The sequence below is a fragment of the Strix uralensis genome, chromosome 22 (genome assembly GCF_047716275.1).
Source record: "Strix uralensis isolate ZFMK-TIS-50842 chromosome 22, bStrUra1, whole genome shotgun sequence".
Lineage (NCBI taxonomy): Eukaryota > Metazoa > Chordata > Aves > Strigiformes > Strigidae > Strix > Strix uralensis.
In genome coordinates, this window is record NC_133993.1 from 9,283,051 (window position 1) to 9,420,453 (window position 137,403).

Genomic DNA, 137,403 nt, shown 5'->3' on the forward strand with positions numbered 1-137,403 from the left:
TATTCAAGACCGTGACCTGCGACCTTCAAGGTCAGACATCTCTAATCCCAAGAACAACATCTCTCTAGTCAACAGGGGGATCTCTCTCTCTCTCTCTCTCCAAATTCCTCCGATCTGGCTACACAAATCCCTCCTCCTCCTAGAAAGAAAAAAAAAAAAAATCCCACCACATTAGTAAAAATAATATATGAGGGGTAGTGGCTCTGGGGGTGGGGTAGGGAGAAGAGACCTTAAAAGGCCCCCATCTCCCATGGATGCGAGCTAAATAGTTTCAGGATGGTGCCACAACTTGCCTTTGCTCTGTTGGAGGGGAGAGACGCCGAGCTCTGCTGCTGGGATCCACCATCTCCTTTTGTTCTTGTGACTCACCTCTTAATTTGGGGGCCTTTTCATTTTATTTTATTTCTTTATATCTAAAGAATAACTGGCAGCCTAGTGGGCAGGCCCACAGCACCTCCCAAGCACAGGAACAATCAGAGCTGGAGAAGTCTCTTTTTTTGGCTCTATTTGGGATCCAAACCTTCAGAGGGACTGGAGAAGGGGAGGCTGTGTCATCAAGGGCGTGAAACGCTGACACTACCCAGAGGAGAACCATAAACCCAAGAGGCGAAGGTCCCCGGACAAGGGCCAGGAGGGCGAGGGGGAGAGGAAGTCACATCCATCCACTTTCAAGGGGAATTAAGCCATGGATTTGCTCTTGTGTTTTTTCCCTGATGGGATTTCCAGTGCCGTTTTCTCCTTTTTTTCACCTTCTCTCCCCACCAAGCTCCTTCCTTGAACTCCAAAATGCACGAGTAATTAGAAGGAAAACCAGGCAAACCAGCAAAGCAGCACATCTGAGGAGCTTCTGCTTCAGGCTGGGATTGGGTTGGGATTTTTCTGCCTGGACGGCTGGGCCTACACGGGAGCAGAGTGGCCCTTGGGATGTCCCGGGGCCAGGAAACCCTCGGGACAAACCAGCCTCAGCACCTTCCTGCAGAGACCGGAGCTGCTGCTGGCGAAGGGGCTCTCCCCACCATCATGGGAATCCCAAGGACTTTTAAAAAACCGAAAATCCCCCCAGCTGGAATCAAAGTTCAACTCCAGACGGTCTGAAAATCCTGCGGTTTAAGGCCAGGTCGTGAATCAGCTCTCTTTGCAAGGTTTGAGTGTTTAAATTCATGCTAAACCCGGAGGGATCTCTTGCTGGGAAATTCAGCCAGGAGAGAAAGGGATGGAGAGTTAAGGAATGAAATGAAACTGTGTCCTGGGAGTCGGGTCGTAAAAAGTTGTTACCTGGTAGTTCTCAGGCTCAGGAGATGTAAAGTGACTTTTACAAGGAAGGTTTCTTTATGAACCGGGGGCACACGGGCTGTCCCGGGGGTGCCCCGTGCTCCACCGGGATCGGGATGCTCGGCCCGGGGCCGGTCGCCTCCAGCACCGGCGGCAAAACACGTTAATATCTACCGGCAGTAAACTTGGGGAGGCAACGGTTTGGGGTTGTTTCTCATGTGATTTGCATCATGTGGCAAAATTCACTGCGTGTCCCCCTCCCCAGGCACCCGCCGCCCCGAGGCGCCGCACGATCGTAGCCGCGGGGCTTCAGCATGAAAACCCAAAAGCGAAGTAAATTTAGTAAAGCCTGTCACGGTGGGGAGGGGACGGAGCCCCCGGCTGAAAGCAAGTCGAGGAGCGATTGTCAGGATTTGGGCCGGAGTAAAAGGGATCAAAGCCCCCACCCCACCCGCCTTAACGGCGTGTGTTTAGTTCGGGCCCTTCAGCCGCTTTCTCCGGGCGGTGATAACGCCCCGAGCCCTCTCCAGCCCTCCCTGCATCATCCTTCGAGTATGTCCAGAAGAAAACCTCTGGAGAGGGCCGAGGGTCCTTTCCAAGGGATGATCACATCCCCTGCCCTCTTCCCGCAGCCCGCGGGATCCAGCTGCCTTTTCCTTCGCGCTTTTCCGACAGATTTCTGCTTGAAAAGAAGAAAAGGGGGAGAAAAAAAAAAAAAAGGCAAAAAAGCCCATTTTCACTCCTCTTAGCCGAGACAACCCGAAACTCAACCCTGGACTTTTTCTTTTAAAGTCCTGCTCCCGTTTATCCTTCCCGTTCCTCTTCCCCAATTCCCCGACGGCTCCCGGTGATGGGGAGACGGTAACGACAAGGGAGCAAGTGCACGGAGAGGGGCCGGGGCTGCAGCGGGGCCGGCGGGGGGGCGACACACCGTCACGGCCGGTCCCCCTCGGGCACACGCTGGTTTTGTCCCCCCGCTCGCTGGGAGCACCCACGGGTGACCCTTTGGACCGCAAGATCAATGTGCAAAGTGGGTCTGGACTTTGGTCCCTGGGGGAAGAGGAGGGGGCGAGGCTGAAGAGCAAATTCTCCCCCACCCCCGAGAGAGCGCAGTGCAGAATCAGACCCTGAAAGTGAAAAAATTTTTTTTAATTAAGGACTTTGTGCAAATGACCGTTGCGAGAGCAAGTAGGGAACAGGTTGGAAAAGGAGATGGGAGGCAGAAAGCAGATGAAATAGGGAAAACCACCCCAATTTCACAGCTCACGGCTGCGGCTCGGAGAAGTGCGGGGAGCGGGTCCTGCCCCAGGTCAGTCCCGGCCAGGGGGGAGCGTCGGGGCTGGAGAGGGGACAAAAACCCGCCGGGGCTCAGAGTCTCGGAAATGTGCCCCCTCTCTTCCCCCCTCAGTTGTTTTATAGCAGAGGTTTGGTTGGGGTTGGTTTGGGGTCTTTTTTTTCTATATCAAGTTTTGGGCTACATTTACGGTTTCCAGAATCTGTCAAATCCCACTAATTTTTTTTATTTTTTTGTGGGTTTTTTTTGGTTTTGTTTTTGTTTCTTTGTTTTTTCCCCCATTATTTCCCATTATTAACTATTTAAATCGGCATATTTTTATATTTTTGAGAATGTGTCGCGAAGATAGAACCAGATGCAACTGAAAAATTATCTCCTACTGGCGTAAGCTTTAATAGGCTTCCACCACCACCCCGTCCCCGCAGGCTCATTTCCAGAAGGGAAGGAGTATTACAAATAAAGAAATTGGGTAAATAGATTCTACCGAAGAACCAAATTTCCCCTTTTTTCCATCCTTTCAGTCCGAGCCGTTTTGGAAACGGTGCCTTCAGCCATCGGAAACCCTCCGGTGGCGCTGGGGTTCGATTTCTTCTTTGCAATGACAGCCCTGCGAAGGATTGTGCCACAAACCATCATTTTTCTTAAAGACAGAGTCAGAATTAATTCGCGCTGATTGTTAAATTCTCCTGTGCGGGGCCGGGCATTTAATCCTGCGTATAAATCCTTTCTGAAGAGAGAGCAAGCGGGCTGGGCGCCGTCCTCCTGCGAAACCCGGCTTTCCTTTGAGCTGGCCATGTCCCCAGGCAACCCCCAAATTGAGGGACAGCCCCCCCCCCCCCCAGCCCCGGCTTTGCCAACCCAGCAGGAGGGTCCCCATCCAGTCACCGGCCAAGAACTTGAGTTCCTGCGGGAGGGGATAGGAAAAAGAGGTTGGCCGAATCGGAGCATAGGGGGTACATTCGGGTGTGGGGGGGTGCTCTGTCTGCTGTCCCCCCCACTCCTCCTGCAGCCCGACCAGGCCCACGCGTGTGCAGCGCCGCAGCCCGCGGGGCGCGGGTTTTCCGCGGGAGCGGCCCGATCCCAGCTCCGATTTGGCTCCGAGAAGGGCGAGGAGGAGCCGGGCGGGGGGCGGGGGGGGTCACCTCCCGGCTCATCCCTCCGTGGATCCCGGCGCTACAGCAACAAACCCAGCCGGGAGGTCTTCCCTTCCCTAAAAATGCCACGGCCTTTTTGTTTTTAATATAGAATATTCAGTACGTAGTATAAAATATATTATTTTATATATTATATTTAATATACTATTTAATATTTGCGCCCCTCTGCACGTAGTTGTGTGCAGCCTGCAGGCAAGCCAAGCCTTCGAGCCCGCCTTGCAAACTCCGGGCTCAGTGGGGGGGGCTGGACGTCAGCTCTCCGCAGGACTCCTTCTCCTCTCTTTTTTTATTTTTGGGGATGGGTTTTCATACTTTGGCACAGCCACAGGCTCCCGCTTCACCTCCGCAAAGGGCTTTCCCAAAATAACCCCCACTCCAAAAATGGGGAGGCTGGAAATAGAGCAAACTGCTTGGGAGCCGAGCGCGGGGGTGGGGGGGGGTGCGAAGGGAAAGCCGAGGGTAACTGCAGGTCTTTATATTAAAAAATACATCCCCCCCTCTGCAAAGCAGTGAAGTTTCCCATTAAAGCTGACACCAGGGGATGGTCTCAGCAGCCTCGGCCGCCCCGGATTGGTGAGCTCGCCTGCAGACGCGTTTTCTAACAGATAAGTCAATGGTCAGAGATCTCCCCCCACCCCCCCCTTACCCCAAAATATCTTTTTTTGCCCGCTCCTTCCCCTGGCAGCGACCCGCTCCTTCAGCCGCGCTGACTACCGCCTCTCCTCCCTCCCTGCCTTCCATCCTATTGCAAAGTGGGGGGGAAGTGGGGTTCCCCCCCACCCCGGGCACCTCCTTTGGGGATGGAAATGAGCGGCCAGGGCTGCGGGTCCTGCCGCCTCCCCTCCACTCCGTCTGGGGTGTGTCTCCCCCCTCGGGCAGCCCAGAAGAGCCCTGCCCACCCCCGTGTGTCCCCCCCCGTGGCACAGACTCCTGCCTGGGAAGCGAGGCTGGAAATCCCCTGTCACCCCCCCGACTCGGGGGGGGGGGGTGATGCCAGCGAGCGGCACCCCGTTTTACCCACCGCCTCCACAGGTTCCCGGGTGCCTCTCGAGTCCCCCCCCGGCCTCCCCCTGGGGAGGGGGCTCTGCACCGGCCGGGACAGACGCTGCTGAGGGGAATTTTGAGGTGCCAGTTGTGCTGGAGGCTGCTCACGGACCGGGGGGAAGTAAAAGAGAAGATAAAGTCTTTTTTTTTTTTTTTTTTTTTTTTTTTGGCGGCAGGAAACTCCATCTTTAGACAGGTCTAAAGATGCTATAACAGCACGAGAAGTCCAAGGTGGGTAAAACAAATCAATAAAAATTAAACTCCCCTCCCCTGCTTTATAGAAGGCAGCAAACAAGCAGGAATTAGGGAGGAGCGGGAAAGCCTGCAGTTTGCCGTCAAAACAGCGTGATTTTGTCTAGACAGGGGGAGGGAAGGTGTTGGGTTCTTTTCCCCTTTGCTAACACAATGACCCTTTGGTTAAAAATTAATTTACAGCACCCTCGCTCTCAAACCGGACTAACGTTCAACCAGGAGTCCCTAGGATTTAAAAAAAACTTTAAAAAGTCAAACCAACATCAGCGGGAGCTGGGGAAGGTTTGCTCGGCTGTAACAAGTGGTGGAAGGATGCCTCTGTGAAGGAGAGGGGCTGCCGTTATTTATTTATTTCCCTGGTATTTTTAAAGGGGGAGGGGAAGCATTTGCTTAAAAAAAAAAAAAAAAAAAAAAAAAGAGAGGAAAGGCACGGACAGGTAAGTGGGTGCTGGATTCGGCCTCGCCGGGAGCCTGGAGAGGGAGGCGTTTTTCGTAACGCGTTGGTCTTTTATAATTTCCCACATGTAGCTTCCCGAGAATACTTTACCCTCCTCCTCAGCTGCAGACGTCTGGGTAGAAAACCGCTAGCCGGCTCTCTGGACGGGCGAGCAGACTTGCTTATCTTCCCTTTTCTTTATTTTTTCATGATAATTTCAGGTTCCGTCTTCTCAAAAACCCTCAAGCCTTCTTTTAAAAGAGATCGGAGGCAAAGCCGCCTTGCTCGTATCCCCCTTCTCCACCCGCCTGTTTCTCTGCTGGGACTTTTGCCTATTTATTTTTTAATCATTGATCCGACTCTTCATCATTAGCATCACTTAATTAGTTATCTGTCTGACTAAAGCCACTAACCTGCGTCGTGGACTCGGGGATTGGAGGCGGCCGCGTCGCAGCTCCAGCTCACCGCAGAGAAATCCTGCTTGGCTCAGAGGCTGGGAAAGCCTTCGGGAATAAATTCCCCCCCACACCCCAATTTCAGCCTCTCTCAGCTGATACCTAGTTTTAAAAAAATAATCATAACAATCCAACCCACGCTTTCTACTTACGTGGCTCTACCATTCGCACGATTTTCCTTTCTCCCTCTTTTTTTTTTTTTTTTCCCCCTCTCTGCTGACTCTCAGAGCGCACCGGTGGGATGGGAAGGAAGGCTGCTTGCTAGACTTGAAACTAAAAGGTCATTTCGACAGGATTGCCAAGTCCACTTGCTGAGGGGGACTCAGCCTTTTCATGTCGCCATGTGTTTCTCTCCGTCTGCATAAACTTGCGTCCGTCCGCAGCGATGCAGAGCTAGGAAAGCAGTTGTGCCGTAATGAGGTACCTTTAAATTTAATTTCCTGTCCCTCCCCTGCTTTATGGATTTCTAATAACAATGTTGAAAACCAGAGAAGAAACCTATTAAAGTCTCCGGGACAGAGGGCTTATGTAAATAATTGAAGGTAGCCAGACTTAATTGAATTTCCCAACAAATGGATGGAATAGGAACAAATGGAGTATTTTGTTTAAGGGACCGCCTGGTGTTGGATATATTTCTGTTGCTCATTTCCAGAGAATTTTTATCAATATTGTTCCTTTTTTTTTTTTTTTTTTCTTATTTTTTTTCCCAACGGAAAACTCCTGCAGAGATTTAAGTGCAATTCAAAATACTCCGAAATACAGCAACTGAAAGAATCCCTAAAAAGAAAGAAAAACTCTCCTGAAAATTATTAAAATGAAGATTTTAGAAATATTTTTCCGGCATGCGAGTGTTACGGGGCAAAATAAATTCTCGCACGAGTTGTTGGACCTGTAGCGGTCTTGGCAAAGCGAGATGTTTAATCCAGGAAAGTTAAATACTCTTGACCGATCGATTTCTTGTCTGATCATCGGCTTGTTCAAAATATTTTGCTGATTTATTTTATTTAATGACAGCCAACGTAACGTTTCTGACTCTTTTTGTACCTGTAAGAATTACTTTTTACGGCTTAGCCCCAACCCCTCCGCCCAAAGCCTCTATTGCTAATTAAAGGAAGCCTCATTTGACTAACTCAGAAACTTTGCCGCATGTCTGGAGATTAATTTTTTTTTTTTCTTTTTTCCAAGCGAAACAGCTCTCCCCGGTCCCCCAGTTTTGGCGGGTCCCGGACCTCGCGGCCGGGCCGGGCTGGGGCTGAGCTCAGCCGGGAGCCCGCAGAGGCACCTTCGGCAACCCCGGACACCCCAAATTCATTTCGGCTGCTGGGGGAAGGTGCTTACTTGTTCGCTGCCGAGATGGTTTTTGGGTTTGGTCCCCCGCACCTTTGGGTTTCCAGTTCTCCTTGCAAAGAAATAAGGGTTTTCCACGAAGCGGGGGTGCGGGAGCTCCCACCGCCTTTTCCTGGCTATCAATTGGAGTTTTCCAGTTAAATGGAGCAGCGAAGGGAACGTTTTGGGTTTTTTTTTCTGGATTCTGCTTTTAAACCCAGGCCTTTGAAGAGTTTGCTTTCCCTTAATTCCTCGGGAAGTGGGTGCAGAGGGGAAGGAGCGCTGAGGGGACACGCGTGGCTCATTCCTTGGGTTTTCCCTGCCCGGGACTAATGACTCCGTCTAATTGCGGGTTTAGTCTATAAAATCAGGGGCCCCGGCTCCCCCTGAACGCAGGAGAAGAGTGGGCACCGTGTTTTCGGGGCGGGAGGGGGGGAACCCGAAGATGGAAAAGCAAATCCCAGCCCCGACGGGAAGGGCAGGAGGCCAGGCCGAGGGGCTCAGGCGGGCTCCCGTTTCACCCCACCCGTGCGTCTCCCTTGCCTCGGAGGAAAACTTTTTTTTTTTCCGCAGCAACAAGTAGCCGAGGCGATGCCGCTCTCGGGGTTTTGCTTCTCCCCGCCGAGCCCGCAGACCCCGGCGAGGGGAACCGCAGCCGGAGCTGCCCCTGGCAGGGTTTGGCCGTGGTTTAGGCGACCCACGGTGGGGTCTGGCCCCTCATGTCAGGGCAGGAGATCCTTGCTCGGGGCTCCTCTTGCCCCTCCACACCCCGGAGCCGCGGAGGGGCGAGCACCGCTCCCCACCTCTGTGCCTGCCCATGGCCGACGGGACCCCCCGGTCACCTCTACTCGGGGCCGTGGCACCCCGTGTGCCTCGTACCCCTCCGCCCACCCGGAATTCCTGGCGTAGCAAAACTCCTTGCGTGGGTCATAAGAGCCCCACGGGACTTCAGAGAAATGTATTTTGGGTGGGTTTGGTTTGGTTTTTTTTTTTTTGTATTTTAATGCGGCTCTCCTTAAGGCAGAAAGTTTAATTTAATTTTTATTCCAAAGTTCTTTGCTCCCTTTGCTTTCCCTCCTTTCGCTTAAAAAAAAAAAAAAAAAAAAGAGAGAGAGAGAGAAAAAAATAGTGACAATGTTTGTCTTCTCCTTGGCAGAGAAACAAAAGCTGCACCTCGGGAGCTGGCAGCCGGCTCTGCGGAGCGCGGCCGGGCCCAGGGCGCTGCGGGTCCCGGCCGGCGAGCGCCGCCCCGAGGCCACTGGCCCCGCCGCCGCCCGGAGCGGGGAGACGCGCCCCGGGGCCAGCCCGCTCCTCCCGGAGCCGAGCGGTTTAAATACAGCCCCGGCCAGCTGAGGGGCGGTATTTTATTATTTATTCCTCTTTTTAAAACGATTATTATTACCGCAGCTGTAATGATTCAAACATTCACGTCAAAAAAAATATATTTTTTTTTGCAGTGGGTGGTTAAGAAATATCACAGAGCAGTTTTGTGTCTTTTGGCCTGATGGATAGCTGGAAGAAAGAGAAAGAGCCCACGCCGGGCTAGTTCCCACTCACATCCAGGCACAGCCATGTGGAGGGGGAGGGATGGAGGAGGGTTTAAGGCCAACTTTTAAATTTTTTTCTTATAAATGCGACAAGCACCTCCCGTTTGTAACGTATTCCGCTTGGGAATATCCGCATGACTCCTAAGGAGCGGACACCAAATACTCCCAAAGGCTAATGCTGATGAATGGGAACTGTGAAAACCAGCTGCTATAACCATATTTTAATAAAAATACCGCTTTGTGAAGATCTAAGTAAGTCACAGAGAAACCCATAATGAGATCTTGAGATTCAGTGCCATTTCCCTTGGATGATCTGTAATAGATTCTTCTATTATGTAAGTGTGTGTGTGTAATGGATATGTACACATATATACATTTACTGATATATGCTCACGCAAACACTTCAAATCCCTCCCATCCCAGCCTATTAATTATTTTAGCACTTATTCCCCTGACAAGTAGAAGTTATCTTATAGCTAAGACATCCATTTACTGTCTAAGAGCTCTAACTTGTCTTTGACGTCTGAATTTAAAATGTCTTTTAAAACTTTAGCAACAGCCAGAAGGGGGAAAAAAAAAAATGCCATTACCTTAAAATGTTATTCCAGCCCAAGAATTAAACCTAATACATCACCTACTTAAATTTGGGGCTCTTTTTCCTTTTTTCTCTCTCTCTTTTTTTTTTTTTTTTTTTCCCTCGCTGTTATTTATTTTAAACCTAATCGTGAAATTAAATGGCACATGCGGTTTTGTTTTTCACGCTTATCTAGAGTGCTTTTCTTTATTTACGTTTTCAATCTGCAATTTAGGAGGGAGGGGGGGAATGCTTCATTTCCAAGTTGCAGCAGTGAAAGCTCTGTTAAAATATATTCCTCCTGCCTGTTTTGTCTGAAAGAAAGAGCTTTTAGTAGAACGAGTTCAAGTGTGACCACGACTTTTGTTTTACAAATTGCATTGGCATAAAGAGTAAAGCCAGTGGGTCTAGAGGGTTGGGTTTTTTTTAATCGTCTTTGTAGGAAATAGAAAATATTCGACGAATTTTTAAATTGTGATAGGTGTGGTACATGTTAGTACAGCAGATTGTATGTCTGTCTGCAAACCCATATCGCATATACGTACTAGAGGTATGTAATACTATAGGTCCCTCATGTGTAAACGTAAGTGAAGTTTTATAGGAAACTTTAAGTTCTTTCCCTCCGCAGGTTTGATTTAAACTTGAACCTGCCTATATTTGTGTATCAAAAACGAAAAAAAAGAGAGAAATGATGAATTGTGAAATAATAGCAAAACCTGTATTCATTTCACATCACATTTGCGTATACCAAAGATGCGGAATCAGACCATGTTTTTCCTCCCTCCCTGCATTTAGAGAGCTCTAACCTCGCACAAAGTAAAACCACAAACAAACCCCCAGGCTGCCAATATTCCCCCCAAAAATGCTCCCCCCTTCCCCCCTTCTATTCTCTTTCAAATGCCTGTTTGATTTTTTCGGGGGGTGCCTGTTCTTTGTGGGTTTGTTTGTTTGTTTTTGGATTCAGCCCCGTCTCCCCGCCCGACCTGGTGTAAACTGTTTGAAGTTCAACAACATGGCTAAGTTTTATTGTATTTCCGGTACAATAGATTTATATACCGTCCCATCCAGGCTTTTAAAGGCTTTTTCAAATGAAATGAAGCTAAGTTATAGTCAAGTTTCTGGCTCCTCTGTGCGTCTCTTGAACTCAGAGGATTTGTTTCTTGAATGAACTTTTAAACTCCCCTAAACTTGCCCTTTCGGGACGGGGCTATCTCTGCCTATTGTCTTTCCAGCCTTTATTATTTCTTTTGCTCACCCTGTTTAGTTATTTAATCCACTTGAGGACAAACCCCCAGCTTACAAGGTAAGACATCGACTTTATTATTACATATATAAAAATATATACATATAAACGTGTTTTGTGACTTCACCCGATGGGCTGGGGATACATGGTCCCTCTTTTTTTTTTTTGTTTTGTTTTGGTTTTTGTTTTGTTTTGGTTTGGTTTTTTCCCCCTAGATGGCAATTTGGGCTTTTTTTTTTTTTTTCTGTTTTACTTCCCCCGCGGAAGTTGCTCGGAGCTCAGCAAAGCCCCCGGGGCCTGGCCGTCTCCCGGCCCCTCTCCTCGGCTTTAATTCTCCCTTTTATCACCACCCAGTCATTATTTTATAACACGCTTTTCCAGAGCGGGGAGCGCGTCGGAGGGAGGAAAGGACACAATAAGTTTCTCTGTGTTGCTGTTTACACCTATAAAATAGTCACAATGACGCTTTTTTCTCTTGCTTTAATTGATTTATACGTTCTTGACTTTTTTTTTTTTTTCCTTTAAATGAATCACGTTATACTTGCTTTCAGGGGAGGAGAATATGAATTAATTGCCTTTTTTCCGGAACTCACTGATTTAACTCTATTCTCTGCGGAAAGTTATCCAAACGCTGGCAGGTTTAGATACAAAAAAAATCTGGTAATAGAGTTTTAATACGAAGTCTTGATAAATCAGCTTCATATCGGAAACGGTCCTTTAAATTAGCTTTCCAGAGGAGGTGGGGGAAGAACTTTAGGAATTTTTGCTCTTTTTTATAGCTGCGATAATCGCTTGTTTCTCAAAGTCAATAGCATTTTACTGTTTCCTCTGGTCTATTTGTAAACTATTTGTAAAGTCCTGCAGGAGGGATCCGCTCCAGACACTGTACATAGGAAATCATTTGAATAGTTATTTCGTGCAATCGGAGGGGTTTTATTTCGTCTCTGAAAAGATCCTTTTGTTGCTTTTGTTTCCTAGCAACTGTTTTCTATTATAAAAGTTCAGATTGCAGATGATGTCAAACAAAATGGCCGCCCAGGCGCCTTTCTTGGGAATTTTAGCCTTTGACCCAAGGCTGAACTAGAACTGCTCTGTGAATTAGGTAGTTTCATGTTGTTGGGCTTTTAATTTTAAACACAAGAACATCAAACTACCTGATTTACTCCAGTTATCCTCCTCGGTCTTGTTTGCTGAGGGCAGTTGCCCCGGGAGGGATGGGGAAGGGGTGGCATCCCTGTATCCCTCCCTCCCTCCATCCCTCCAGCCCCTGGACCGCACCGGCACCGGGCGCGGAGCCGCTGGGACCGGCTGTCCCCCCCTCCCCCGAGGCCGGGTCGTCCCCCCCGCCCCGGGGCCTGGTGGCCGCCGCCGGGCCCCCGCACCGGGCACCGTCGGGGCAGGGGTGATGATTTCTTTGTTTAAATCCCCGTTTCAGGGACCTTTTGCGAGACAACGCAGTCACGCCCCGAATCATCAAGAGCTTATTAAAGGTCTAATTAGGCTGCGGCGCCTCTCAGAGGCTAAAATCCCCCTCCCCAGCGACAGGCAGCCCCGCGTTAACAAACCCCTCTGTATGCGCAATAAAGTTTGTGTCTCGCCTAAAAATATATCCCTATAAATACACACACAGCTATAAGAAATCTAAGGGTGTCTTATTTTAGTAGCTGTGATCTGCTCCTCCGTGTAAAGGATAACATGTGGCTTTAGAGAACACAAAAGAACTGGGTCCAGCTCATGAGTTTAATTGTCCCCATCGCTAAAATAAGTTTATTAAAGGCAATAAGAGTATTAAAGGCGCAGCGCTCCACGTTTGTCGTTTCGCTGGCAATGTTTATAGGGACCGGGATGGCGAGCAGGTCCCTCTGCCTTTCCCTATGGAGGTAAAAATGCCCGACTTAGCCCTGTGGGCTGAATAGTGAATATTTAGTCACCGAGGAGCTCCTGCAGCTCGTAGGAAACCTGCCCACGTCTTTAAATGCCAAGCCGCGCACTGTACGCACGTAACCGCGCAAAGATGCGCGGGTGATGCTCATTGCTGGGCATTGATCTGTAAGTTCATCAAATATAACATCTTCAGACGAAGCTGGGCGAGGAGCACGGCCGCGAAGTTCGCGAAATAAAAGGGTTTAGGTGGTGTCAGAAATGCCCACAATAGTTTCACCACATCCTTCCTCCGTATCTCAACGTGTTGCACGTGGGAATATGCTGAGTTACAAAAAAAATAATGCCAAAACCTATAAAAATCCGGGTGAGAAAGAGGGAGTGCAGAGAGCTCTGCGTGTCAGAGTGTGTGCTTGGCTGAAGTCCACCCATTCCACTTTCTGCGAACTGGAAACCCGTAGAGTTGTGTGAGAGAGCAATCAGCTCATGGAAGCGATTTTCTCTGCATTGGTGTTTCAAATACGCATAAAAACAAGTTTCACATGATCCAGACCACGGCTAAATAAGCCTGGGACTGGATCTCCCTTCGAGGCTTGAAGAATTAAACTTTGATACCATATCCAGAGCCTAAACCACCATCTGCTGCTACTTTTTGTGGCCGAGGGGATTACTTGGGTTTCAGGTTTTTTTCTCCACTCGGAGTGTAAAAAGAAAACGAAAACAAACAAACAAAAAACTTGTATGGGTTTTAAACTGGTGCGTGCTTTATTCCCGAAACTGGTGATTCTTGTAGGCATAGCGCCTATCTCGCCTATAAAACAAACAGCCGCTCGAGGGGAGGAGAGGGAAAGTCAAACAGCGTAAAATAACTCAGAGTTTTCTACCTAACTCAGGAGCCCTGTGACTCCTTCCTTAGAAACAACGTGCTGCTTGTGCCCTAACTCAAAGCCCTTAAACGGAAAAGGACAATCTGGGAAAGTTAATCATAAACTATTCGGTAATAATGTCCCCATAGGCAACCACTAACCTGCCTTGTAAATGTCTGGGCTTCTGATTTTGATCTCCCTCCTACCCACGTAAATACAGGAAACAAGGGCCAGGGAGGAGAATGGGGGGGGACAGAGCTGGGAAAGATCAGAATCAGGCCCGGGGGGTCTGTATTGCTGCCTGAAAACGGGAATTGGGACTCATTTCCCAAGGGCTTTGGGAAGGAAGGAGCGGGCAGAGGAGGGTGCGGTGGGCAGGGGGTCCCGCCTGTCCCACAGGCACGGCTGCCTCTGGAGCGGTTTGTTTCTCTTCTTTTCCGAATTAGAAAGATAAGAGCGACCTTACCTGGAGAAGAAGCTGTGTGGGGATGGCTACAAAAAAATTCTCCTCCGCGTAGTAATTGCCTGGTTTGCGACATGCTGCACATTTCTGCGCTTCCAGGCAACGAGCAACTGCGGTTAATGCCACAAATTTCCCCCCAGTTGCTCCCCTGCCAAGGTCCAGCCTGTCTGATATTACCCCGACCCGGGATGAGTTTTAATTACGAGCAAAAGTGTTGTGGAAAGAGCCTATCCGAAAGAAACTCCCCTTTTTATTTTACCGGGGCTCATGCTACGGGTTTTATGGAAACAATTCCATCGCAACTTAATTCTTGTACCTGTGCTTTTATTTTCCCACCCTCTTCCCCTGCCTTGAGTGGGAGCGACAGATTTCTCACCATCACGGGCTGTTACTTCCCTTCCTCCCAGACTAATGCGATTTGGAAGATGTTTTTTTTTTTTTTTTGGGGGGGGGGGTGTCTCCAGTTCTATCGTGGTGACCCCAAGACAGAGCCAGGGGAATCCGCAGCAGCTCCCGGGGTGTAAAATCTGCGGCAGCGAGGCAGCGCCCAGCTATTCCTTGGGAGTTGAATATTATTTCAAGGAGGGAGGCGGGAGGGGGGGGTGGAAATTAGTCTAGTAGCCAGAATGTGGGTTCCCGAACAACAATCAAACTTTATTTAAACTTTCTGTCCTTCCAGCTTCCCTTTTCAAATGCACATACGCTTTTACTTTACAGGGGATCTAAATGCTTTATTAACTGCTGAGATTACAAACCTCATTTGGAATTGGGGTTTTTAGCCAGAGTATACTTTCGGTCCTTGGAAAATTGCCCACATGTGTAACTTGTTTTTGCTTCTCTTCAGACAAGGAATTCCCCCCCCCTCCCTCCCTCCTCACCACTTACGGATTTTTAACAGACGGCAGCATTCAAACTGAGAGCTAGCACAGGAAATGGCAAAGGTAGATCCTTCGGCTTTTGGGCTACAGAAACTTATTTCACTTTTTTTTTTTTTTTCTTTTTAAAGGTTTTACTCTTCAGGAGGGAATTTTTTGTTGCGCTTTCGTGCGTTTGGAGGGGTCCGTGACTGAAGTTTCTTTCACAACCTCTTAGACTTGCCTAAATGTATCATTCATAAATTATGTTTGCTTTATGCTGAGATTTTATTTCTGTTTCCTGACTCTACAAAAAAAAAAAAAAAAGTTATTCGCTTGTTGTTGTTGTGATTATCACTATTATTGTTATTATTAGTATAATTTCTGAATGTTTTATATCGCCTAAAATAAATGCTCAGCCCTTTGAAGGCTGGGTTATCTCAGAATCTGGTCTCCAGACTCTCCATAGCCGTGAAGTTCACTCTCAGCTTTTATCCTCTTTTAGCTTATCTTTATCGGCTTCCAAACCTAAACTGCAGAAGTAAATATGCCTAAAGTAACGCAGGTTACACCCCGCCGCCGTGTAAAGATCCTGGTGACCCTCCCCCGTCCTGCCCTGCCCGTGCATCAGGACGGGGGGAAAGCTCCGCACCCCCAGGTCTCCTCTGCCTTCTCCAGATCAGTGAGAAAGAGGCAAAATCAGCTGGAAGAAGGTGCCAGTTCTAATAAATGATAACAACCGTCTTTAAAAAGTGGTTAAATATGTTTCCGCTAAGAAATGGCTCATCCGCTCTCTTTCTTTCGTATGCCAAAACTTATAAATCAGTAAAAGGTGGCAATTGCACAGACTTAAAATCTGCAGATTTAGGAAAAAAAATATATTTGGTTGTTTTCAGCTCAGAATGCCAACGCAAAGAGTTGTTTGTTAAGGATGGATTTTGCCAGTTGTGCATTTCAAAGCACTATTTGGAAATTATTCCTTCTCTCCACAAACAATAAAGATTATTTATAAACAGTATCTGAGTTCAGAAGCCTCTGGCTTTCCATTGCAAGCTGACAATACTCTGATTTTTTTTCCTCAAAGCCAAATACACTTGGCGCTGATTCTGAAAGCAGGAAAAAGTTTCCACTTCGGACTTTTTTTTTTTTTTTTTAAATAACTATTTCCAGTTCCACTTCCTTTTACCAAGTCACAACAACCACATATCTAAAATTAATCTAGTTTGCGAGCCGAGCAAAGCTCGCACATCCTGCCTCCTCTCTCCCAAAGATTCATCCTTTTAGACTTTCAGACTCCGCTCCGAGTCTCTTTCTCCTTGACTTTTCCTTCTGCAAGATTTTTTTGCGGGCAGAAGAGCTTTTAATGTAATTTCTGATGGGTTCTATTTGAGGCTTGAAAATTTAAACGCCTATATAGTGCCACCCGAAGCAGGCAGCACCGCACGACGTGGTCTCTCCAAGCGGGCAGACCTGGGATGAAGCTGTAGTTTGCCTTAAGCCCCTCTCAGAAAAGGCTACAAAGAGATGAGCTATGGGGATATGTATAAAAAATAAACTACTGAACAAACGGAAACCTCCAGAGGAGGAAAAGCAAATGGATTTTGCAGATCTTCTTGTGAGGTTTCCATTCACTAGGGATCTGAAAACCCTTGGTTTCTGCCTCACAGCCACACTCCTAAGAGTCTTCTTGGTTTAAATTTATATACTACAGAAAATTATATACTCACATGCTGACATAGTTCATCATTATTTATAGGAGGCGCACCAGGATTTTTTCCAAGAATATATTTATTACAGGTAAGACATGGCCAATCTATCTAGCAAGCAGAGAACAGGTGTTTTGCTTCAATTAACGTTCAATAATTTCATCTATACTTATTCAACACCCTGTTACCAACACGGCTGTTTATCCATCAGTTGTATAAACACATTTCCATGTGCCAAGCAAGTTTAATCTACACAACACACTTAAATCAGCCCTTTCCTTTCCCAAGCTCTCATAACATTTGCAGAGTCCCTCCGAATCTCTTGTGAAATAGTCTGATTTTTAAAAATCATTTCTGAAAGGCAATAAAGCGGAGAAATATGACAATGTGAGCAACTAGCTCGTATTTCATGTCTGATGACACAGGGTCTCTTCATTTCAAAACCTTCCCAACTCTTAAGGAAGTTAGAAGAAGGGAAGGGGGGGGGGAAGATAGAAATGTGAAAAGTTGGAAAAAGCAGGAATTTCCCCCCTCATTTCACACAACCCCCTGTTCGTGTGAGATGCACTGAGAGAGCAGCGATCCTGCCCCACGCTGCTCACTGCTAGGGGATTTCTCTGCCTTCACCGGTTTAAACGCGAAAGGGGTGAAGTGGAGTTACTTTGGATTAACCCCCCTGAAAAGGAGAGGAGAGTTTGTAGGGCAGTGGGGGGTACTCACCTGGTGGCATTCACCCACGGCTGGCTTGGCAAGATCTTAGCCCAGAGGCTGGAGAGGGGTCCCCAGCCACTCCTCAAACCTCACCTTGGCTGGAGCCTGCGGACTGAATCTGCTCCTCCAGCACTGGGGGGATTTTGAGCTGGCTGGGGGGCTCTTGCTACCCTGCTGGATGCAAAAATTAAAAATAAATCTGACCTCCAGCATTAAGCTCCGGCTCTCCTTGCCCATCATCCCGACCCTCTCGATTTTTTAAAATGAAAATGGACAGCTTCCTAATAGCGCCTCATTTAGGGGAGCTCTGGTCCTGGACATGGGGAAACGTCCCTCCATCAGGCTGCAGGGCAGATGCTCCTGGAAAAGCACCGCTTATAGGAATAAGGGAAAGTCTAAGGCTTTGGGTGTAGGTTTTTAAGCGCCTTCATGATCTTCCAGTATCAGTAAAACACCTCTGATAGCAATTTCCCACATCCGTTTTGTGTAAGCACGGACATATGGACACACACGCACGCACGCTCTCATACAGACAGAGAGAAATGCGAAATATATTTTTCCTTCATTTCAGGAGGCTATTAGCACCCCTCAATGTTATTATTAGCTTGTTAATATAGACTTCCATCTCTGTACACTTCAGGAAGGATTCGCGATGATTTATCATTCCTAGAAATCTCTTTGCCCTTCACTTTAAACATCCTTCAGTGTTGGGGTGAGAGGGAGAAGGGCGGAGGGGTAATAGATTAAAGGAGGCAAATTGATCCAGACTGTTACAGCTGAAGTCCAGAGAAACACTTTTGCCGTAATCATAGAGAGCACCTTTTCCTTAACCAACATTTACGACGCCATCGGACCATCTTGCAATAAATGGATTTATCATCATAACTTGGTAAAACTGACCCCGTTACCCCGCGTCATTTGGGCTGAGACCCGCACCGAGCTCCAACACCGTGTCAATCATTCGCTTCGGTGGAAAGAAAAAAACCCGAAATCGTCGGGTTTTCGAAAACACACGGAAAATGCAAGCGTGCGTGTGTGTGTGTGTGTGTGTGTGTGTTTGACACGCACGCACACCGTGGGCACATACATGTGAGGTGTGAGGGGGGTCACGGTGACTGAAAACGCGAGGGATTCCTTTTTTGCCCCCTTTCTTTTCCACAGGCAATAAATTCAAGGCTATAAAAATCAAAGAAAGCTAATGTAAGTTTTATTAAACTATTTAACCATCACAAGTTTAAGGCATTCTGTAACAAAGCCGGATCAGTGGCGCACTGTATTTTACTAGCCTTGTAAAGTTAAATGAAGGCTTCTGATTTCAGCAATGTGGGAAACTATTTTAGCCCAAGCAAAGCAAGCCTGAGATTATGCTGCGAAACATGGGAACATATGTTCATAAACAGGGACATTTTAAAGATATTTCTATATAGATATATAAGCATTAAGTCTAAGGCAGGCTCTGGATGAATACAGGGGTTGCGGCTCGGCAGCTGGCTGGTCGAAGTTGCAACGCCACGTTCATGCCAGTGACATCTTAAATTTCATATTTACCCCCATTATTTTACCATGTTAACAATCCATTTTCCCTTCTCAGCTGGTTAATTATTTATAACACCCTCCTCACCACTCTTACTCCCTAGATCCATCTTTTTCTTTACAAAAACACATATATGTGTGCGTTTATGTATATATGCCTGTAATGCACGCACATAATGCATGTATATGAAATCAGGCGGGGGGGCCGGGTTGTTTGTACTTATTCTCTGGTTTTTTTGCTATCGTACTCTGGAGCCCGCGTGGCAAAGAATAGCTTTTATCTCTATTCCCCCATGATGGTTATTAAAGGCAAAGCGAGCACATCAGCATCTTTCTTTAAAAAAAAAAAAAAAAAAAAAATTAAAAATCCGCTCCCCCCCCCCCCCCCCCCCCTTCCGGACCCCCCCCCCCAATATTTCAGGAGCAAATCTAGGAAGGGATATTAGCCCCAGCTCTGCCCGTTTGGTGGCTTTTCGAAACTCCTGACGTTTTGCAACATTGCATAAACATAAAACAATCCATCCTTGATATGGAATGCAAGGGCGGATGACAGCGCAGCGCAGCCCCCTCGGCTTCGATTGATTTACGCCGAGACTGACGCTTTATCAGGCACACGAAAAAAGTTTGACCAATCATTTTGCTGGGAGCTCACAACACAGCAGCCCAACTGTACTTTGTTGGCTGGGAAGTTGGAGAAGGGGGTAGAGTACAAATCTAGATCTGTCCTATATATTTTTTTCCCTTCATTGAACCGTGCTTTGTATGATGTCTGAGAATGTCCATTTCTGGGACTCTTAGCAATTATTATGTCGACTCTATTATAAGTCATGAAAGTGAAGACTCGCCTTCAGCTAAATTTTCATCTGGGCAATATACAAGTTCCAGGCAAGCTGGGCACAATGAGCATCTAGAATTCCCCTCCTGTAGTTTTCAGCCAAAACCTCCAGTTTTCAGCGCCTCCTGGACTCCTTTGAATCCACATTCTTCTGGTACCCTTCCTGCCGTCTACCATCCATATATTCAACATCAAAGCGTCCCATCTGATAGCAGGTATCTACGGAGCTGGCTGGATCCAGTACCCAGAGCAGAAAACCTCCCCGGGCAGGGATCTGTTAAGGCAGAGCCGCTGCTGGGCCGTCCCGGGGATGTCCATAAACAGGGAACACAGGAGTACAATTTAGAAACTTCTGCTGCAAGGGAAGGGATCGTTTCCAATCAAAGGCCCAGCTTCGAGGACAATAAAGTTTGTGAAGGAAGCGAAGACAAAGACAGGACAGATCAAAGTAAGTTATAAAAGTGAGGAAGTAAACAGTATAAAAGCTGGAGGAGGTGCAATAAAAGGGGACAATGCTGCGTAAAGTTTAAAATCAGGGCTTAAAGAAAAGTCTCAGCTTGCTGATGCCAACCTAAGGGGAGAGGTGGGGAGGGGAGAGGGGTGGCATTGTCTCTGCCGGTAAATAAAAATAAAAATAAAAATGAGCGTCGTCTCTGAGCTTAAACAGAGTCCAGAGCGGACAAAAGCTGGAGCGAGTCACCCTCTTTCCTACAGAGCGCTGGCTCCGGCAGCAGAGACCACTTTAGTAAGCGGGAGTAAATCTGCGCGGGTGCGGGCGGTGGGGACGGGAAGGGACGGGGGGAGCCAGTAAATGTCGGGGCGAAAGGCAGGGAAAGGGGAGCGGAGGACGGCGGTCGGGGGACAAGGAGAAGAAGGGGGGAAAGAGGAAAAATCGGGGAGGAAAAGTTCACGTGGGGGGATGTAAACAGCAGCGGGGGCTTCTCCGCGCCCGCCGCTCCCGCGTACCCCGGCAGATGCGGGGACCGGCTTGCTCCCCTCGGGCTTTTGGTGGCGGTGTCTTTGTTTTATTCCTCGTGTTTGTTTGTTTGTTTGTGTTTTTTAATTGTTTGTTTATTAAATACAACGGCTCAGGGTATGAATATTTCAAAGCCACGCTCCTTCCTAGTTAAAAAAAAAAAAAAAAAAAAAAGGAGGGAGGGGGTTGCTTGCAACTTAATTAGCTTTTATTTGTAATGTAGCCAGATTGGGGAAACAGTTAAACTTCAGCATGTGCTTTTTCCGCGAGCTGGCTTGTCTTTTTTCCCCTGAAATATAGAAAAAAAAAATCATTCGCCTAGAAAATATCTAATACTACTATCAATAATGCTATTAATAATACTATTATTAATAATAATTATAATAATTATTATAATAGTGATAATAATAATAATCATGCAATGGCGTTTGAGTAAGAAAGAATCAGTATCTGCACCTCGTGCCGATCCGGTTGGTACCTGGTTTCCATCTGAAAGGTAAACCGGAGCCAAAGCCCGAGCAGGAGGCAAAGAAAGAAACTTGGCTTCACCCCCACGGTAAATATTTTGCAGTGAAAGCCGAAGTTTTCCAAACTGGCAGAGGAGCAGCCCCCGCCGAGGGTATAACTCCTCGGAGTCTGTGCAGGACGCACTGACACAGTCATTTTTTTTCCCCTTGAATTAACTTCTATTTTTCCCCCCCCCCTCAACGTGGAACAGCAACAGAGATTGCCATTGCAAGCAGACGATTAAAAATACAGTATATTCTCGCCCTTCATGATTTCCTCCCCTCCTTGTGCAGGATGTTATGGTGACATTTTTTTTTTTTTCCTATCATTTAACTTGCACACAGACACACAGGCACACACACACACTCACACACACACAAAAAGAAAGTCCTATTCTATTGTACTGGGCACAGATCCAGAACAAACTGCAACCGTGAGGTGAATGATTTGAGAGAATTAAATATCCAGGTTCTGTGCTCAATGTCCCTGAAATTGAATATATAAAAATCTTGTCCAAGAAAATGTTATTAAGTTATAAGTAAGTGCAGGGACCCGCGCTAAGAGGATGCTGTGTGGTTTCTATGGCATGTGGTTACGATGCATATTTTGTTTTAAATAATAGTTTAATTTGGGCTGATGTTGAGAGCCTGCCAGGGCTGGAAGACGGAGCTGTTTTGCAGAAAGTACTCCCACCAATTTCCCTGACTCTTTCAATTTTTGAAAATATTTCTTAATAATGAATCTCCCTGTGTATGGCACAGGGATCTGTTAATTTATTTGCTGGATTTCAAAGAAAAGATGTGCCAGAGCCTCTTCCCATTCACTTCCCTGGTTAGGGATTTGTGTATAGTGAATCAATAAAGCAACACTGGCGTTTAAAATATCTTGTATTTTAACGATCCAAAATATGACCAAAAAATAAAACCAAAGCGAATAAAAATCTGTTATGAAGCAGAGCCCTCCATTGCCATTAAAGGATGGGTAGCAGGATTAACAGTATCAATTATTAACAGCTTTCTTCCTCTTTAATATTTAATTCTGCATATTAGATCAAGTCAATTACATTAAGGAAATAGCCGTGCAAATTTGTAAGAGGCAGTACTTACAGGGGAAGATTAACCGGATTATTTTTTTAAAATATTCAATATATTTCATTTTACGTAGAGGAAACGTTCTGTTGGCGCACGCGTGTGTGTATGTATATATTTATAATGGTCCATTTAATTGGTGTAAAGGTTTATGGCTTCAGTCATAATTTCAGAGGAGGCAAAGGAAATAAAATAGAAATACGTGGTCTGTCTATAACCCTTCGTTTTACTCTTTCCCGCCTCTCAGTTACCCAACGGTCAGCTAATATTTGCATGTGATTAGTAAATGTTCTATTATTTACCCTAAACCCACTTCACCTTTGGGTGCGACCTGCCTGTCTGTGGGGGTGTTTTCTGCTCCCAAAATGTTGCTTTCTCCCCCCATCCCACCCCTGGAATAGGCTCATTCCTGAAATGCCCCTTTTCCAAAAGATTCCCACGTAACTTCTCCCACACGCGAGGGTGACGGGCAGCCTGTTATTTATTTCTGGCTGCATTTGCAGCCCTGCAAATGTCCATGTCTCTGGGTAACACTGTCCAGATCTCCGGCAGCAGAGTCCATCCAGCCCTCAGAGGATGTTTATTGTATCGAGACCGTTTCTTGCCACATAGCAAAAAATAGGCAGGATTTATGAAAGGTTTCTCCAGACCTCCTCTCTCTGCTCTTTTCCTGCGCGATGTGTCTGTAGGAGTAAATCTGTAGACACGTGGGAAAACACGTCTGAAAAAAAAAATATATGTATTTTTTGCATTGGTTTCTTTGTATATAGCGTGCGCAACGTGCAGATGGGCGTTATGCAAATCTATAAGTGCATGTGGGTGTTCACCTGGCATAGAGGGACCTGGGGGAAAGTGGGGGGAGCTCTGCCAGTGGCACGTGTGCACCCAAACATACGTGTGCGCACCGACACGGAAACATGTGTGCGCCCAGCCACGCGTGTGCGGTCATGTGTGCGCACAGCCTGGGGAGGGGGGGGCGCAAAAACACAAGCCTGTGCGTACAGGCAGCGCAGGTCCGCGGTCCGCGGGTCCCAGCCCACCCCCCCCACCCCCCCACCCCCCCACTCGGGAGGGATGGGGTGCGTGTGAGGCGGTATTTCGGGATTGGGTCCCCCACCCCCACCCCTCCGCATCCGCGCAGCCTGTGCTCGCCCTGACGATCCCGTGTCATTTTTCCTACGGCCTCCGCTGCTCGCTCCGGTGCCAGGGAGCATTTTTCACCCGGGCGTGCATATGCGGATGTATAATCTTAATATTTGATGGCATGATTAAAACCTTCTGAGAAACACTCAAGCTGCATCGTATTGATCTTGCTGCTTTTCTTTCAGCCAACCCAGCTGCCAGCTGGCTGCACGCCCGTTCCTCCAGGAAAAAACGATGCCCTTACACCAAATACCAGACCCTGGAACTAGAGAAGGAGTTTTTATTCAATATGTACCTGACGAGGGACCGTAGACACGAAGTGGCCAGACTCCTCAACCTGAGTGAGAGACAAGTCAAAATCTGGTTTCAGAACCGAAGGATGAAAATGAAGAAAATGAACAAGGAACAGGGCAAAGAATGAAAAAACAGAAAAGCAGCATCCCCCCCCCTCCCCCCCTCCCCTCCCAGCTCCCCGCCTCCGCGGCCGCGCACCCCCCCTGTAGTGCTGCCAAATCCCCCAAACACGAGGGAAAAACGTCCCCGTTTCCCATCTCCACCTTTGCATGCGAGATGTTGCTTATTATTCTTTTTTATCTTCTTAGTATTGCCACATAGGAGGCAACTTAGCCAAAACTGCAGCTCCTTTTTGGGGACACATGCTGGGTTTTGTTTCTGTTCTCTTGTTTTCTTTCCCTATTTTTTTTCCTTTCTCTTTTCTTCTCCCTGCAGTGTAACATAGACACAGGCTCCTGTCTGAGCAGCAGCTTTCTCTGCTTGTGTTTTCTCCATGGAAAGCAAGACGGCAAACACAACTGGCCACAAACAACCCCGGCCCAAGCCCCCACCAAACCTCGCTGTCTTTCTTTATCCACGTAAGGACAATGATTGTCTATAACACTCAAAAAAAACCCCGGCGCGCACACACACACACACACACACACACACACACTCTCACACTCACACGTTGAGGTGGCCAAGGAACCAGACGATTTAATTAAACTACTGCAAGACAGACACATTCGTAAGACTTGCGTTTAATTGCACCCAACAAATCATTTTCAATTCGCCAACTTTATGCCGGGGTAGTCGGTTAATGACAGCCCAACTCCCAACTGCGCTGGGTTTCTCCCCCCCCCCCCCCCCCTTTTTTTTTTTTTTTAGTTTATTATGAGGGATTTTTATTTGAATCGTGCCATGGCAGATATGTGACTTTGACCTGAAAGTTTAGTAGGATCCTTACAGGCAAACCTCCTCATCTGGTAGTTTTATACTGGGTCACTTGGAAGAGGAGAAAAGACGGGGAGGGAGGCGAGAGAGTGTGTGGGGGGCACTCTCAGAGCCGCATTGTAAATTATTTAGGAGAAAAAGGGGCGGAAGAACCCCTGCCAACTTATTCCTAACTTTTAGAGGAGAGGAAGAATGGGATTTTCTAGTTAAAAAACTACCTTAGTAGAACTATAAGGGAGGGGAAGGTTGTGTTCTTAGTGCTAGCATATTTATAATTTATTGTGAATTGACTTTTCCTAAAGCAGTAGGCTGTTGCAGAGATAAAGTGCCAACCCTAGCCTGTGTGTATTTCTTCCCCCTCCTGTTTGCTGAGATGCTTTTAATACTTGAATGTCGGTGGGGTTTTGTTGGGGTGGGGTTGGTTTTTTGTTTGTGGGTTTGTTTTTTTTTTTTTTTTCGCCTGAAGCGAGCTCCCGGCATGTTTTCCCATTGCCACCCGCTTTCCTCCGGGGCCCGGTGCCACGCCGGGGCCGGGACCCGCCGCCTCCCCGGGGAAGGAGCCTCGTCCCGCGGGTGGCACCGGGGGATGCGGTGGCTCCGCGCTACGCCCCCCCCCCCCGCCATCCCCATCCTCATCCTCATCCCGACGAAGCGTTTAGAGTAACAAATATAGACCTTGCTGGTCTCATGCCATGCCGGCCGGAGCTGATTTCTCATCTGACAGATCCGCTGGAGGTTTCTCCAACCCGCCCGTGCGGGACTGGTTTCCCTTTATCTCTGTAAGACTTAACTTTGTTTTGGGAAGGGGGGGGTGGGGGGGTGGGAGGGGGGGGGCCGGGGGGGTTTAGTACCAGTTGATTATATGGTGGGTATTGTAAAATGTGTTTGTGGTTGTGTTTCTGTGAATGTTGAAGCTCGTTTTCTGTTTCTACTGTGGCTTTCTAAGTATGCGAAGAGTTCTGCAGTTGATAGTGGATGGAAAATATCGAAATAAACCTCTCTCGTTTTCTTCGTGTGCAAATTTGTATATTTAGCTGCCAGGAGGCTTTCTAGGAACAAGGCGAGTGTAAGGTGGCTTGTTTTAATAGGGTGGGGAAAAAATTAGAGAAAAGAAATTTATTTCTGCTGTATATGTGAACGAACCATTGGAAACCTGATTTCAGAAGCGACAAACTTGTGTATCCTTTAGCGTCAGGTTTTGTGAGACCACTTTTATCTGCTGAACAGAGATTGCTCTGGGAAGAAGCGATAGGCAGATTTGCGTTTTTGGAAAGTGTTCCTGCTCCCCCCCCCCCCCCCCCGCCCCCCGCCGTCCCCGTCCCCGTCCCATGATCCAGAGATAAGAATCAAGTAGCTGCGCCTCGGTGCACTGAAATTTCCACCACTTCATTTCCTCTTGAAAGGGGCAAAAAAAAAAAAAAATTAAAATCTTCCACTCGACAAGAAACCAGACCTTAAGTGTTTAAGACCATTCCTCAGAAAGTGGTTGGGGTTTTTTGGTTGGTTTTTTTTGTGTTTTGTTTTTTTTTTTTTTTTTTTAATGCCTAGACTTTCTCATGTAAAACTTTCCATCATGAAGTAGCTCCTTGGGGGCTTCAAAATTTAACTGTTCTGTTGCCGGAGGGAGTTAAATGTAACCAAACTTCACCCTGTGTCAAAGCCCCTAATCTCCTTCCTCGAAACTCAATTAAGAAAAACAGTTTCGGAGACATCTTGAGCTGGGGAAAAAAATCTTGGTGGCAGCAGGATCATTTCTCTAAATCCGGATTTATTTAAAGGGGGGGGGGGGGGGGGGAAGATAGTGGGTTGAAAAACAGGATTTAGCTGTGTTTAAGCTGGGCAGTCAAATTTTTCAGTTTTGTTTGATTGTTCTCAAGGATGGATGAAATTTAAAACTGCTCCATGCTGAATTGGTGTATTTCTCATATCTCGAACTGAGTATGGACTTGCCTAAATCCTCATTACTATATTTTTCAGACGCGTATCTGTGACTTAATTGATGTTTGTAACCCATCGGCCACTCGGATTTAGAAACGTTTTTCACTTTCCTTAGAATTGTGGTAAAGAGCGGATATTTTTAAGACGACAATATAAGGTTCTTTTTAAATAGAATTTAAAATGTTAGTTCATTTTATTAGGAAATATGCTTACTTTAAAAATGTTGGAAAAACTGTCTTCTGTAGCATCAGCCCGGATGTATTTTCCAGAGATGTTTAATGCTCCAGAATAAAAATCGATTTTAGAACAACAGCACCTATATGTCATTGTGTTATACTGCTTCATCTAAAATTTCAGAAATATTTTCATTGTGTTTTCCTGCGTTCTTTAGTGGCTCGTTAAGTGTATTATAAGAATCAATTTTTGCTTAGGTTAAAAAAAAAAAAAAAGTCCAGAGACAAATGGAAATAATTCCTCTCCGGTGTAGCAAGTGCTTACTTGGTCCCATGCAAACTTGCTGCGTTTCTAAATATTTTTTATTTTTAAATTGGATATCGTTAATCTCTGGTTACATTTACCGGTGTCTGCTTGTTTGTTTGTTTGTTTTTGAGGGTTTAATCTTTGCATTCCCGCATCAGCCTTAGGGGACCAGAAGGAAAGGCGCAGAGAGGACTGGCTTTATTTGACTTTCTTTGGTTTATTCCCCTACTGCCCAAGGAAAACTTTGCTCAAGAAAAATCAGAAACCCAAAACAAACAGTGGAAAACCCCACCCCACTTTCCCTGCTTGGCATCACCTCGGATTTGACACGCGGTTCCTTTTTCCAAGAGCTCAATGAGCGGTTCCTATAATTCCGTCTCTAAATTCGTTTGACATTTTATTGCTCATGAAGAAATACAAGCGCTTGGAAAGTGTTTCTATCTCTATATTTAAAAAACAAACAAACCCCAAGACCTGCTCAGCCCTGCAGGAAGCAGGTAGGGAGAAATATAACCAAGAATCTCTTTCCACTAATTTTTAACATAATGGGAGCTCTAAAGGGCAATATTTCACTTCTTAAAAAAATCCTTTCTTTGGGGCAGCTCTGAAAAGAAAACAAAAGAAGAAGAAAGATATTTGGAGCTTACTGAGGGAAGAGAGAGAAAGGGAAGTAACTTGTCATAAAAAAAAAAAAAAAAAAAAAAAAAAAGGAAAATTCAGTGCAGTGTGCTGCAATAAAAGAATATGACCGCTATAAAACTTTATAGGGTATAAATTTCTGAAGGTTAAGGAACTAAACGGCTGTAAAGCAAACAGTGCAAGAAAACTTTCAGGAACTCCTAAATTACTACAACGACTTGGGAATGTGGGGAAACCCAACGTGTAAATGCTCTTGTTTCTGCTTCAGTCACATACAAAGTTCCCCTCTTTTTTTTTTTTTTTCCTCCCTTAAGGGAGGGGGTAGTTAAAAAATAAGGCGGGGGGGGGGGGGGAGAAGAGAGGGAGAGAAAAGGTGGGGAGGGACTTTTGCTAATTTATTCTTCTCTTGCAGATGCCGTGAAAATCCAGCGCTCTGGATGATTCCCTTTGTTCTTTTTTTCCCCCCTTTCTTTTTTTTTTTTTTTTTTTTTTCCTTTTTCCTTTAAAGCAATTCCAGGCTGCCAGAATGCTGAGCCATGCACACAACAACAACAACACACACACACAGAGGCCCCCCCACACTCCCACACTCCAAGTTCTGGCGAGACGTCTGGGCTTGGGAAGCTCTTTATCGGTTTACAGCTCTGGCCTTCCCCCTCCAGAGCAGAATGACCAATTGTTTAGTCTCGGAATTTGAAACAATAGCGGTTTTCAAAAGCAAACCCATTTTGCCTCTTTTATTGCCGGGTAGAGCGACTGGATGCTGGAGCTTCCCGCGCGTAAAACTTCAGCGCTGCGGGGCGAGGAGGAACAACTCGATTTTCCTTTTTCTCCCTCTTTTTCTCCCTCACCTCCCCTCACTTTTGGCTGGTTTTATTTCCCCAGGTCCGAGCGGGACCCCCCTTTTTCTTGCTCCCCACCTCCCCCCCCCCGGAAATCTCTCCGCGCCCCCCTGCGCAGGTTGCGGCTCCGCGCAGCGCCGCGAGGTGGCGCCCTTGCTCCACGCTAGACGCGCGTCTCCCGCGCTCGGCCGCGGGGCTCCGCGTAACACCTTGATTTCATTAGCGGCAGCCACCGGGCTGTTTGCTGGCGAGCATGAATAATCCCGAGGCATAAAATATAGGGTTAATTATAGCTATTTTGCCGATTTTATAGGTTACATCTATTTTTCCCTGCGAGGGTAAATTATGTGAGGCTTAAAAAAAAAAAAAAAAAAGAGAGAGAGAGTTAATCTGGAGGCGCTGTGCCGGGATGCGGTGAGAGGTGGGACACGCATCTATTTTAAATGTTCATTTAAAAGGGAGAAAAAAACCATGGGGTTTTGTCTTCTGCTAGTTCGGGTGGAGGTGAGAGGACAGCTTCATTATCTCCAAACCGAAGATTTACGTTTGCAGGACTGGAAAAGAGAGGGCTCCAAGATTTCGGGGAGAAAGGCACACGCAGAATCAAGACATTTTGCCCTGGCTTTTTACCTTAGCCGTTAGGATGATCTGCGTTTTCTCGGCTCTTTATTTTCTATGTTTTAGGTTCACAACCATCGCCGAAAAAAAAAAAAAACCAACAGTATATGCTTTTTAGAAGTTGAACCGGTCATTTTTGGTACAGTTGCTCCGTCTTTTGGTGATGCTACTGCTCTTTGCCCAAGGTCTTCACTTAATATGTTTGGAAATATTTTTAAATTCTACAAAACAGTAAATTAATCCAAAATGCTATTAAGTTCACACGTTTTGTGATACATACAAATACTCCGCTCATGCAGCAGCAACCAAAATATAAACTTTTAACTCCACTAGTTCACTTTTATTTTGGCCTTTGTTTCTTCAAAATTACAAGACAAAAATTATTCAGACGTTCCAGTCCTTCAGCTACAAATAGCATAGAAAGGCATGGTGGCAATAATTTCAATATAGGTTTTCTTTCAAATTGTTATAAACCGGTATTTTCTGAATAAATATTTCCCCGAAGTCACGCCAGAAAATACGCCCGTTCCCCGATAAGCTGCATTCGAGGGGGGAATGTAACAAATTAAACCGATACACGCGACAGAACAGGATGCGATATGGTGTTATAAGAGGCAAAGTTTAAGCATCTCAAGACTGTTTAAATGCTATAAAATGAAATACAAATGTAAACAGAAATAGATGAGGAAAACAAAGGAAAATCCTGTCCTTGTGCATTCAGTAAAACGCAGAGTGAAAAGTTAAGGTTTACCTAGGAAAGGGTTTGGGGTTCTTTTTTTTTTCCTTGTGAATTCCTAATAAATCTTTCCTCCACTGGGTATTTATAAATTATCTTCTCTCTCACAGACACACACACACGCACGCACACACACACATCCCCACTTGCTTTTTCTTATAATAGAAACATTTTCCTTTCATCAGGAATCTGAGTACAGTATAGGAATGATTTAAGATCAGCCATTGATTTCTGGTGCATTGGTGAGTTACCATCACATCATGACCATAAAATTCTACTGCACTTGATAAAAATGTTAACTTCCAAGAAGAACTTCACTCCCGCCTTCTTGGGGTCTTGAACGGGAATTCCTGCTATTTTTTACTTTACAAACTTCGATAGATGGGAGTACGCCTGTAAATACACATAGAAGAAGATAGCTTCTTTTCTAAAAATACTTTGGTCGATTCTTCCTTTTTTTTTTTTTTTTTTTTTTTCTTTTTTTCTTTCTTGAAAATTCTAGCATCGAGCATCCCCACGCCAGGCTGCAAAGCTCTATTTACTTGTGTGCACCATTTCTGGGGTTTTATGTTCAAAGATGAAACCAAAATCTGCTCAATCGACAATAAAAGTGTTGAGAAAAATAAAATGTTAACTTCTCTTTTAGGGGGGAAAAAGCCTTAATTATACCACTGCAAGTACTCCAACAACAATAATTACTTGAAAAAGCTCTTAGACTCGACTGAAATTATCCCTACACAAAATAAAGGAAACGTATTTACTTAAATTATTTCTCTAAGGATGGTTTTAAAGTTTTATTCCGTTACTATCTTTGTTTTCTTTCTTTCTTGCTCTCTCTCTTTCTTTCTGTCTGTCTTAATTCCCTGCCTATTCCCACTGCCAATTTTAATGCAAGTATTTTTTTTTTTTTACCAAAGCCCTGGCAAGACGGACTAACCGAATCATTTCAACTTTTTCCTCTTTTCCATGTTGTGGAGGTTGAAAATTATCCCTCAGTCCCAGGCAGGCACGAATGAAACCGTCTTTAATTCACCTTTCTCGTGTCAAACCCGCGCAGACAGATGCAATGGGAAGCAGCAGAAATCTACCCAGGGCAAAAGGGAAAAAAAAAAAAAAAAAAAAAAAGGTTTAAAAGAGTGTCTTTAGCTCCTATTGAAGGCTGAAGGATTGGAAAATATAGCTGGCATTGCGAGGGGCTTGGAGGGGCGTCGTGGGTGTTAGGCAGGCTGGGGCAGCGTTGGGTTGGGAGGGTTTGGTGTCGTTATTAGCTGAAATACGTCTCGGTAATATTTGCTGACTGCGATAAATGAATTTCAAAATCTACCCCCTGTGTGTTTAGATGGTGGAAAATTGCAGCGTTGGCATCTTAGGGGTAAGTTTGCTCCGTTGTTACCAAATGCCAATAAAATAGAAAGCCTCTCCTCTCCCATCCCCCTCTTCTCCCCAGTTTTCATTAGAAGTATCATGCAAAAAAAAAAAAAAAAAAAAAGAACTTATTGAGGAGGGGGTGAGGTAGGGAAGAGCCATCAGTTACTGACCATAAAGGTTCTGTTCTGGATGTGATAAGCGACACAATACTTTTAGTTCACAATCATCCCCAACCACATCTTGAACAAGTCCTCGGCGGGGGAGGAGGCAGGGAGGGGGCTGCGGGAGAGACACAAAAAGTCAATGTTATATATGAAAAACTATAATCATTTTAATTCAATATTGACACCTCAACATCTCGCTATAATGCGGACGGGTCCAATCGAAACCTCTGGTTTATAGCAGTAGAGGAACGAACTCGTAAAATCCTAACGGCTTTTATGTAGTGCGGTATAAACAACAACAACATCCCCGGCTTTATGGCGTTTTATAGTTTGTTAAACAGTTTACAGCCTTTTTTGGGGCTATTACAAATGCAATTCCCTTCATGTGATAGTTAAACCTTTATCAATAATAAGGAAATTGATCATTAAAATGTTAAATATGACTACCTCGTTTGTTTTAAAATATGTTTAGGGTAAGAAGCTGTATGATTTGATAACTTGTATTAAAATACCAATTACATTTATAGGACCTTTTAAAACTGGTAGCAATTAAATCGTGTTCTTTTACAGTTTTCCAAAGCGACCCTGACATTTAAAAAGGCTAAAACTGCCTCGTTAAAATTTTGAAATTAACGACTGCGAGCGCTTCTCTTTAATTTTCCAACACTCCCCAAAAATCAATCTTTTGGGTGGTCTAGGTATGTGATTTGTTGTGAGGCGAGCGATATCTCATTAATGTAGGTAGTTAAACATATTTAATCCGTATATTCACCCCACCTCCTTCTCCCTTCCCCTCTCGCTCCCTCTCTCTCTCTCTCTCTCGCTCCCTCTCCCTCTCTCGCTCCCCCTCGCTTGCTTTTCCTTCTTTATTCTCTCACACTCTTCCTTTCACAATCATGCAGTGCAGAGTCCGTGTGGAGTAAGGAGAAGCCAATAGGATGAGGTTTTGGTAATAGATGCAAATGATCATGAAAAGACACTGCAAAATATGAAACAACTCATTTGCGCTGAAGTAAATCACTGAAAACTGTTTATGAACTGGCATCTCTTCTTGGAAATGTAAAGCGAGAACTCTTTAAGTGGCGATTTTTTTTTTTTTTTAGGGGTGGGGGGGGAGGAAAGAATTCAATATCATGCAGGCTTAGAGTTTTGATTATATCCTCCTTTTATATTCCTGGAAATCACAAACTGTCGTTGCTTAGCATCTTAGCGCTTTCTTTTTTTGCTAATAGATTCCCGTGGTCTGGTTTGGTTGGCTTCTTTTTTTTTTTTTTTTTTTTTTTTAATTTTCTTCCTCCTCCAAACAAATATTCTTATTTAAATTAAAATGAGCTCTTATTTTGTCAACTCACTCTTCTCCAAATACAAAACCGGGGACTCCTTGCGTCCCAATTACTATGACTGTGGGTTCGCTCAGGATCTTGGGGGCAGACCCACGGTGGTGTACGGACCCAGCACGGGGGGCACCTTCCAGCATCCGACCCAAATCCAGGAGTTTTACCACGGAGCATCCTCACTCTCCAGCTCCCCTTACCAACAGAATCCCTGCGCCGTGGCGTGCCATGGGGACCCCAGCAACTTCTATGGCTACGACCCCTTGCAAAGGCAGAGCCTCTTCAGCGCCCAGGAGTCGGACTTGGTGCAGTACACGGACTGCAAGCTTGCTGCCAGCGGCCTTGGAGAGGAGGCGGAGAGCTCGGAGCAAAGCCCTTCTCCGACCCAGCTTTTCCCCTGGATGCGACCGCAAGGTGAGGCGAGATGGAAAGGACAGCGAGGAGGCATTTCCTGAGCCCATAAAGTAGCCCCCTTGCTTTCTTTCTGCCCCTCTTGCTTGCTTGCTTTCTTTCGCTCCCTTTTTCTTCCCCAGTGACTGTATTTTACTGCTTTACGGGGGTAAACTTTTGCACTTGTAAATTGCTTTATAGTTTAATTACCCTGAAGGAGACCTTTTCTTCTGGGGGCTGAGCGAGCCGGGCTTTCTGTGGAAGGAAGCGTCCTTAAAGTTTATGGCACTTTTATAGCCTCAAAAAGCCCCTTCATTTTTGTTTTGCGTTTGATTTGGGATTTCGGTGGTGCTGCTTGCTCTCCCTGAGCTGCAGCTCTCTTTTTTTTTTTTTTTTTTTTTTTTTTTTGCCCCGGGATCCCAAAGAGCCGGAGTCTGTTGTTGTTGTTGTTGTTGTTGTTGTTGTTGTTGTTGTTCGGGTAATAATAAGTGTGCAAGTGCAGGCTTTAGCTGGGCTGCTGGAGTGGGCTGGTGGGTGACCCCCCCCCCCCCCCCGCCCCGCCACCATCACCCCTTTCCTTTATAACCATCTTCCCTTTTATAATATTCTACAGGAGCCTTTCCCTCTCCCTGCTCGCTTCCTGCCTCTGCTCCTGCGAGTCCTTTCTTCCTCCCCCTCCCGTGCCTGGGTGTGTGTGTGAGTGTGTGAGCGGGTGTGAGCCTGTGTGTGCCTATTCCCGAGCCTGGTTTATGTATCTTTCAACCTCCTTCTCTTCTTCCCCTCTTCCACCCAACCTTTGCAATTCCCCAGCAGCCGCTGGACGGAGGAGGGGGAGGCAAACCTACAGCCGCTACCAGACGCTGGAACTGGAGAAGGAATTTCTATTTAATCCCTACCTGACCCGCAAACGGAGGATCGAGGTCTCGCATGCCCTGGGATTGACAGAAAGGCAGGTCAAAATCTGGTTCCAGAACAGGAGGATGAAATGGAAAAAGGAAAACAACAAAGACAAGTTTCCCAGCAGCAAATGCGAGCAGGAAGAACTGGAAAAACAGAAAATGGAAAGAGCCCAGGAGGTGGACGAGGAAGGGGAAGCACAGAAGGCGGACAAGAAATAAAAGGATTTTTAAGGACTGAAAGGCAAGCGCTGCTGGGGTGGAAGAGCCCCTGAGCCCCACGTTAATGGCAGTTAATGTAAGGGAGGGGTGGGAAAAAAACCAACAATGCATAGAAAAGAGAAAGGAAAAAAAAAAAAAACCTTTTATTGCTGTAAAACAATATAGCTGTAAGCACCACTTTCCTGATTATCCTTTGATACAATGAACAGTATGCAAAAGTGATCGGGAGGTCTCTCCTGCCTTTTGCCAGTTATTAACTAGTGGTAGTGTAACGCAATAGCTTATGTAAAACATGACTGTGAAATTCTCTCTCTCTCTCTGTCTTTCTCTCTGTCTCTCTCTTCTTTCCTGGGGGGTGGGTTGGTTAACATAGCTTTCAATGCTATAGGAGTTACGTGAAATTACATTTGTGCACTTTTTTTTTTTTATTATTTTCCACCTTTTTTGTTGTGGTTTATCTGTATGTACTGGAGGTAGCTATTGAAACAAACATCCCAACAACATGAAACTGCCTATTTATGCTATAGTTATCTCTCTCTTTCTCTCTCTTTCTCTCTTTACTTTCCTTACTTCTATTCTTTTATTTGGTTCGGGATTTTCTTTTTTTTTTTTTTTTTTTTCTGTTTACAATTTTTAAATGTCTCTTCCAAAAAATAAGGGAAAAAAAAAGGAAAAAAAAAAGACAAGAAAAAAAACGTTTTTCTCTCCTTTAGTTAGCATGCGCACAGTGAAGCAAGTTGTAAAGTGATCTTTAGGTTAACTGTGAAAAAGAATGTATACTGTATACGTGAATTACTTTATTGGGGGAACTAATGATATATTTTGTTGTTCTTTCATCACTTTGTTCTATTGTCTAAACCTGGAAGCGGCGGAAGAAAGTTACAATAAAGTTTACAAGCGAGAATTCCGTGACATCATTCTTTTACCCTGCTCCATTTCCTCCAGGACCACTTTGATAGAAAGGAAATAAAAGTCAATTGTGTCGGAGCTGCAGCCCTGGCCATCAAAGACTTCTTTGCCTGGAGAGATGCTGGAGCGCTGCTGGGACGGGCTGGGGCCGGGGAGCTGCTGCCTGGGAGCCGTGGGGAAGGGGAGGGGGCCGGGGCAACTGCGATGGCTTCTGCTCTTGTTGTTGTTTCTAACAGTTCCTGGGTGGTGACAGGTTGGGAGGCTGTGTGGAAATCCTTCCTGAAGGTAACGTGTGTTTGTTGTATTTTTTCCCCTTTCTCTTTCCTCCTTTCCCCCCTCTCTCCTCGCCCACCCCAGTCCCCGCAAGATGAAGCCCAGCTTTAGGTCCCCCTTCCTTTCCTCCCACACTGCAAAAAAAAAAAAAAAAAAAAAAAAAAGAAAATTATTGTCAGTCGCGCAGCTGAGCTGCTTTCTGCTCCCTCGCCTGTCGAGCTGCCCTGCCATGGCAATAGAGGAGTGCGGGGATGCAAATCCATCCCCTTGCAACATAACCTTGGGAAAGGAGAAACAGCACAAACCCTAGATGCACATCCACCATTGTCTGGGCTGCTTTTCCTCCGTGTGAGACTTTCTTTCTTTCTAAAACCTCCCCCCTCCCCTTAAAAAAATTGAGGCAGATCACATTTTGGAAGGTCTCTCTGCTTCTCCAGCAGAAAGCAAATCAGCCAGCTGGTAAGGTTTTACTTCTAACTGTAATTGAGTCCTGCAGAACCGCTGACACGCTGAACAAGGGATCTGTACACTCTTTATTTTTCGCAACAAGAAAAGCAAATGCCAGCTCAATACGAAGCTCAAAGCCTGTGGCACTGGAATAAATTAGATATAGAGCTGAATGACATTTGGGAAAAAAGAACCCTGAAACTATTAGGTATCAATGAGACATTTGTCTTATGGGGGGGGGGGGGGGGGGGGGTCGGGGAGGGGGAGAGGGTCAAGGGGGGAGGGGAGGAAATTATGTACAGTCTTGTGAAAAAGTACCTCGGAGCCGGGGAAATGGTGCGAAGGAGGGAATTTTAGACGGGATCAATAAAGGGATAAATAGAGCTCCCTTCCTTTTCCTCCAGCAGAGAGAGACCGAGAGGGAGACGCTGGTTTATCAGCAACGTGCTTTTACCCCCCCCCCCCCCCCTTTTCTCTTTCTCCCTCGGTCTGAGCTGAAAACTGATTACAGGTTGCTTATCGACTCCAGCACAATTTCACCCCTTCCAGCATAGATCTTGGAGGGTTTTATATCGCATCAATTATTTATCATATTTTATAAATCCAGCAGCACTACAATTTTTTGCCCCCGAGGAGGGAGCGGGCGGCGATTGGCGCCGCCGGAGCCACGTGCCCGCGCGTCACATGGGCCGGGAGGAAAAAGGGCTCCTTTTTGGTGTAAATCTGGACTCTAATTCCGTAATATATCACGGTACCTCGTAAAACCGACACTAAAACGTCCCGACCTACAAATCACCCGGCCAAATTATGAGTTCATTGTATTATGCGAATGCTTTATTTTCTAAATATCAAGCCGCAAGTTCGGTTTTCCCATCCGGAGTCTTTCCCGAGCAAACTTCTTGCGCTTTCGCCTCCAACACCCAGCGAGCGGGGTATGGGGCCGGATCCACGCCTCCCTTCGCCGCCTCCATGCCCGGGCTCTACTCCAGTGGCAGCGCCGTGCACCCCCAGCCCCCCAGCATGTATTCCTCCGGTTACGGCCTGGAGCCCGGCTCCTTCAACATGCACTGTTCCCCTTTTGAGCAAAACCTCTCCATGATGTGCCCGGGAGATGCCTCCAAGCAGAATTGCAGCAAAACGGACCAGAGGGACTCAGATTTGCAAAGCGACAGTAACTTCCGTATCTACCCCTGGATGAGGAGCACAGGTAAGCCCGAGCCTCCCTAAAGAAAGGAGCCCGGGGTGGGGGGGGTGGGGTGGGGGGAGTGTAAATTATTTGATGGCGTGCGCGGGGGATGGCGGAGGGGGAGGGGAGGGGGGAATTGTCCCCAACTCCTTTCATGACGTTTCACCGAAAACGCATCTTCAAAAGAGAGAGGGAGAGAGCGAACACCCCCCCACACCCCCCGCCATAAAGCCATCCTTTTAGCTTTAAATATTTATTGGTGTTGCTGGGGCTGTGTATGTGCCATGCAAAAGGCAGTTTGTCTTTGAGGGGACAGACAGAGCTGCAGAAATAATGGCCAGCCCCTTCTTCTCCTCTATTTACAGGATGGAGATTGTGCTACCCCCATGTAGATATAGATATAGATTCTGAAAGAAACTATTTATGGGAGGTGCTTGCAAGCTTGGCTTGTTTTCTGTTACATTACAAACCCTTCATTTCCCAGCCCCTCACCACAATGTCCCAGACACTGCAATTAAAGGTAGCGTGTTGCCATCAGAACCAGCAACACATCAGTCCCGGTGCAATTAAAAGCCCCGCTCTCGAAACGGTGACACTCGGGCCGGAATCCGGATGGATGGGTGGATGGATATAGCGGGGGGAGCACCTTGATCTGTGTCACCTCCCGAAAAAACATCACCGCGGAGGGGTGCGGTGAGCTCCGCACCTTGGGGAAGGTTCTTTGGGGACCACGGGGTGCTCAGCGTGGCCCTGCTGCGGGGCTAAGGGTCCCCGGGACGCTGCCGCGGCGCAGGGCAGCGCAGCTCCGCGGAAGGCCGCGCAGTGCTCCGCGGGAGCGGAGCGAAGCGGGGGACGCCCCACGCCGGGACACGCTGTCCCCGCACATGTGTCTCAACCCCAAAAGGCGCTGAACGCCGGGCGGTCGCGCTGCCTTCGGCCACCACAGCGCTCCGTCTCAGGGTATTAATGTCAATTAACATTTAATAAATATCCATTTCCCTCGCGGGGGAGCGGTCCCGGGGCGTCCCGGCTCCCCCCGGGGCCGGGCTGGGCGCTGCGGGCCAGGCTCCCCCCCCGCTCGGAGCAGCCCGGCCGGTGTCCGTGTACACGCGTGGTGATGTTTACACTCGTGTAATCCTGAGAAGGGGGGAGAAAGGCGCTGCTGTCCCGACTGGGAGCGGGGAGGGGGGGGAAGGCGGGAGCTCATTTTCCAGCCGCCCCGGCTTCGCCTCTGCCGTGCCAGATTGCAACTTGAGAGCATCCCTGCGAGGGAGGCTCCCCCCGCCGCCGAGGATGGGGAAAGGGGCTCGTTAGTAAAACCTGGGGGGCGAGCGGGGTGGGGGCCAGCCTCCCTGCGAGGCAGAGGAAAAAGAAAACAGCGAAGCAGCCAGTGTACAGCGGCTTATAAAGGCAGGAGTTACCCGCACACTTATTTGGTGGTCAGTTCTTTCCATTACCTGCTCCATAATTCATTCACTTTTACAGTTGATTTATCAAAGACCAAATATTTCTGGTCGTAAACACTTCATCTCTGCTTTTATCTGAGTTTAGATTTAGGAAGCCCCCCCACTCACCCCCTTTTTAGCCTGTGACGCTGAGAGGATCAACATTAGAGAGGGTTTGGAAACAGGGGTCCTGCGCTCCAAAACCCCTGGATGCTCTGGGATCTGCTGAGCCTAAAACCAGAGAAACTCGGCCTCGGTCGTAAAAGCGGGGTCCCCCCCTCGTGTGTGTGTGTGTGTGTGTGTGTGTGTCCCATGCCCACTGTGCGATCGCGCTTGTGGAATTTCATCAGCGAGCAGAGATAGAGTTGTCATCCCTATTCAGCAGCAGTTTATGGCTCTCCCCTCAGCGGATTTTACAACCCACATTCCAGGACCTGCACATTTTTACTTTACAGCTAGCCTGGCTATTTTGCCTTTTTTTCTCCTTCTAATGACTGGACCTTTTCTTCTTTTAAAAAGAAAAAGGAGCGGGGGAAAAAAACAGGGGAGAAGAAGAGGAGTCTGGTGGAATGTGTGGAGGAGAGGCCGAGGGCTGCTGTTCGCCATCCCCACTGCTCTGGGAAAGAATACGTTATCCTATAGATATACATAGCATTTACATAGCAAATAGAGGCCGGATCACAAACACCATATTGTAGAATGATTTCCAATCAGACTGCAGGAAATGTCGGGTCGAGAGGAGAATTAGGAGCTGGGCCCTTTCCAAACCCCGCTCGCAGGCAGCTGGAGGGTGCTGGGGAGCCTGGGGTGAGTGTTGGGGTGCTTCTCATCTGTGCATACCCCCACAAGAACAGTCCGGGGGTAGCAGCCCCCCTGTCAGCCCCAGAAGTCACTGCTGTGCCCAAATCATCCCCTGAAACAATGTAGACCATCACACACCTTCCAAGCAGGCGCCCTGATGACAGCTTTAAGAGAGGACAAATAGTTGGATTTGTGAAGGTAGCAGATGCCTCTCTCGCTCTGCTCGACTGTATTTCCGTATTTATTCCCCAACCATCCGAAATTTCTGGTGTCTAAGTGAAAATTAAAAAGCAGAGCTCAGAGTCTGAGCGGTGCTAGGAGGGCAGGAAACTTTCTGAAGTTTGTTGATCACTCGGAGACACGCACAGGCACACAAAAAAAAAAAAAAAAAAAAAAAGCACTTGCATGCTTTTCCGAGATGAAGAGAAATTAAAACTGAGCTGGTTTGGGGGCTGAGAACAGGGAGGGTGCGGTGGGGAAAGCCCCGAGCAGAAGGAGTTGATCTTGCAAATAAAAAGAAGGGCTGTCCCAGGTTGTAGAGCTCCTCCGAGGATTTTGTTCCCCCGTGGGACTGCAGTGGATGGGCGCTTGCTAGGCTGCCCCCAAAGACAAAAGCAAGAAGCAAACCAAACCAGCAGCCCCCCAAAACCTCTCTTCCAAGCCCCCAGCTGATTTAAATCTTCATTTATTTCCCAGGCACCGACAGAAAACGCGGGCGCCAGACCTACACCAGGTACCAGACCCTGGAGCTGGAGAAGGAGTTCCACTACAACCGGTACCTGACGAGAAGGAGACGCATCGAGATCGCCCACGCCCTGTGTCTCACGGAGAGACAGATCAAAATCTGGTTCCAGAACAGGCGCATGAAGTGGAAAAAAGAAAATAAAACTGCCTGCTCCGGCTCCAACAGCCAGGAAAAACCAGACGCGGAGGACGACGAGGAGGAATGAAAGGGGCGAGAGGTGGTTGCAGGAAACGTGGAAACCCACGCGAGAAGAAAAGGGGGGAAAAAACACACAGAAAAAGACTATATATTAAAATAGATAAATGATAAGTGCATAAATAATTAAAAACCCTAGGAATGATACATTGTGTTTCCTGACACTGAAAAAAATACTACCTATATTAAAGTCTTTTTTTTTTTTTTTTTTTTTGTACAATAGAATGACTATCTACCTATTAAATGTGGCTTTAGAGTCAGAATAGACACATTTTTCTATGTGAGTCTTCCTATAGTACAAGTAATTTGTAAATCTCCGTTTGTACTTCGCTGTGTACTTTTTGGTATGAAGTAACGTGGTCGTGTTTAGCACCTTTAATTTAGAAAATGTGACCTGAAAGTCTGAATGAAAATTATACTTAGCGTATATAGTCCTGTACATAATATGAATTATTATTACGCCTTCTCCCTGTAACCTCTGTGGTTCTTTTCTCCTTGCTATGCTCTTTTGCCTCTGTATATTTTTACCTGGATTTCTTCCTTGTTCAAGTCTCTACGAAAAAAAGAAGAGGAATTAATATTGTGCTACGTAAAATGTTGTATATCAAAGTAGCAAATTATTTAATGGCGACGCGTTGCCTTTTTTTTTTTCCCCTTGTCTGTGATTATTATTCTTCGAAATAAAAAGGAAATCTTCATTAATCTACTATCGCGTTGGGTTCCTTCCCCTTTTCTTATTAAAAATAACGCACGGGGTTTTGGAATTGCTTTTTCCCATGTAAAATAAATATACTAAAAGACCCTTTTAGATTAATACATGCCCCGATCTATCATCCTAAACTTCTCTCTTTTTTTAGGCCAACCATTCCCTTCAAAATTTTAGTACCTTTTCAACACATTTGAATATACGAAGGTATAATTGATATTCGGGGCTCTGGAAATGCGGACTGCTCTCCTTTCTCTCCCTCTGTGGTTGCGCTTGGGCTATTACTGAGGAAGGTAAGAGCATGAAGGAAGAATGTAAAGAAGCCAGAATCAGCCCAAATAGTCTTTCCGCCCCTTGTTTTAATTCTCTTCTTATAACTAATTTGCAGAAAACCGATCTATTTTGCCGTGCCTTTAGTATTTTTTTTTTTTTTTTTTGTAGGTTCTCCCTCCGCCCTTCAACTACTTTACTGCGCACTGGAACTCTTTCATTAGCACCAAATAACGTTTAGCATCAAAGCACGCATAAAATAAATTAAAGCAATTAAACGCAGGAAAAATCAACAATGCAAAACAAAAGGCGAGGAAATTTAAGCACTTGCGCGGGGGAGCATCCTCCGCCGCCCTCTCCCCCTCCCGCCCCTGCCTGTTTATTTACATTGCCAAGCTGCGCTGTAAAGACGCGGATTCCTCCCGCGGAGGCTCCACGTAATTTACTCCACAAATGCGCTGCGCAAGATGCACAGGGAAAAAAAAAAAAAAAAAAAAAATGCAGCCAGCTTTGGAAGGACTTGGCGATGGCAGCTTTCCACCTTCTCCCCTTCCTTCCCTCTCTGCCTCTCTGCTTTTTCACCACCCACCACCACTGATGACTTCATGTCCTAAGTGAAGGCGCGCAGGACATCCTTTAGCAGGTTTTAGAGAAAATAAGATGCCACGTCAAGCATCTGCGCGCCCACGTCTATAATACAGATTTGCAGTAAATGCTGCATATACTAATTATGGGAAGCCCATTATTAAAGGCAGCAGCTATTATGGCTTTTACACACTGAAATTCCCGCTTAGGGAAGGGAAAAGAGAGGGAAATCTCCCTTTTTCCTTGGTGAAATCCCTTGGTGCAATCTCTTTTCAGGAGCGCTCTGTGAATAGTGGGGATGGGGGGGGGAAATAAAAAAAAAGAAGCCGTTCCAGAAATTTCCCCCCCCACACACCGCCTCCTGGACCGCAGTGGCCCGGCTGCCTGCCCCCCAGGCACGGTCCTCTGCGGTCAGAGGGGCAAGCAAGAATTGAGGAGAATTCCATGGAAAAAAGGCAAAACAAGTCACACCGACGCTTGAATACGTTAAAACCAGGGCAGCGTTTACCGGCGGGGTGACCCACCTTGCCGGAGCATCCCCCCCCCCCCCCCCTCCCCCCCCTCCGCGCTATAGCGGGGGCCGCGGGGGGACCCAGGCGGGGTCCCGGCGGCTCCTTGGGGGTGTTCGGCCGCGGGGAGCCGGGCAGGCACGAACCCCGCCGGCTGGACTCTGCCCAGGACATGGGCACCCCGACCACGCTTTTATTGCCTTTATTTCCCTCTTTTTTTTTTCTTTCTTTCCTGAAATCTGCTAATTGCCCCTTTCAGCAGGAAGAATCCCAGTTGCGTAAAAGAAAGACATCAAAAATCCCACCCGAACCCCACTGTTTTACTGTGCCTTTCCCCATTTAAAAGCCAACCCCAACCCCAAGCTCTTTATTCTGGGGGGGCTATTATTGTTCATAGCCTAACGTGTGAGGCGTTATTCGATTATTTCTCTCCAACACCCCCCCACATACAACCAAGGAGGGGGGGGGGGGAGAAAAATCCCTGAACCCCCTTTCATATTCTTTTATTTTTGTTTAAAAAAAAAGATGGCGGCTAAGAAAAAGACTGCTGTTAAACCGGTCATGAAGAAATGCAATAAATTCCTTGTTGTTTTATGAAAATTTACAACTTTGTGATAGAACTTTATGAGTGGCTGGGTTCTGGGATTGGCCAGAGCCGGTCATGTGGACTGCTAACCGTGAACATGAACTTTTTATTATTTCCCATGTGGTTATATTGCACCATTCTTCTGTCCGCTGCACCTTGGGTCGGATCAGTGTCCTCTATAGGGCTCTCGCCTCTTTACATTTTTTTACTTTTGTGTATAAGCTCGATAGGGCTAAAACAGGGGCGAGGGGAGGGGGGGACGCCTATACACACATCCACACGCACACAGAGACACCCACCTCCGCACACACACATAGGAAGAGAGTTATATGATTTTTTTTATTTTTTTTTTTTTTTAATTCCTCTGTTAATTTGCCTGCTGATTTGGAATCTCAGTAGTAATGGAGGGGCAGAGGAGATTCTGGACCGAGTGGAGGCTATCATTTTTCAAAGAGGGAAGTTACTCCATTTTCTATGCAAATGACAGAAATGCAAGAAGCTCTCACAAGTCAGAGAGGCAATCGACGGCTATCAGGTTGGGACAATATTTGTCAGCTAACAGATAAGCAAACGCTGTCTCTCTCTCCCTATATATTTTACTTATACCACAGAAATGGACGTCAAAAGGTAAGGGAATAATATCTGTTTTTTTTCATTTAATTTTTTCTTTGAGAAAATGCATTTGTCAAGCTGCCTTTTCTATTCCATTCCCCATGTCCCTCTTCCCTCTAGCCGGGGGGGGGGGGGGGGGGGGGGGGGGAATAGAAAGAGAAGGGTGGGGTGATGAAGAAGGGAGACACTGGAAGAAATCAGGGGTGGTGGAAATCTGTTTAAGTGACAATTTCCCCGAAAAAGTGTAGCGTAAAGGTAGAGAAAAAGAGAGAAAGAAGAATGGAAAAAAGGTAAAGAAAGAAATTGAGAGAAGGAAAGAAAGAAATAGAGAAAGAAAATAGGGAAAATATAAGAAAGAAAGAAAGAGAGAAATAAAGAGAGTGAGAAAGAAAGAGAGGAAGAAAATAGGAATTGAAATAAGAAAGAGGAAGAAAAATAAAATAACGGAATAAGAAGGAAAAATAGAGCCTGTAAGGTCACCTGGAGATAGTAGACTTGGAATGAAGGATTTTGCAGTAGCTCGGTGACGGAGGCTTTTAGATACTGCCTTTAAAAAAATGCCAAACCCTTTGTGGGTAGTTGTCGTGTTTTATTTTTTTCCCCCCTCGCAGAATCTCTTGCCAGTTTGCCTGTCTTCAGGCGAGCCGAGTAATTTGGCGAAGTTTGTCTGGAAGCCAGTTGGGTTTTGCGTTGCTCTCCAGGGTCGTTATTATGTGGGTGGTTTCTTCGGAGAGGGCAGTTCGCGGCAGTCCTCGGAAATAAGGTTCTGGAAATTAGTTTATAAAAAAAAAAAAAAAAAAAAAAAAAAGGGGGGGGGGGAACAAAAAAAGAAAAGAGAAAAAAAAAAAGATAATAAGAATGAAGCCAACCCAGAGCGCAGCGCTCTCATTGTATTTTTTTTTTTCCCTCCTCGTGAAACTCCCAAATGAAGCTGACGTTGCGATGCAATAAACCTCCTTGTATTTAATTGCGTTGTGCCGTGTTACCGGGGCTTTACGGCTTTCCCGACCGGAATACCGGCGTGGGCTCAGCCCCACGGCGTGTCGGGGCTTTTCCACACCAGGTTCTGTGCAATCCTCCCTCTCCTCGCCCTGTCTGATACCCTAACGCTTGCCTTCGCGTTTAGGAAAATATTTATCCGGAGATGCCCGTCATTTTAAATGTGTTTTTTTCAAGATTTCAAGGGGGGTGTGCGTGTGTGTGTTTTGAAATATAGTACTAATTGCTACTGTTACAGGGTGATTTTTAAATAAGATAATGTAAGAGCCTGTGTATGTGAAGCGAGATTGACTAAGAGGAGATTCATTACTTAAGCATAAACCATTTTATGACGTGACGATTTATCTCACCTAAACTGACTGTGCCCGAATATTGTGTGGACAAGAGTAAATGATCGCAAGCCGCGGAAATAATAAACAGAAAGTCATTTAAAAAATCTATTTCTTCCCGAACCTGTTACATTTTTCATAAATCACGGGGAAAAAAATTAATGCCGGTTCAAACGCCTGTTCTCCCTTCTCCCTAAATCTCTACGCGCTCGTGGTTTTTTTTTTTTTTTTTTCTCTTAATAAGAAAAAAAATATAAAAAATTAATTTAATTTAGGAACCTTGCACCAAAACGCTTTTATGCCGATTCTTCCCCATCCTACGTGGGCAACCACTTGTGGAAACCACGCACCTCGGTGCGGGCAGGTCTTTTTAACCATTTCAGCCCGGTGCGGCGTGGGATGACCGCGAAACCTCCGTGCACGCCCGGTGTGTGTGTGTGGAGGGGGGTGTGTGTGTGTGTGTGTGTGTTGGGGAGGGGGGGGGTGTCCGCGCTGCTCCCGGCTGGTCTCCCCTCCTGCCATCCTCCCTTGCTTGTTTATTTAAAAAAATAAAATAAAAGGGCCTAAAGCGCGGGCGGCCCCCCCGCCGCGCCGTCCCCCCGGTGCCGCCGCGCTGCGGGACTCGCCCATTCCCCGCCGTTTGCTGCCATCTACCGTCGGCGGCGGCGGGCGGCGGCTCCCCGGGGGCTCCCCGCAGCCGGTGCCCCGGCGGGGGGGGGGGGGCCCTGCCCCGGCTGCCCTCCCCTCTCCGTGCCCGGGTGCGGTGCCAGGGCGCGCAGCACCCACCACCCCCCCCTCCGCGCCCCGCTGCGGGATGCGCTTGGCCCCTGGGCCCCGGTGCGCTGTTGCCGGGTGTAGATGTGCTTTGAGCTATACGTACGGCCTTAAAGCTCCTGGAGAGGCGTATCTAGGGCGCACTCGCGCATCTATCCGCACTCACAGGGGAGCTGTGGCCATCCCACACGCGCGCGTGGAGCTCTCCATCCCCCCAGCCTATGCCGACACGCGTGGACCGCAGTTGGTGACATGTGTGCGCGCATCTCTCCGCGCGTGTAAGAGCCTCACGTCTGGCTCTATGCACACCCCAGGGAAGATGAAAGGGAGCTGGCTGGCTCCGCGCACGCGGAGATGTTGTAAAATGCAATAATGACGTCCAAGACGGAGGGGGTTTCAGCTAATCATAAAAGGCAGAGGAGCTGTTATTTATTTATTGCTCGGAGTGGTCATTTCGGTGGGGTCTGGAGAAGATATGTCAAGCCGCGTACACAGAACTGCGGTGGTTGCTGGGGAGGGAGCAGGGAGTAAAGGCAGACGACGAATCACTTTTAAGTTACTGTAGGCTTTGAAGGGACAATGCGTGTCTGTTATTTTAAAAGGTTTCTCTCTCTCCCTCCCTCCCTCTCGCTTTCTCCCTCTCGTTTTCTCCTTCTACCACACAGTTTCCTGGCAACTGTTTACGTCTAGACTAGGGACATTTTCCCGAAGAAATTGAGATGCCCAGGGACCATGGTAAAAAAAAAAAAAAAAAAAAAAAAAAGTTTCTCTCTTTTGACCAGCAACAGCCATGATTAACTTGTTCTATGCTGTAATTCCCAACACCCTCCAGCATTCGCTTTCCGCATTACATGATCCGTCTCGCCTTTTCCTCTCCTTCTCCCTGCTTTCCCAATATTCTTTGACCAGCAGCCCCCCCCCCCGCCCTTTCCCCTTCCAGGGCTTGCTTTCGCGGAAATACTTCGGTCTGGATGCGTTTTGACTCCCCCAATGTCCCTCTCCCCCTCTGCCCTCCCCTCCTCCCCTCCCCCCCCCCCCCCCTTTTTTTTTTGTTAATAATTAGCTGCACTCTTTAATGGAACAATGGTAGATTATTATTGCTTCTTTTCAAAGATCCCATTAACAAGGTTATTATGCACTGCACTGGAAGTCAGGTAAATTAAACTTAAATTGCTGGAAATTAAGTTTCAGGCGGTTATGCGCGGGGAGAGCGGGTATTTTTTTTACACCTTCAGGGGTCATTGTTTTAAATACTCCAACCCTGGAGCTCTACACGGCTCTGTCGGGGTTTTTTTCCGATGTGATTTTGGGTGTGCATGAGCATTACAGGGGAGGCTCCTCTGCTGCCAATGGCTTTCTATGTCTGACTCCAGGAACAAGGGCTTTTTTCAAGTGTTTTCGTGGTGTTGGCTTGACTTTATGGCTGCAATAAGTCCCTCGGTAGGGAAACCCCCGCTGTGTTCTCACTTCAGAAGGATCGGGAATTCCAGCTCCACATGAAAAAAAGAGAGTTTCATTTTTTATTGGAACCAACTGCACTGAACTTTCTACCAAGTTCTTAGCGGGTTTAGCTTTCACACAAGCAACGCTCTGTTCTGTTTGCATTTCGAAATATTTGGGTGTTGTTTTAATCCCCTCATCTATCTGCCTGGCTCTGCCTGGTGGGGTTGGCGTTTGCTGGCCAGAAAAGCAAAGCGACAAAAAGTGGGACCTTCCTGGGCAGAGAGCTGGGATTGTACATACTGTAAATACTTCTCTTTATCTGTATTTATACCCCGCCAGCTGAGTGATGTCTGTCAGGAGGGGAAAGCCGGCTTCCCACCGCACTGAAACGCCTTATACCACCTTCTGGTGTCTCTCGCAACTTCCCTGCTTTATTGCCTCCTTCTTAGCAAACCCTGCGCCTGGTTTTTGAGGAGATGAGGCCAAAGACTGAATAAAGATGTGCCCGTCGGTGCCCTCAAAGACGGGTCTAACTTAAGGGCTACTGTATAAGCTCGCTTCTGCAGCCGTTATTGCTCTGTGTCTGTGTCCCTCCCGGCTGGGCTGGCGCTAGAGGCGGCCAAAGAAAATATATTCGCAAAATCCGTCTCAGATTTACCTTCGGACTTTAGCGGGGAAGGCAGGAGAGCGTCTGTTAAACAGCTACACTAATAACCCAACATTTTAAATTTTTAAAAATTGAATTTTATGTATTTTTTAAAGCTTTTGAAATGGGAATAGAAACCATCTCTGTGCTAAACATTCAATTCTCTAAGATTTAGTGCGGTTTAAGACCTCTGCTCGTATTTACATGTATGATAGGTGGCAAATCAATTAGACCGCGGGCCTGACCCTCCGGAAGATGAAAACTATGACAGGCGCTGGGTTTTTTCACGTGGGGAACCAAATTTTCTTCCTTTCTTTTCCTCCCCCAAATAGCCATCTGTAGCGTCAGCCTCCTTCTAAGAGGCAAGAGGTATTATTTTTTATCTATAGAGTGTCCAAGATGCAATAAGCGATTAGCAAGCGGCCAGCTTCAATTAGTGCATTTTTATTTTCTTTTAAAATGACGACTGTCAAACTACGTGAAAAGCCTGTTGTAGCCACACAGGTACTAGGATGAGCTGTATTTTACCACAGTAAAACTTGGGGGAGGGGGATGATTTTCCAAACTATTTCGGGGGATTTATTTGCAGAGCGATCACGAGAGGTGAGAGAAAATATTAGAGGAAACATTTTCAGCAGATGTACTCACGCACTGAATTATCAGGACATCCCATGTCTCAGCCCAAAATTTGCATGCGGAGCTGACCATGCCAGATAGTCGCTGGTTTTGCAGAGCCACAAATATTGCGTAACTCTGCTCAAACGTATGAGCTGTTCGGCTCCTGCAGTTAACTTCAGGCTCCCATCCGAGCCTTTTTTTTTTTTTTTTTTTCTTCTCTAGTCATCGTTCCCTTTCAATCTCTCATTTTTTTTCTTGCATACCAATAAAGCAGATCTACGTAAGTTTGGGTCCATTCCATACACAAAGGGAAACTCTGCAAGAACAAATATAAGAGATATCAGTCAGAGAGGGGGTGGAGGATGAAAACTACTTCCTTTGCATGTTATTTCCTTGAATTATAAGGATTACGTTTCAGTCGAAATGTTCATCGCAGCCGTGGCATGAAACAATCTTGGCTTTGCTGCTGTAAACATGATGTTTAAAATAAATTAGCTCGTAATAAGATACCAGTTTCGTAGATACTTAAAGCTCCGTCAGAGAGCGCCGCATTGGCAGCTCTACAGACACCATGTAATATATGTAATTCTAGATTTGTGGCACACACATTCACAGATTCAAGTACAGGGGAGTGTGTATTATAAGGCGTGTCGTTTCATTGCATGTAAGACCCGACAGACAGATGGCTACAAATTCGGACAGGAAACAAATCCTTGATAAAACGCGACCGATCGGGGGACAGTCCTGGGGTTAATTTAGGTTGCTTTTTTTTTTTTTTTTTTTTCCTTTCCCTGTGAGATGGCTCTGATTTTCCCATTTGAAAAAAGGGAAGACGGCGGTCAGAGATCCAACTCTACCTTGAGCAAACAGGGATCTGAAGGGGGGGGGATGCACCAGGTAGAGCAGAGCACATCTCTGGCAAAACCGAGAGGGGCAAACCCCCAGAGCAAAGTGCAGCTTTTAGGGTGACCGGTGGTTGCTTGAGACTTTCGGAACGATCCCTTCCAGCCTTTTAACTTTGCAAAACCAGGTATTTTGCAGTGGGGACGGGCTCAAAGCAGGGATGCAAACCCGCGGGGTCTCTGCGCACCTCCAAGGCAGCAGCCCCATCACACCGCCAGCTTTCCCCTCGTTAAAAAAAAAAAAAAAAAAAAAAAAAATCTTGATCGGTAATCAATAAACTCAGCTTTTGACCGTAACCCAAGGCTTCCTTTTAGCCATAAAAGGTCGGGTACAGATTTGGTATTAACAAAAAAACACAAGAGGGCACAATGCGGTACCGGACTCCGGAGGAGATCGGGATTTTCCAAGCGATAAAGGAAATACTTCGATTTTCCATTTATCTCCCGAATATGGAGCTTTTGCAGAAAAATAAAGGAAAAAGATGCAAATTATGAAAAGCGAAGGTTTGGTTCAAGCGACCGCAGCTTTCCTGAACGGGGAGTGCTAATCTATGGTAATTAGACAAACATGAACCGAAATAAGTTGTCAAAACCGATTTCTTCTCCTATAGCAAATCTAAGTGAATCAACCCGGTGGGATCTCCTACTTGTAAAGTTCACACACACACACACACAACTTTTTTTTCCTTTTTTTTGGTGTTTTCTTCAACTGTAGCAAAGTACCCAGACATTTCAGGACGATTTGCAAACACTAGGGGGTTAAAGTTTTCCGAATGCGAATAATTAACTTTTTTTCCCCCTACTTACAGCGGGCATTTGTGTACGTTATATGTGTGTAAATATATATATATAGGCGCGCACACCGCCATCCGTGCAGACGGGCTCTCGCCACCCCCGCGCTGAGCTCCGGGGGAGGGGGGGGGGGACGACACGTTTATTTATTTATGAAGCTCCGAGCGCGCCGGGAATGTTTCTTTCGGCAGATATTATATATTTGGTTAAGGGGGTGCATTTCTGTTGTTTAAAAGGGAGGGAAAAGGGGGTGGATGGTTTGTTCTTGGGGTCCCTGGTGCAATCTCAGCTCCTCATGGGTGCTATTTTGCAACCTCAGGCGCCTGCTATTGGTCAGCCCATGATCAGATGGTTGTATTTCCTTGTGTCCCTCGCTGGCACCACGCCATCTCCCTTCAGCTAAAACCCAATCTCCGATATACTACTAATAGCTAAACCACTTGGACTATAAAACACAACAAATCATAAAGCCGGGAAAGGACGGCGGGCTCCTTCCAATGAGTTCCTATTTTGTCAACTCGACCTTCCCGGTGAGTCTGGCGGCGGGGCAGGAGCCCTTCCTGGGACAGATCCCGCTATATCCCTCGGGCTATGCGGATCCTTTGAGGCACTACCCCAGCACCTATGGAGCCACGGGCGTCCAGGAGAAGGGCTACACCTCCTCTCCTTACTACCAGCAAAGCAACGGAGCCTACAGCCGCAGCTCCGCCTGTGACTATGGGGCCGGCGGGTTTTTCAGGGAGAAGGACCCTGCGTGCGCCCCCCCCAACCTGGACGAGGTGCCCTTCGCCCCCGAGCCGCGCAAGTCGGACTGCGCGCAGAGCAAAACTGTGTTTGGAGAGAGCGAGGAGCAAAAATGTTCCGCCCCGGTTTACCCCTGGATGCAGCGGATGAACTCTTGCAATAGTGAGTTTACTCTTTTACAGAAATAAATACATCAATCTCCTCCCCCCCTTTCTTATTTGTTACTGCCAGAGAGAGAGAGAGCGAGCGAGCGAGGGAAGCAGGAATAAGGCTCACTTTGGAGCCCAAACTTCCAGCGGGGCAGTTAGGCGACACGAGAGGCTCCAACTTGCTCCTGACACGCACCAAAACTTCACGCCGCTGAAGTATTTTCTCCCAGCACCCCCCCAGTTAAAAAGTTGGCCCCGTATTTAAACCCCAAGACAGTATTTCTCGGTCCTCCCCCCCATCCTCGCTTTTTTTTTTTTTTTTTTTTTTTTTTTTTGCACATTCCAGTTTGCGTGTCACTCAGCTACACCGATTTGTCTCTGTCTTTGCCCCCACACGCGCAGGGAGATATCTTCTCTAAATCAGATCTGGATGACTTTACACACGCACGGACCCACACCCCCACGCAGCTCCCTCTCTCGCTGGCTACCCGATCTGGAGTTAAATAATATTAAAGTGTTTAAATATTTGAAAGGAGAGGGCTACATTTTTAATGAAACTCGCACATAATGAAAAGTCTGCCTGGGGAGAATCTTTTTCCCCCTGGTGATATATGACTTCTTTAAGTGCTGTTTCCTCAATCAGAAAAAAAAAAGGGGGGGGGGGAGGGAAGAGAGAAAAATAATAGAGGCTCACCACCCTCCTTCTCATGTTTAGATGCATTTGTTGCCTTTTAAGTTCCAAATTGATGTCCATTAGCGCAGGGACATAAAGTGTTGTGTCCTCTTTAATGCAGAGTTTGGGCAGATCGATTCACTTCATTATTGCTTAAATGCTCAGATCTATTACAGTTGCCGGTAGGGTGGAAAATAGCGAGGGCGGGCGGGGGGGGGGGGGGGGGGGGGGAGAACACCTTGCGATTTTTCATCCCGGAATAAGATAGATCTTGCCCTGTCTCCCCAGCCCTGCCTGCAGTCTGGCAAGTTCAGCATTAACCCTTCTGCCCGGCTGCCTGCAGCGCGGCTGCGGATCCTCCGCGGGTGCGGCCCGGCCAGGGAGCCTCCCTGCGCGCACGGAGGCGCTCACCGCGGTGGGGTTTATTTTGGGGTTGGCCAAAGGCTTTGGAGGGCAGGGGAGAGGGCACACACCCCTCTGCATACAGCCGCGTTGCGGGGCGTAGCATCCCCGCGGATTATCCGGCATCTCCGCGACACCACTAAACCTCGGGGTTTTCCCCTCTTTTTCCTTTCCTCTCTTTTTTTCCCCACCTATTTTTTTCCATTTTTTCTCCCCCCTATTTTTTCCCATTTGTTTCCTATTTGTTTCCTTTTTTTTTTTTTTTTTTTTTTTTTTTTTTGCGGGTGTCACAGGTTCCTCCTTCGGGCCCAGCGGCCGCCGAGGCCGCCAAACCTACACCCGCTACCAGACGCTGGAGCTGGAGAAGGAATTTCACTTCAACCGCTACCTGACCCGGCGCCGGCGGATCGAGATCGCCCACTCCCTCTGCCTGACGGAGCGGCAGATCAAAATCTGGTTCCAGAACCGCAGGATGAAGTGGAAAAAAGAGAATAAATTGCTCAACTCCTCGCAACTCAGCGCGGAGGAGGAGGAGGAGAAAACGGCGGAGTGAAAGTATTATTTAAAACACACACAAGAAAAAAAAAAGAAAAAAAAAAAGAGAGAGGGAGTGAGTGAGTGTGTGTGAGAGCCGAGAGGATGAGGGGGGTGTGGGCTGCCTGCGAGAACAGGGAAAACCTGCACATTGGTGGGACAAGCCCTCTGCAGCAGCGGCAACAGCTAGAAAGTTTGGGCCACCAATGCCATGGACTCGTGTTCCCAGTGATCTGTCGTGTCCAGAAAAAAAAAAAAAAATCAGGCTTCTAGTTGCGTTTTTTATTTTTTTTTTCCTTCCTAGATCTCCCACCCCTCCCACTCTCCCTCCCCTACGAGATATAATAATAATAATAAAAAAGTAAAGACAGAGAGAGAGAAGGGGGAAAAGAAAGGGAAAGAGAAAAGACAAAAAAAAAAAAAAGGACTCCTACCCGTGTTTCTACCCTTGGTGTCACTGTTAGTAATCTGCTAACTCTTGTATTTAATGGAAGTGCTGCAATATATGTCATTTGGGGTGTTTATTGTCTTAATTTTGTAAAAATGTTTCATGCACGGTTGACATAGGGGTTTTTTTCCCGTTTTTCTTTTTTTATTTTTTTCTCCTTTGGTAAATTAATCAAGCCCTGGGGTCTTTGTAATTAGTTTTTTGGTTGGGTTTTTTTTTTTTTTTTTAAAGGGAAAATCTACTGAAAGAACGAGTACTACCTAAAAGGATGCAAAAGCAACAACAGCAACAAAAAAAAAAAGTTATATTTTATTAATTTTTGTACGTGTTGTGTTTGAAGTTTGTCTTAGGTATGAACATGGAATTCTCTAATAAAAACAAAGTCTTCGATCTCACGCACACCACCCTGTCATTTTTATTATTATTATCTTTCCCTTTTCCAGGGGAACTTGCCATTCTTAAGGAGCAGAGAGTTGTAAGAAAGCCTTGCTTCTCTCTGTGTGACAATGTCTTCTAATCTGCAAGGACAAGCAACTCCAAGCACACGGAAGTTACAGTGGAGAGATAAATCTGGTTTTCCCTCTTTTTGTCTAATCTTAAATGGAAGACCTTTCACCAATAGTATTTCCTCGCTGACATTCTGCTTTAGTATCGCTCTTTTTTATTGTTACAGTACAAAGAGTTATGACGAAACGCTCTCCATATACATAATAAATCAAGGAAACAGGCAAAAATATGCTCTCATTTATCTACCAAAGATACCTAACATTTGCCTAGCATCTTTCAAACATCTGGTCCCTTACTTCATATCCCCAAATCAAAGTGAAGTGTATTGCAAAAAAGTCCAGATTTCAAGGGAATTTGCCCTGCGAAACGAGTAGCTTCTCAGCTCCAGGAATACAGCCTCCATCTAAGGGGGGAAAAAAAGGTGGAAAAAAATCTAAACTAAGTCTAACGAGCTCTTTTAAGAGAGTAGATTTTTATTTTCACTTGAAAGCGTTTTCAATGGCTCCTTTTGAGAGGCTGGCTTTGCTCGGGATGGGATGGGGAACGTTTCTGCTCCGTACCAAAGAGGAATCTCGTGCATGCAAATAGCAAACTTTTCCTGGGTTTTGGGAATTAAACGAAAGGAAGTGCTTTTTCTGCTGGGGATTTAGGACTGGAAGCAAGCGACCAGCCCAGCCTCTTTCGGATACCGTTTTCTTCAGCTTCACGGGGGGAAAACGCGATGAAACAGTATCTCCTGCCTCCCATCCCCTTTCCCCACTGCCCACAAGAAATACCTATGTATGAATGCATTCCCCCGTGCCACAAGCTGGTTTAATGTCAGTCACTTTTAAAATCAATTCATGCAGAAGCTTCACAGCTGTAGGACATTTACTATTATTGCCACGCTTTTCATTGCCCGTAATTATTATAATTATATGTCACTTTCAATATGGCGCATAATTTCCAATGAGTTGCAGACAAGCATATGAAATTCCTAAACTGCCTTGGAAAAAAAAAAAAAAAAAAAAAAAAAAAAAAAAAGAGCGAGAAAAGAGAAGAAGGAAAAAAAAAAAGAAAGTAATGCTTAACAAAGCACATCTCTTTCACAACGTTTTTACCAATTTCAGAGTGCTTTTGCTCCCCAATATTCCTTGCAGGTTAGCAAATGGAAAGGAAAAACCACGCAGCACAATGCTGTGGTCAAAGAGGACGTGAAACGCTGAGGAACAAGAATATCCTAAAAGCAACGTTGTCAACCAGTTCCACCGGGTGGACTTTCCCTCCTTTTCCTTTATTTCCCCCCCCCCCCACCTCCCCCCCCTCCTTTTTTTTTCCCCCTCCAGAATTAAGGTGCGACCGCATCGCTGGCTCCACGCTCAGCGTGGAAGAAACCTCGACTTTTCTGACAAAAACCACGCGAAATAAACCCAAGCAGCCACGCTCCCCCCACCCCGCAGCAGCTTCGCCTTGTGTCTGTGTGTCCCCCCCTTCCAGATATTAAAAGAGAAGACTGCCCGGCCTCACAGCGACCCGACACCTCATCCCTCGCTGCCTCTCAAACTTCCCCGGCGGTGTTACAAAGGAAGAAATTAAGAGTTTAATCAAGAGCTGGGCGAGGAGACCCACGCGGGGAGCGCGGACACGCGAGCCGCGGCGGGATTCCCCCCACCCCTCTTTCATCTCCGCGTTCATTTTTAGGGAGGAAAAGGAAAAGAAAAAGGAGGGTGGGGGTGGGGGGGGGGGGTGAGGAGCAGAGGCCGGCGGGGGCGGTTTTTTGGGGGTGCGGGGGCCCCCCCGCGCGCTGCGCCGCCCCCGCGCGGCCGGCAGGTGGCGCGCTCCGCCAAGGTGGGGGGCGAGCGCGGCGCCGGCGCGCCCGGGGATTTGGGGCGCCGCGCACCGACTTGGGCCTAAACGACTCCGCGATCGTCATTATTTGTAACCATAGAGCATGAATTACCTCTTGAGGTCATCAGTGAGAATTTACGACTGGTCAACAAAAGCACGTGATTCCCAAACGCACCCCCACCCTCCCCCCATATTTGGCCGCATACATAGCAAAAACGAAGTACAGTGCATTGCTATAATTCATTAATACATCATAAATCGTCAAGCACAGGGTTATAACGACCACGAGCCACAAATCAAGCCCTCCAAAATAACCCAAATGAGCTCTTACTTTGTAAACTCGTTCTCAGGGCGCTACCCAAATGGCCCCGACTATCAGTTACTAAATTATGGGACCAGCAGTTCCATGAACGGTTCTTACAGAGATTCAAGCACCATGCATTCCAGCTCTTATGGCTACAACTACAATGGGATGGACCTTAGCATCAACCGCTCAGCCTCCTCTAGTCACTTTGGGGCTGTGGGGGAGAGCTCCCGCGGTTTCCCTTCTCCAGCTCAGGAGAGCAGGTTTAGACAGGCGTCTAGCTGCTCCTTATCTTCTCCCGACTCCCTGCCCTGCTCCAACAGCGAGAGCCATGGAGGCAAACCCGCCCCGTCCCCCTCCGACCAAGCTACTTCTGCCAGCACCACCAACACAAATTTCACAGAACTAGACGAGACCAGCGCGTCCTCGGGAGCCGACGAGGGCACTCCAATAAGCAGCAGCATCCCCCGAGCGCAGGCAGAGCCCATCGCAACCTCCACCGCAGCAACAGAAGGGCAGGCACCTCAGATATTCCCTTGGATGAGGAAACTTCACATTAGCCATGGTACAGCTACTTCTTTTTCCGTCGTTGTCGTTGTTGTTGTTTATTTTCGCGCCCCCCTCTCTTTTTCTCTTGTGGGTTTTTTCCCCCCTTTTCCCTCCCCACCCCCCCCACCCCACTCCCTTTTTTCTCTCCTTCCTTTTATTCGGTGGAGGCGCTTTGATCAGAAACGCAGCTATTTATTGCTTTTGTATTTCTTGCTCTGATCGCTGCTTTAAAGCTGCCTCTGGCGCCTGGGGGTGGGGGGGCGATTTTTATTTTAGTTTCGCTATTCTTGCCGCGAAATGTGCGCTTATTTCGAGCTCTTAGCTCTATGTGGATGGTGGGAGAAGGTAATTTAAAAATTGAGGGAAGGGGGTGTTCCTGGGGGGGGGGGGGGGTGGGGGGGAAGGAAAGAATTGACCATTAAAATGGCATTATATGCACAGATGGGTCTCTCAGTCCTTTCCTACTCTTATTTTGCTGGGTGTATTCTTGACAATCTGCTCTTGAGAAAACCAAAATTACGAGGAGATACACGGGGAATAGCGAGCTCCCCCAACACCACCTCCCCCCCCCCCCCCCCCCGCCCCGCTTTTTCTCCTGGAGAAAAGAAAGCAGCATTAAACCTGATGCCCTTGCAAACAGCCCCAGAAATACCCAGGCAGAGGCGGAAAAGGGAGATTTCAAGATCTCGCTTCTCCAGTTAAATTACGAATATTGAGTTGCTAATGTCGGTTCTGGAGGGGCCAAGGCTGGGGGGTTTTACACGTGCCCAAGGGTGTGCGAGAAAGAGGAGGGGGAGGCTGTTATTTGGGGCATAAACAGCTTTCCTGACTGCACGAAGAAGGCGAGGTATTTTTTTTTTTTTAATTAAAAAAAAAAAGCCTTAAGGATAACAAAAATCCTAGCAGAAAGCCAAAACCCAAACCCCCGCTGTTGTCCGTGTTATTCAGACATGACTGGACCAGACGGGAAGAGGGCGAGGACAGCTTACACTCGCTACCAGACCCTGGAGTTGGAGAAGGAATTCCACTTCAATAGATATCTCACCCGCAGGAGGAGAATAGAGATCGCTCACGCTCTCTGCCTCTCCGAGCGCCAGATCAAAATCTGGTTCCAGAACAGGAGGATGAAATGGAAGAAGGATAATAAACTGAAAAGCATGAGCTTAGCTTCGGCGGGCAGCGCCTTTCAGCCATAAATTCTAGAGGAGGAATATCGAGGAAAGAAGAGGAGACGAGGAAGAAATACGTAAATAAATAAATAAAGCGCCGCAGATCTTAGTTTCGGAGTACTGTACAGTGAGGCACCTTCTTTTCGGCATGTTGTTGATATTCTAAAACAACGCGTATGGTACCGTTATCCCAGGACTGAGTTCATGTCGTGTTCTGTTTGGTTTTGGTTTTTAAAAATTTTTTTTAATTAAATTTTATTTCCAGATGCTCCTCATGCTCTTGTTGTTCTTATAAATGTATGTGTCCGTGCTCTCTTGATGCTTTCTGGAAAGCTAGCATGTTTTATGTGAGCCCTTTAAATGTTATAACTTATTTATAAATTGAGAACAGATACGATTGTTTGTTTATTTGTTGGGTTTTTTTTCCCCTTTCCTGAGTTTACTGCTTTTGGGTGAGTTCTCTGCCTAAGCTAAAATCGGGGGTTCCTGCACTACAGTCGCAGAAAAAAAAAAATCTAAAAAACCAAACAAAAATGTAAAAAAAGAAAAAAAAAAAGAAAAAAAAAAAGAAAAAGCTCTTGTATCTTTCTGTCTTAAAATTGTCCAGTCTGTGTTTTAGTTCAAACTTCAGGCCAGGATTTCTAGTCCCAGGCTAATTCCGAGACGTACTCTTAGACGTGGGTAAACTTCACTATTAAAAAAAAAAAATGTATAAAATCGGACCAACAATAGAGTGCTCTAATGTTTGTAAATACTAGAAATATTTCTGATGTGACTAATAGACGGTTTGTAGTGGGCAGAGTGAATGCAATGTTATGTGTAAAAATGGCATCTGTCATGTCTAGCTGCCTGTTAGTACTTTGCCAATAAGCTTTTTGTATTTGTTTGTAGCTTTACTTGAAGTCAAATAAACGTTTCTCCTATTCACAAAGGCTCCCAGTTGCACTTTGTACACAACCTCTGAGACCTGCAGCACAGGCTAAAGCCGGAGAGGTGCCTGGCGTGGGGCTGAGCCTGTGCTGGGAGCTCCCAGCAGAGCTGCAGCCTCTCCTGGGCAGCTCCCGGCTTGCTCCGAAAACACCCGATTTTCCCATCAAACACCCCTCCGGCACCGCACGAGAATAAACCGCAGCCCACCACACTGCCCCAACCGCTGGCTCCCCCAAACCAGCACAGAGCCCGCACCCCACCGCAGCAGACAAACTGGTTTCAAGTCCTTCAAGTTGCAATAACACGGTATAAACGCTCCCCCGGCAGATTCACGTGCATTTCAGGAATTGTCAGCTACATACACACGCACATTTTAAAAGCGAGAGTATTTATATTCACATATATGTCCACGTAAAACTGTGTTCTATAGAATTACAGATCTGTGTGTTTGTATAGATATATTTATTATATATATATATAACACATGTATATATATAACACATTTCTGCGCTAAGCTGTCCTCTCTCCGCTACCTCTCGCCCTCGGTTTATTGTGCTTTCTGCTTTTACCTCCTACTCTCTGGCTCAACATGTAAATAACAGCTCTGTAACTACTGACACTTACTACAACGAGTCATTCTGGCTGCAGATAATTTAACATCATCAAAGATGGCAAATGTTGCCATTTCGCTACCTAGGGAATCTAACAAGGCACGAGATACTCCGGTTTAAAGTCGCTCGATTTGGCAAAACGCCACTGACATCTCTACAATACAGCTTAGGCTTTTTGTTCGTAGCAAGTAAAGTTGGAGCTTAAAACTTACCAAACTTAATCTCCCACTGTTTAGGTACTTCTTAAGTGATTTTGAGAGGGATGTGAAGTGGACTGTCAGATCCCAAACCATTTGCTCGCCTTCCCTTGATTTTTTTTTCCTTTTTTTTTTTTTTTTTTTTTTTTTTTACCAATAGCAAACTATACCAAAAGTGGGTATGACATTTAGATGTCAAATGGATAGGGTTTTATCTAGAAGTTAGATCGTAAAAATCGCCCAGACCTCAGACAGATACCCCTCACTGGCTCTCAAAAGTCACGTGAGGTCCATAAAGTTAGTTTTATGGTTTTGGGGAGTTGACAATGTACAATATATTTCACATTCTCTAGAATGTTAAGTGACACTTTAACTGCTTGGTTTGGCTTGTAAGGGGCAGCAATGGGTGAGCACTTTTCCAGATGAGATAAACGTTGCAATTGCAGGGAACATGTTTTGCGGGTCCAGTTTTCAGTCCAGAGAGCCAATAGACTGGAGTCCTGAAAGTAAGTTCTTCTGAAATATTATCTGCTTAAACTATTTTAAAGGGTTGATATGGCTAAAGGCTGAGCGGGGAGGAAAGAGGGTCTGTCTCTCTTTCAGAGCTTTATTTCTCACTTTTAGAAGGTCCTAATTCTTACCCTCCCGAGAGCTGGAATTGCATTACATTTCCATCACAGCTTCGAGGCCCGCAAGTAAACTTTGTGGAAGCGGGAGAAATAGAAAATCTGTAAAGATTCATTATCATGGCAAGGCAAACTCCATCCTGTCTTTGCCGGGGGACATGTGTACTTCAGATAAAGTTTGGGTTTGCCCTTCGCCATGTAAAAAGGCTCTTGCTCGTTTATTGGAGGTGATTCCGTGTGGTTTGTACTGTTCGCAAAGAGCCACGAACCTGGCCCATGTTTTTGCATTGCAAGTAGCTATATTCTGTCTGTGCTCTTCAGGTTGTTAACACCTTTTGATTTAAATTATTTTCTCATGCTTGCCAAAGAAATGTGTGCACTTTTTTTTTCCCCTTTCGGCCCGTGTAGAGACTCTTTTTTTTTTTTTTTTGCCCCAGGGCTTTTTTTTTCTTTTTTTTCTTTTTTTTTTTTTTTTTCCCCTTGGGTTTCTGTTTTCTGCAATACGAACGAGTGCCCTCATATTTCCGTAGTTCGTTTCCACCATATGGAGACACCGAATGACCGCTGTTATGTCTCCAGCCTGTCTTGAAGTGCTACAGAAAAATAATCCGCGAGGCTGCAGTTTGCACAGGGACCCTCCAAATCTGATTGAACCCACCGGTACCTCACAGATTTCCCTCTAAGGGTGACATCGTTCTGGAAAAGGCAGGCAGCAGCCTTTTTCTTTGGGAAAATAAACAAGTTAGCGGGGCAGGGCAGGGGAGCAGAGCCTGCCATGGCTCGGGGCTGCGGCGGGGGCTGCGACCCCCGCGCCGGGGTGGGGCGGGCAGGTGGCCCCGGCCGGAGGCTCCGCGGCCGCGCAGATAGAGCAAAATAGAGCAGAAACAACAAAACAGAGCAACAACGACAACAGAACCCTGGAGAGGTTGGTTTTTTGTTGGGTTTGGTTTTTTTTTTTTTTTAGAAAGCCAAGTCGCCACATCTGCAGCGAGGTGGGGGGACACTTCGTCCACACCTGAACCAACTCACATCTATTCCCCTCTTCCTTCTCGCTCCTTAATATTTTTTTTTTTTTAAAGTTCAAAGCGGAGGTACGGGAGAGGGGGTGGGCTGGGGGTTTTCTAGAATTTGGAGCAGTCACAAGATGCTTTTTTTTTTTTTTTCCTCCTTTTTACGGTAAGACAACATTTGGTGGACACATGTCCGTCTCTTTTACACAAAGCAGAATGTCCCCCTTTAGCACACTTTGGAGATTGCTTTTCCTTCCTTGGGCTGTTTTTCCTGTCCTGCTCCATGTGTCTCCTAATATCTTTACTATCATCATTTGAACTTCTGGCTTCTCCCTGAGCAGTCAGGGGGTGGCCAGTGCAATCCTGAAAAACCTGTAAACACAAATGCAAAAGCTGGAAATTCAGGGAAGGGAAGCAGGGTGCGGGGAGCCTTTCCTATGCAGCAGACTGGTTTTGTGCTGAACAGCCTCTCCCTAATCCTGTGCAAACTGGACGCCTGCTTTTCAGTTGATAATAAAGATATTTTACGGGCTCCTAAAGGGCTTCAATGGCATGGTCCTTAAAGGTGAATTTACCCGCACAAACACGACAGGCTGCAGACGGGGGGTTAGAAACGCTTGGAGGAGGGGGGGTGGGGAGAGGTGTGTGTGATCGTGTTGAGGTTAGACCAAGTGATGGCCTGCTAATTCGTTACCCTTCTGATCCGTACTGGCGACTAGAAATAATTTCTGCTGATTCCAGTGATAACGAGCTATTTAGGCAAGAAAAGTGTCATCCCTCCCCCTTAATGTATGTTTGAAAATGTAACCATACGCTCAATGCACGCATGTACCCACAACCACCCTGTTTCCAAAATATATTCATCCATCCATGTATCCATAGATCCACCCATCCATCCACCTCTTCCTTATCCATCATCTGCATCACTGCCCGATCCCCACATCCCCACTCAAAGGAATTTGTCTTTCCTATAGTCCCAGACAAACTTTCCTTCCAAATCCACCCCGGTCACAGGAGGCACAAGGGTTTTTTTTTCTGAAGCACCACCATTTCTAATCTCTTGGTTATGCAATATGTTATTTCAAGGGGGAAAAAGCAGACCAAGCTAGCCAGAGCAAGGGGAATTTACAATGCAGCTTGGCTGCAGGACACTGCCGCGGGGAGCGGGTGCCTGTGTGGGTGCCAACAGGTAACAACCCTGGGCCGCCCCCTTGAGCTGAGCATCCTCGGCACAGGGATGGCACCGGGCCTGTGTTACGGCAAAAGAGCAGGGACGGGATTATTGCTGGAATAATAATATCATCCTTCCCTCTCCTTTCCATCACTTACAAACCCCCTGTCCTCTCTGCCTACGAGATCTGCTTTCTACCTGCAGCGTAACATGATTTTTAAGGGTTTTTAGAATTTTTTTTTTTTTTTTTTAACAAGCTGGATTTTGGGGGGCTTATTTCTGTGTTGGGTTTTTGCCTTTTTTTTTTTTTTTCCCCCACATGGTGTTAACCTCCAACTTCCTGTGAGGCATAAGGAGGTATAACTCGCTACCATCTTACACCCTGGAAGGAGTCACAGGCTTAGCACAGGCTTCCCCCCCCCCCCCTCCTTTAAAGGGGAAAAAAAAAAAAATCTCCCTGTTGCTGGTGAAAAGGAAGTATAAGGAGAGTAAACAGGAAAACGGAGCTCTGACCGTGCAGGTAGGCGGGGATTTTCCTTTGCATTTTTCATCGTTTCTCTCGCTTTAATGGCATACATCACACACGGGACAATTAGTTCTTCTGTAGCTGTAGAAGACAAAATAAATACGAAGTGCTTTAATATCGGGTCTAAGAATATGGAGAATCTCTAGGACGTGATTACAGCTTAGGAAGGAAAGTCTCTTTTTTTGAACCTGTAGTTGTGCAGACCTTTATGTCAGGAAAATTATGGGGAAAACCTCTGGTTTAAGGACTCTCCAAACCTGAGTCCGGTGGTGTTCTGGGTAGATGGGGGCTGTTTGCACCAAATATGCAAAGTCTACCACAGCCTAGAGGAGCCTCCCCGTGAGCTCACCTGGCTCACAGCATCACTAAAAGTGGGTGCATCCATATCCACTTCTGCCTTTTTTTGCCTCCTGTCCTGTCTCTTTAGCCTCTCCCCATCCCTGAAGGTTTCCTATTTCGTTTAGGAAACAGTATATAAACATCGTTGGTACTTTGAAGGGAAAAACCCCAAACCCGAAAGCAGTTATTTCTCACCCAAGAGCCTGCCCAGGCTCCACAGACTGGACGAGCCAAGCTGAGCAGCTGTATTAATTACAGCTCCCCTTCCAACTGCCTTTTGGGGCACCCCCCCGGGGCCCTGTGCCAGGGCGGGCGCAGGACCCCCATGCCCAGGCTACCGCTGAAGGGCAAAAAAGATGACATTTCACCCGTAAAATACCCATTTGGTTCCCAGGTTCGTTCAGCAATAATGGGGGGGGGGTGGGGGGGGTGGATGGGGGGGGTGGTGGAAATGCGTTTGTGAACGGCACAGAGAGGTTTGGGGAGCGCTTCAGTGCAAAAGGCAGCTCGGTGTTGCAATGCCGTTGTCAGGCCATCTTGAATGTCATGGCTTTATTTATTTTTAGTTATTTTTAAAGAATTTTTTTTAAAGCATTTGTGCATTTTAGACCTTCTCTGCTCACTGGGCAGGTCGTCACACAAAATAAAATTTCCTTCCACCCAGGTTTTAAAAACTCAACCAAGAAAGCAAGCAGACCAAACTAGAAACAAAACCAAAACAAAGAAACCCCTCCAAAAACAAACTTCGCCAAGGTAACCTAGTTACAGATGTGTATGATGTCTTATTTTATTCAACAAAAAGTGATTAAAATCTGTTAAAGGATTTAATTAAGAGAATTAAATGAAAAGGAAGGGGCACAAATGAGTTGGAAAAAAGCGAAGCTATTCTAAACGATTAAATCGCCATTTTAACAGTATAATGGGGTTTGCATACTGAAAAGAGAAATCAGAGCTCATATCTCATCAATAATTCATAGGCAAGAGGGATCATTCCGAGGTCAGCAGACTTGTACAGCCCCGGCTCCTCTCTCGGAGGAGAGGGTGAGCATCGTATCACAACACAACACGGACCCCGGGGGCTGCCGGGTCACCTTTTTAAGGAAAACATAAGCTCCAGGGTTTTGTGGTTTTTTTTTCCTTTCTTTCCTTACGTTGTGGGTTTGTTGTTCTTTTTTTTTTTTTTTTTTTTTTTTTTTTTTAAATTTACCAAGTCCCACTGCCCGGGTGTGTTGGTGACTGGCAGTAAGAGAGGGGGAGGGCTGGAGAAGGACTGGTTGTGGTTCATATTGCTCCAATACAGACACACACCAACAATGTGGTAATTATGCTTTTGAGAAGCCAAAGGGATCTCTTTTTTCTTTTTTCTTTTTTCTTTTTTTTTTTTCCCCTTGGCCACAAAAATGAAGGTTGAGAGGCTGTGGGTCCTTATCTGCCTTGGCGGGGATGGGCTGGCGGCAGGGACTAGAAATTGCACTGCTCAGGCTGTAATTCTTGTATTTCATTCTATTTAGAGGAAGACTCCGATTATTCACCTATTTATTTGCAATAGTCCTGTAAATTACTCCAGCCTACACACACCCCGTGACCTCCCCAAGAAGGGAAAGCTGTCGAAGGAAACCAGCCCCTTCCCTCCAGCTCTGCTCCCCCAGCCCCTTTCCCTCCCCCACAGCTGAATTTCAGGCTGAGAAATTGCTCTTTCTTTCCCCCAGCCCCAACCTCTTCCTTTTTTTTATTACACGTCCGACCTGAGGGGAAGGAGCTGACGGGATTATTTAAAATCCTCTTGATAAAGGTCTCTCCTCAATTAGGGAACCCAAAAAGGACTTTTATGGGGTTTAGCTCCTCCTCTGGGGGTCTCTTTCCAGTCCTAGAATGGATTTAGGAATGACATTTTCTTTCAGTGCGTGGCTATTTCAGTGTCTGAGCTGATTTTTCTCATTCTTTCCTCTCCTAATGTTAAATAAATGATATTTGGAAGGAGGTTGATAACTTAACTCGAGAGGTGTCCACCCGACGTAGTTTTTCCGTGTTCTGTTACCCTAAATAGCTTTAAAAAGAAACTATTTTGACAGCGAGCGTTGAAAGAATAAGACTAGTACGAAGGTTTTTTCCCCCTTTGATTTATCTCTTTTTAACATGCGTATGCCTATATACACATATATATATACACACACACACCCTTCAAGTCAAAACAAATTACAGCGCTGGGATTTTGTGTAAAGGACGTTGGTTTGGTGGCAAATCAGGGCTCTGTTTATGTAGGGAGACTTTGCAAAACCGGGGCGGGGGGTTTGGGATGGAGCGGGGGGAAGAGGCGACCCCGGGCAGGGGGTTTCGGTGCAGCCGCCTCGCCTGTAACGTCCCCAAGCAGCCAGCAGAGCTCGCTTCAGACCAAGTTCACTGCCAGCAGGGACGGGACGGGCCGAGCCGGGCCGGGCTGGAGCGGGACCGGCCACCCCGCAGCCCCGCGTGTCTCCCCCCGGGGCTCCGGCTCCCCCCGGGCGGCCGCGGCGCTGCCGGTCGCCGAGCTCCGGTGCTCCAAAAATAATCCTAAGAACCCCTCCCTCTCTATCCCCCCCCAAAAAGGAGGGGGGGGAAAAAAAATCAGAGCAGGCTAATTACCGCAGTCAACAACTCACCTATGTGGTTGTGAGCCAAATAAAAGAGAAATAAAATGCCAAATAAAAGAGAAATAAAGCAATGCAGTTGTGGTTTAAGCGATTTCCCCCTCCTTTTCTTTTAAATCTAAAAGAAGGGGGGAGCAAAAGGAAAAAAAAAAAATCAGCCGTCTAACACAGCAATGGGTGAGCTGGAGATAAACATCTAATATTTGCAAAGCTCTGATTGTTTTGGCTTTGGTTTTTTTTTTTTTTTTGTTCTCGCCTGGGAAAAAAATCACGAAGGATTGTCCAGGTTTTTTTTTTTTTTTAAGTAAAATAAATAAAATAGGGAAATCAGCGCCGCGTTTCTAGAGACGTAGACGGTAACTCTGGTCTTGGGGGGCTTGTTAGTACAGCATTATAGCTCGAGGGGTCAAAAAGTTGAGGGTCAAAAGTTTACGCTGTGCGTGACTCAGTCTTGTGTATAACCCTGATAGACTGATGTCAGGGTGAAAAAAAAAAAAAAAAAAAGAGAGAGAGAAAGAAAGCGGGGAGGGGGGCGAGGTGGGAGGAAGAGTCTCTGCTTATGGGCAGAGATGGGAGACGATAGCGAGGTGGGAGCGACCTTCAGCCGCAAGTCGGAGAGGCACGGGGGAAAAACAAAAAAAAAAAGAGGGTTTCGGGATTTGGGGTGGGATGTCGGTAGAAAATAAGGTAGATTGATTTGGGTCTCCCGTGAGGAAACGCCGAGCGACTTCTTAGTATTTTTCCAAGATAACCCCTGAAACGCTATTTGGAGTCGAATTAACAGAATATAGGGGGAAATGCATTTATTAAATCCAATTACGCGGAGGTCCCTCTAGGATATTAACGCGAGCAGTTAAAAAATAATTTTCATTCCAGCGTCAATTTTGTTTGGATAGGGTTTAAATTATACCAAAAAAAAAAAAAAAAAAAAAGTCTGACGCGGTTGGTGAAAATGTCTTCTAACATCTCTACTTGGAAACCCTTCCAAAACCCTTGGAGAGGTGCCTGTCCCCCGCCTCCCCCGGGCGCCAGAGCCCCAGCGCCGAACATTTTAAAATACGTACTCGGTATGAGTGCAAATACTCATCCCAAAAAATAAAAGAATTACAGGAAATAATGTCCATGATTCACTGTTTGCATTTCTACCTTAATCGGAGGAAATCGAGAATAATGATATATAGGCAAAATCGATGGACTGATGGCTTTAAAAAATTCAATGTATGTATTTAAAGGTGCTTTTAAGTGCCCGTTTCGTCACTCGGTCCCGTTAAAGTAGCTAATTTTGTTTTGCAGCACGCTTTCCGTCGGAATTTGAATGAAATGTTTTATGTTTCTTGCTTGAAATGTGACTCCACTCTGGTCATTGCAACAGTTTAATGAACTGATATAATAAATATTTCCCTTGGCATTTCAAAGTTATTTCTACACTGCCAGACTTTGAACACTCCAAACTCTAAATATTATTTGCACTGGGACTGGGGAAGATCTTTTCAATAGCTTCTTAAGCAAACAGTCGTAGCAAGGCAAACTCTTCTGGAGGAAAAAAAAAAAAAAAAAAAAGCCCTGCAAATTTGCTTTTTTTTCCCCCTCGGCTTTTAAATATTTTCAGTGACTAAATACTTATAACAAGGGTCATTTTTCTTGGAAGAGAAAGAGAGAATATTAGAGCCCTGGGAAAGGCATTCTGGAAAATCCATTTGCTTTCCCGATGCGGATATATTCATGGAGTAGGTGAAATTCAAGAGAACGTAAAGCGTTTTGTTTCGCGTGATAAGGCTCGGGTTTAATTAATTGCCATGAATTTGCTTGGTATTTATAAAATATCACTATATAAGGGCTACCGTTTAGTTGTAACTTGGGTGATCCATCTCTTCGCCCTTGTAATTACTGTACTTATCTCTCTAGAACAGTCATTTCTACTCCAGGTTTATAGAACAGGTAATGGATAATAAAGGCCATTTGTTTTCGGGATATTAAAACAAGCAGGTATAATTTCACGGCAATAAAAAAAAAATCCACCTCCCAACTTTCCTTATAATATTCACTCCTACATCATAACGTTTAACTTTCAATTTAGGGACGCGAGGCTGCGTGTTCATTTGAAGTGGGTTCATTTGGAGAGATGTAAGGAGGGAGAGCGAGCGAGGGAGGGAAGGAGGGGAGGGAAGAGGAGGAAATTAAAGGTATCATTTTCAAGGATATTTCTAATTTATCTCCCTTGCTCGGGACGGACTCGGCTTGGCCCGGGGCTGAGGGTTTCTGAGCTCTACAAACACAATTCAGGGTGGGTTTTCCTTCTATTTATTTTTTTTTTCCCCCACCAGACAATCAATTGAACGCGCTTTTTAATCCCGATTTACTTTCCAAATGACCTCTTTATCGCGGGGAGAAACGCGGGGTTGGAGCTGGTGGTGTAAACGCGGAGATAAATGGTGAATCCTCGCAGGGATGCTCCGCTCCCCCCCCGCCCCCGCCCCCGCCAGCGTTCCTCGCTCGCTGCTTCGAGGGTTTTAGGTGAAAATACGATTTTTTTTTTTTTTTCATTAGAAATGAAAAGGATACACAAGGCTGGCTGGGAAAGGTTTAAATCTTCATTTTCCTGTTGCAAAACAGGTGTGGGCTGATTTCCACCTAACCCTGCAGCCACCCTCCGCACGTTTACACAGCTCAGATGCAGTCGAGGCGTCGGTTGCTCCTTATTAAAAGTTCTGCCCTAAAGAAGCACCTCAGACCTCCAGCGCTCCCCCTTTCCGGGGGGGGGTGTGGGGGGGTGGGGATCGCAGTTCAATATACACAAACCCGAAAAGTTTGCGCTTCCGAAAGGGGGAAGAAAAAAAAAAAAGGAAAATCCTCGTTGCTGCTAGACTCGACAGCGAGATGTCCTGGGGAGGGGGGAATATACCCGGGGAAAGAAAAAAAAAAAAAAAAAGCAGAAAAAAAAAAAAAAGCCCTAAAAATGACAGCGCGGAGCAGCGCGGAGGGAGCGCGGCGCGGGGTGAACCGCGGGTCAGCGCGGCTCTCGGCGGCCGCCGCGCTGCGGACACGCCTCGCTGTTTAACAAAGACTGACAAACTATGAGATTAATACCAAAACTTGCGGGTTTCCCACCCCAAAATGCTCAGAGGGCCTCCTGGCGCTGCCAGGAGCAGTTCCGCTCGCCTTTAAGGACAATAGTGGGTTATACTGGGGGAGCGGGGGAGGGGGCACCAACAAACCCCACCAAAAAAAAAAAAAAAAGAAGGGAAGAAGAAGAAGAGGAAGGAGAGAGAGAAATTAGTGTTCTTATCGAGAAATAATCTCATTGAAAAAGCAACACGGGGGAGAGAGAGCAGAATAGCCCAGGCTGGATTGGGGAGGGGGTTGGGGGGGGCGATTTATGGGGTTTCTATAGGATTCCGCCTGCAAAACCTTCCCAAGTTTTGAGGGAGCGTCCTAACCCCCTCGGGGATTGCTCCGAGGAAAGGACCCACGTTTTGCCGAGGTAGGTACCGCTGTCGGCGTTACACCTGGGCGCTGCGGCCGGGCTGGGAGCGTGGGGGGGCACCCCCTGCTCAATGCCCCCTCTTTTGGGGTGACCGAAAAGGCGCTCAGCATCAGGAGCGGTTTAATACCCCCCCCCCCCTGCGCTGGCAGGTGCCTTCGGGAGGGTTTTGGGGACGGTTGGGGGCTCCCCCGGCCACCCTTTGGGGGGGGGGGCAACAGGCCGGGGAGCCCGGGAGACACCCCCCCCCCGCCCCTTCCCGACTGAGGTTACTTTGAAATGGAAAAGAGCCCGGGTGAAATTTGCTGTGAGAAACTTCCGCGACGTGGGGCGGTTTCCCAGCGAAAGGGAGAAAGGTGTGCGGGGGGGGGGGGGGGGGGGGGGCAGTGAGGGGCTGCCTTTAATTTGGGATCACAGGCGACGAGGGGGAGATTTCTTGGAGGTGTGGTGGGGGGACGAGTTCTGGTAAACGCTAGGGGTGCTGGTTTGCTGGCACCAACCCCTGGTGTCATTGGGAAAATTAAAACCGATTTATTTTTTTTTTTAAAGGATGTGGGAGGGGGTTAAAAATACGGAATAGGCCTAGTTAATTCTATTCGGGCTCCTCTCCTCGGTTTGGAGATCGCTACGGCACCGGCTGCGAGGAAATACAATAAAATAAATCAGAGAAGGGATTGGAAAGGAGGAATAAAATTTAAGAGGAAAAAAAAAAGAGCTCTAATGGGATTGGTTCTGTAGAATTATTTTATGGCAGCCATCTACACGTTGTACAAGCAGATTTGATTTGGCTTCTTACTTTTATGGCAGGTTTTAGAGGGGAAGGTAAATTTTAGAGTTGCTGTCTGCTCCCCAACAAAGTGGAGGTGCTGGGTGTGGAGGTGGGAAACTCTCTGCTCTGTGCAAAAGGCGCCTTCGCTTTGCTCTGCTGCTTTTGCTGGAAACCTGGGGGTTGGTTAGGCGTGTAAAATGGTTTGGGGGTTGTCCTGCGGGCATTTGGGTTTATTTCTTAAAATATGGGTTCGTTTATCTGTTTATCTGGGGATGTTACGTTTTATCAGAAAAATCGACCATTCACCTTAAAGTACCTGAAAAATCTCGGGGTATTCTGTGTCCAGGAAAACTATGGGACATTCATTCTTGGCCGTAATTTTTTTTTTTTTTTTTTTGGTTAGGAAAAATTCAGGAGTTTGTGAAATATATTTAAGATATTTTTCAGGAACTTTAATGTAGGGAAAACGCAGCTTTTCTCCGATAACCTCTCTGCTGTGGCATTTAAATGCAATTAATTCGGGAGATACTTGACCAAAATATGTTCTGCCTTTTGAAATATAAAAAGAAAAAAAAAAGGGGGGGGGGGGGGGGAGAAGATGCTATACTTTTAATCTCTTGGGCAACTGTAATTTTAAACGAAATCTCAACATGATGCTACCCTCATTAGTTCCGAATGAAGGTTCATTACCTAGACAGTATGAATATTTTATTGCTTTATATCCCTTTTTCGGAAATGAAACGCCTTTGATCTTTTTCTCGGGTTGTAAAAAGAATTGCCTGTCATTAAAAAAAAAACCTGTCGTCCCATCTGCCTTTACATTCTGTATTTCTTTTCATCTGTTTCTTTCTTTTTTTTATAATTTATCCGCACACGCACGTATAAACCCAAACCTTGGTTGACCTCCAAGAACGAAAAATGGATGAAATCTTGGCGCTGCGTATCGGAGAATAATTACGAGGGTTTCAGGATGGAGGGGGACGGAGCTATGGCATTTTGCTTTTAAACGACGATTATTTGGATTCGAGTCTCGTTGTGCGTCTATACTTATATATTCAGTCCGGGAGTTGATTTTTTTTTAACACAGCCATAAACCAATGTGTAAGGTACGGAGGAGAAGGTAGAAAAGTTCTAGTTTTTCTGATCTAGTGTCAGCTATTCGGACACTCGGTGCTTTAATTAATCGTCTTTCCTCTGAAGAGTGAAGCTTTTTAACCATCTTTACCTATAGATTAATTCTTGATCTCTCGAGTCACAAAACTTTACCCCCCTGCCCCAGAAGATAATTATGGCGGTAGGCGAAGATCTCTGACCAAGGAGGATGCATCTGTCTTCTATATGTACCCTGTAGATCCGAATTTGTGTAAAGGAAGTTGGGTCACAAATTCGTATCTAGGGGAATATGTAGTTGACACAAACACTACAGGTCACAATCCCAGGAGGCATTAAAAACAAAACCAAAAAAAGCCACCCACCCCCACCCCCCCCCGAACCCTAAATAAAAGGGTGAAAACGAGATCTTAACCAGAAATCCGTTTTATAGCTGAAAAGAAATACTTTGGATTTGACCTTAGCTCAACTCCAGCGCTCCTGCGATAAACTTTATCATCACTTCGAGATAAAATCTGAGCTGCGAAGGCGGGGGGGGGGGAGGGGGGGGTCAGGGGCGTTATTACTGCGATTTGAGAGCCAGGATCCCACTAGTGCTTTAGTTTGTGTAATCTCAGCACTGACACCGAAAAAAAATATATATAAATTATTGCTTTCTTCCCTGCCGCTCGTGAGGAGCTTATTGCGCGTTTTCAGGTTTAAAACACGAATTTGAGGAATTAGGGGCGGCTTTTGAAAGGCTGCTGGTTCGCTCTGGCTTTTCAAGGGTCTTTATTAGAAGAAGGGCGAGGCGAAGATGCATTAGGACTTGGGCTAATTCGCTTTTGTAATTGTTCATCAAGTCCTTGATTTCTTGCTTGGAGGACGGGCTCCTTTTTCCAGCGGTGCGTGGGAAAACAGTCAATCTCAGAGCACAGCTAAATGTGATTTAGGAGAGCGGGTACCCCGAATTAGCTGATGAATTTCTTATCGATCCCAAACAAGCCCTATTCATCTCTGCCAGGCTCGGGGCGCAATGTCCCTTCCCGTATCACCTTAGCAGGGAATGAGATGCGACCACCACCCGTGGGGACCGCCATGGATCATGTGCCGGGGCAGCGGCCCTGAGCCGCAGCCGCCAACCCCCGGAAAAAAAAAAAAAAAAAAAAAAAAAAGAATTCATTTTTTTACCCTCTATTTTAATTTTTTTTTTTTTCTTTTCGGGGGGATTTTTATTTTTCCCACCCCCCCTTTCCCTCCGTTCCCCTCCGCCCCGAGCCAGGACACACCCCCGAGGGGTGTGGGCCGGGCGGGGGGGGGTTGTGCGGCGAGGAGGGGGGGTCCGGTTCTCGCCCACGGGGCGCTGCGGAGCCCGGGGCCGGCGGGGCCCGGTGGCGGCCGGGGGGGAGCGGGCGCCCCCGGCCGCCTCCCCGGGGATGCTGGGGGCCCCGGGAGAGCCCGGGCTGGGCAGATTTCCTTATCCGGGGATCGCAGGGCACCTCGCCATTGGCCCGCGCTGTCACATGGACTCCAACTTTGTTCACTTGACAGTAAGTAGGAGGGTTTCACGAAACAGGAAAACGAGTAAAGGGGGGGACAGGAATAAATTTTAGGAGAGATATATATTTTTTTTTTTCGTGTGTGCAATTCTAAGAAATTAATGGCCATGAGCTCGTTTTTGATCAACTCCAACTATGTGGACCCCAAGTTCCCACCCTGTGAAGAGTATTCCCACAGCGATTACCTTCCCAATCACTCGCCGGAATATTACAGCAGCCAGAGGCGAGAGAGCACTTTCCAACATGAAGCGATGTACCAGCCGCGGTCAGCCTGCAAGGAGCAGCTCTACTCGTCCTGTCAGAGCTCCGGCCACCAAGCAGCGGTGTTATCCCCCCGGGGTCATGTCCATCCTCCGGCCGGACTGCAGAGCCACCTCTCTGAGCCAAACCATCCCTGCGAGCCGGTCACCCCCAGCCCACCACCCTCCTGCAGCCAAAACTCTCTGAACCAAAGCCCTTCCAATTCCTCTTGCAAAGAGCCGGTAGTTTACCCCTGGATGAAAAAAGTCCATGTAAGCACGGGTAAGTGAACTAAAGTGGCTTTGCTTTATACTAAGTAGCACCTCAAAGTCTTGTAGAAATCTTATTGCACCAGTTGTAAAATAACCATTCGTGGAGATTTACGATCGCCTGTTTGCAGAGCGGTATAATTACATCCTCCATAAATTTTTATTGCTCTGCTTGGCCATGTGCCTTTGAAGTCTCTGTTACCATCCTCCTCCAATTTCTTGCAGGCTACTTTTTTTATGGCTGTTGAATCTTCATAAGTTAAGTTTTATGTTTTCGTAATTTGTATTTAAGTGGCGGGTTGAGTAAACTTTTACTATTTTCCCTTCCCTCCCCCCCCCCCTTTTTTTTTTTAAAAGCGTGATATTTAATAAAAAGGAGTGTCTGTGTTTGCCTGTTTGCATGTGTGTAGGGGGAACTTTAAAGATTTGGGGATACTAGAGTGATGCTCAAGCAGAGGTGTGTATTTATCTGGGTATATACACATGTAGAGGGCATGGAAAATGTGTCTGGGGGACCTTATAAAAACGTTTAGACAGGAATACACGTCAAGCAACGAGGATGGAGGTGGAGATTTGGAGATAGGTTCTGGGTATATTTTTAGAAGGTCTGCGGTGTATTTTTTTGAGTATATCCCCCACCAAAAGAATGTGTGATGCTTTTTTGGGGGAAAGGACCCATTAAAGGAACAGCTCAGTAATTCTTCTTCTGCTCTTTTTTTTTCCCCTCTTTTTTTTTTTTTTTTTTTTTTTCCCCCCCTTTTTCTTTTTCCTCCTTTGTGTTTGTTCAGTAAACCCCAATTACTCAGGAGGGGAACCGAAACGCTCCCGCACAGCCTACACCAGGCAGCAAGTCCTGGAGCTGGAGAAGGAATTTCACTATAACCGCTATCTCACCCGGAGGCGCAGGGTCGAGATCGCCCACTCCCTCTGCCTCTCCGAGCGCCAGATCAAAATCTGGTTCCAGAACAGGAGGATGAAATGGAAAAAAGATCACAAGTTACCAAATACCAAGATCAGGTCTAATTCTTCCAGCTCCTCTGCCAGCCTGCAGATCCCCCAAGGAGGATCTCAAAACCGATCCCATGGACCAGCCACCAGCCTATAACTATTCCGTGGATGGATGGAGTGTGCGTGTTTGTGGGTGTGAGTTTGTGTGTGTGTAGGGAACACATGATTTTTTTTTTTTTTTCAAATGCTCCAAGAAACGAGGGAAGGAGGGGTGCTCTTTATTTATAGGGGGAACAGAGGGAGACTCAGCTGCAACAAAGCAGAGCTGTGCTGTTGTGCCTCTCTTCCATTAAAAGAAGGCTGTAGATCGTAGTTTTCAGATTTGGCTAAGATGGATCCTTGTTTCATCTTTAATCACGCCAAGCTCTGCCCCATTTGTCATGTTTACTCTCCCGTACAAAGGATGGACCTTATGTCTGCTATTACCTCGACAACCAGCGCTCACTTTAATAAATGAGGCTCAGTTTCTTCAAGACGAACTGGATTTTCTCCCCCCCCCCCCCCCCTTTTTTTTTTTTCCCCTCCTCTTTTTCTTTTCTCGCCTACCAGCCACAAACGGAAAGTTTCTGTCCCGCCACCCCAAAGCTGCGGCGGTTCTAGCACAACCCTGCGATGGAGAAAAAACCCCAACAAATACAACCAAAATCCCCGCCGGACACGGACCGTGGGGAGCGGGGGGGGTCTCGGACACAGCCGCTGGTCGTGCGTGGGAGTGGGGGGAACACGCTGGAAAAAAAAAAAAAAAAAAAAGGAAAATTAGGTCAAGTGGGTGGTGGACAAAGAAAGCAAGAGGATGGAGAGTGATGTAGGATCCCCCCCCCCCCCCCCGCCATTTTTTTGCGTCCAGCAGGTTAATTGTGAGTCGGGGGGGGGGGGGGGGGGGGCGGGGAGGGGAAAACAAGGGGTTTAGGTTAGGAACTGGGTGATAACGAGTGGCACCTGGGTGCACCCCCGCAGCCCAGGGTGAGGGGTGGGGAGAGGGGGGGAAGCTCCTCTCCCGCTGTCTGGCCCAGTTTTGTACTGAAAATGTGAATTTCGGGCGGAGGGGTGAGGACTCGCCCTTCTTGGGGTGAGCACGGGGGGGGGGGGGGGGGGGCAGGGGTTTGGCGAGGCTCCCCCCGACACCCCGCCCGGCCCGGCCGCCCCCACCCCCTCCCTTTGTCCTTCGGGATGTCCAGGATTACCTGTAAATAGCAGAGAAAAGGAACAACAACGACAAAAAACCGCAATTGGAAATAAATTTTTTCATTGTGAATCTGACCCTGTGTGGTTTTTCGGGGGGGGGTGGGGTGTGGGTGTGGGGGTGTTGTCTTTTTGTTCTGCTGAGAAAAAAATATCTATTTTAAAGAAATTAATTAAACAGCACGTTTCTTTTTTACAGGGATTTCTGTTGTCAGTGGCACAGGCTCGACTCCCTAATGAAAACAAAAGATGTTTGACTAGGGTATATCAGCCTTAAGTACTGCTAAGACTTACATATTATGATTTATTTGTTCTAAGCATATATTAATATGCTCTTCCCAAACTGCTCTCAGACAAAACAGAGGTAGTCATTAGCGCTTTGCTTTGCTGTAAGGAATGGATGTAGCGTTGTATTTCTCTAGAGAGACTTCTCGATTAAAAAAAAAAAAAAAATCTCCTTCTCCAAGGTAGTTAATGCATTAATGAGTCTAATTTTTGCACAGATGTTTCTCGGTGTTTGCAGGTTTTCTGTGTATTTTTATATTACAAAGGAGCTGGCTCCTGCGATAGCTCATAGCCTGACAAGCAAATAGATAATCAAGAAGACAAATGGCTTCTTTTGTGAGCCGCAGCTCTTGTATTAATTTTCATTTTCTTTCTCATAGAAAGTATCGAAAATACTGTTCAGGACGAAATAACATTCCAGTTCTAAGTTACAAATATATAAAAAAAATACTATTGTGAGCAGGGGGGTTCGCAGGGGGAGGAAGCCTCCGCACCAGCTGAAGAAAATAATAATTTTCTTATACTCGCTTCTAAAAAAAAAAAAAAAAATTGCTTTTGCTTATTCGTTCAATGTTCACGAAATTCTCCGAGACCCCCCATCAGGACCGAAATATTCCCTCGCATTATTCAGAAACAAAGGCAGGGCTTCAAATATTTAAAGCTAGAGTGTTTATGTGTTATTCCTTTACTTGTAGTAAGTCACGGCACGACCACCTTGCAAATAAAGTGTCCCCAAAAGTCTCCCTGCCCCCAGCTCAAACAAAGGGCCGTTAGATTTTTCTTTCTATTGACATTTTAATACTTTAAAATAATATTAATGTAGTCACATGGTACAGATCTGTTACACTCTCTGATGTAGAAGAAATGGATTTATGGATGTATTTTTGGTTAACTATCCCATTTTTAGAGGTAGCAACTGCAAACCTTTAAAGTTTCTTTTTTTTTTTTTTTTTTTTCCCCAGGAAGGGTGGCAAGGGCTGTATTTTATTGTAATGCCTGAGGTTGGGGTGTTTTGTTGTTGTTGCATTTTATTTTACTGTTTCTCTCTTTGATCTGCTGGGGTTGTAAAGAGGGTGTTATTTTCAAGATAGGGCTTCTAAGAATGGCAAAAAATCGTCCTTTTTTTTTTTTTTTTTTTTTTTTTTAAAAAAAAGCATATGCTTCCAGGAATGCGGGGTCTATAGAAGCAAATCAAAGCTGGAAAGTATGAATAGAATAGAAGGGGGAGAAAAGAAGATTTCTATAGGACCTAAAAGTTCACAGCCATTATAAGCAGACAGAAGCCAAGAAAAATGCGAGAATTATACAGAAAATCATTAATCACTTCTTTTCTTTAAATACTTATCCTTTTCCCATTGTTATTCAACAGCAAATCTCCGCAGACCGTCTGTTGGGAAAAAAGCACCCGGAGTCCTACAAGAATCTTCAGGGGAAATAATAATATTAATAATAAAATCTGGATCGTAAAGGTGAAAGCTTTATTTTTGGGGGAGAAAAACAAAACCAACCCCCCCCCCAAGCCACCCCCTCCCCCAGACCTCTCACTTTGGAAGAAACCACCCAAACCATGAGGGCCGTCTCTGGGGCGTTGGAAAAAGGATGTGGGAGCGAACCAGGTAACAGAGCTGCTCTCTTGGCATGCATTTCTGATCGGTTTATTGCCTCCTTTCACGAGAAAGCTGGGGGAAAGCAAAAGAAAAAAAAAGATAAACTTAAAAAAAAAAAAGGGCAGAAAGAAAAACAACGTGAATTCTTGTGCGGGGTTTTCCTTCTGTTTTCTCGTTTTATTTTGACGGAGGGGAACGAGGGGAGCGGGCAGAGAAAGTTTTCAGGAGGGTTACTTGTGGCGAGAGGTGGTTTGGTTGAGGTTTTTTTTTTCCCCTCCTCGATTTGGGGGTGTGCGTGTTTGGGGCTCGGCCCTGCGGAGCTTTGCTGCGGGATCCCGGGCAGGGCGGCGGGGAGGCGGCGGGGCCCCTCGGGTTGGGGTTTGAGGGGGTTATCCCGCTTGGTTCTTTTTTTATTATTCTTATTTTTTCTATTTTTTTTTTCCTTTTAAAAATCTGTTTTCCGAGCAAGATCTCTCTTTGCCCTTGTCATGGGCCGGTTTGGAGATGGATTGTCCCAAAGGGAACTGAGCGCTGGGGGTGCGGGTGTCCTGGGGGGTGCGGGTGTCGAGGGGTGCGCGTGTCCCGGGGGTGTCTATGCCCCACGAGTGGCCGTGTCCCGGGGGTGCTGGCGATCCAGGGGGTTGCTGCCCCGTCTCGGGAGCGGTGCGGCAATACGGTGACGAAGGAAAAGGGTGAAAATTGGGGAGACAAACTCCAGCGCTGAGAAGCCCCGCTCGGGGGATAGAGTTCACGCAGAGGACACGTTTTCTAGGCGATTAGCTGGGTATTCCAGCCGGGGACTGACCTCGCAAACCCCTTGACCTCTCCGAGGCTGGACATTGTGCTGGGCAACAGCTCAGCCCGCAGTTCAGCAAAACTTTGCGTGTGCGGGGTCCCGCCGGCCCTCACCGCGGTTTTGGGCCGTGGGAGTGAGGAACCAGCACCGGGAGGAAAAGGTGGGGGAAGAAAGCGGAGAAGGGACTTCGGAGTGGGTTTATTTCTGCTTTCTGGCGGTTTAATCGTTCTGTTTCCGAGCCCGGGCCCGTCAGACGCTTTCCCCTCTGATTTCACTTCAAACCCCTCGGTGTTTGTTGGCTTCTTTGTAAGAAAGAAAGAGGAGAGAGAGGGAGAGGCCGGGGGACCTGCAGCGCTTTGCCTTTGCAGAGCAGACTGCTTGCTTTACAAAAATAATTTGGGGAAAAAAGGAGCGAAGCCCCCAGGCCGCCCCGCTCTTCCCCCGTCCCGCGTCTCATCTCGCTTCTTATTTTCAGAAATTCCTTTGTTTCCGAGAGTCCCTCTTCATCCTCCCCCCCCCCCCCCCCCTTCCCCCGCACCTCCTCCCACTTCGCCCCTGTCCACGGCGCTCTCAAAAGCCTCTCTGTGCCCAGCTGCCTGCTGCCGGCGCAGAGCTGCGCGGAGAGACGCGGAGAGGCGCGGAGAGGCGCGGGGGATGCCACCGGGCCGAGAGACGCTCGGGCGGTCTCTCCCTGAGACCCCTGAACCGGGACCCCCATCCCAGACCCTCCAAGTACCCGTCCCGGCCGGGATGCTGAATCCTTTTGTTACCTCTTGGTCCCAAAATTGGACAAAAAAAAAGGATTCTTGTGTGAGAAAAACCCCACGGAGGTGTAGTTACTGGAGAGAAGGGGTATAGAGGAAGTAAAAATAAATATATACGTATATATCTATATATGAACGGATATGAGGCGGGGGTGGGGGGGTGTTTCTGCCCGGTATAGGGCCCGGGGAGGGGGGGGGGGGGTCGTGCCGCCCCAGTATAGCGCTGGGTCTCTTTAAAGGCGGCCGGGCTTGGCGAGCGGGTTGGGAGTTTCTCAGCCCCGGTGACAGATTTATGATCCGCAATAAGAACGGCGTGTTTAAATCCGTAAATCAATCTCGCTTTCTCACTATATAAACGTTCATTTTATCTTTAGAAAGAAACCGGCTTTGATCACGGCACCTCGGAGGGCGAAGCCGCTCTTTATGGCCGCGTTTCCGACCCTTTGAACTGGGGGCACTAAAAACACCCGAAATGGGGGCTTCTTTTGCATGAAACAAACCCAAAAATGCCAGCGGAGGTGCAGAGGGAGGTATCTGCCCCGTTTGCTGCCTGGGATGGCTCTGTTCGGGTTTTTTTCCCCTCTTTTTTTTTTTTTTTAAATTTATTTACCCGGCTCCATTCACAGGGGCACTTCGTTTTATGACTAAGGAAAAAAAAAAAAAAAAAGAAAGAAGTGGTCGTGTGAAGCGAAAGTTGCGGCTTCTGAATTGACCTGAAGTTCCCATAACCCCCCCACGAAGTTTCCTCCCTCATGCCCCCCCCCCCCCCCCCCGCCCCCCGCAAGCGACGGGAGCTCCTTTTAATCGGATTTTTCCCCCGCTTCCTCCCACACCTTGACCAAACGTCTCTCTTCCGACAACCACTTTCACTCGATAAAATCGATTCAGAAATAATCGAGGGCTTTTGAAAATGAAGCGCTTCCCTGCTCGCTCCTTCCTGGCCGGGGGGAGCTCAGACTCCCCCCCAGCCCCCCAGCCTCGGCTGTAAAGGGGGGAAAACTCCGCTTTTAGGCTTTTAAAATTATTTTTTTACGTATAACAGAAGCTCCCTCCAGGCTTTACCCATGGAGGGGGGGAGGAATTTTGGTTCCCGGCGCAGCCTCCCCGGGTGGGGGTGTAGGGATGCTGGGGGGCGGGGATGCTCTGCCCTGGGCTCCCCCCCCGCGGCACTGGGAGACCCGGGGGCACTGCAACACGGTCCTGAGGCTTTCAGGCTCTACTTGCTGCCTTTTCTCGAGTGACAGTTTCTCCCCCCCCCCCCCCCCCCGCCCCCGCCGTGGACGTGGGGAGCCGGCGGGGCTGCCCCTTGGCTGCCCGCACGGTGCAGGCAGCGCTGTGCCAGGGCAGCGCGCGCCCGGCTGCCTGCTCGGCGGCTGCTCCGCGGCCTTTCCCAGCGGCTCCCTTTGTTGCTCTTTTTTTTTTTTTTTTTTTTTCTTTCCAGAATCCTTGTACTTGGCAGCTCTCTTCAGAGTCAAAATTTGATTTTTTTTTTTTTTTAAATGCAATAAAGGCTGGCCAAACAATAACAGCAGCGGGGAGAAAAGGCCTGGAAGTGAGGCGAAGGGAGGGCTGAACTCTTTAAAAGCAGGAGTATAAATATTCTCAGCTGGTTTAGCCTCTAAAACAGTTTGTGTTATTCAGTACAAGATTGTAATAAAAATCTCAGTGTGGAGAGAGAAAAAAAAAAAAAAGGCAAAATGCACGGTGTGGCTTAGCTGAACCAAGGTCCAGCAAAGCCAACCTCCAGGAAAGATTTAGAGAAGGGCTGAAATGCTCTCAACTCCAGGCAGGAGGGGAAATAAACCTAAAATCGTGCCCTTTAATAGAGAAGTGGCTCGGAGGTGGGTGCCCTCTGCACATCCTCACCCCCCGCTGGCACGGCCGTGCCAGGCAGCCGGCCCTGGGGAGGGGGCAGCGCTGTCCATCTAGAAAAGCTTCGTTCAGTTCGAAACTTCTTTAAAAAAATACTGTTCCGGTGGAAGGTCACAGTGGTCCTTTGAGTATGAAACTGAGAGACCCCCTTCCCCCTTCCCCATCACGTGATTCATTAAATAATTAATGCAGAGGTTGCAGAATAGATATGTATTCGTCAGGAAAATCGCAGACATGGTCTCCTTGTGTCTGACGTGAAATTCAACTGTCCTTTAAAAAACAAGCCTATAGCTGAGGAAAAAAAAGAGAGAAAGAGCGAGAGGGAGAGAGAGAAAGAGGGGGAGAGGAGGAGAGAGGGAGAGGGAGAGGAGTCTGCAATAAAACAATTCTCAGGAACCACGAAGCCACGCCGAGGGCTGGATTATTGTAAGTAGCAGGGGCTTCCCAATTCCTAGCGTGTCTATATGTCCATGTAAATTTATTGTTTGTTATTAATGTTATTGTCGTAAAATGTGACAAATAGCCGTCTTCATTTCCTCCCATTTCTCTTCACATGGTGGTATGTGTGTTTATACCCATCGAGGCATTTCATTGATATTTTTAGGAATATTCCTCTCTCTCCCTCTCCCTCTCTCTCCTCGCAACCTTTTTTTTTTTTTTTTCTTCCCCCTTTCTTGATTTATTACAATAAACATGTCAGCAGCAGTGCGGCTGCCATTGTGTGTGTGTTTGTGAGAGAGTTGTGTTGTTTATAGTGGTGTCCAAGATAAATCATTTCTCGAGTGAAAATGATGTGCAAGCGATGATATTTTAGAGCGAGGATCTCTCTCTACCCCACTCCCTGGAGTTGATTATTTCAGACGATTTACAGTAATAGATCAGCAGCTAATATGAAAGCTCTGTAGCTGGGGGTCTTAAATTACAGCATCTGTGATTACCAATTAAGGAGAGATTTGTATAAATTTGGTAAACCGGGAACGCCTCATTGGCATATAAACCTAGTAAAAGAGCACGACCTTAATATAAAAATTACAGCTCGGAGTCCTGCGTTGCAACATCCCTTTATCAACGATAACTCATTTTCTCCCCAGTTCCCTCTCCCCAGCCCCCGGCAGGACTCCTCGCTGGAGAACAGGCACAGGTTGCTTTAGCACAGCGAGGCAATTTCTGGAGATGCCCTATTTTAAACCAGACACAGAAATCGGACTTAAAATTCAACCAAAACCAATAAAAATAGAGATTGCAGCAGGAGGGCTGCAAGGTAGCTGCCTCTGAGAGAGGCACGAATCGCGTCCCAGGCAGGAAGGGGAGTTTGCCCATCAAAACCAGAACAATGGGGATCTGCGGGAACTGGGGCGCTGCCGAGGGACCCCACCAGAGGCGGGTTGTCCCTCCGACCAAGAGAAAGGGGAATAAACTCCTTGCGGGTAATTCGTTGTGCTCTTCTAGCAGGAGGATAACTTTGCGCGGCTTTGTGGCGCCCGGATCTCACTGAGGCTGCGATGGCGATGGATGGAGAGAGGGAGGAAAATGTTCTTAGGGTCAAAGTTGGAGAAGGTGCACTAAGAAATGTCTTTCTATTCAGGAGCCCAGGCCTGTTATTTACCTCGGGAAAAACAGAGCTCCGAGGAGAAATAGCACTGAAAATAGGCTTAAATACTACCAGAACCTGGCCGGCAGCTGTAACCTTTTCAGTGATTTCTATGTAAAATACAGCTGAGCTGTAACAGGGAAATCTCTTTCAAGCCGCTGAGGTCGGGTCGCGAAGCTGAAGCTTTGGGGACGAGATGCGTGTCCCAATCGGGGGGCACCGCTACCTGCTTTACTGTCAGCGCGGGGAGCGCATCCTCCGCGGAAAATGGGAGGTCAGGAGTCAGGCACTGCCCTCCCCTCCCTTCTCCAAACTGGACCAAATTGGTCCTAAGCGGGAGTGTTGAAAGGGAAGGAGGAAGTGGGAGATCGCGTTTTTAAATATTTTACAAGCTCCAACATGCGAGGAGTCAATAAAACTGACAACAGGAGCAAAGATTAAATGTTCACACCGGATTCTCGGATGAGAATTCAGCCTTTTCCCCCCTTCCCTTCCCTTTCCTCCCCTCTGCTCGCCAGCCACGTCTCACACCGCCCGGGCGGGGATATTTAACTCTGTCTGCTAGTGTAAACCTTTATGTAGCAAAATTAGAGCAACTCAGCGACTTTCATTAAATATTAAGGGAGATCCAGGGACGGTGACTGAGCCAGAAATACAGCATCATTCTCTGTCAAGCCCCGTATTAATTTAAGTTGTCGGCTTCAAATGATGCAGACCCCCTCCCCTCTTCCTCCCCCACCCCCCTTTATTTTATTCGGTGGTATTTTGTTTTATTTTGTTGCATTCTTATTTTTTTTTTCTGTCGGCTTGGGGTGTTGAGCGTGAGAAATTGGCCCTTGGCGGGGGGCGGCTGCGGGCTCGGTGCGGGGGAGCCACCCCGCAGCCCCCGCCCTGGGCGGTAGCCCCCATTAAATCAATACCGGGGCTTTATTTATCCCCGGTCCAGACGCCTTTGTGCGAGTGTCGACCCTTAATAATCAGATGTCAGGAGGAGATGGGGTGGCCGGGGGCTGCCGGGTCGCTCTGGTCGAGCCTTCGTGCTGGGGACACTGCCCCTACCCCGGGGCACTGCCTTCCTGGACCCGGGGTGGGGCTCCGGACCCCAAATATGACCCTGGCTAAGAGCCCCAGACCCCGATGAAGAGACTCAGAGCCAGAAGAGCTCCTCACCTCCGTTAGGAGACCCAGATCCAGGAGGGCACCCCATAACACGGGCAGGACCCCAAAACTTGGGAGAAGAGCCCCAAACCTTGGAGGGGATCACAGATCCGGCATAGGACCCAGAGCCGGGAAGGGACCCCAGACCCAGGATAGGACCCAGAGCCAGGAGGGGACCCCAGGGGCGCTCCCTGCCCAGCTCCGTCCCTGGCAGGGGGCTGTGGGAGGGGGCCGGGGAAGAGAAGGCGCTTGGGTGATGCAAAATTCCCCTCCGTGCCGGGTGCGGGATGGGAGGGCACCGTCCTGTCCCCGTCCCGTCCCCGTCCCCCCCGGAGCACCGCCTCGGTCCTTGCTCCTGCCACAGATCCTCAGGGCTCTGCTCCCCCCACGCGTGTCAGCTCCATCCTCCCCCAAAACCAAGTTTCTCCCCTCTGCGATTAGCGGTGGCCCGAGGAAAAGGGTTTGGTTTCGGCCAGAGCTGGGAAAGGAAGTCCGGAGCAGAAGCCTTTGCCCCGCGCATCTTCCGCGCATCTTCCGCGCAGCCCTGCCGCCGCCGCTCACCACCGCCTCTCCCAGCTCAGCCGCCCAACAGCTTCGCTGCTCTCCCAGATCCGCTAAAAATAACGAGCAAATAGTTCCTTACCATTTTAAAGCTCTATTTCTTTATTAACTCGCTGAAACGGAGTTTTTCGTGAAACCAGCTATTGCGCCTTATAGATACAAATGGCAGAAAGAACGTTCAAGAGCCGGGAGGAGATAATAAGCTATTTCAAGTAGGTCGAGCAAGTGCTATTTCATTAATTTCTGTGCAAGAAGCCTTTCTCCTTGCCTGTCATCTCGTCAGAAATTCCTGGTCTATCAGCGCTGCGAATCCGTGTTTATCACATCTCATCCCCAAAGAAATCTCCCTCCCTTTCCCTCTCGGCCAGACATACCCTATCTTCTCTCAAAGAGGAAGCTATTAACGTTGTAAATATGAGTCAACAGCACCTTAATTCATAATTTATTGCAGGCGGTAGGAGAGAGTTATTTAAGATCAAAGCATCGCGGAGGGCGAGAGCTGCAAGGCGTGGAGACCAGGGAGCGGAGCAATAAAGGAGGATAACGCGGAAACCTGTGGCTTAGGCGCGGAGAGGCGCGGAGCGGACGCGGCGACAGGGCGGGCAGGAAGAGGCAGCAGCTTCCCCCCCCCCCCCCCCTCTTTTTTTTTTTCCCCTGGTAGGGGGTTTCGGGGAGTGTTTGCTCTGCCCGGCCCCCAGCATCACCCCCGGGCAGCTCCCGCCGCTCAAGAAACGCGGTTCAGGCCAGAGCAAACCCGGCATCACCCCAAATCCGCCCGCTGCAGGCCCAGGAGCCGCGGGAGGGGAGGGGGGCCCGGAGCTGATGCCAATGATGCCTCTTCATTTTCATATTTAAAAAGGGAGGCGAACGCGAGTCGCAGGCAGACAAGACAAAAGGGAAGAGCTCGGCCGCTTTTCAGTTAAATAGGCAAAAGTTTGGAAACGGTGAAGGTTTTCTTTGAAGTTTTCTTTCTTTCTTTTTTTTTTTTTTTTTTTTTTTTTTGTGGGGGTGAGGGGGGAGACGAAAGAAATAAAAGGCAACAACCACATTTCAACACTTCCCTGCGCGTAACCATCCCGGTTGAAAAGGAAGGCTATAAATCAGAGACGATGGTGGAGATTTGACTCATTATTTTTTTTTTTTTTAGCGTAGATATGAGGGGAGGGGTTACGGCGAAATCCCCACTCGTTGCTAGTTCGTCTCCTTTTGATGTCGGACTCAATGCGAAATATATCAGCGCTTTATTGGCAGCGGTATCTAGAGGTCAGGAGAGAAGCCTGAAAAACTTCGGGTCAAATTCTCTCCGAGCATGTCCCGGTGAAATCAATAGGGAATGGCAGTCCGCGGCCTCCGAGCTGGGGGGGACACGGGGAAGGGACCGGCCGTCCCCCCCCGAGCCCCTTTCCCACCGCTCCAGTACCGCCGCTGCGCCCCGGAGCCTGCGAGCCCATCACCTGCCTCCGGGTCCAGCGCTCCGGCCGCTCGCCCAACTCGGGGTGGGTGTGGGTTGTTTTTTTTTTTTTGGTGGGGAGGGTTTGTCCCCCCCCCCGCCCCCCTTCCCTGCCGGTTTTTGGGAGCCGACGCCGCGCCATGGCACGCTTCGCCCTTTCACCAGCATCCAGATCCATATTTCCTCTCCCCGCGCTGAGGTCAGCTCCAGCAAAGCCGAGTCTAAAAATAACCTCCAGGATCTGGTTTGTTGCTACTGGTACTTCTCCCGCTCTGTGTTTCTACCGCGAGAGTCCAAACTATTCCCTGAAAAAGGGCAAGATTTAATGACAGGGTATCTACCCGGGTCTACTGGGAAGGGTGGGGGGTGAAAGAAAGTAAGAACCCCGGTGGGCTTTGCATAACTTTTATTCCCCCCCCTTTCTTTCTCTCTCTTTCCTTCTTTCTTTCTTTCCTCCTTTTTTTTCCCCTTTCCCCGGACGAGACATATGGAATCAATTTTGAATCCTGACATTGAAGGCTGGCCAATTCCTACTGGCTCTAAAAACCAGAATCCATTTGGTTCCCTTCTCTCCAGCACCCCTTGTCACTCAGTATTATAACCGTCTTGCAACATTTTAAGTCTTTATAAAGAGAAACAGCTTTCCAGACAGATACCAAGGATTCGGGAGTGGGGGAGGTTTTCAGGGGCTTTTTTTTTTTTTAAAAAAAAAAAAAAAGGGGGAACGGTCACATAACCCCCCCCTCCTGACACCCCCATCTCATCCCCCTCCGCTCGGCATCTCTCTGCAAAGGGGGCCGCATCCTTGCAGTACTTTAAGCTGTTTTGGAAGAGTTTCTATTTTTCAACACGTCAAGTCAGTTTGAATCGAGCGAGTCCAAAAAAAAATATCAAAGCATCTTTGGGGGAAAAAAAAAAAATCCAAACCGTCCGAGAAAGCTGTCAGCAAGATCCACCGGGGTGCAATAAAGTAGTTTCTTCTCCTTAATTTGCCTGCTCCAGTTGCCAACTCGCACCGCCCCGATCCGGCTTCGCTCCTTCTTCTCGAAGTCCTGGGTCGGACAGTATCACAGGTAAGAAGTTAAAAAAAATAAATAAAAGAATGATGCGGCTCTGCCTTTCCTACCTTCTCAGCTCCGCCGCTGTGAGATATAATTAATTGCTCCGAAAGCTTTGACAGGCTTCTCCACCGCTCACCGTGAGCTATAGCTGACTTTCTCCTGGTAACAAATTAAGACTGATGCCTCGGGAGCAGGATCGGGGAAGCTGAAGATGAGCAAAAATTATCTCGCAGGGTCCATAACCGAGACCGGCCGCAAACCGCTTCTTTCCAAGTGCGTGTTTCCCCGCGAAGTTTGTCTGGGACACATTTGTTAAAGGTTTAGCACCTCTCTCTTGTTTGAAAAAGAAACTACAAAAGCCCATTGGAAAAGCGGGGTGTTAAACTGAAGAATGTATGTGATGGTGATTTATGGCCCTACAAAGTTTTTTGTTTACTTGAAGCAGACCTTAATTACAAGGGCTTCTTAAAAAAAAAAAAAAAAAAAAAAAAAAAAAGAAGATTTCCCAAGCTCTGTGTATGTCCATAGCGGGTTTTCCCTCCCCAGGTCTGTGTGTAGTGGCCAGATGTGACTAACAAACATCTGGTTAGTTGAGCTGCTTTTCCTTTTAGCCGGCCGGTGCGTTTGACCGAAATGGGTAAGATTGAGACTCTTGAACATTTGGCAGAAAAGCGGTGGCTGTTGGGGAGAGTCCGAGCCTGAAAATATGAGGGTTTTTTAAAGGTTCAAGGTTTGTTTGGGTTTGGGGAGGGGATGTCCTCCAAAAATGGGTCATTTCGCTCAAATGCAGTTTCTGGGATTGAGAGGGAAACGGCCGGGAGGGCGAGATTTCGCGTGGGAATATCGGATGCGTTATTTTCTACGGACTTGTGCTATTCATTTCTGCCGCGAAAAAAATCCCCCCTCCACCCTCCCCCGTGAACGCCCGATGTGTATTTTAAGAGCGAGACAGGAAAATCGTTCGTATGGAGGAAAAAAGCCTTCAAGAAATCGAATTAAACCTGGAAAGTTTTTCTAAATATATATATATTTGTGCTCTCTGTTCTCTTTTGGTTTCTTCCCCTTTAGAGCGAGATAATAACTCAGTCTCCGGCACAAGTTGCCAGTTCTAAAAATGTCCTCATGCATTGTGAATCTGGAAAAGTTTTGACTCTGTCTAATATTTCCCGAGGCGAACTGGTATATTGGCAGGAGCTCGAATACACAAGCTTCTGTTTCTTTTTTTTTTTTTTTTTTTTTTGTGTGTGTGTGTTTTTTTTTTTTCTTCTTCCCCTGAAAATTGCTTTGCATTAAATTTCCTCAGCTTCAGAATTATCTTTACTCGCCTCCAGCTAAAGTTGAAATTTTTTACCAAGCGCTTGATCTGTTGGCGAATGAAATCTGAGAAGAAACCGCAGGCCCTAAGTGGCCGTAATTTAATTGATTTTATCATAAATCATCAACTTCATGAAGAACCAAAGTTTTCATTGAAGTAAATTGATATTAATGGAGACTTTCTGAAATGTAACCGTATAGATCTATATGATGGTGGTGCTTCCACTTCTGCTCTTTTTGGACAGGAGATTTTAGGGGGGGGGGCAGGTATTTTTCCACCCTTCCAGTTTTCGTTTCTCCTACCCTCCCTAAAAAAACGACTTCTTTCCCCACACACCCCTCCCCAGCGTGGGGAATCTGATCCCGGGCGTGGAGGGGGGATTGAGAGCTCGGCTCCTTTTTGGGGCACCGCAACAGTGGGGAAATCCAGGAGCACCGAGATGAGGATTTTTTTTTGGGGGGGAGCATCGAACAGTTGGGTTTCCTCGGGTTATTCCCCTAGGCAGGTTCTTCCCTCTGCCCAGGAGTTTGGTGGCCGTAGGGGTGGGATATTTCTGCCAAAAACACGCGTGTTGCCGCGAGGTGCGTCCCGGCTCGTCCAGCGCCAGCACCGCTTTGCTCGCATCCGTGTTAAAAATAGAAATCAGATTTAAACCCCCCGCTTCCACCTACGCGGCCTCTCCCGCGTTAAACATTGCCGTTCCCGAAGCTTTCCCGCCTAATTAAAAATTAACTAAGAGGCCGGGAGGGATGGGAGCCCTTTGATATGGTGATGAGGATGACAGACCGAATGCCCTTACAGTAATAGAGGATTTTAGCGAAGGGCAGTGGCGCGGGTGTGTGCCGGTGTTTGTGGGGTGTGTGCAGGGATGCACAGGGCAGGGAGGATGCAGGGCTCAGTGGTATCCGCACGGTTTCCTACAGACGATAAATATTCAGTGTAAACATCCCAAAACAGAGAAATAGAATTCTTTGACACCACTTCTTTCTCCCTCTCCTGAGACTCCTTCCTCAGAAATTGTTAGTCTTTATGAATTATCACAAGGAAGCAGGTAAAATGGAACTCATTTCTTCTCCCAGGTCCCTTCTCCCCCATGCCCAGCTCGTTCTCCAGCGCCAGTCGGGTCCCGGATTCAGGCGAGTATCACTGCAAAAAATAACCGAATTCCTTCCTTTTCTCACAGAAACGGCCACTGCGGTAGCGTGGGTGCCTGGTCCTCCCGGGAGGCGAAAGAAGGGCAGTGGGAGAAAAGCTTTGAATCCTCATTTTCTCCCTCTCTCTCTTTTTTTTTTTTTTGTTTGGGTTTGGTTTTTTTGTTTTTTTTTTTTTTTTTTTTTAGGAGGAGAAGGAGGGTGGGGGTTAAAATGGAAAGAAATAGGGAGCCTGGACGTGAGTGCAGGAGCCGCGTCCTCGGGGCCGGGGCCAGCGGCGGCAGCCCGGGCGCGGCTCCGGGGGGCGAGGAGCCCATCCCCAGGGCCTCCGGGCGCTGCCCCTCCTCCGGGGAGACAGAGAAGCCCCTCTCCGTTTTTTCTGTCCCCCAAACCCGTTATTTTTTCCCTCCGTTTCCGTCGCCTTTGCCGTTTGGCTGGACGCTGAGGCTTTGGGAGCGGTAGCTGCTGCGGTCGCTTTCCTCGTCAGTGTTTGTTGGCTTCCTTCACCTTCAGGTTAAAAGATAAAAAGGAAAACTAAAAAAAAAAACCAACCAACCAAAAAAGAAAAATAAAAAGCAGCCCAGAACGCCTCAAAGGCCAGGGCAGCCCCAGCTGCGGCAGGAGGGAACGAGGGGCATCGCCTGCCCGGCTGCCTGGGAAGTTTGGGGAATTTGCTGATGGGGGAATTAGTGGGACTGGAGGGGGGAGCCGGTCATTTACCAATTCTGTATAAAACGGGCAAAAGGTTGACGTGTCCCAGTCACGTGAGCGCATAATTCAAGCTATTATTTTGGCATTTGGAAGCGGGGAGGGGGGGGAAGAGAAGAAAAGTGGGGATGGTGATTCCCAGCCCGTCTCTGGTGAGCTGCTCCCAAAATAGCTATTTGTAGCTGATATCGCAAACTGCCGCCTCCTCTCACCTCCACGCACCCCCCATGTCCCCCCACCCACTCCCCCCGCACCTCACCCCCCGCTGGGGCCAGGAGAAGCTTTTGGCGACGGGTGGGCCCATGGGAGAGGGGTGCTGCGGGGGTCGGGGGGACCCAGCCCCGGCAGGAGCCTGGGAGTTGTGTGTCCGCCCGGTTGTTGTTTTTGTTTTGTTTTTTTGGAAACAATTCCAAAGCACTTCCGCTGATTGATCATTAACCTGGTGAGTTATTGCTCTTCTAAGCAAAGGTCAGGGGGAGAAAAAGGTCTAATCTGTCAAGGCAAACCCACTGCTCGCTCAGTTTCATTTTGATTTCTTATCCGGGCTGGCTTCTGTTTGGGGTTTCAGGAGGTCCTGGACCCTCCATAACTCTCCCCTCCTCCTCGGAGCTCTCCCCCTCCCCGGACTCTCTGTTTGTGGAGTGGGAAAACCCAAACTCCTTCCCTTTAGGTAAAAAAAAAAAAAGGGGGGCAAAAGGAGGGTGAGCAGCCCCGCGGGAGGAGGCGGTGGGTGCTGTGCGGCTCCTCGCCCTGCCCTGGGGGACATGAGCCCATGGGCGAGTGCGAGGCGAGCAGGGGCTGGGCTGGATCTGCACCGCCTCGACGAGAAAAATTAATGCAAAGCAAATAGAGAAAAAAAAACCACAACCAACAAATCAAAACAAAGAACGCCCGTGCGGGAGGGGGAAAACCTCGCTCCATCCCTCTTCTGCCTGTTCTGCGAGGGAATAAATGAAAAACAAAGGAAAACAAACACCCCCCTCGCCCTCCTTGCAGGAACCGTTATTTATACCAGCGTCTTTTTGGTTGTTTGTTTGTTTGTTTCTCTTTTCCCCTCCTCCCTCCTGCATCCACTCCAAATAAACGCGTTTTTCCCTCTTTTCTCCACCTCCTCCCCGGGCCCTGCGTGGGAGGAACTTGCCGAGGCTCAGCTTGCGTTTGCTGAGCTCACAGCGCAGAAAGGGTGTTTTCTTTTCTTCCCCCCCCCCTCTTTTTTTTTTTTCCTCTTTACAAATCTCTGTGTGTACTCTACAGAGGGAACTGAAAAGCCCCAGTTAACCGGGGAAGGCTGTGATGTAAGTGGAATATTGCCAAAGCTGTGTATTAAAGTGTGCGCGCATGTAATAATAATACTAATAAAAAATACAGCTATAGGCCGCCGACTAGAGAAGGTCACGAAGCATCCGCGGTTGATTTATGGACTCGGGGATGTTGTCACAAGCAGAGTAGGGGTGTGAGGGGAACATTTTTATTTGAGATTAATAACATCAACATACAGAACGGAAACAGGATTATTAAAGCGACTGAATGTTTCCCAAAACGAAAATATTTTTAAATGAGATTGCTTTTTCTTTCTCCCCTTCTTTCTCCCTTTCCGAGTCCTTCGTGCCAAAGTTGCGGTGATAAATCTCGGCGTGGCTTTAAAAATGTTTACGGCTCGATACCGTTAATTTTGATACCAAATCACTGCTGTGTGAATGGTGTCCTCGTACCCTATAAAGCGTCTCCGTCCTCCCCCCTTCGTGGCGATCCTCCGACCACATTGGAGAAACATGAAAAAACAGATTTTGAGTCCTTATGACTTTTCTGCCTTTCAGGAAAACGCCCTCCTATTTTCCCTACTGTTACCCTGTTGTTGAATCCAGACCTAATTATCTGCATGTACTTAATGTCTTAATCGCATTTATTTCTGAAATTACGACCAGAATTTAACCAACCCCCTTCCCGATATATATATATTTTAAATTACATTCAGAGTTCACCACCAGCCGTGGACAAGCCGCCCAGGGTCCACGCCAAACCGTTTCCATCACTAACGCGAACCCCAGAAGGGGCGAAACGTTTCCCTCGCCGGGGGGTTTCCACGGGGAAAGGTGGAAAGAAACGCCGGGAAGACAGGGGATTGCATCAGATTTACAGAAATAAACCTGGTGTCCACCGCCTCTGAGGAGAACATTGGGGTATCAGTGGACGGGGACGGGTGCAGCCCTGGAGAAGCTGGGGAGAGAATCTCAGAGGAGATGCTGGGGCTTTTGTTCAGCAGAGCCTGTCTTCTCCCCATTTCCACCCAAAGGTTTCTCCCTATGATGAATTCCCTTGCCCACGCTTTTCTGACCGAAGTTTCATACTTTTTTTTCCCCTTTTTTCCCTCCCCCAGTTCTTCTCCTTTCTCAAAGTCCACCGCTGCCTCGTATTTGCTGGACCAGACATCCGAGAATTGGTGAGTTTTGCTGAATATCCTACCTGGTCCCCTGTCTGTGTGTGTCTCCGTATCTCCCTCTGCATCAGGCTTGGAAGCCATTCCTTCTCTAAAGTCACCCAACGTGACTTTTTTTTTTTTTTTTTTTTTTTTTTTTCCCCTCCACCAACCCCAGAATAAGCACGGCTGCCCTGGATTTCAGCTGAGTATTTTCATTTTGCTACTGGCTTGTCTTTAAACTTTGTGATTTATGGCCGTAACTTTGAGGGAGTGTTTTAAATGGAAGATATTTCCTGTACTCCCTTTGAAGGGAAATCCAGTCAGATTGCAACATTTGCTGCTGATTTCGTGACGAGAGCGAGGGAGTTACATTTTAAAGGAAAAAAAGCTGCAACCAAAGGAAAGATGGCAATAGCCAGGGAGCCTAAAAATACCTACTTACAGGAGCTCAACGTATAAACGTGCAACGACCTTCTTAAAAAGGTTTTTTTTCGGCTGCCAGTTAAGGTTAAACCAAAATTTTGCACTTCAGAGGAGTTACTTGCAGAATCCGAGGTGCTTCTGATTGCGTAGGTATTCCAAATAGTCAGTGGAGATCCATATTCAGAAACCTATAGAGTACTTCACCTACAGAAAAGTCTTTAAAAGAATAGTCCACGTCTGTTTTTCCTCTTTCCTTCCCTGGGATTTCAACGCCGGGGCTCCAAAACAGGAACTATCTTGTAGCAGAAGATTTATGTTGGAGCAGTTCATAAAAAGTCAGATGGGGGGGGGGGAAAAAAAAATATCGCAATAATGGTGTCCCCTGGTCGAAACCCTCACATCTGGGATCTGAACACTGCAGCCAGAACAATAGCTGGAAACACCGTAGTCCTTGGGGTAAGACTTTATCCATCACCTAGAAAACCTGGGCTGTCCAACCCACAGTAAGTCCTCTCAAAAGTCAAATATTTCCTTGGACACCCTTCTTTTTCTTTCCAGAGTTACCAGCCTAAAGGTGCACACCCCACCCCACCCCCCAAAAAAAGGGCGATGCAAACCCCCCGACTGGTCATACCTTCCCAGCGAAGTCCAAAAAGCCTTTGTGGTCCCTCTTTTTCTTGCTTTGCTAAACGTAAATTCCCCCTAGTCAGCACTTAACCCAAAGGACTGAGCGCCAGAATTAAAGGAAGATAATTGCGATGTGAAACAAAAGTAGCACTTAAAAAAAAAAAAAAAAGAAAAGAAAAAGAAAAAGAAAAAAAAGAAGTGCAGACACCTAAATTCCTTGCTCTGCTTTCCTCCCACTCGCCAGCCCCTCCTCGGCCCGGACTTTCCCCAAAACGCATCTTGGCGAGTTTCTGCTCTCGGCAGCCGCGTGGGAGCGGGGAAAGGCATAAATCTCCCGTGGCGACAGCAGCAGCGCCCTGCATAGCAATAACGGTGTTATTAATAATAGCAATAATAATCATCTTTATTGTTCAACACCTCGCTGCCTTGGCCTCCCCCGGGGGCGATTTGCGCCCCGAACCCCCCCCAAACCCCGCACCTACTCCCCGGCGGAGGCCGAGAGGAGCCCCCAGACATTGGGACGCACAAACTTAACGCCAAAGTTACGCGGAGTTGCATCAACACAAGAGATTCCTTCTCCCTTCTCCTCTCCACCCGTGCAAACACGGGGGCCAGCGGCTCTCGGCACCCCCCCCCGGGCCCCAGAAAAGTGGGTTTCATATGGGGGGGGGGGTGTCTGCGAGGAGCCAAACGCAGCCGAAGGGCCGGGGGAGGGAAAGCATCAGCTATTGAAAGAGCCGCGATCGCCGCCGCGGAAGGGGAGGGGGGAGACTATGACTATGTTGAAACGGTTTATTAGCATAAATTGACACCTAATTGTTAAACACGTGAATCAAAGGCGAGCTTTGCTATCTTTCTGCCTAGGCCTCTGTCCACCACGTCTGCAATTAGCATAATTTTTCACTAGTGACGCTGTTTGGGAGGCTCGTTGGCTTTGCCCGGCAATCCAAACCAAATCTTTATTTTTAAATATCCCCTCCGCTTTATCCCCCCCTCGCCCCCACCCCCCCCCACCCCCCCCCGTAGCCTGGATTCTTTTCGTTATTATTTTAATCCCAGCCAAGCATTGCATAGTTAAAAGGGGGGGGGGGGGGGGGGGGGTGTTGTGTTCAGCTTTTCTTTCTTTCTTTTTTTTTTTTCCCTTCTCCTTTCCCTTCTTCCCCTTTGCTGTGGTAAAGCAGAGGCCATTGTTATCAGTGAGCAGCGCGTACCAGTCTATAGGGCAACTAGAATCTCAGGGTTTGTCCATTCAAAGCCCTCAGCTTTTCTGCACATCTTGGAAGCTGGAAAGCATCTTGATTTTTTTTTTTTTTTTTTTCCTCTTCCCAAACGGAGACAGAGAGACAATTTGAGCTGCCGTAACCGAAAGCTCCACTGGCTGAGCCCCCTCCCCCTCTGTTTTGGCTTTTTTTTTTATACATATATACATGCATATGCTGGATTTTTTTCCTCTCTCTCGTATATTCCTTTAACGTTTTTAAAGGAAGGGGGTCATTCCTTGCTTATTGATTGCGTGGATGCTGGATGTGAAAATATATTATGTCTGCCTGTGCTTTGCTCGTCAGAGACTAAGGTAAGCCGGACTCAAATAGGCTATCACTTTGTGAATGGCGGAGTATATGTCCCAATGATTTATGACCATATGACTCCAATCTCGGTTCAAGAAGAGTTCACAAGCTTTAAGCTTCCTTCCACGCAGAGACTCTTTTGCAGCCCTCATCCAGGGCCCTTTTTTTCCCCCCTGCTTTACAACTGGGGAGTGCTGGTTGGGGTGAAGCTCGGTTGTGGGGGGAGGGAAGAGGGAAATTTTAGGAATGTGTCTCTATTTTCCAGGCATATCCACCGCAAGGCAGTCGCTGGGATTTGAGCTCTTTCTGAGCAGCCGACCTATTGTTAAGGGCATGTTTAGAATATTTATTATTAATAATAATTTAAATTAAAAGCGGGGCTATGCCTGCTTTCGCTGGCTCTGGGAAATGTACCTTAGGAGGGGGCGGGGGGAGGGGAAAGGCGCTGCTCTTCTTCATAAACACAGTCAGGTTGTGAATTTAGGATTTCCAACATGGAGGGGATGGCTTTACAGGAGAATACCTCTGCCTTAGATTTCTTTTCTCTTTTTCCCCCGACCGCCTGATTTTTATTTTTTTTTTCCCCGACCATCCTCCTCTCCGCAGCCCTTTCCCTCTCGCACCTTTCCCCGATTTTTATTTATTTATTTATAAAAAAAAAAAATCTCCAAATCCTCGCACTCAAAAGTTGCAGGCAAAGAGTTTGTGGTTAAATGTTACTGCCCGCAAAGTGAAACTTGGAGCGTGATGAAACACCCAGCGCGGATCCTGCCCGGGTTTAATTGGAACAGGAGATAATCGAATATTTATTATTCTGCCTGAGATTTTTTTTTTTTTTAAACAATTCCTTGGAGTAAATAATTAGGATTGCGGCCGTCCTCGGCGAAGATAAATGAGCGGCATTTGTGAGGCGCTGAGAGATGAGGTACAAAGCAAATCTTCTGTGGAAGCCACAAGCGAGCGAGCTTTTGGGCGAAGGGGATTGTAAATTTATTTTATGGACATTTAAAAAAAAAATCGTCGCTGTTATTTTTAGCTGCTTTAGCTGAGCCTCTGCGCTCGGTTCTGGTTTGGGTTTGTTTTGTTCGTGTTTGTTTTTTTTTTTTTTTTTTTTTTTTTTTTTTAAGAAACCTATGGCAGACAGGAAGGCCTTGGAGAAATTCCCACCTCTGCCCTCGTAGATATTTTCAGCAAACCTATTCATAATAAAGGCGCTGTTTGTTTGTTAATTAATTCACAGCTTCTCAGCTCGGGTAGTGGAGTCTACTTTTTAATAAGACATATTTATCATGGCAAGGAAACCAAATGAGGATAACTCCCAGCAAGGATATCATCCTCTCTGTAGACAATAATACATCTCCGTGGAAGATACAATACAGATTTGGGAATGCATAAAGGATTTAATCAGTGTAAAAAACCGAAGCAGTCCCTTCGTGGACACGTTGTCTGAGGTTGTGTTAGAAGTATACGGAGGTTTCATATGACATGACATAAGAACACAGCAGTCAGGGAAGGGAAAAAAGATGTTATTTATTGTCAAGCTGTGGCTTCTGTTAAAACCCGGTACTTAGAAATATCGCATTAGACTTTATCTGCACAGAGTTTATTTTATTTTATTTTAGAAAATGAAAGAGCCCAGATAAAATTAAATATACAAGAGATACAATTAAATATACAATGGATATCAATTTCAAAACAAAATGCACAGTGGCTCCTCGCAAACTCTGAGCTGCAGAGAGAAGTCTCTGCCTTTTTAAAATACGTGTGCTGCTTGATTGATCCTCACTCATCAGTTTATTTTCAGGTCAAGATAGTTTTCATATTTCTAAGGGTATTTCTACTCTGTCTTTATGGTAGAGAAAGTTTATGCTTTGAGAAAAGAAAGAGAAAGAAAAAGAGAAAGAAATATAAAAAGGTCAGAGAGAGCAAGAAAAAAGGAAGGTTTCTTTTTTGTAATTTGAAGCTTTGGACTGGGTTTTTAGACTTTTTGAGTTTGGATTGAGGGAGGGAGGAATGATGAAAAATCAAAGGGGTAGCAACTTAAGAGCAAATGGCCTGGTGACGTGTTTGTTTTCCAAGGAAAAAAACCACCAGCAATTAAACTGGTTTTGGAATCACATCTTGCCAATGGTAGTTCCAGATTCAGGACTGACGAGCACAAAGCAGTGCAGGCAGTGAAGGGGTATGTTTTCCAAATACAACCTGTGCTACCAGAGAGGGAGAGACTAACAAACAGGCCACAGGAAGCACATTCTTGAATTCATGCCCCTGCTTAAATCTGCTTAAAATATTTGCACTGAATTCCAAAGACATTGTGAGTCCCTGTGTAAACAGAAAATCAAGCCAAACTGTGTCAGGACACCGTTACCTGGATAAAGCGTAGTGACTATTGGCTGTTTTCAGGTTAAAAACAAATATACTGGGCAGAGGCCCCACAATAAACTTAGCAGACTTTTAATTTCCGAGGATATAACGCCTTGCTGGTTTTTATGTGTGTGAATGACTGATTTGAATAGGTCAGGGGTAAGAAAGCAAGACTCATTCCTTTCATGCTTGTAGCTAGCAATTATCCATTCTGTATTCTTATTTTTACTTTAACGTGAGTGTGTTGTCTGCACACGGATGTGTTCACGTGCACACAACACACACATGTACATGTATACACGCATTTATATGGGTGTATATGTCTGTGCCAGGGTGCGTGTATGTACACATATAGATAAATACAGAAGTAAATAGATGTATACACATGAAACCACGTGTACTTATAGAGCATGTCTGGAGTTCTACACCCTGGGTCCTATCCTCTAAAGGAAAAAAAGATGCAACCAACCAACCAACCAGCAAAACTACCCCCCAAAATCAGCTCAACACTTTTGCACTGTAACGTTTGTTGAGACTCCTTAGGCTGCACACAGGACAAAATCTGCTCAAAGCATCTGTTCACCCTGTTCTGCGGGACCCTATTCATGTCATGGGCCTTTCAGGCCCCAAGATGGATTCATAGGCCGGGTACTATTATTGTGTGTTTTCTCCTAACCTTTCAGGTCAGCTTCCAATAGACAGCTGGAAACGGCCTGTCACGTGGCCTTGGGGTGCCAATGTTCTGCCATAGGGGTGTCAAGACCCTGGTAGCCGGAAAAATCATTTTGGGGAGTCCCAGAGATGCAGAAGACAACGTACTACGACAGCTCCACGCTCTTTGGGGGTTACTCCTACGGGAGTGCCAATGGGTTCGGCTACGAGGGCCCCCAGCAGTCCTTCCAGCCGGCCTCTCACGTGGAGAACGACTACCAGAGGTCCGCCTGCTCCCTCCAGTCTCTTGGCAACACAACCCCGCACGCAAAAAGTAAAGACCTGAACGGGAGCTGCATGCGTCCAAGTTTGACCCAGGAGCACCATCCACCTCCCCCCGTCTCGCCGCCCCCAAACCCTGCCACCAACAGCACCAGTAGCAACAGCAATAACCAGTCGGGGAGCAGTAAAACTGCCCCCAGCAAAGCCAACCTCAGTGCAAATGCCAGTCTCACCAAGCAGATTTTCCCCTGGATGAAAGAATCGAGGCAAAACTCCAAACAGAAAAACAGCTCCCCTAGCACAGGTACACTCTTCTGCTCTTGTAACTCTCCGCTTTCCCAAACAGCGAGGTAACAAAGCCACCGGCCAGGCTGGTCGTGTTTGGAGGGAGGGGAGAGAGGGAGAGGATGCAGCGAGGATCCAGCGAGGATCCTGGTGCTGGGCATGATCCTAAGACTGTCAGCCGCTGCCCCGGCCAGGCTGAGCGAGCCTTGGCCCGTCCTGCAGCACTGACTGTGCACACTTGGTTTATATTAAACATGTCCAAGGCACCACAGGGAAATACAACCAGGCGGTTGTACACAGCCCATGTCTGACTGTGTAGGTACAGGTACATGAAAACGTACACCCACCACTCAACCTAACGATGCTAAAGCAGAGTGCTTGTTCTCTTCCCACCTCCCTGCCTCCAGACACAGCAGTAACATGGTGCTCGGAGGGTGTGTGTGCATATATAGAGCATATGCATAACCACGGGCACGTTCTTGCACGCATACATGCACATCTCTAACACAATCAAGAAAAAAATTTTGTATGGAAACCTCACTGCTTTGACAAATATTTTCATATAAACTTTGCGGCACATGCTTCACTTCATTAGCATAATTTATCTGTTATATACATGTTTATCTCACAAAAAGGTAGGTGCAAATGCCGTTTGGTGTTTAACAATGTACATGCAAATATTTGCGTTACACAAATATAAGACACACACACTATGCACGTGTGTGTGTGTGTGCACATTCGTACCTCGGCAAACAAAATACCTCCCAACACTGACCCGTGTTAGTATTAATTGGCTCTGCAGTGACTGCCCCCCTGCCAAATATTATTTTCTCAAAATTATCTGTTGGAAATAATCGACTCCTAAATAAATGGCCCTGGAATCCTTTTCTACATGACATGATCAAATTTTCATAAACCAGGGGCAGCTTTGGAGAACAGAACTCTTAATAAATGACATGATTATGGAGTACAGGCTAATGCAAAAGGGTGAGGGAAGGGGGGGTCGAACTCTTGTGCCTGTTCCAGGATTTATTAAGAAACGATGCATTCAATTTCTGCATGTAAGTAATTATCTTTTATTTCATTTCACGGCCAGCAGAAACCTGCAGCGGCGAGAAAAGCCCTCCAGGCTCCTCGGCCTCCAAGAGAGCCCGCACAGCCTACACCAGTGCTCAGCTGGTGGAGCTGGAGAAGGAATTCCACTTCAACCGCTACCTGTGCAGGCCCCGCCGCGTGGAGATGGCCAACCTGCTGAACCTCAGCGAGAGGCAGATCAAGATCTGGTTCCAGAACAGGAGGATGAAGTATAAAAAAGATCAGAAGTCAAAAGGCATGGGGTCCTCCTCTGGAGGGCCTTCCCCCACCGGCAGCCCGCCCCAGCCCATGCAGTCCTCCGCCGGATTTATGAACGCCTTGCACACCATGAGCAGTAACTATGATGCCCCCTCGCCGCCTTCCTTCAATAAACCCCACCAAAATGCCTATGCCATGTCAACTAACTACCAAAACCCCATCAAAGGCTGTCCCTCCCAACAGAAATACGCCAACACGGCCCCTGAGTACGACCCCCACGTCTTACAAGGGAACGGGGTGGCCTACGGGACTCCCAGTATGCAGGGAAGCCCCGTCTATGTTGGAGGTAACTATGTGGATTCTATGCCCACCTCTGGCCCGTCCCTTTACGGCCTCAATCACCTGCCACATCATCAGGCTGCCAACATGGACTACAACGGGCCTCCGCAGATGCCCCCGAGCCAGCACCACGGACCATGCGAGACCCACCCCACCTACACAGACCTTTCCACGCACCACGCGTCTTCTCAGGGCAGAATCCAAGAGGCGCCCAAGCTGACCCACCTGTGATAGGGAGCAGGGACAGGCTCAGGCGAAGCGGATGGGACCCCGCCGCGGGGCATGGGAGAGGGGAAGAGGGCAGGATCGTCTTCAGGAACATTTGTGTTGAGCAGTTTTCTTTCTTTCTTTGACAGGGCAATTTCTACCAGGTCATTGTGCTTGCTATTATCATTATTTCTGGGTTTTATTAGGCACAATTTCTAACCATTTCAGTATTTACTGCCAAAAGCAGCTCTCTCTCTGAAGAGATATACCTCCTGTGTTTCAACACAAATGCTTCTGAAATGGGTTTGGGGTAGTTTTGTGGGAATCTAGCAGATTTTAAGCAGCAACATCCTTCATTTCCAAACCAAGTATGGATCATCACTGATAATTCTCGGACACTGGAAAGGAGAATAGTCAGCCAGCCAGCCAAGTCCTTAAAGCTGGTGTCTCTGCATCTACGTAAACATGCACACGCATATACACATGCAATCAAGAGAGATTCGGAAGAAAACTACCCTCCTGTCCAACTCCATCTCAAGAGGAACCTCACGCTTTCCAGCCTTCAGAGGGAGGGCTGAGTAACTTCCCACCAGTCCCCACATGAACTGCAAATATACATACCTGCCAACGCGTGGGATTCACGCTCTTCCCCTCCAGTCCCTGTCTCTCCTCTCAAAAAAAAAAAAAAAAAAAAAAAAAAATTAGAATAAGAGAGGTCTAAGAATTGCAAAAAGTTCGGGAAAAAAGTTTCTGAAATGCCTAAACGCCCCCACCAACAATAACTGCAGTCCAAAGAGAGGAAGAAAGAGTTGACAGGTCTGAATATTTTCCCACCTTTGCCTCTGATGACATGAAGTCTCCATTCGACAACGCTGGGGTTTTTGTTTTGGGGGTATTTTTCTTAGGGTTCATTAACAGAAAAGCAATCTTAAGACTTAGAAGTCCTACGCTTCTTTCCTCCTCTTCTCTTGACCTTACGTGAAAACAGGGTATATTTGAACAAACGGAATGTCCTCCAATCGAAGCAGAAGTGAATGGATCTCTAGTATTTGCTAATGCTTTCTTGTCTGGACATCTTTGTTGCACTTAGAGTTTACATATAATGGGTATAAAAACAACTTTGAAGGGCTTTCGTCCAACTCAGTCGAGACGTCCTTCAATAGGTGTGTGTTCTGGTGAACATTCATATATATTTATTGGTTATAGCCAGTTTAAAATATTTTCCTTTTTTTGTATTATTTATCCCCAATATTATGTATTTATATGAGGAAAAAAGAATCAAATTGTACTTTTTTAGTATTTACTTGTTATAAAGGACATTGTGTTTCCTTGTCATTGTACAACAAGCTTATTTTAGTTATTGTAATTTAGAAAGACCAGTAGTTTTATGTTACCTTCGTACTTATGAATAATGTAATTAGTTCTACTGGAGGCATGAGAGCAGAACCAGACTGTAATTGTATAGTCCTGAATTAGAAGAACTATAGCTAATCCCTCCCTCCCACCTCACCCCTCCTCTTTGGAGATCTTTCTTTGTTCTTATAGTAGTTATTTTATTTCCTTGCTTAAGGGTTGTCTGTCGAACAATTCTTGAATAAACTTTCTGTTATCAATTTTATCTTGTCCTATCAGTCGGATTTAAAGGCAAAAATAAATAACGTGTAGGTAAAAATAGCGAAGAGGACGCAGGAAAGGGACCGCTCGAAATGTTCCAGAGTCCAGGCAGAGGGATTCATGTCTGCGTCCCCTTCTGGGGTGAAACCCCGGGGATTCGGGCCAGGAGCGGCCGGTCCGGACCCGCCGCCCCCTCCGCGGCCCCTGCGCGGCCCGGCCCGCGCCCGCGGCCACAAAGGGGGGTCACGTGGCGCCGGGGCCGGGCTGCCATTGGGCCGCAAATGAAAACAAAGGAAAAGGATTAATCACAAAAAAAAAAAAAAAAAGAAAAAAAAAAAGAAAGAAAAAGGGCCCAGAGTTTCCGTGCGGGGACCTTAAAAGTGACGAGAAATTAAATTACTTATTATAATTAATTATTATTAAAATACACGCACATGTGCACACACACGTACCCACACGCGCACACATACATGTGCACACACATGCACGCAAACACACACACACCCCCCTACAGCCCCTCAGACCGACACACGCATCTAAAATTGTTATGAAAAGGGGGAAAAAGCCGCTGCCAAAGGTTACATTATCAGTGCAAGCAAAAGGGAGAACAACCCTTTGCCAGCAGCAAAAGCAGATGGGATAATACCGTGAATAATTTGCCTTTTATGCTCTAAAGCCCTAAGAAAACTTATATTAAAGCAGCGAGGGCCAATAAAAGTTTTATGGTTCTGGAAAGGGGGTGAACTGCTTGTCAGGCTCGAAATGCTCCAGTTCTGTGGCTGATGAAGAGGGGAAGGTCCCCTCCGGAGGAAAGGAGAGGGGGATTTTGATTGCTGGCTGGAGAAAAGGCTGTAAAAGGTACCGAAAAAAGGGCTGGGCTGTAGAAACAGGGAGTGTGTGTGTGTGTCCGTGTCCATATTTTATACACCTGTGTGCACAGCCAGGGACATCCATAGGTGCCTGGATAAACCCACACGTATAAAAAGGTCTAGTGGAGAAAGCTTTGAATGAGAAATGATCCCGTGCTTCTTTCCATCTCTGAGCTCTCCTAATAAATGAAGTTCCAGGTTAATAATTATAACCTTCTCGCAATAATAAATAACGGTATAACAGAGAGACAGGGCTTGTTTTTCTCCCCAGGACCGGGGCTGGGTTATGCCTGTCCATGCAGAGAGCAATTTACCATTCGGGGTTACTATAATTTAAAAGCATAAAAGCGTGCAGGCTCTGATTGGGATCGGCTCAAAGAACAAGAGCTTGGGGTGGGCTTAGGTTTGGCGTTGGCTTTTTTTTTCTCCCCCTTATCACTGAATATATTTTTCCGTCTCGCATCCCGGTCGCCATGTTGCTGGGGTTTGTGGCTGGGATTCCCAGGAACTAGTTAAAAATGGGGAAAAGAAGCCAATTCCGAGGCTCCGAGCGTGACACCTCTTCGTTTCTCGGTGGGCTCCCTCTCCTACAACTCCTCACATCCACGGTTCAATTTGCGCCGCTGCATTAAAGCAGCAGGCCCTGGTTTGTCTTACAATTATTGCATTTCTCTATCGTTCACTAACCCTGTAAATTTATTCGTATAAGCTGATGCCTTTCCCCTTGAGTAGGGAGATTTTTTTTTTTTCCTTGTGCCTCCGCGTGGTGCGTGGGAAAAATCCCTCTTTCCCCAAGAGAGTTTTTTTTCTTCCTTTTTTTTTTTTTTTCTTTATTTTTTTTTCCTTCCCCTTTGCAAATTTAGTACTAGCAAAAGCAGCGAGAACAGTTGGGAGCGGCTGGGAAGGGGTTTCCTTTTGCATCCCAAAGTCTTTCTCTGCTCCCCAGTGAACCGCACTGTCCCTCAAAAAGGAGGAACCGGCGGCCTGATGGCAAAGCCCGAGACCCCCCAAACGCCACTTGAATCCAAACAAACAAGAAATGATCGGAAACCCAACTATTAATTTTTACACCAGTCCTGATCTGCCGAGACTGAGAAGATTTATGCTGATTTCGATCAGCGCGTTCACAGATACGAAATATTTAGGGAAATTCTCCCTTCAATCGAGCTGCGTTTTGTAAATGCTTTTTTATTTTCTTCATCCTTTTGCTAAACTGCGCTTCGGCCTCGGCTTCAGCTTTAGATTTATTATGTGTTTCTCAGAAACCCTTACCACCCACACAGATGCTTGAACTGACAAAAGTTTCTAGGCTTCTCCCTGCGTGAATGCCGCCTCCCAGTCCCTCTCTGCTGCAAAATGGGAGAAATGGAGCTTGAACAAACAAACTACAAACCAGCCACATTTCCAGTCTGCACCACCCAGCTTATTTCCCCCCCGCCCCCCGAAATTTTTACTCCCCAGACTTCCCGAATTCAGGTCCTTGAATTAAACTTTTTACATCTTTCTTGGTTGAAGTAACTCTTCAGCAAAAGCCAAGTTTCTTTGCTGATTGAGTTAGGCCGAGCTGTCAAAAGTCTTTCGAGAAAAAGATTGATCGTTTCTCTCTTCTTTTCGGTTTGTGTGTACCCGAGCACTTTAAAAGGAAAAAAAAAAAAAAAAAAAAGTCTTCCTGGGAAATGACTTTTAATTTTATTTATTTATTTTGTAAACTCTGGAAGTGGCTCTGTTTATTGGCAGTGGGGGGAAAGGGGAAAAAATGGGAAGGAAGAAATGTGATTTCAAAGATATCCGTGAACTTAAAACATGTTTGGCCTTTAAGAAAAGTGCAAAGGGTCCATTAAGTCTGGCTTTAGAAGCAGAAGGATTACGCTGTTTCTTTAAAAGTAATTTAACCAGGTAAACCAGGCCGGTCTAACTACACTTGACTTGAAAGCTCACTTGATTTCCTAAGCGCTCATATCCAGACTCAGACACAAACCTCCGGACCAAACCTTCCTGCTGGCTTGAACTTTCCAAGTCCTGCAATACAAATCTATATGATATGCAAATACACCCAGGCAGCCCCGGCCTCGGTCGCCAGAGCCGAGATCCAGCTCGCCTGCGGCTAAAGCTGCATCCCCCCGACTGCAGGCGGGCACCCCGGGGGGGCAAAGCCCCTTTTCCCACGCCTGTTTCCCCCCCCCCCCCCCCGCCCCCCCCGGGGGTACAAACTGTCGGTGCGAGGACGTCTGGAGCCGCCCAGGACAGGCAGCGCAGGCAGCGCAGGCAGCGGGTCCCTGCCCGCAGCTCCCCAGCCCCGGCAGAGCCCGCGGCCGACCGAGGAGGGATGGCGACGGGGGGGGGGGGGGGGGGGGCGGGGGGCTTTTCTGGGGATCTTCTCTCGCCTGTTTTTTTTTTTTTTTTTTAATCAATTAAAGAAAATAATGCTTTCTCTTTGCCACCAGGCCCCGCCTGCCATTGGCCAGGGCTGGCCACGTGACCAGGAATTGGCTGCAATTTCGCCCCAGTCTCGAGTTTAATAGAGCAAGGTCCCCATACGCCTGTATTATCAGCAATATAACAATTATAAAAAGCCCGAGAACCATCATCATCACTGCCATAAAAACTGAGGCCCTCAGATTCCTTCCCTCTCCCCCTCCTCCTCCCTCTCCCCCCTCCCGCTTTTTAAACCCTGGGCCCTGGAAAAGCCATGAATTTTGAATTTGAGAGGGAGATCGGGTTTATAAATAGCCAGCCTTCGCTCGCAGAGTGCCTGACGTCTCTTCCCGCTGTCCTGGAGACATTTCAAACTTCATCAATCAAGGACTCGACATTAATTCCTCCTCCTTTTGAGCAAACCGTCCTCAGCCTGAATCCTTGTTCCAGCAGCCAGGCAAGACCGAGGAGCCAAAAAAGAGCATCTCATGGCCTGCTCCAGCTCCAGCCCCAGGCTCCGGCACAGCCCGGCCCCTTGGCAGCGGAATTCCCCTGGATGAAGGAGAAGAAATCGTCCAAGAAAGCTACCCAGGCTCCATCCTCTTCTTCCTCCTCTTCCCCCCCATCATCTTCCTCCGTGCCGGTCCCTGCCGCAGGATCTCCTGCAGGTTCGTATAATGAGGGGGTGAGGGGGTGTTTGCTGAAATCCGAGAGGATCCGAATAATAAACAATCCCCCCCCCCCCCCCCCCGCCCCAGAGCAGCCCTACCCCAGCCCCCCCTCCCCAAACAGACTTTGCCCCGTACCTCCCCCGAAACTGTGTCACGCAATAAAATACACCGCAGCAATGTACACAGCCGGGAGAGGGGGGAGGGGGGGGGATTTCTCCTGCCTCCTCCCCCGCAAATAAAAGAGCAAATTGCTGTAACTTCTGCGAAAGCCAAGAGGAAGAGGGGGCTGGGGGAGCCGGGCTCTTTATTAGCTCCAGCGGAGGGACCTGGCAGCTGAGCCACAGCTCCATTTGCCTGGGTTTCCCTCCCAGCCCCGAATTTATTTTTTTTTACAGCCTACAGGGGAAAAAAACAAAACAGAACCCGAAAGAAGAGCGGAGAGGGGAAAGAAAGACGGGTGGGTAACGCGGGGGTATCCCAGCAGGATGGGGAGGCGGAGAGAGCGAGAGCTGGACCCAGCACGGTGGGGAGAACCAGCTCCCCACTGCAAAACAAAATAAATACACCCCCAAACCCTCCCCTGTGAGGCGCCCCTTGGCCGGGGAGCTCAGCAGCCCTGGCCAGGAACCCTCCTTCCCCCGGGACAAAATGTTTAAGGCACAATTCACTGTTTCAGTATTTTAATGGCACCGTTCAGGTAAATGCTGGGGCAGGAGAAGGGCGGACACCGGAGCTCATTGGCCAGATAATACCGGAATAATGAAACCAAAGCCTCGCAGCGTCCGTCCCCAAACTACTGGCAAAAGGGGGAGGAAAAAAAAAAAAAAAAAAAAAAAAAAGGGAATGCGTCGAAATTCCCCTTATCCACGAAGGTGGCAGGGAAGGAAAGTCTCTAAAGGGAGAGGCCAGGGAGCAAGATCCTTTCTCCTTCTTGGGGCAAAGGGACCGGAGAGTGATTTCCAACCCTCTTCCACAGTAGGAAGAGTTTAATTAAACATTTATTTTCTCCCGTAGCGGCTCCCCTCACGCTCGTTAGTGCGGGACACGGCTCTGCCCTGCCCGCAACAGGGAGGGGACGGATCCAGACCCTCCGCTTCCCCCGCTCCCTCGCTTTGCAACGTGCGGTTTTGTGTGTGTTTAAGACACCCAGGGGCTGGCAGACACCAGCGGCTCCAGGAGGCTCCGGACCGCGTACACCAACACGCAGCTGCTGGAGCTGGAGAAGGAATTTCACTTCAACAAATACCTCTGCAGGCCCCGGCGGGTGGAAATCGCGGCTCTGCTCGACCTCACCGAGCGGCAAGTCAAGGTCTGGTTCCAGAACCGCCGGATGAAGCACAAGAGGCAAACCCAGTACAAAGAAACCCTCGACGGGGATCTCGCCTACCCCAACCTGGACGAGGGCAGCGACCCCGCGGAGGAGGCTGAGGAGAGCCCCGCTTTCGGGCCGGCCCCGGAGCCCAGCGGGCCCTACCGAAGGGAGAAACCGGGGAGCGGGGACCCCCAGAGCCCGCGGGTGGCGGCGGCCGGGGGGGAGCGCGCGGCCGGGGGGGAGCCCGGTGCCGCCGCCGGCCCCTCGGACCGCGCCTTCCCCGAGGGCCAGGACTCGCCTTTGTTGCCAGAGCTGAGCATCTTCTCGGCAGAGCCCTGCCTGCAGCTCTCCGAGGGGCTTTCCCCCGGTCTCCAAGGCTCCCTGGAGAGCCCCGTCCACTTCTCCGAGGAGGACCTGGACTTTTTTACAAGCGCACTTTGTACTATAGATCTGCAACATTTCAATTTCCAATAGCCGCCCCCCCCCCCCCCCCCCCGCTTCTCCTTTCTGCCCCTTCCCAGGCACACCAGCCCCCTCCCCAGCCACTGCCAGCTCCCCCAAGCCTCCTGTAAGGGGGGAGAGGCACCCCCAAAAATAAACCCAAGCCATCTCTCATTCAATCACCCCAGCCCGCCCACCAAACACTTTCTTTTAAAGCTCTCACACTGTGGGACCCGAATCACCCTCCCAATATTTATTCTAGAAGGCTCACATGAAAGAACGGCCCGATTTTTGCTAAATGCAGGTATTTAATGATAGTTTTATTTTTTCCTTATTTATTTTAAAGAAAGCACCCGATAGTTCTCACGCACATCAGCGACGTCAGCCCCCAAGAGAAAACATTTGTAAATCCTTCAAGCGACTTTCTCAGGAATCAGAACGAGACTTTTAGATTTCTTAATAAAATAAAATAAAAAAAAAAAACAGAGGAATTTTCCTTCCTCTTTTTAAGTTTTAGATGTAGACTATTTATTCAGATCCTTTAATAGTAAATGGCAAATTATTTATTGTACATTATTTTCATAGAGTAAATAAATGTCTTTATAAAACCAAGAAACGTGTGTTGCTACATATTTCATTCCAAAATGTGCCATTTTTTTGCCTAAATTATTCGCCTTCCTCTTTCCTGCTTTGCAGTAATGATGTCCTAATAACCTCCTCGTGTGCATTGAGAGAGGAGACAAAAGGAATTGCTCCTCACTAACATTTCAAGAGGCTTCGGGAGTCAGAAATTCAGTTGTTTGCATTTTCCTTGAGCTTGGTTTTTATTTATTTTCTTTTTTTGCCGAATCAAAGCAGGACATTTGTTTCTAATTTTAACATTTGCGGTTATATTTTTTGTCACTGAAAATCCCTCCTGTAAGGAAATCGCCGGCTAAAGGGATGCAAAGCAACACAAAGGCAGCGCTCGGAGAGGCGCTGGGGCCGTTCCGCGGAGCCCCCGCACATTCCGCGGCCCGTGCTGGGGGCGGCGCGGCCGCGCAGTTTCCCGCGGCGATTCCCCCCTTCTCCCACAGCCCGGCCTGGCAAGGAGAGCGCTGCTTCTCGCTTTCAGCCCACTCCTCCTCCTCTCATCTCTTGCAGCAGAAAATACAGACGTGCCACATCGCAATTATTGGTGTTTTAAACGTCCCGAACTGCCAAAAAAAAAAAAAAAAAAAAAAAGGCGGAAAGGGAGGATTTTGAATAGATGCAAAATTCCACTCTGGGAGGGTGTTGCGTTCCGGCATTTCAGTCAACAAATAAATGTTATAAAAGAAAGAGGGATAAGAGATCAGCTTGCAAAAGGCCTTTCTTTTTCCCTCTCCTCTTTTCTAGCAGTACAAACCAAAACCCCCTCGGCCTCACAAATCTGTGCTCTCCTTCCACGGCGATTTGTGCTGCTCTGGCCCGGCTCGCGGATCCCGTTACGAAAGCTTTCTCGCAACATGTAATTTTAAATACAAAACTCATATATCAGGGAGGGTGAGGCGGCGGGGGTGGGGGGGGGGGTGGGGAGGCTTATGAATGAAAAGGGGTCAGCGCAGGAATCAATCGCGGTGACACCCAAAATAAATCATATTACGTCTTTGCTAAGTCATTGGTGTTTCCTCAGCCACGGCAGAAATTTGGTAGACGTTCAAGCGGGGTTTCTGCGAAAGTAACGCGGAAAGGCGAGCCCGGGGGGGGGCGGCGTAGGGCAGGGGGCGAGCGGCCGGGCCGGGGGGGGCGACGGACACCCGCGGAGGCGGCTTTAAAATGGCGCAGGGAGCCGCGGAGGGGATCGGAGCAGCCATGACAAGCGGTGATGCCACCAGCCCCTTTCTTTAGGGTTAGGGCAGCGGAAGGCGCAGCCCGGGCCGCCTGTCCGGCTCCTCCGGCCCACGGCGGGGGGGGCAGCCGGGCCCGGCGGGGTCCCCCGCCTTTGGGGGCTCTCCCCGGGGGCTGCCGGCTCCCCCCGCTGGGCCGTTGTCCGGTTTGCTCGGTGCCTGGAGTTTGCCTGGGTGGTGTCATGCCCCCCCCTCCCCCGGAGCCCCCGGGGGAAGCGTGGAGTCCGGGAAACTTCCGCGTGGTCGCCTGATATTTTATTTCGGATTAAGAGCATCAGAGCCGGGCTTGCTTTCTACTTCGGGCTGTAAAAAGAAATAAAATGAAATAAAGAAAGCCCTCGACAGATGTTTTCGAAATTGCTGTTCGCAGATCTGGATTATCTCTTCCCGCTGTAACAAAGGAGGGGGGTGATTTTACGGCTACCTTTTTATTCTTAATAATATCACCAGCCTCTTTCCCTACCAAACGAGCAGACGTTTCAAACCTGCTAGCATCTCACTCCGGGAAGGAGCAGGTTTGTATTGAAAATCGAAGTAGACTGCAATTAAAATATGCAAGTGAACATTACTTAACACCTTCCCATAAATAAGAGGAAGCGTCTAGTGCACAGTTTGCGCTGCCTGCAGACGAGCTGCCTTCGCATCCCAGCCTGGGAGTCACTCCACCATCGCGCTGCCCTCTCTCACAGATTCCTCTCCGCTCGGAAAGTCCCAGAGCCACGCGGGGGGAAGGAAAACCCAGGCGCAGCCCAAGTACCACAGAAGGCTATTCATTATCTTTAAGTTTATTTAATATCTCCAGCTTCTGGAACATACTCAGCGGCAGCGTTGGCACTGCCAGACGTTGTCTATCAAAGCGCCATTTGTTCCAGTGCTTTACATATTTCCCCTCTCGCCTCCTCCCCCCTCGCAATCCTGAATACAGGCTTGTTGGGGGACGGCGGGAGCAGGGAATCAGATGGTCGGGGCTGGCCCAGGCCAAGAGCCCCGAGTGCCGGGGGGCAGCCCCGGGCCGGGCGGCAGCGCCGGGCTCAAAGCGACGGCGGCCGCTCCGCCCTGCCCGGTGCTTATCCTGCCCGGTCCCCGGGGCGCTCAGCCCTGCCCGATCCTTGCCCTGCCCGGTCCCCAGGACCGCTAAGACCTTCCCGGTCCCCGGGGCCGCTCAAATCTGCCCGGTCCTTGTGCTGCCCGGTCCCCGGTGCCGCTCAGCCCTGCCCGGTCCCTGGAGCACCCAATCCTGCCCGGTCCTTGTCCTGCCTGGTCCCCGGGGCACTCAGCCCTGTCTGATCCTTGTCCGGCCCAGTTCCCAGGACCTCTAGGCCCTTCTCTGTCCCCGGGGGACTAAGCCCTGCACGGTCCTTTTCGTGCCCGGTGCCTAGGGCCGCTCAAATCTGCCCGGTCCTTGTGCTGCCCGGTCCCCGGGGCACTCAGCCCTGCCCGGTCCTTGTCCTGCTCGGTTCTCGGGGCCGCTCAGCCCTGCCCGGTGCCCAGGGCCGCCCAGACCTGCCCGGTCCTTGTACTGCCCTGTCCCCAGGACGGCTCAGCCATTCCCGGTCCCCGGGGCACTCAGCCCCACCCGGTCCTTGTACTGCCCGGTCCCTGTCCCCGGGGCACTCAGCCCTGCCCAGTCCTTGTTCTGCCCGGTCCCCGGGGCCTCCCAGCCCTGCCCGCTGCCCGCCCTGCCGGGTCCCCGGGGCCGCTCCGCGCCGTTCTGGTTCGGATCATGGATGTGCACATCCCCCTTTGCCCCTCCAGAGAAAGGAGCTTCTTATTCATCTCCAAAATAACGGGCACATAGACAGATCGCTCCGCAGCTCGATCCCGCAGCGGATTTCCACAAACACACACGCCCTTTCCGTGGGGAAGGGAGGAGGGGAAGGGAGAGGCCGAGGGGAGGGGACAAGAGGGACACCGTCCTCTGCAGGGTCCCCCCTTGCACGGGGCTGGGAGGGGGCGGCCTCCCCCGCCACACGAAGGAGGCAGCGCCGGGGTGGGACGAGGGCGGGGAAGGGGCTTCCACGAACCCCCCGACGTAAACCCTGACACCTTATCAATACAAATCTCTAACAAGGGCCCTTCTACAGATCATAATGACTTCTCAAAGTTGCTGCAGGTCTAGAAAGCATGCCAGTCACAGCCACAGATCAATTCTACACCCACGGAAAGTGACTTAATAAATGGAACCTCGCCAGTTATTATCCTTGCTAACAGCAGGCCCCTTCTTATTTGTCCTAATTAGCAAGACTGAAATGTCGGAGGAAAGAAGGGGAATATTCAATAAAATCTAAATTATTGAATGACTGTAAGATTTCGCCATTAGTTCAGCCATTCTTTACCTTCTTCAAAATGTCAAACAAATGGGGAATGCATATTTGCAACCTTGCCCTTCTGTTCTCTGCAACTGGAGGGCATATATTAAGCATATTAAGCGTATTCAGCTCTTGATCGTTGTCAAAACACTGCAATTGCCTCACGATTATTAACCTAGAAATATGCAAATGAGATACGCTCGCACGTGTTGTAGGGATGCTAAAGTAATATTTATCTTGTGCTGATCTAGTCTGGGGATGTGTTTGCTAAAGAGCTACTCGAAGCCCTGAAGATGTTGAACCAACCCGTTAGAGCCATGGAGGCTCAAGGTGGAAAACCCGCGGAAGAAAGGCGGGCGGGACAGCGAGGCAGGAGCTGAGGCTCTGGCGTGTGAGGTGGAAAGGGTTAACTTCTCCTGGGGAATCACCCCGACCTTTCTCCTGAGCTGCCGGTGCCAGACTCCGGCTTTCCGGGAACATCCCTCCGGTGACGGTTTTCTCAGCTGAGCTGTAGCATCTTTTTTTCCAGCTCGTAACCGCATCCCAGTCCTCTGAGGCCGGAGTTTGAGGAATGCTCCTACGGCTCCACCTCCATCAAGGGAAGGAGGTGGCAGAGGGGACCACCCTCTACCCGCCATCCTGGCACCTCCCGCATCTATCCCAGCATTGCTAGCTATTTTTTTTCCCCTCTTTATAAGTGTATACATGGAAGGGGAAAATAGAGAGTGAACGGTGAGGAGAAACTAATTTAAGAATCGCTGCAGTTCGGCCAGGTGAATCTAGCTCTCAGCCCCAGTGGGGTACTGTTTAAACTAATATTAATAATTAAATTAATATTAATAATGCTGACCTACTAATATTAGCAACATTAATGACGTTGTTAATAAAGTAATTCCCTTATTAAAGGGCGGGTTTAGGTGGAGCTAGCCCACGCCGGGCCTGCCAGATGCTGGTTCGAAATGAAACGCGGAGGGTTTGGGACCCCTCGGGTTCAGTCCCTGCACCCGCCCTGGAGCTGCCCAAGGCCGGCCCTGAGCCCAGGGACCGGGGTGAGGGTCCCCCGGAGTCGTCGAGCTGCCCTGGGACGGCCTGGAGCGGCCTCGGCCCCGCTGAGGAGCCCGTAGGGAGAGAAAGAGCAGAGATAGAGACCTCTCCTCTCCACTCCCACCCAGCAGAAAGGCTTAAATGAACCTCATTAGGGAGAGGACCCGGCTTACAGACACGCCTCTGCCCTGGGGAGCACGTAGAAATAGCCGATGCGATTCACAGGGGAACAGGACAGGTTCCCCAGAGCCATCGGAGACTAAAATTTGATCTTTTGGAGCAGGAGGAGGGAGGGATCTGTGCCACCCTCAAAAGGAAAAATATCGTCAGAGACATTTCTCACCCAAATCTTCCACTCAGAGTGTTGGTCGGGGGACAGAGAACACCAACCGTGTCCCTCTCCCTGGCTAAGGGGCCTCCCATCCCTCCGGGGGGTGCCGACCGCCTGGGGACCGTCCCCGTCCAGGCACGACATGGTGCTGGAACCAGTCCCGGTGCCGGTCCCCGGCCCGGCCGGTCCCCCCCGCTGCGCCCGCCGTGCTCCAGAGAGCGGCAGATAAGAATTATTGTACCTTATCTTAATGGTCTCGTATTTATTCTGCAGCTGGGAGGTAGCCCGGTGCTTGTAACTCATTAAGAGGATTCCTTCTGCATTTCTGCGGACTCCCAAACTCTGAAGCGTTTTTTCCACTTATTATTTTATTTTCCCTCTTCAGTTTTTAGCCCCAAATATAGCTTAGCAGGCTATGATCTAACCAAGACACACGCCGGGACTATAAATTTCCCTGACAATTTCTAGGGACAAGTCCTTTTTGGTGATAACGAAGTCCGCAGCCAAACACGCACCCCCAGCGTCAGCAGAGCTTCATATAAATCACCCCGCCAGGAGCCAGAAGTGACATTTCTTACGCACGACACAAACTTTCTCCGCGGAGAGTTATATTTAACTCCAAAACGAAGCATTTGAAGACTCTGAGCACTCTGGAGCCTTTGGAAATGCCTCATTCCTTCTGTGTCGCCTGCACAGAAAACCCCTCGGGTGAAGATTTCTTACAAGAGGTGCTCCCACAAACCGCCTTCAGAAGGGCCCTACCCCCCATGTCAGGGGAGCTGTTTGAGAGCAAGCAAACCATTTCTTGGGGAAAGGGCGAAGTGTCCCCGCGCTCCCCCCCTCAGGCTGCTGCAGCCCCGATTTTCGTGGAGCCGCTTTATGTCGCTAAAAGGGAGAAACCGCTCTCGAGAAAAAGTTGATTTTAACAAGATGTCTTCATCGGGTTGGGAGAAAAGGCGTGGTTTTCCCTAGGGGGCCAAGGCCCCCATTTTGCTAATGTAGTAGTGTGGGGGGGTGGGTGCGTGTTTCCACCCGGGACAGCGAGCCCGTGAACTGCCCCAGGTTTTGTCACACCGCCTCGGGGTGGACGGGGGGGCCAAGGGCACGGGATGGCTTCGGTGGGCATGAGAGGTCCCCCGCGTCAAGAGTTCTGCGGAAAAACGGTGTTATGGTGCTGCCGCCCTCCTCATTTCTTATCTGCTCATCCATTAAAACCCGGGGTTTAGGGGCGGAAGCTCCTGAACCGCTTCAGGGCCGCATCAGCTGTCGGGGAGGGGGAAAAGCAGCTCTGGGCGGAGGGAATTGATTTCCTCTGCCTTCCCTGGACCAGCCGACCCCGCTCCTGGAAAGCACAATTTCTTTTTCCAGGAATGAAAGAACTGAAATTTCCCCGTTCACCTTCTATCTCATCCATCTCCAGATATTTTATTTTAATCCTGTTGAGTGAAAGACAGCAGCATCCCCAACACGGTGCCGTCTGTGGTTTAGACGGTAGGAATAATTACTGTCTCCCTCAATACGTAAGTGAAAATTAAGCAATAAATATAATCGAAAGCTAATTAATATTTTCGGGAGGAGAACGGGAGAGGGAGCACAGAGCTCTGCCAATCTGAGAATCTCCAACTACACCTTTTCTTTGCCCTCCTTGACCGCCTTCTCTCCTCAACTCCCCATAAAGGATGTTTTAGACAAATAAATGTGTGATAGAATCAGGGCCACCCGGCGATTTGTTGTTAACAATAATTTGATATTTCTTTCTGCTGCAGGTTATGAAGGTCTGTGCCAGAACTGGGTCTCCCACCTTCTCCACAAGGGGAATTAAAACCAAGAATAATAACAGCAGTGATTTCATATCGGATCCAGGGCAAGGGGCTAAGCAGGAAATTTGGGCAAGCGATTCCCAGCGTGCCTGCATGCACGTCGACGCTGTGGCTTTCGAAAATACCGCGCAGTCACCACAAGCCGTGGCACTTTGGGGAAATAAGCCGGAGCCGGAGGGCAGCCGCTCGCCCTGCCCGGAGCCATCAGCCTGGCAGCTCCGGGAGGGGGCACCCAGGGGACCCCCGGGGGGGTCGGCGCCGGGCGTGGCGGTGTGTGTGGGGGAACCCAGCACCTTCCGTCCCGCCACAGCCCGAAATCTGCCCGGGGTTTTGCTGCCTGGGCTCCCACCGCAGGTGAGAAGGAGCGAGGGGGCCTGCGCAGGCTGCGGAGAGGGGCCGATGGCGAGCGGCTCGGCAGTGCCGGGGGGGCAGGAGGAGCGGGAGGGCAGCAGCCCCTTTCTGGGAGCAAAGGGGCTCCAACACCCCATCTTCCGCAATCTGACAGTTACCTCCACAGAGGGACAAAAAAAGCCTTTCAAAGTGACTTCAGCTCAGCACATCCCCCCTCGGCTCTACCTTCGCTTTCCCCCGCCCACCCCACCAGTATCTTCCCTTTCCCCAAAAGCCGGGTGGCTCCCAGGAGCCCGGGGACCGCGTTTCATCCCCTGCCTGGGGCAGGATATTCGCTGCATTTTGTGGCTAAAATGTTGATCTCGTCCTGTCCGATTTTTTCCATCAACCAGAGAATCTCCGTGTTTTCACCCCAGAGCTGCCTCGGGTCTCAGCTTCGGTTTAGCCTTCGCCGAGAGGAGATGTACAGCAAAACTTTTTCCTCCACAGCTGCGCAGCAGTGAGCTCTCTCGGAGCTAATTCTTGAACTCCAGAAGACAGCTGCATTTTAATGACATAAAGCATCCCCTTAATGTAACAGCGGAGGGAGATCACGGTGGAAAATTATCAGACAATACGGAACAATTGATTCGAGGATGAAATAAACATCTATCCTTTTCTTTTTTCATTTTACAGCCATAAATCATCTATTGTAAGCATCGTTTAAATATAATACATTCATTTAAACGCGAGTGCAACATAATATAAAAAGCACTCCTGGAATCAAATTAGAAACCGAATTCTCTTGCAAGGGGAATGACATGAGAATTGCTTTGAATCTTTATAATCATTTTCGGTTGTTTTATGCAAAAAAGGAGGTAGCGAGTTTCAGAGAACATTTGTAACCTGAAAGATTTTCTTCTTGAATATCTCAGCATCAGCAAAGTGGGCAGAATAAATGAATAAATAGGCACGCAGCTCTGGAAACAGTTTTCTCCTTATTCTTTTTTATTGAAGGACGAGAATTGGCTAAAACTCACGTTTTCTCTCGGGGGTGTGGGGGGTTAAAGAAGGGAGGAAGGTTGATGCCATGGCTGACTCTCTTGCAGTTTCTTAACAAATGTTACCCCAACGTGTTGCATCAGCCAAACCTACCAACTAAAGGACGTGTTTATGCCTTTCAAAGTGAACTTTTGGCCTGGGGAAAAAAAAAAAAAAAGAGTCCTCCTGGTTCTTCTTAGAGGCTGAATAACCAGTAAATATCCTGACAAGTAACAAATGACTGTGGGCGTCATATTGTTGGGTGCTCTTGTCTCCCTTCTGCTAACAAGTAAATAAATGTTGCCCACCTATGTTTCCATTCTCTGAGCAGTGGAGTGGCCGGTCTGAAGTCAGCGTCTTTCCACCTACTCATCAGCTGGACTCTGCTAGGGGAAAGCTCCAGCCTGACGACAGACTCCTGGAAAGCTCAATCCCGGTTTGCCATGGGAAAGCAGAGCTTAATATTCCAGAATTGGTTAAAGCCCTTAAAATATTTCCCGTTTTGAGTAGCAAATGTGGAGGTGCATGGGTGAATGGATGGATAGGAGGATACGTAGACAGACACATGGATCATTTTTAGTTCCATTCCTCTAATTGCCGAGCTGGGCATGGTATTTCTCCAACAAAAGACATTCTGTCTTCCTAACTTTATTTCATCGCCTCATTAGAATATTGATTTAATTACATTGCTTTTACCCACACTGGTCCTAGACACAAAGCCGGTGTGGCAAAATTAAAACACATGGAGCATATTTTTCTTCGGAGGTTTTATTAGACTCATCAGCTCCGAAAACGCCAAACACGTTCAAGTCACTTTCTAGAGAAAAGTTTCGAATTGAAGAAAAGAGCATCCTTTTGTGCCTGGGGGGGCAGAGCAGTGACACCTCCCTACCGCTTTTCCCTCCGGCTTTCTTTTTCTCACGTGGAGCCTGGGGTTGGGGAAAACCTTCCTTTTAAGTTGGGCAAGGGGAAGTTCTGCTGAAATTGGCTGACCGCATAACTTGGGGGCCTTTTTAGCACTTGAAACAGTCGTGGATAATTCCAATTCTTCCCCCAGCCCCTCTTCCCCTCCACCTCCCCGCACCCCACCTCCCTCCTCTCTTTTAAAGTCTTTGAGGAAAGATTTTGACGTATTCGTGTTGTTATCAGATTGATGGGCAGGGTTTGATTGAAACCCCTTTGTCATGCAAATGTCAGGGCCTTGATGGATGAGCTCAGAGATGTGACAAACTTCAGGAGCCCCTCGCTCATTGGGCTGGGGGCGAACCACGTGGCCGCCTCCCCCTGCCCCCACCCCGGCCCCGCCGACGGCTGCGGGGTTCGAGGGCTAGCGATGCATGGAAGGAAGTTTTACAGCTTTGACATACTATCTAAAGGTTGTAGGGCAGGCGGGATCCCCCCCAAAACAGGCTGACCCTCCTCCATCAGTGGCAGATGGACAATACTAGGATGAACTCCTTCTTAGAGTATGCAATTTGTAACCGTGGGACGGGCGCCTACCACCATTTAGAGCAAAGCTCCCCTTCCTTCCCCTCTTGCTCAGGTAGCCCCGCCAGTGACACTTTGAACGGGGACGGCCGCTTTGGCGTGGGAGGGAGCGCGGCCGCGGCCGCCCACCTCCCCCAGCAGAGCCCTGGCTACCACCCTCCCTCCTCCGGGCGCCCCATCCCCTTCGCGGGCGCTGCCCCGGCCGGGGGGTACCCGGCCCAAACCTGCGGCCCCAGCTACGGGCACCACCAGCTCTACCTCGGGCAGCAGGACGCGGAGGGGGTTTACTTCCAAGCGGCCGGGTACTCCGCCAACGCGGGATCCAACCTCAGCTCCCTAGCAGAGAGCTACTGCGGGGCGGTGGCGGCCGCTGGGCAGTACCAGCAACAACACCTTTACGGGCAGGAGCAGCCCAGCTACTTGCCCGGCGTTTACAGCAACATCTCGTCTTCTTTAAACGAGGACAAAGACCCTGCGTGCCCCTCCGAGCCGTGCCCCAACGCCAGCGCCACGCAGACCTTCGACTGGATGAGAGTGAAGAGAAACCCGCCCAAGACAGGTGAGTTTGGGGAGCGCAGAGCTGGGCAAGGATGGGCCCCAGCCGGGCGAGGAGGGAGGCGGGGGGCAGCTCCCCAGCCCTGCAGGGACAAGTTGCCTTCCCCGGGCTCTGTACCCGAGGTAACTGGGCTCATCTTCAAGGGGAACACGGGTTTGGTTCCCTTTGGGGTTTTGGTTTGGTTATTTTTATTTTTATTTTTTTTAAACATCAGCTCAGCGCTGCGGAAAAGCCAGCTAGAGATTTTCCAGACACAGCTGATGGACGGTCCCTGAGCTCAGTTTCCCGCAGGCCCAATGCGATTTAAGCCCAGCTCGGAATAGGAAATGCTCTGGGCTTCCTGCTTCTTCCACAGCCGTGGCTTCCATCTCCCCTATTGTTCAACTTCCTTCTCCACAACCTTTCCTTAAATCACAACCTTCCCTCCTCCTCTTCCCATCATCACCCCCGCCCTCCCCTTCCACTCCTTCCCACGCATGTTCACGTCTCACGGCAGTTTGCAGGGCACTGGAGGGAATGGTTGGAAGGGAAGGAAGGGGGACACCGGGGTGGCCTGTCCCGCCGGGCTGTGTCCCTGCGCCGGGAAGCCCAGGGTGGCTGAGGAGCCGGGGGGGAGCCCGAAACTCCGGGCGGTGGAGGGACCAAATGCCCAGGAGAGGAGGGGAGCGGGGCGGAGGGTGAGGTGGGGGGGAAGCCCGCACCCCACAGCCCCCCCCCGCGCCGTCCCAGCCAGGGAGTTGTTCCGGCTGCTCCTGCCCTGTTGGTGTTTGCTCGTTAACAGCCAAAGTGTCGGAGTACGGAGCCCTGGGCCAGCCCAACACCATCCGCACCAACTTCACCACCAAGCAGCTGACGGAGCTGGAGAAGGAGTTTCACTTTAACAAGTACCTCACCCGGGCCCGGAGGGTGGAGATCGCCGCTACTCTGGAGCTCAACGAAACCCAGGTCAAGATCTGGTTTCAGAACAGGCGGATGAAGCAGAAAAAGAGGGAAAAGGAAGGTCTCGCCCCGGCTGCTGCCTCCAGGTCTGCGAAGGAAGCGAGCGAAGCCTCGGATCAGTCCAACTGCACCTCACCTGAGGCCTCCCCCAGCTCCGTGTCCTCCTGAAACGCGTCCCCGCAGGGACCCGGGGGTCAGCTGCTCCCTGCAGCCCCCCCCCCGACAGACACACACGCACGAACACGCACAGCCCCGCCCGCACACACGCGTGGGAGCAAGGCCACGCTTCCCTGCCAGCGGGCCCTTCGGCTCCGGCCGCCTCCACACGCGTGACACCAATTCTCCCGCTTGCATTTCTCTCTTAATTTATAGACCCTCTGTAAACCTCTGGACTCCAAAGGAGCAGCCGTGTCCTATATCCTTAGCAATAGGCGTTTGTCTCAGGGACGTTTCTCCCTCTCCCTTGTCCCTCCCTATAGGAACTGCACTTTCAACTACAGAAACTTTAAAACGAATTTAGTTTTCACCCGTTTTAAAAATGTGCACAACGACTTTTGTCTGCAAGAATCCTACGTTTGATGTATCTTTCCTCCCGACGAGATTGTAAAAAAGTTTGGGGTATTTTTTTGTTTCCCTTTTATTTACTGTATGTATACCTTGGAATGAGATCTGGGGCGCCTGAGATACTAGAGGCCTCTGCAAAGACCCAAACACCAAGCAAAAAAAAAAAAAAAAAAAAAAAGCAACTCCTCTGCTACCATTTTGCACTATTACTGCTTTACAGGGTTTCCGACACGCTCTGCGACTGCGACTGTTACTGATCCTGAGGGAGGGAGGGTTGTGCTACCAGAGAAAACGAGACGAGGCGGAGGCTGACCTCGGGGTGCTTTGGGCAACGGTCACTGTCGCAGGAGGTGTGAAGGTGGACGGGAACAAGGCTGCGGGGGGGCCGCGGGGCTTGGCCCCCCCGGCACTGATGCACTGGATGCTATTTATTGTACGTCTCGGTAGCCCGAAGTCTTGGGGCGAAGTAGCACGGTTCCTTGTACCCCCACCCTCTTAGGCTTATCGGAGTCCGAGAAAAACATTATTTAACCATGGCTAAATTGTTTCCCTTCCCCGCGAGAAACTTTAGGGTAGGACGAACTGAAAACCACGGCAACTTTGTTAAAGATTGTTTTAAAGGGAAAAACGTCAGCGAGAAAAACTAGCGGTTTCTTAATCGGAATCTCCCATTTCCCCTCCACTCCCTTCCCCGTGCTCTGTATCTCGAAATGAAACTACCTCAGTCTAATAAAGTTTACTTTTTCCACATGCAAGTCCTCTCGACTTTACGCGGAATGGAAATCTCTCCCGTCCAGGGAAATGCGCGACACGGGGCGGGGGGAGCCCAGGCTCGGAGGGAGGAGGATGAGGAAGGAAAAGGTCTCCGGCTGCTGCCAAAGCTCCCAAACAAAACGCCCGATCCTGCTTCCTGCGGGTCCCCTACACCCCCCCCCCCCCCCCTCGGCATCGCCAGGATCGGGCCCGGCGCTCGGCTCCGCTCCGGGGGTTGTTCAAGGCAAGTCGCCAGGACGGGACCGGACAGAAACGCGGCGCTCCCCACGGGGAGCTATTTCACAGTGCAAGAGGCCTGAGGAGAACAGAAAATCATCATCATCCTCAGCGTAAGCGTCGCGTCACGGCGGCAGATCTGCGGTACTAAAGCAGCGACGTTAAGTGGAACGGACTTGGGGTCCGGGGCGGGGGCAAAGCGAGTTTCTCATTTATATGGAACAGTTCTGCGAGGCTGATCCAACCCAAAACCAAAACGAAGCGTCCCTTTGGTTTCTTCCCTTCAGCTTCCTCGGGTCACCCCTGAAAGGGTGTTTTCCACAGTATAAATGACACACGAGACCAGTTCGCGGAGGGATGGAGCCCGTGGGTACCGCAGCGAGGTGCGGCGGGGCAGAGCCGTCCGGGGGGGGGGGGGGGGGGCGGGGGAGGAGGGAGCGAGCCCGGGTGTAGCTCTGACCTTTTTACCTCGAAACGCCTCTGGGATTTCTAAACAAGTAAACAGAGGGGCTGCCAGGAGAAACTATTGTTCTGGCTTCGTCAAATTTGCAAACCTTTTCGGGGGGCGTGAGTGGGGTGAGGAATGAGCAAAGTACCTGCTGCAGCTGCAGCCGAGCCCGGCCCCCCCCCGCCCCGCAGCGCTGCTCGGCCCGGCCCGGCCTGGCTGGAGGTCCCTGGGCGACAGAGCATCACTCTTCCCCGGCGATACAATCTTCCCCCATCTAACACACCTCTCCTGCTCGAAAGAAAAGATTTCGGAGTGTCCAATTAGCTCAGAGATTAAGGGGGAAAAAAAAAAAAGAGAGGAAAAAGGTGAAAAGAGGATTTTGTTACACTAGCAGTTTGCAAAACATCAGAAGAGGGAAAACAAACTTTATAACCTGTTGGGTGTGCGTGAGCTTGGTTTAACCTATTCGTTGAACCAATGCGACTGAAGGTTTTGTTGAACCTGCGTGATTTAAGCTGTCTCATGGAAACGGGGCGTTGTGCTTCAGAAAATTCGTGGGTCTCCCCTGTGCGGCCTCGGTTGGGTCTCCGGGCCCTGCTCTGCCCCTGCGGGGCGGGGGAAGGAGCCGGACCCCCCCCGGGCTCCCGGGTGAGCGGGCAGCGCCGGGCCGGCCGGTCCCCCAAGAGCCGGGGGAGAGCGGAAAGGCCGGGACAAAAAGGAGGGTACTGATGTGTCACTGTGTCGGGCACAACAAAGGCTCCCAGCTCCCATTTGAAACTCAAAGGGAGTCTCCGGAAGAGTCCGCAGAGACGGTGCCAATGCGCCCTTACATATGTAACCCCCTCCGGGCTCCCCCTCGCCCCACTCCCTTTGCCCCCCTCGCTGCCAAGCCGTGTTTCTCTAACAACGATCACCGCACACAGCTGATCTCTTCCCCCTCCCCGCTCTCCCTCCAAGTTTCTCACGCTCCCTTTTGTCTCAAGAGCCCCAAACCCACTGCTGTGAAGCAGGAGCCGGCTGGAAAGGCCACGCCAGGACACCCGCGGCTGGGGGTCCCTCGGCCGGTAACAGATGCTCCTGTGAGGCGGTGAGGGACACTCGTGTCCACTCCACAGCCAGAGAAGCAGATAAAGAGCGAGGACCGGTGCTTCAGTACCCACACAGGTACCTGTGTATCCATACGGGACAGGGACGCGTGGTCCCCACCACGGTGCATCGGCGCAGACTGCGCGGGAAGAGGCACGCACGAGTCTCTGTGAACCGACGTGCAGAAGCCCCTGTAGAAACTTGGCCCTATTGCCATAGTCCGGCTTTATCACAAATACGAGGTCTACACACACTCCTTTGTTTTACATAAATGATACACAACGATGTGGCTATTTATAATCCAGTATATTCCCATACCTCCATGTGTGTCTGTCCGTGGGTCCCTGGTATTGCATTTTTCATGAGCAGGAAAATGAGCCAAGTCTCCCTGCACATTCACACACAAAGCCACGTCTTAATAGAGATTTATTCTTTTAATATCCCAAAGGAAGGGGAAATTCCCGGTTAAAGAAATGTAACTGTGTAAATTATTAATGGCAGTGGCAGTGTTGGGGCTGTTGTCCCTCTGTGGGAGGAGGGGACAGGGAAGGGATGCCCAGAGTCCCTCTCCTCTGGCTCTGCACCCGCCGCTCCGGCCTGGCCTGGCAGCTACTCCAGGGCCATCTGTTCCTTACCCCTTGGTGTGAAATGTTTCTCCTCTCCCTAAAGCATTTGTTCTCACAATGTGAGGCCCTTTTGATCTCGGAAGAGGACATTCTATTAAAAAATAATAATAATACTACCCTGAAGACTTCCTTACTTTCAACTCCACTTTGCTGGCTGCTATTAACTCTGCTCCCAGAGCCTCTTTGCACTGAAGGTGTAAAGTGTTCCTGGGGGTCTCTGTCTGAGGACAACCCCCCCCCCTCAGTGACCATACTGTGGCTGGGTTGGGCTATTGCTGGCCCCTAAGAGCCTTTGATGCCTTGAAGTGGAGGAGAAGAGGGGAGGAAGCCTTCTGGGTTTCTCCAAACTCGTTTCACCCAGAAAAATGAGTCAGGGGCCACCCTTTCCCCAGCTCTCAGCAAAACCAGAACAGAATGAGGGTGAGATGTTTTCGTCACACAGTGAGTGAGTCAGAACTGAAGCAGTTTGATCCATCTTCTGTGAGCAGTCCCAAGGCAGCAAGGTGCCCATGCACCTGCTCACACACGGACACTGCCAAGGGAGTTGGTACACCCGAAATCAGGTAAACCAGGAGGGATTTTCATGCCTGTTAATTTTTCTCAACATTTTGACATGGACAGATTTGTAGGTGTCCCTACAATCCCCGCAGAACTGGGCAAAAGAGCTGCAGCTGGGGGAAGCAGTGGGTTAGTGCCAGCTGCCCTCGGATCCCCACTGGGCAGGGGAGCTTGCATGCCCAACAGCCCTTCCTCATCCTCAGGGACTTCTGCCTCACAGCCCCAGCAGCATGGTTGGGTTTCAAAGGTTCTGGAAGCTGGGCATATATGTGTTTATTTGGATTACATATATTTATAGACAATGTATTTCACTTGTATTTGTATCAAATATATAGTATATTTATTTTTCAGGATTGATGCTGCATAGGTCACCTGGATTTAAGGTGGGGGACCTCCCATCTGCTGTCTCATGTCCGACCCCAGCTCACTACACCGAAAGGGCCACCCCACGGTGCCGTCCCCTTCCTCACCCCTCTGTCCCTCAGCCATTTGCTTCCACCAACACAGATATTTCAGCACTGATCAGCTTCAGGGTTGCTTTAGCCTCTCAGGCAGGTGAAATGAGGTCTGGGGCAAAGGGCTCGGGTGGAAGGAACAATTGCAGAAGAGAGCGTACAAAATGTTTCCTTGCTCTTCAGAGGCCTCACCTATCCTTTCAGTTTACACTGGTCTGACAGCTCCATTTCAACCCCAGCCTTCCCATGGACTTGTTCAATATTTACTCAGGCTGATGGGTTTGCTCACAACTTGCCTCCATCAGCCTTGCTCTGTCGGGTTCCCTTCCCCTCGGGCCCAGGTTCACACAAAGTTCAGCCTGAAATGAATTCACCCAAAGATGGGCCCAGCTTGGCCTGAGGACCAGAGATGGGGTCAAGCCTGGGTCTCTGCATCCCAGTCAGCCCTCACGAAGGCCAGCACTCAGCACTCCAGGCCAGGAGGCTGCTTTGAAAAATTATTTGGGGTTAAAAAAGAAAAAGCACTGGGCCAGGGAGGACACACCAAGAAAGGCAAGAGCTGCTTTTCAGTGCAGAGAGCACAGGTCAGCCCTTCCGGGAGGGTGGATAGTTCATGGACGTTTACTCTGCCCGGGGGGCCTGTGTGACAACGTACAATCCTGCAAACTCAGTACAACCATAAAAACTGCAGCAGGGGAGAAAAAGGGATATATATATATATATATATAAAACAGGTATTTATATAAAATGTACACATATATATTATATATTATAGAAATATATATTTTTATATATAAAAGCGTATCATATGGCAAGGGATTAAAACCTAAAATGAGCAAAATTAAGGCTGATTTGTTTCTGCCTGAAGCCATGACAGGGGAGATGGGTTTAGGTAACAAGCAGGCTGAAATCTGCCTCAGCAACAATAACAAAAGACTTTTCTGAAAGCCTTTCGTCAGAAGAGCAAATCAAAATTTGATGCAAACCAGAAATATTGCGGAGAGGCTTATTGCAAAACCCGTCTGTGTTCCCATTAAAAAAGAAAGAAGACAGAACCACAAGGTAAATCCAAAGTGGCTCTAAAGGAAATAGCAACTGGGTCGATACCTCGGGCAGCTCTGTGGCCGGGGCCGACCCTGTGGGGTGACTGAGGGAATAAGGGGCGGCTGGGGACGGCCCCAGAGACCTGAGATGTCTCAGGGATACGGTGGGAGCCGAATCTGCTCCTGTCCGGGGCACTGGGGCTCTGGTAAAGGTGGGGAGACTTTTATTTTGGGCACCCGCTGTCTGCCTGGGGGCTTGGCAAAAAACCTGCGAGAGTTTCCAGAGGGTTTGGGGTCAGACCCTGGGGTGGGAGCTCCCACCTGAGAGCTGAAGGGTCTCAGGGAGGGCAGGGTTTGTCCCCAGAGCCCGCGGCAAGAGCTTCTGTTTGAGGATCTACAGCCTTGCGGAATATTTGCACCCTGTGATAATACCTTGGCAGAACATCTCTGAGAACATGGGGAACGTGAGGTTTATACTGTGAGTCTACAGCCCTTTCACACCGGATTGCCAAACAACCGTGCGTGAGGTATCTCTTAAAATCAGACACGAGGAAGGTGAGCTCTCATTTAGTGGCCATAAAGCTAATCCGATGAGATTTAACGAATTTGTTAACGGCTATAAAATGCTGGAGGTTATCACAGTCCCTGTTGATTAAACAACCTGGCGTGGTGGCAAAACACAAACGTTTTGGTCTCAGGAAAAAAAAAAAAAAAAAAAAAAAGGAGGGTGGGGAATCTCACACGATTCGCCTGGTCATTCCTTCGGGAGTTACTTCAGTGGAAATATTACCTCGTGGAAATCTTACCTCAGCCTGTCTTTATTTAATTCCTTCCTTCCTTTATCAACTCTGCTCGAATCATTTTTTTTTTTTTGCACTTCCCTCTCCCAGCTTAGCAGCGGGTCCTGGAGTCCCCCGTGGGTTTTGTCCACGCTTTCACAATCTTTTCTCTTGAGACAGCAAGGCACGGAGCTACACAAGACAAGAAAACTGAGTTACCAGAAAGAGAACAACACGCTGCTTATTTCAAATAGAGAGGCTGGCACTGCAAAAAGTCGGTGAAACAAACTTTTTCTCGTCGAAAAACAAAGCCTCCCTAACTTTTGGTAAGAGTTCAAAGAGTCCCTTGTTCTTGTCAAGCTAGAAGATCAAAACCACCAACAAAAAGCCTTTCCCAAATAATTTCCGTAATTTAGGTGAGAACATTTTCCCTCACACAAAAAAAAGTGTCTTTTGACCTCGGTTATATTATCACTATGTCACGCAGAAAGGAAGGATTTTTTTTTTTTTTTAGTTTCTCATACAAAATATTTCTCTGTGTGAGTTACTCTGAACGTGACGCACCTGAAAATATTGGCATTGCTGCCATGAAAAGGAGCCTTGAAATCCAGTTCCCGATTTGAATCCCTTTTCTCCACCTAGTGTGTCAAATGGCCACGGATTCACCGCGTGTCTCGGCTCACCCCACAGCGCGGAAAGGCTGAGCCTAACTCGTTTAGTACAGAAAAGAATACGAGAAAAATGCTTTCTTAATGACACTTTAATTGTGTTTCCTACGGAAGGATTCGAGATAGTTCACATTTAAATGCCGATTGACAGAGTGAAGAAAATATAGCTCCTTCTAGCAGCCGGAGATGTTTTCAGGGTCTCATATTTCAAAGGCAACGCTGAGTCTTCGTGATAAAACCCTCCAGCGAGCGCAACCGAAATGTTTTTGGAGCGGTGCTGCTCACCGCGGAGCTCACCGGGACAGGGCAGAGCTCCCGTCCCCTGCGCTGCACCTTGCGGGGAGCCCCGCCGAGGAGCCCGGGGATGCCGGGGCTTCCCCCGCCGCTGGGACCCGCCGCTCCGGCGGGCCCGGGACCCCCCCGCTGCTCCCCGCCGGACCCCCCCCGCCGCCGCGCAGGTATCAGCCGCCGCAAATATCTGCTGCGGCTCAGCCGAAACGATGAGAAAAGTGGAAAAAAAGTGGGAGTCCTTCCCTTTGCATCACCGATAGCCATTTCTTTCGCAGTTTCCAAGGGATAAATCATTTCCTCGCTAGGCTTCCCCCAGGGAAACGCCTGGGTTTACTGCTTTCCAAATTTTTTTTTCCCACCAGTCATTCCCCCTTTAATATATTATCCACTCAGAGCTGAATGGCCAAGAAAAAGTTATTTTAGTGCATTAAAAATTGTCCTAAATTATTCTTCAAAAAAAGATCAAAAGTCGTGGCAGCATTTGCCTCCCATAATTATTTTTGGAGGGGATCTTGTAAAGAAAAAGAAGTTTATGAGAATCATTCTCTGCTTTCCCTTTGTCCTTTTGCTCTGTGAAGGCTCTCTTCTCTTTATTATTAATGGATTTGGCGAAGCTTTTCCTGCAGTTTGGAGGAATATGCTAGCAAAAAAGCATCTCATTGATGGATGAGGAGCTGGGCTTTAAATCAGTCCCTACTGATACAAATTATTTTAATATGCCCCTTTTATGATTTATTTCAAATTTATGAAGTAGTGAGCTATGTTGTAAGGCTTGATTATGGAGGCTGGTTGCCTACAAAGTTATAAAGTCTTCTAAGGGAGCTTTTTTGAATGGCTTATTACAAATTCAGTACATTCACAACTGTGTTGCCAAGGCTGTGCGTATCAAGGAAAAGTAAATCTTTTTTCCCTTGACCCATACCCTGCCTCTCCTCCACGCCGGAGAGGAAATTGATAGTGCCATGAAAATCAGCAGGCATTCTTTGTGCATTTAATATTGTTTCTTCTGCTCCGTCAAAGATACCCCACAAATAATACAATCCAAGCACAAAATCTTTGTTTTATCTCAAGATAATAAGGGGAAGAAGGCAAGGAAAGGCTGAGATAGGATTTTGTACTGCGCACGCCATTTCCCAGGAGGGTGAGGGTCCTGCTCTCCTGGGTGCTGTGAGGGGGAGATACTTTCTGCTCTGTGCACCTCTCCAAGCCAGCAGAGGTACTGGGCTGTCTCAAGCAGCTTCTGCTCTTTGCTGTAACTCCTGCCGCTGGGAGGGAGGTGACATTCCTCAGGTGTGTTGGCCCAAGCCAAGGACACGACAGCCAAGTTGACCAACTCCCAGGCGGTGCTGGAAGGGAGCGCGCAGGGAGTTTTGCTGCAGGAGGGGTGGTCAGAGCACTCCCCAGGGCCAGCTGGGGCGGGGGCCAGTTGAACAGCTGGTGAAGGCAGCCTGGGGCCAGCTGGCTGATGCCATGGATGGAGCCCGAGGGCAGGGATCTGCAGCTTGCAGGCAGTGCCAAGCTCGTTAGGGTGATACCCTCCGTAGCCTTCGAGTGAGGTGCAGAAGTGGGTATTTGTTAAGGAGCTGAATTTTTGTGATGTCTTTGACCTGCTGTGTTAAGCTTTGTCCAGTCATACATGAAATACACCCAGAGCCCTGTTTAACTAGCCCGTGCTTTTCTGTCATCATCAGCACTGGACATAAATCAATTGCACAGTCTTGGCTATGAAAGGTATGACTGGAACCTCATCTGGCTTGCTTAACTGTCTCTGTGCCAAGGCCTCAGTACCCTGCTGTGCTGGACTGTATTCCAGATGAAGCACTTTGTATTAACTGTCTTTGGTGGTCATCATCTCTCAGTGAGGAGAAACATTCGTGGAAGCACAACAAGAGGATACATGTCACTAAACGAATGCATTTGATGCGTGCAAAGTATCTGCTCAACATCTGAGTGCCTTTTGGGCTCTGCCTCTGCAAGATCAGAGTATTTCAGGTCAGTATCAGAGTCATTTCAACAGCTTAACAGTCTAAATTTTGTTCCTTCTGAAGACCTTTGTACAAGTTTAAAACTCAATTCATAAAATTGGGCTTGTACCAGCTACTTGAACACAGAAACTTAACACAGTGATCAGAGGTCAACAGCATCAAGCCGAAAGTGCTGGTGTTTCTGCCAGTAAATTCAGAGCTGCTTATTCCCCTGTAGTTTCCTCGTTCTTGTTCACTAAATGGAGAGCTTGTGAAAGGTGCCAGCGAGAGGGCCTGGGAGAATGAGCCCTTGTGTTTATTCATAAGGTGGGAATGGTGGGGGAAGTTTCACCTTGCCACGGTTCCTTCCCTTCCCGATCTCAAGGAAGGGGAATCCAGTGTCAGCAATTCACTTGATCGCCAGTTTGTGCGACGCAGTATCACTTTCAATGGGTTTTGCTTGTTTGTTTACTTATTTTTTTACAGGAAAACCACGTTTCTTCTTGGCCTTAGATCTGCTGAACTCATTTTATATTGCATCAGAGAAAGTTCATTCTCAATATCTACCAGCTCGGTTAAAGCATGAGCTTCCCCTGCCTTCCTGCTCTCAGATATGTCCAACATTGATATAGTTCTACTTTTTGACTAAATCTTCTCCTATGGTGTGGTCACATTACTGCATAAAAGGGGGATGGGGCGAAGCATTCCAAGGGCATATACTCACTAGCTTATTTAAAACATAAAAAATATGGAGGTTTTTTGTCTGTTCAGTTCCTACAAGACGAAACAGAGGTGGTTGCAAAACTTCCTGGTATTACTGCAAATGGATTTTACTAAAAAATAACAGCACACACGCAAAGGCTCCCAGCAAGATAAAAATTCTCCTTGATCTGCTGATAGGAAGGAATCTATGAGAGTGGCAGATCAAAGGGAGAACAAAGGCCAAACCTTTGAATAACAAAAGCAGTTATGTCTCCTCTTCTCCATCAGTTCTCAAAGTCATATCTCCTTCGTATGTTCTTTGGGGCAAAAGATTTCCTACAGAAAATAATTTCCAGAAATTCAGTGTTTCAAGTAGTACAATAACCCAAGGAACTTGGGGAAAAGGAGTAGGATTGATTTTCATAATGTTTCTTGGAGGCTCCACATCTTTCAATTTCTTATCTGTTTCGAAATACAAGGCACGAAGTCTCTAGCACCATTGGGACCAAAAGGTTATCAGCATGTAAATACCTGAGCTGGAAAGACATGTTTGAGAAAGAACAGATAACATTTTAAACATACTTATAGACTGCATCCTTTCCAGCTTTTATTCCAATTTCACCTGAACTTTCACAAGTAAAGGTGTGCTTCTAATAACCCAGCAGATAAAAATGGGTTTATCTCAGACCAAGAGCAATAGAACCAGCACGATGATCATCTCTTGTTATTTACTTTTTGTTAGAAAGTGACAGCCAGCTCTTTCTTTTAATGAAGAGTTTTTAAACATGAATATGAGAATGTGAAACTACTGGGCCAAGGGTAACAGGGCAACCTGTGTGACAGGGGTTTTACTGTATCTCTGACAAACAAGGAAACTGAGACAAAAGATGTGAATGTGGCTTTCTCTTTGCTGCACAGGGGCAAAAACACAAAGAAAACCCAGGATTTCTGGTTCTCAGAAGTAACCACTAGGCAATGCGAGTTCTTAGAAAACCATAGTTCTTTCTATCTGGAAAGGAAACAGCAGTCCAGAGGCCAAGACTTCTTGTCAGAATAGGTAAATGACAGCTAAAAAGGCCAAAGGATGTTTTCAAACGAGGTAGAGAAAGAAACCAGCTCATACAGTATTTTCTCCTTATGTGTGGTAAATGCCTCGATAGTAAAAACTGGAGGGGACAGACTTGGTTGTAAAGGAACACAAAAGAGAAAGCTCTACTTCTTGTTTAAATTCTGGGTAGGCCTTGTAGGATTTTGGAGTAGTTAGGAGACTGGAGGCCTTGCTGTTCAAACTGGTCTTAGAGCTGGCAGTGTGAAAGAGCCTCCAGGAACTGGTCCATAAGGGCCTCTTGAATTAAGAGCTAATCAAGGTACAAAGCCAGTGGCAAACCTATCCTTGGCACTGTTGTCTCTAGCAGCCTCGGACAGCAAGGGCAGGACTCACTTTATTAAATGTGGGTGTTTGTAACAACATCACTGCTGTCTGGGCTGGCTTCCCCTTCTAATCACTGGAACTGTGGTGTGGAGAGAGGGGAGTCCAAGGCACCACCCTTCTCTTTCTAGAGAAGGTCACGTCTGGTCAGGTGAATCACCCTCTAGATTTCACTGACTGCATTGACTAGATCTCTGCTGGCTGTAAAGAGTTTTTGGGCAACCAGCTTAGATGAAGATGGCTACAACCTAGGCAGTGGTTCCCTCTGGAAACTGGGGTGCCCTGATTCTTGGTGTAGATTGGCATCACCTGATCAACTACAAACTCACAGAAGGACAGAGCACAGTCTACAGTGGATGACCTAGAAACCATGACTGTATTGCAACTGTTTTAACTTACAGTGGAACAGTGAGAGGGTATAGAACTATTTCCGATACAGGGAAATGAGACTGACTTAAATTCACCTTTCCCCCCTCCCCTTCCATCCATGCAGAAGTGGAGAAACTGATACCCAGACGAGGCTGATCAAAATCCTGGTAGTAAATCATGAGTCAACTGAGTGTGTCATGAATTTTCACAAGTTTTTTACAAAGAGAAGATCTGGGAGATCACATGCTGCTGGTGGCATTTAGACCAGCGCAGAAGTGGCCTCTACAGTAAATTCCTTACTTTTTTGCCCAGTCAGCTTCATAGTATGTCTCATACATCTCTGTTTAAAAAAGATCACACATTAGTGTTTTATCTCTGGTATGTGCTACCCCATGTTTTCCCCACTCACAGCATATTAGCCTCACACAGGTGGGGAGAAAGCAAAATAAACATTATCAAACAAGGGCATCAAATATTTAGTGTAGAGGTTTCTGAGTGCTTCAGGACGAGTGGGACTGTTTAGATATCAGATGTTCTCCTGCCAGGTCAAATGAACCACTGCTGAGTAATGGCTAAGTTCCCCCAACCACCTTTGGCCATCAGTGCATTATCACCCCTGCCCTTTAACTTTCTGTCCAGGGCAAGAATCACTTTCTTAATCCAGCATCTCAGCCTAAAGCTGTTTCAGCTGAGACAGGGGATTGTTTACAGAAGGTGCTGGCTCCCTCCCCTCCACCTGGTTTCTGTCTGGGCCACGCTGTTAGGGATGAGGGCAATACATCATTTATCTTGGCCTCATTTCACAGGCAGGTCCTGCTGTCATTGTGCTGTTGGTGTCTGGAGGTGCAGCATCCTGATAAGCACGCTCTGCTCTCCGGTGGGTGAGTAGCTGCCCAGCAGTCAGCAGATGATCTGTGCTTTGCTTGATACCCCCCGGTGTACAGAGTGCTGCAGGACATGGGATCCAGCTGGCAGGGGCTAACAGGAGTTTATGCAAAAGGGTCAAGTGGTTCTTGTGTTCAAGGGACCAATAGATACTAAATGGGGGGATTTATTTTTTATTCCCACCCCCCCATCTAGGCAAAAGGCTAGAGAGAATGATGGGAAATTGTTCATGTCTTGAGGCTGACTTAAACCCTGGTAGGTCACCCTGATAGAAGGTGTCCGTTGCTTTTTCAGGGGTTTAGGGTTTCAAAAGCAAATGGGTCAACCTTTTAATGTGGACATTTAAAGTGATTGCTGTTAGAAGCAGTCCAAGTAAGAAACACCATCCATATCTGATAGTAGAGAAAAGGAGGGAGAGAGAAAGGAAATGTTCAGACACAGAGTTTTGTAAAGTTTATAAACCTTCACACTGAAGGGTATGAACTAGCCTTTAACTAATGGGTGTCAGGGACAAAATTTCCTTGTGGGTAGGTGATTTGATAATTGCATTTGCAGAGGTTTTTTTGTACCGTCCAGCACAGCAACTGGTGCTGTGTCTCCTGGAGAGAGCCTCAAACCAGAAGAAACAATGGTCTGATCCAGTTCTGGTTTTATGACACTGTAAATCTTGTACCTCGCCTCAGACAAGATGTTTACTCTTCTCTATGCTCTGTCATAAGAAAGTCAGTGAACGGACGGTGGTTTGTTCTGTGGGATATTGTCCAGGGTATTGCATGACTTTGCAGTCGCACAGAAGGGTGCTGGCCTCAGATACATCTATTTTAAATTATTGGGAGTTCACTGTTTGTTATGGGGCAGGGGGACTACGTACATTGGACAAATAGCCAAAGCCAGTACATGGGTTGGAATGGGGTGGAGAGGACGTGATATCTTCTTAGCAACAAAAACCCACTCATATATACTTTAGGACTTAGCCCTCTGCTATCTTTTCCTCTCTGACAGCATTTTTACCTGTGTAACCCTCATTCACCATTGTGAAAACACAGAACATGCAGGTCACATAGAAAGGACAAGGCAACAGAGAACTCGTCTCAATGACTTTAAAATGGTCTATTTTAAATCACACATGCCTGCTTCTCCCATCATATTGATCTCCCTTTTCTCAACAAGTGCTCTTGTCTGCTGAGAAGCTGGCTCAGGCTTTGAAATCTCTGAGTAACTAATATATTGTGTCAGTTTGTGGCATTTCACAGAGAGAAAAATGGCAAATCAGGCCAGCAAGCCCAGACTGTTTGCTTAGATTGAAAAAAAGAAGCTGTGTCAGTAGGATGACAAACATGGTCATCTTTCTATCCCAAAAATGCAGGCTCATCTTGTTCATAAAGATGAATGTTATGGTTTCGACGAGCTGTTGGGTCACTTCACAAAGCATTGAACACTCGGGCACAGTCTAGCGGGCTTCAGTTGTATGAAGGGGCAGAGCAGGATTTACTAGGGTTAAGAGAGCTGGAAAGAGGAAAGGCTGGATCAGAGAAGAGTTACTGGTGTGAGGAAGGACTGCTGATAGCTGTCAGACTTGGCTGTAGACACAGGTGGGGATAGCACAGAGTTCTGCAGAAAAAGGTCATTGCCATCGTCAGATCCGGGGTTGTGGGATGGCTGGAGTGGCCGCGATTGCTGCAGGTTCAACTGCAGAGAAAACCCGAGAGCCACTGGAGCAGCAGCCACAACCGAAGGCCTGCACAGTGTTCTCGCACGGCTACAGGCAAAGGACAAAGTGTTCTGACAGCTAGAGAGGTGGAGTTTTGTGGAGGTTAAATCTTCTCATTTCTATTTTTAGTGTGAGCTCATTTCTCCAAGTCAAAAACATAATTTAAAAGATTAAAAAAAAAATCATTTAGCCATGGGGCTGTTTGGTCCAGTTTACTACTCTATCTTTAGTGCCTGCTTATTCCTTCCATGACAAACCTAAAGAAGGAAAAGCAGCAGGGCGATTGTGTATTGGGTTAGGATTTTAAATTACTGCCTGTCATAGTAATAGCTGAATGTCTTTTACATAAGAACAAGCAGCAATAGCAAATTGACCAGCAGATTTCACCAGAGGGACTCATCTCTGCTAACTTTAGATGCTTACAATGGGTATGTTTTCATCCAATCCAGCCATCCAGACTCCTTTTATAGCTGGTGGAGAGTAACTGGCACTTTGTCTGCACAGTTCAGCTAAACTCTGGCTCAGAAGGAGATGAGCCGCACCTTAAAAGTGCCTGCTGCCCTTGAGTTATTATAAAGAAAGCATAAACCACCAGCTTAGAGGCAGACATCTACCACATCCGTGATGACTCACCTGTAGTATTAGTCATATTGCTCCCTGTATGGATGGACCAGTCTACCTAAGGCAATATTTAAAAAGTTGCTATAAGGCTTTAAGTATTTTCTGATTTTTCCTGGATGGAATTACGGGTGAAAAAGGAGATTTTCTCTTAGAGTTGGGATGGTTTCCCTTACACCACCACAGCTTTTGTAAGCAGGAGCAGCATCTCCCAGAAATGTCCAGCTTCAGACTTTGGGTGAGCGCCTCTGAAAATCTACCCCTTTCCACACTAACACTACGGCATGCTGACAACATTGAGAATTTGTTTTCTGAACACCTGATTTTGCAGACAAGACGCAGATAAACAGCAACAGCCCCTCTTAATGAACACAGCAGCATCTCCAGATAAACTGTCACCACTTATGTTGTGCCCAGCTTCAGTATCACTGGAGGAGGAAATGCCTCAAAGCTTGTAAAAACACATTCCCCTCTTACTCGCCTCTTCCCAAAGTTAGAAACCATGGAAGTAGTTCTCTATGATGTTTTTTGAACAAAGTAGAGATGAGGTTGCTTCTACCTAATCTACCCATGTATGATTAGGATAAACAAGGTTCTAAGTTATTCCAGTTTCTGGAAGTGTAGGTTAGTTCTAAGATCAACCAAGAAGTTTAAACTTCCTGATTTACCCCTCTATGGGACTCCTTGACGTCAGGCTGCATACGTAAGGGTGTTATGTTGGAAGCTTACTCTCATAAGCATCAGCAAAGAGAATCATTACACCTCAAGTGAGTTAGATATTTTTTAAATCAATCCACAGAAGTCTGAGAGCAGTATATGTAAAAATGTGCTTGAATCACTGCCTCCACACAAGAAAAGACAAGATGGGGTTGAAAATGTCACGCATCCTACACCACCTCCTGCTTCAGGAGTCTCGGAGCTTGAAGCTGCTACCATCACAGCTGCCGTTTCACCATGGATCAAGGGGGAAGAAGCGAATCCCCAACCTGGCCTTTGGGTGACAAGGTTGTACTGCCCTGCAAAATAAGAAACGTTCTGCACTAAACATCTTTTTGCTCCTCTGTGCTTGAACATAAGGTCCTGACTCAGGAAAACAGCTTCTAGATGCTATCACAGCACACATTAACAATCAGGATAATCAGGAGTCTGGAGACTGAGTCTGTGGCTGTCACAAGGGCTCTTGGTGAAAGAATTTGATGTTTATAACAGACTTATGTAGATAAGTTAATATCAAGGGTTTTGGATGACAATCAAGAAAGCTAAGCTAACGATATTTATAATCCTCATCTGCCTGGGGAGAAGGGCAGTCTGATATTCATTCCTGCTAAGGTTCCCTTACATAAACTGCTTTCGCACACACTTTAGAGGCACTTTTTTCCAAGCCAGACAATTGTAAAGGCAGTTTCATGTAAATGAGAATCAGGCCATGGGTATGAACATTATCCATGTCTGCAAATGTTTGCCAAGCTTCAGTCCCCCTATAACATCTGCTGAGGAGAAAAAATTCGTGAGCCTCAGCAGTTAAGGGTTTGGGGTTTTTTAAAAGCCACATCAAGGTCCTGTTAAGCTTTGTGGTGACTGTTAAGCTTATTGCCAATGAGTGCATTTCTTTGCACAACATCACAAGGAAATGTGAAATGGAGCAGAGATTAAAGCACGGGTGGATTTTGAAAAATGTGGAGACTGGTTTAATGCAACCAGGTGGAGACTGTCCAGTGCTTGGAGCTTTTCTAGGCCCCTTTGTTAAACATCTCAGTCTTCACACTTCTTATTTGAAAAGAAACTTTTCCCCATTATTCTCTGTGGTTTACAAGAGGTCAGTGGAGCTGGGCCAATTTACACGAGCTCAGAATCTAGTTAATTTAAGTGCAGTTTTCTCAGCAATGTTGTGACATGCACCTGAGAGTCACGCAGTTTTATAGCCTCTGAAGATCTGTCTAAAAGCTATATGTACCTTTGTTAGTCCTTTGTCTCCTCTTTACATGATCTCCTACTCATTCTGTTTCTTCCTTTTGTCTCTGCTGCATTTATGTTGGTCTGTAGCCAGAGCTTTGGCTGCCCCATTCATGGCTAAGTTTAGATGCCCAGAAAAACACACTTGAAAGAGGAGAAACATGCCCCACAGCCACAGTAGGTTTACCACTCATCTAGAAAGAAATCCAGGGCCTATTTTAGCAGGATCTTTCACAGGCACATTGTTCTTTCCCTTTCCTTAACTCCATCCAAATGTCCGTTGGACTAATCTAGGCCCCCATCCACAGTTCTTTGATATTCTGCCCCAGTGAGTGTTTGGAGATCAGGGGGGCAGGGTTATACTGGTAATGCTGCTGCCAACAGAGTGTCATGCCTTGATCATGTAGCGTATACCTGTGTATGCTCTCCCACCCCAACTCCCCAGGCCATCCTGGAGACCCTGGTTTAACTGGACAGCTGGCAAGTTTTGACTGCTGCATCAATTTTGGTATTTACTTCCACCTGCCCGTGTGCCGTCAGTGTGTGGAGCCATGGTGGCCATGGGAAGGGACTCTTGGAAGGAGGTATCTAAGGCAGGACTCCATCCAGGCTGGGTTTTGTGACTACCATAGGCAAGATTGCCCTCTTCCCTGTTCCACTAGCTGGGGCCAGTGCCCCTCCTGTTGTGTCCCCCTGGTTATCTGGGTATCTGTATCACCCACTGGGGTAGAATCCATGTTTCAGTTAATTGTGCACAGATGCCCATGTAAAGCAGGATTAGACTGACAATGTTGTCTTCCTCTGCTGTAAGAACAGTGTTTAGTCTGTAATTCAGTTTCAAAATGAAAGAACAACTCTCTCTCTTCAGATTGCACAGACCTATAATCTGGGATCCTAAAATTCAACCACCACAGATTTTGTCGGTACTTTTGTGAGAATCCAAAAGCCTCAGTCACGTTTTGCACCATACCCCACCCTCATACAGAGACCAAATGTGATTCCAGGCTTGGAAAGAGGTTGGAGAACAGTCCAGAGCCTTTCTAAGTGTGCGTGGTGTTTCAGCTCAAATGCTGTTCGCTTCTGCCCGCAGAGACTGCATGGCTGTCAACAACCTCTCGGCTGGAATCTTGCCTCACTCTGGAGAAAGGGGCTGCTGGGTCCTTGGCACAAACAATCCCATGAGCTGTGCAGGAATCAAAGCAACTCAGCTAACGAAAAAGAACAGCAGTAAATCTCTGGATGTGTTGAGTGAGACAGCAAAAAAAGTCATTAAATGAAATCAGAAAAATGTCTGTCATGGCATCTGAGGATGTGTCAGTCAGTCTGCTGGATGTTTCTGCCCTTTGCTAATTCTCAGTGAAGATGCCTTCTAAATGGCTTTAAATTCAGAAATTGCAATGAGGCAATGAGCTAGGATTTCAAACACCTTGAGTCTTTCAAGGATGAAGTCATTTCCCCTCCCCCCTTCCCAAATGCACGTATTCCTCATCTCAGTTATTTCTCTGGAAGATTTTTTCCTTTTGGATATACCATCTTTCCAAAGTTGGGAGAAAAAAAAAAAAAAAGCAAAGAAAAAAAGCAGGAGACATTTCAGAGGTGAAACTGGCCAGCTGGCAGTTGATTTATGAAGTGCTGAAAAGCATCTTCGGAGCTGTCATTTATCTTAAAGCTCTCAGCCTAAATAAACAAAGAGCCCCCCTTCCTAATTATAGT

The 137,403-nt window shown here is 47.9% G+C and overlaps 9 protein-coding genes and 5 long non-coding RNA genes across 21 annotated transcripts; 10 read left to right on the forward strand and 4 right to left on the reverse strand.

Moving 5' to 3' along the window:
- The first annotated feature begins 4,790 nt into the window (after nt 1–4,790).
- On the forward strand, nt 4,791–15,107 carry LOC141953554 (uncharacterized). Its single transcript, XR_012631929.1, has 2 exons — nt 4,791–6,327; nt 14,814–15,107. It is a non-coding gene; the product is annotated as an uncharacterized LOC141953554 (long non-coding RNA).
- Nucleotides 15,108–19,142: 4,035 nt separating this feature from the next.
- HOXB9 (homeobox B9) lies at nt 19,143–26,640 on the forward strand. The gene is made up of 2 exons (XM_074892216.1): nt 19,143–19,894; nt 23,346–26,640. Exons 1-2 carry the CDS (start codon nt 19,387–19,389, stop codon nt 23,579–23,581), a joined length of 744 nt encoding a protein of 247 aa, XP_074748317.1. The 5' UTR covers nt 19,143–19,386; the 3' UTR covers nt 23,582–26,640.
- LOC141953555 (uncharacterized) lies at nt 20,614–21,749 on the reverse strand. Its single transcript, XR_012631930.1, has 2 exons — nt 20,879–21,749; nt 20,614–20,711 (listed from the first exon to the last, which is right to left on the reverse strand). It is a non-coding gene; the product is annotated as an uncharacterized LOC141953555 (long non-coding RNA).
- Nucleotides 26,641–28,935: 2,295 nt separating the features above from the next.
- On the reverse strand, nt 28,936–33,897 carry LOC141953636 (uncharacterized). 2 transcript variants are annotated; one of them, XR_012631939.1, is made up of 3 exons: nt 33,793–33,897; nt 31,179–31,287; nt 28,936–30,724 (listed from the first exon to the last, which is right to left on the reverse strand). It is a non-coding gene; the product is annotated as an uncharacterized LOC141953636 (long non-coding RNA). The 2 variants fall into 2 exon arrangements; XR_012631938.1 differs by having other exon boundaries at nt 28,936–31,287.
- HOXB8 (homeobox B8) lies at nt 32,002–34,918 on the forward strand. 2 transcript variants are annotated; one of them, XM_074892340.1, is made up of 2 exons: nt 32,002–32,920; nt 33,707–34,918. In XM_074892340.1, the coding sequence occupies exons 1-2, from the start codon at nt 32,500–32,502 to the stop codon at nt 34,012–34,014; spliced, it is 729 nt and encodes a 242-aa protein (XP_074748441.1). In that variant the 5' UTR covers nt 32,002–32,499; the 3' UTR covers nt 34,015–34,918. The 2 variants fall into 2 exon arrangements, with proteins under 2 accessions (XP_074748441.1, XP_074748442.1); XM_074892341.1 differs by having other exon boundaries at nt 32,005–32,920; nt 33,710–34,918.
- An 81-nt stretch (nt 34,919–34,999) lies between these two features.
- HOXB7 (homeobox B7) lies at nt 35,000–40,721 on the forward strand. Of its 2 annotated transcripts, XM_074892344.1 has the most exons (3): nt 35,000–35,208; nt 36,568–36,850; nt 39,772–40,721. In XM_074892344.1, exons 1-3 carry the CDS (start codon nt 35,128–35,130, stop codon nt 40,023–40,025), a joined length of 618 nt encoding a protein of 205 aa, XP_074748445.1. In that variant the 5' UTR covers nt 35,000–35,127; the 3' UTR covers nt 40,026–40,721. The 2 variants fall into 2 exon arrangements, with proteins under 2 accessions (XP_074748445.1, XP_074748444.1); XM_074892343.1 differs by lacking the exon at nt 35,000–35,208 and having other exon boundaries at nt 36,154–36,850.
- A 2,061-nt stretch (nt 40,722–42,782) lies between these two features.
- HOXB6 (homeobox B6) lies at nt 42,783–53,135 on the forward strand. Its single transcript, XM_074892342.1, has 3 exons — nt 42,783–43,298; nt 50,106–50,692; nt 52,048–53,135. Exons 2-3 carry the CDS (start codon nt 50,284–50,286, stop codon nt 52,305–52,307), a joined length of 669 nt encoding a protein of 222 aa, XP_074748443.1. The 5' UTR covers nt 42,783–43,298; nt 50,106–50,283; the 3' UTR covers nt 52,308–53,135.
- LOC141953634 (uncharacterized) lies at nt 46,455–59,218 on the reverse strand. Its single transcript, XR_012631935.1, has 3 exons — nt 58,846–59,218; nt 48,123–48,408; nt 46,455–46,875 (listed from the first exon to the last, which is right to left on the reverse strand). It is a non-coding gene; the product is annotated as an uncharacterized LOC141953634 (long non-coding RNA).
- Nucleotides 55,090–58,023, forward strand: HOXB5 (homeobox B5). The gene is made up of 2 exons (XM_074892339.1): nt 55,090–55,939; nt 56,872–58,023. Exons 1-2 carry the CDS (start codon nt 55,390–55,392, stop codon nt 57,117–57,119), a joined length of 798 nt encoding a protein of 265 aa, XP_074748440.1. The 5' UTR covers nt 55,090–55,389; the 3' UTR covers nt 57,120–58,023.
- A 7-nt stretch (nt 59,219–59,225) lies between the features above and the next one.
- Nucleotides 59,226–74,799, forward strand: HOXB4 (homeobox B4). Of its 2 annotated transcripts, none has more exons than XM_074892338.1 (3): nt 59,226–59,336; nt 72,123–72,549; nt 73,325–74,799. In XM_074892338.1, exons 2-3 carry the CDS (start codon nt 72,129–72,131, stop codon nt 73,639–73,641), a joined length of 738 nt encoding a protein of 245 aa, XP_074748439.1. In that variant the 5' UTR covers nt 59,226–59,336; nt 72,123–72,128; the 3' UTR covers nt 73,642–74,799. The 2 variants fall into 2 exon arrangements, with proteins under 2 accessions (XP_074748439.1, XP_074748438.1); XM_074892337.1 differs by lacking the exon at nt 59,226–59,336 and adding an exon at nt 71,418–72,018.
- Nucleotides 71,244–72,339, reverse strand: LOC141953637 (uncharacterized). The gene is made up of 2 exons (XR_012631940.1): nt 72,213–72,339; nt 71,244–71,406 (listed from the first exon to the last, which is right to left on the reverse strand). It is a non-coding gene; the product is annotated as an uncharacterized LOC141953637 (long non-coding RNA).
- Nucleotides 74,800–83,265: 8,466 nt separating the features above from the next.
- HOXB3 (homeobox B3) lies at nt 83,266–101,119 on the forward strand. Of its 4 annotated transcripts, none has more exons than XM_074892234.1 (4): nt 83,266–85,883; nt 91,423–91,485; nt 97,130–97,683; nt 98,761–101,119. In XM_074892234.1, exons 3-4 carry the CDS (start codon nt 97,248–97,250, stop codon nt 99,525–99,527), a joined length of 1,203 nt encoding a protein of 400 aa, XP_074748335.1. In that variant the 5' UTR covers nt 83,266–85,883; nt 91,423–91,485; nt 97,130–97,247; the 3' UTR covers nt 99,528–101,119. The 4 variants fall into 4 exon arrangements, with proteins under 4 accessions (XP_074748335.1, XP_074748339.1, XP_074748336.1 ...); XM_074892238.1 differs by having other exon boundaries at nt 98,764–101,119; XM_074892235.1 differs by lacking the exon at nt 83,266–85,883 and having other exon boundaries at nt 90,509–91,485.
- Nucleotides 101,120–104,392: 3,273 nt separating this feature from the next.
- On the forward strand, nt 104,393–107,437 carry HOXB2 (homeobox B2). The gene is made up of 2 exons (XM_074891828.1): nt 104,393–105,069; nt 106,215–107,437. The coding sequence occupies exons 1-2, from the start codon at nt 104,676–104,678 to the stop codon at nt 106,856–106,858; spliced, it is 1,038 nt and encodes a 345-aa protein (XP_074747929.1). The 5' UTR covers nt 104,393–104,675; the 3' UTR covers nt 106,859–107,437.
- A 9,565-nt stretch (nt 107,438–117,002) lies between these two features.
- Nucleotides 117,003–118,755, forward strand: HOXB1 (homeobox B1). Its single transcript, XM_074892252.1, has 2 exons — nt 117,003–117,615; nt 118,394–118,755. The coding sequence occupies exons 1-2, from the start codon at nt 117,003–117,005 to the stop codon at nt 118,717–118,719; spliced, it is 939 nt and encodes a 312-aa protein (XP_074748353.1). The 3' UTR covers nt 118,720–118,755.
- The last annotated feature ends 18,648 nt before the right edge of the window (nt 118,756–137,403 follow it).

Excerpts from the sequence above, each read along its gene's own strand:
- HOXB9 (XM_074892216.1), top strand. The coding sequence starts at position 19,387 with ATGTCCATTTCTGGGACTCTTAGCAATTATTATGTCGACTCTATTATA. Across the intron at positions 19,895-23,345 it reads CAAAGACAGGACAGATCAAA|CCAACCCAGCTGCCAGCTGG; the intron begins GTAAGTTATAAA and ends CTTTTCTTTCAG.
- HOXB8 (XM_074892340.1), top strand. The coding sequence starts at position 32,500 with ATGAGCTCTTATTTTGTCAACTCACTCTTCTCCAAATACAAAACCGGG. Across the intron at positions 32,921-33,706 it reads CCCCTGGATGCGACCGCAAG|CAGCCGCTGGACGGAGGAGG; the intron begins GTGAGGCGAGAT and ends GCAATTCCCCAG.
- HOXB7 (XM_074892343.1), top strand. The coding sequence starts at position 36,451 with ATGAGTTCATTGTATTATGCGAATGCTTTATTTTCTAAATATCAAGCC. Across the intron at positions 36,851-39,771 it reads CCCCTGGATGAGGAGCACAG|GCACCGACAGAAAACGCGGG; the intron begins GTAAGCCCGAGC and ends TTTATTTCCCAG.
- HOXB6 (XM_074892342.1), top strand. The coding sequence starts at position 50,284 with ATGAGTTCCTATTTTGTCAACTCGACCTTCCCGGTGAGTCTGGCGGCG. Across the intron at positions 50,693-52,047 it reads GCGGATGAACTCTTGCAATA|GTTCCTCCTTCGGGCCCAGC; the intron begins GTGAGTTTACTC and ends CGGGTGTCACAG.
- HOXB5 (XM_074892339.1), top strand. The coding sequence starts at position 55,390 with ATGAGCTCTTACTTTGTAAACTCGTTCTCAGGGCGCTACCCAAATGGC. Across the intron at positions 55,940-56,871 it reads GAAACTTCACATTAGCCATG|ACATGACTGGACCAGACGGG; the intron begins GTACAGCTACTT and ends CGTGTTATTCAG.
- HOXB4 (XM_074892337.1), top strand. The coding sequence starts at position 71,905 with ATGCTGGGGGCCCCGGGAGAGCCCGGGCTGGGCAGATTTCCTTATCCG. Across the intron at positions 72,019-72,122 it reads CCAACTTTGTTCACTTGACA|AAATTAATGGCCATGAGCTC; the intron begins GTAAGTAGGAGG and ends TGCAATTCTAAG. Across the intron at positions 72,550-73,324 it reads AAAAGTCCATGTAAGCACGG|TAAACCCCAATTACTCAGGA; the intron begins GTAAGTGAACTA and ends GTGTTTGTTCAG.
- HOXB3 (XM_074892234.1), top strand. The coding sequence starts at position 97,248 with ATGCAGAAGACAACGTACTACGACAGCTCCACGCTCTTTGGGGGTTAC. Across the intron at positions 97,684-98,760 it reads AAACAGCTCCCCTAGCACAG|CAGAAACCTGCAGCGGCGAG; the intron begins GTACACTCTTCT and ends TTTCACGGCCAG.
- HOXB2 (XM_074891828.1), top strand. The coding sequence starts at position 104,676 with ATGAATTTTGAATTTGAGAGGGAGATCGGGTTTATAAATAGCCAGCCT. Across the intron at positions 105,070-106,214 it reads TGCCGCAGGATCTCCTGCAG|ACACCCAGGGGCTGGCAGAC; the intron begins GTTCGTATAATG and ends TGTGTGTTTAAG.
- HOXB1 (XM_074892252.1), top strand. The coding sequence starts at position 117,003 with ATGGACAATACTAGGATGAACTCCTTCTTAGAGTATGCAATTTGTAAC. Across the intron at positions 117,616-118,393 it reads GAGAAACCCGCCCAAGACAG|CCAAAGTGTCGGAGTACGGA; the intron begins GTGAGTTTGGGG and ends GCTCGTTAACAG.